The sequence below is a fragment of the Malaclemys terrapin genome, chromosome 5, assembly GCF_027887155.1.
Source record: "Malaclemys terrapin pileata isolate rMalTer1 chromosome 5, rMalTer1.hap1, whole genome shotgun sequence".
Classification (NCBI taxonomy): Eukaryota; Metazoa; Chordata; order Testudines; family Emydidae; genus Malaclemys; species Malaclemys terrapin.
In genome coordinates this window covers 14186639-14322616 of record NC_071509.1, presented here as the reverse complement: position 1 = coordinate 14322616, position 135978 = coordinate 14186639, and the positions used below count along the sequence as shown (strand labels likewise).

The 135978-nt window shown below is 44.9% G+C and overlaps 3 protein-coding genes across 5 annotated transcripts; 1 reads left to right on the top strand and 2 right to left on the bottom strand.

Annotated features, from left to right (window-relative positions):
- Positions 1-21080: 21080 nt before the first annotated feature.
- Positions 21081-55863, bottom strand: KRCC1 (lysine rich coiled-coil 1). The gene is made up of 7 exons (XM_054031002.1): positions 55714-55863; positions 31256-31362; positions 26307-26414; positions 26045-26219; positions 25021-25299; positions 23781-23880; positions 21081-22424 (listed from the first exon to the last, which is right to left on the bottom strand). Exons 1-7 carry the CDS (start codon positions 55856-55858, stop codon positions 21620-21622), a joined length of 1719 nt encoding a protein of 572 aa, XP_053886977.1. The 5' UTR covers positions 55859-55863; the 3' UTR covers positions 21081-21619.
- Positions 55864-66858: 10995 nt separating this feature from the next.
- On the top strand, positions 66859-122063 carry SMYD1 (SET and MYND domain containing 1). 3 transcript variants are annotated; one of them, XM_054030312.1, is made up of 11 exons: positions 66859-67264; positions 82224-82400; positions 86611-86824; positions 91705-91835; positions 95306-95344; positions 98880-99072; positions 107236-107328; positions 108256-108419; positions 111340-111508; positions 113287-113483; positions 121867-122063. In XM_054030312.1, exons 1-10 carry the CDS (start codon positions 67128-67130, stop codon positions 113443-113445), a joined length of 1476 nt encoding a protein of 491 aa, XP_053886287.1. In that variant the 5' UTR covers positions 66859-67127; the 3' UTR covers positions 113446-113483; positions 121867-122063. The 3 variants fall into 3 exon arrangements, with proteins under 3 accessions (XP_053886287.1, XP_053886286.1, XP_053886288.1); XM_054030311.1 differs by lacking the exon at positions 121867-122063 and having other exon boundaries at positions 113287-114520; XM_054030313.1 differs by lacking the exons at positions 95306-95344; positions 121867-122063 and having other exon boundaries at positions 66860-67264; positions 113287-114520.
- FABP1 (fatty acid binding protein 1) lies at positions 120002-125290 on the bottom strand. Its single transcript, XM_054030314.1, has 4 exons — positions 125184-125290; positions 123798-123970; positions 120889-120981; positions 120002-120116 (listed from the first exon to the last, which is right to left on the bottom strand). Exons 1-4 carry the CDS (start codon positions 125248-125250, stop codon positions 120066-120068), a joined length of 384 nt encoding a protein of 127 aa, XP_053886289.1. The 5' UTR covers positions 125251-125290; the 3' UTR covers positions 120002-120065.
- Between the last annotated feature and the right edge of the window lie 10688 nt (positions 125291-135978).

Sequence of the window (135978 nt, the reverse complement as noted above, 5' to 3'; positions counted from 1 at the left end):
GTTTTTAATGAACATTATCTGAAAGAAACTGTTCAGCCAGCAGTCTAAGTAGGTGATCCCTTTCATGAGGGTATTTATAATTAAAAACAATTTATAAGTAGAGATGGCTGAACACTGGAATTTCCATTCTGTGGGAAATTCTGATATTTTGACATTTGTTTTTGTCCCAAATTGGCTGCATCAGCACATGACTCCCATGATGCACACTGTGAGTTCAACCAGTGGAGATACTGAAGTGCATCATGGGAGATGTAGTCAAACCAGGCAGCCCAGCCCATTGAGAAGAATGGGGCACACTCATATGGACACCACAACAGCTCAAGCAAATGTCAAACTGAACTGGAAAACAATATTTCTATTTCATAGAATATCAGGGTTTGAAGGGACCTCAGGAGGTCATCTAGTCTAACCCCCTGCTCAAAGCAGGACCAATCCCCAGACAGATTTCTACCCCAGTTCCCTAAATGGCCCCCTCAAGGATTGGGCTCACAACCCTGTCTTAGCAGGCCAATGCTCAAACCACTGAGCTACCCCTCCCGCCTAAAATATGGAGATATACCTATTCCATAGAACTGGAAGGGACCCCGAAAGGTCATTGAGTCCAGCCCCTGCCTTGATTTAACAAACTAAAATGTTTCAGTTTTTCCAATGGAACAATAAAACTATTTCAATGGAAAATTCCTCACCAGCTCTGTTTAAAAGCTTCCCATTTTACTTTTAAACTTAAGTATCGCCATAAAAGGTAGTGTCTAAAACTTTAGGGTGTTTTATACAAAAAGGACAGGAATTAAAAAGTTGTTGGCTGCTATTTTAATGAATGGCATTTGTGATTCTTTTTACAGGGAAGGGGAAAAAAAGCAAATAACTTTTTCTTTTATGCTGCTCTGAGCTGAACTGTGGTTTGAGAGACAAATTTTTGTTTTTGTTTATGCAGGTGCAGTTTTGCACCAAAAATGTAGGTCATTGTACATCAAGGACGTAAACAGCTAAGTAATGCTAAATTGTAGGTACAAAATTTCACCCTAAAAGATGTGGGCTAGCATCAGAAAATCTGGTATGTGTCAAAGAAATGTAACAAGTCAAAAATTAAAAGCATCACAAGTGAAAATAATGTGAAATTTACTGAAATCTACTAGAAAACTGGCAAGCAGATTTCTTTACCAATAGGATCAAACATGCGAGATACACACTGGGGATTTACACAATAGCACTTCAGAGTCTGAGTGTTTATTACAGGTGACAGGTGCAAGGCCTGTGGAGCTAGAAAGCTACACAATGAAATCCGGTGCACTGCCTGTGACCTTAGTTTGAAGAACAGCTGTTAAAATGAGTATGCTTAAAACTGATAATGCAACTAGTGTTATTTAGCGTGCAACTGATACTTGCAAGGGGAAAACAATTACCATTTTAAAATTACTTTAGAGAGAGAAAAAAATCCCAGCAAGGGCAGATGTAGCGTTTAGAAGAGTCAGTATCATCCAATTGCTTTTTTGCAAAGCATTCAATAAGACTGAAAATTCTCCATTTTATGCCACAGAGTAGATCTCAGAGCTGGTATCCTGGGGCTGACTACGTGCACAGGACTCCCACAGGTTGAAATGTTATGTAGTAGGTAGAACTTTGAGGAGCTTCATGATCTGAGAGAGAGTGGAATTGAGATCTGCCATGTGGATCAAAGATTAGGGTTTTAAAATGGTTTTCTACCTTCATGTTTTAAATAACTTGGCTCTTTTGGGCACAAATTTCAATTGGTAGTTTGAAGCACCTTATTAATTAGGGACTCCTATACATCCTACACTGCTCCCAGGCCCATTAAAATTAAATTTACCATAACTAAAACCCCATAAATATAGCAAAAGTTGTTTGTGTGACCCTCTAGCTCAGTGCATTACCTTGCCATGTGGCTGCATTCGCTCGCCTTACTTCTTGTTTTTCTAATCTTTCTGGTGTTTGTCACCGCCACCTGCTCTTGTTTCAACTTAGGCCCTGATCCAGACATTGACTCCATGGCCCAAATCCTCACCTGGTACAAATCGGCATATTTCCACCAACTTTAATAGAGCTACGTCAGTTCACCCAGCTAAGACTATGTTAATCCCCTACATCCGGTTCAAGCCCCAATGACTTCTGTGCATGTGGGTACCAGGATCTGTCCGCACAGCCAGCTGCAAGACTGGGGCCTTTGAGTGTCAACTCCAGAGGCAGGGAATCAGTTTGTATTTGTGCTGCCATGCACGTCTAGAGCACTCTCCGAGTAGTAAATAAATCATAATGATGCTGCTGGTTACTACTGGGAAAGTGCCTGCAATTCATGTGTTGCTTTATGGACATTGCAGGGAAAAAGAGGTCCCTGCTCTAAATAGTTAACCATCTGGTTAGGAGACAGAGATGGAGGAAGGGGAATGGAATCATCCTAGCAAATTCCAAATGGATCAATCTCTGGCAAGGTGCGTAAAGTCGTTTGCTTGCATATTCACTTTATATCCATCATTGGTACCATCACGAGCCACCAACGCACAGGACACTTTTGCAAGGTTTCATTGGTCATTTTCACCTTGGCGACAAAGAAACTCTTGGCCATTTCAGTTACACGGACAACTGACCAGACTGTTGCTGATCACTGGCTTTGGTATAAACACCCTCACCCCAACTGAACCAGCCAACTCCAGAAGACAGGGGGATGGAATAAACCGTAGTGGCTGAAAAGCAAGGGTTTGCCTCTGCCACCCCTGCTCCATTTTAAATTTATTTTTCTTTAAATGATCTCAAATAACTCGTTTTACTAACTCGCGTCTAGGAAGTATAAACAAAGTGCAACCTTTATGGGATGTACACATGCAGAAAGCTTTAAAAAAAATGGAAATCTTTAATATAGTGTTTTTAGTAAATACATTAATCTTTAAGGAGCAGAAATATGACACTTCGTGAGAAGTAATAATTAAGGCAATGAAAATTACACGTAAAATTAACCAAGTAAATAATAAAAAATTGTATAGTCTCTGTAGAAAATAAAATGCCCAGGAAAAAAGAATAAGGCCTAACTGATGGGTTTTTTAGTGTAATTTGAAGTAATAATAAATAATAAAACAAACTTCATTGTGCTGAAACCTGTTGCATATAATTGGTTACAAACGTTTTACCCTCTGAATATTTATCCTTTTATACAGTGCATTTACATCTTTAAACTAAGCCTCAAAACCTCCTATTATCCCCATTTTACAGATGGGCAAACTGAAGCACAGATGAGTTAAGTGACAGCCCCAAGCTCTTGCAGGTAGTCAATGACAAGTTATGCTTGTAGCAGGCTAAGCACAGACAGAGAAAGGCGATCTTGAGTTCCTATATCCCAAGGTTTGGATCACACTTGTAGTATCAGCACAATTTCCTAGTGTAGCTGAACCTATTGAAACTAACTGGCAGATAGCATATAATGAAAGCACCACTCTGCAACTGCAAATGGCTGCTGCCATCTATGGGTCAAAACCAGTAGTGTACATAGATTTGGAAATACCATAGAATCAATAACAACGAGGAGTCATTGTGGTACCTTAGAGACTAACAAATTTATTTGGGCATAAGCTTTCGTGGCTGAGGCCACTTCATCAGATGCATGGAATGGAAAATACAGTAGCAGGTATATACATAGTACATGAAAAGATGGGAGTTGCCTTACCAAGTGGGGGGTGGGGGGTCAGTCTAATGAGACAATTCAATTAACAATAGAATACCAAGGAAGGAAAAATCGCTTTTGTAGTGGTAATGAGGGTGGCCCATTTCAAACAGTTGACAAGAAGGTGTGAGTAACAGTAGGGGGGAATTAGTATGGGGAAATTAGGTTTTGTAATGACCCATCCACTCCCAGTCTTTATTCAGGCCTAATTTGATGGTGTCCAATTTGCAAATTAATTCCAGTTCTGCAGTTTCACGTTGGAGTCTGTTTTTGAAGTTTTTTTGTTGAAGAATTGCCACTTTTCAGTCTGTTATTGAGTGACTAGACAGATTGAAGTGCTCTCCTACTGGTTTTTGAATGTTGTAATTCCTGATGTCTGATTTGTGTCCATTTATTCTTTTGCGTAGGGACTGTACGGTTTGGCCAATGTACATGGCAGAGGGGCATTGCTGGCCAATGTACATTGGCCAAACCAGACAGTCTCTACGCAAAAGAATAAATTAACATGGCTACCACTCTGAAACCTCACTTCTTCAGATGCATCTGAAGAAGTGAGGTTTTTACCCACGAAAGCTTATGCCCAAATAAATCTGTTAGTCTTTAAGGTGCCACCAGACTCCTTGTTGTTTTTGTAGATACAGACTAACACGGCTACCCCCTGATACTTTGAAACCTGTCACCATAGAAGCAATGAGGCTATAATACCTACTAAGGGACTGCATGCAGTTTACTAGCTTGTATTTTAAGTGAATTTAGTGCTGGCAAAAGGTGGAAGGCTAACAGCTCTGGAGGTTGGAATCTCTATTGATCTGTAGAGCAGGCAGTGGAAATATAAGCTTTCCTCATATTGTTTCACTCCAGCTTCAAACCTCAGCTAGAGGGACTATTTGTAGGGATGAGAGGGTAATTCAGTTCCTCTGGCACACTCATTCCTTGCTCTTTTTGCTAAGGTAGTCAAACAAGACTGCCAGTTGTTGGGGTTTATGATGTGAACATCTGACCATTAGGAACTGGAGTGAGCCCATCAACCCATTTTCTTTAGGTCACTGAAGACCTATCAGAGGGCAAAAACTTTCTGTGACTACTGACTAGACCAGATCAGACCAGTCAAGTCAGCAGGCTGCATGTAAGAGGCCCCATTACCAACACCCTAAGCAGTCTGCAATGCACCAGTTCCCCTCCCCATTTAATCATGTAAAATACCCACAGAAAATAGGGTAGTTAAGCAGTTAGGCCAAGTTTAATTCCTTTTGGCACTAATATTCACAGCCCAGCAATATGCATTGTTCTAGTTCTGGCCACAGTAACTAAAAACTATAGTAGGTGGGAAAGAATTGAAGAAATGAGTTTAGAAACACCAGTTCTGTATTAACCCTTTGAATTCTGAAGGTCTTGTCTACATTGGGATATCCAGGACAATTAATCCAAATGAACTAAAGGAGTGCATTTGAAGTGGATTAGTTAACCTGCATTAAATCCCTGGGAGGATGCGGTTATTCAGAATTAAAGTGGCCATAATTCAGGTTAGTATAATTCACTGTGGAAGTTAATTAAGATAAGACCACTTTAATTCTGACTGAGGGTGTTCACACCGGGGTTTAATGTGGTTTCACTAATCTACTTCAAATTCACACCTTTGGTTAATTCAGATTAATTTTCTGGATTCATGTAGACAAGCCCTCTAGTGTAGCTTGCATTCAGGAGTTAAGCTGCTTCGGAGAAGAGCCATTGGTTTGAATGGTGCAGAATAATGTATAAATAGGCTTTCCTGGTACCTCTTTGGAGAGGGACCATGTGCTGTGTTCCTATAACCTTCTGAATGAATTAAGTAGCCAGGGACAGAAAGCTTATTTTGTAATGGTTACAAAATCAGTAATTTTGCTTAGGGAGCCTATGCTCTATAAAATGTACCTGCATAAGTCAGACTTAATAGGAGCTTAATGCACAGCTCATGCGGAGAAGAGATCCTAGTCTGGCTTGTTACAACAGCATTCAGCTATTCACCTCTAGTTAGTGTAGAAGATCTTATCACCATAAAAAGAGACAAAAAGACCTCTACTTCTTAGGTGTTTATTGGCTATTCCTGCATATTCTTCAGACAGCTGGATGGGTACTGTGAGGCATCTTCTGTGTGTTCTGCTACCTCCTAGATCACCAAGAGCCTTATACTAACATACTGTTCTAAGCTTCACAGAAATACCTCCTTGCCAGTGTTTGAGTGAGCAGCTAGCTGCTATATTGAATAGATCTAGCTTTGCTTCCCCCCCCCCCCCCGGCTTCCAAGAAATCCCCCAAAGACCCACTTGTTCCATGAGGCACTCAGGCTATAGAACCACTTCTGCACTCTGTCTGAGAGTTGTGTATTGCTCTGTATCACACCCGCTTATGGCGCCAGACTATCCGCTATAAGGTGTGGGGACTCTTCTTTATCCAGCACATTCACACTTTGTCCAATGCCAGGCAACATTAACAGTACTATAGAAATAATTAATGGTATTTGGCACTGGCTAACTCTTAAAGGGCATGAAAACCTAGGCCGGCTTCTTAATGGGGGAATCTCCACTTCGGATATTCCAGTCTAGGTCCTAGAGTATCTAAGGGCCCTGGATTATTGATAATCATCATCCCAACAAATGATTCATACACCTGTGGTATTTATGTGTGACACAGTGCACTCACGTATCATGAGCCCCTCTTGTCAGCTGGGTGTGGTGCTGCAATCTTCTTTTTCTCCTGGCACCCCCTGTAGGCTGCTGACCTCACTAGGCGGGTCTTCAGTGGCTCAGCCCTCCGTCCAAGTCACACACAGACAGTAGGCATGAATGAACCCCTTCTGGGGTACTCAAGTCCAAAACAAACCCAAAGATCTTCCAATTCCCTGGCTCAAATTGGACTGAGCCTCTCCTGCCTGAAGGTGCCTTCTCTCTTCAGCCCCTGGGGCTCCTTTAAATCTAGCCCTTTTCTTGGGCCCACTCCACTACTCCAGGTTCCAATCCAGGGACCCTGTAAACAGCAGCCCTGGACTACTTCCCTTAATAGTTGTTGCTGCATTCCCTGGACTGCTTCCCTCTTGGTCCCATCACATTCACCTGTTACCTTAAGGTTACAGTCTTTGGGTTCTCTCTGTCTGTTCCCTGTTTGAGCAGGGTCTCACCCAACCTTCCACACCTGGAGAGTTTCTCTGTCCTATCCCTGCTTGAGCATGGTCTCTCCCAGTACGCCTTGCCTGGAGAGTTTCACAGTCTTAGGGTTACCATATTTCCACAATCAAAAAAGAGGACACTGGGGGTGGGGGTATCGGGGGGGGGGGGCATCCTAGCCCCACCCCCATCCACTCCCTCCCACTTCCCACCCCCTCACTGCCCCCCTCAGAACTCCCAACCCCCCCACTTCTTGTCCCCTGACTGGCCCCTCATGAGAACCCCCCACCCGAACTGCCCCCCTAGGACCCTACCTGTCCCCTGACTGCCCACATGGGTGGCAGGTTTGTAGAAATTTTGGTGGTGCCCAGAACCCACTCCCCCACCTGCCTAAGGGTCTGGGAGGGGGGTTGGGTGGGGGGAGGAGGTCTGGGGTGCAGGTCCTGGGCTGGGGATTAGGGTGCAGGAGGGGTGCAGGGAGCAGGCTCTGGGAAAGAGTTTGGGTGCTGGGTGCAGGCTCTGGGCTGGGGCCGGGGGTGGGTGTGCAGGAGGGGGTGAGGGGTGCAGGCTCTGGGATGGAGTTTGGGGGTGGGAGACGGTGCAAAGGGAGGGGGTGCAGGCTTTGGGAGGGAGTTTGAGGCAGGAAGGGGTGTGTGGGAAGGGGGAGGGGGTTTGGGACGGAGTTTGGGAATAGGAGAGGGTGCAGGGGTGAGGGCTGTGGGTCTGAGGATGAGGGATTCATGATGCAGGAGGGGGCTCAGGGCTGGGGCAGAGGATTAGGGTGCAGGGGGATGAGGGTTGGGGCTGAGGATGAGGGGTTTGGGGCGTTGGAGAGGCTCAGGGCTAGGGTGGAAGGGCAGGGTAAGGGCAGCCTGCCTTGCCATTAGTGGTTGGGGGGCACTAGGACCCTCGGGCAGTGGATAGCAGTTGCTGCCGGGAACAGGTGGGGGAGAGGGGCACGCTGCTTTTTTTCGGCCAGGGACGGGGTGGGGACCCGCGGGGGGAGGACGCGCGGAGGGGGGATGGCAGGTGGAGGCTGGGGCCCGCTCCAGGCAGGGCAGGGGGAGAGACCCAGCTCCAAATATTACTGGAGCAGGGCCCCCGGCCCTGGATATTGCTGGAGCTCAGGCACCACAAAATAATACAATTCGCCGCCCCGCACCCCATATTCACACCCCCACCCCCAGACAGGTCCATCCAACCCTCCTTCTGCTCCCTGACTGCCCCCCCGGACTCCCCTTACCATGCCTATGCCGGTCAGATGCTGGCTCCACGTGTAGGCAAAACACGCTGCCGGTGGGGCTGTTTGTGTCGTTACATCGGGCTGCAGGCACAGAGGGGGAGCAGGGGAGGGGCTCTGGCTGTTGGAGGCCAATGGGAGTGGCTCAATCAGGCCCAGCCGCCCAATCACCCCACTGCACTCTGCATGGAAGGGAGGGAGAGGCGGGGGAAAAATCCCGGACCTTTTAACCTTGTTACCAGTTCCTCCCAGACGGCTATTTAAAGACGCAAAAGCCAGACATGTCTGGGGAAATACGGACGGGTGGTAACCCTACACAGTCTTCCAGCCCTGCATCACCCTTCTCGTTCCAGCCAGGAACAGACCTGCTCAGACCCTGTAGCTCCTTTTATCTGAGCCTGTTATTCTCTGACTGGCTGCTTTCCTGCAGCCTTTCTAGACAGTGCTGGAGGACCCACCTTCACTGCTCCTTTGCTAGGGCAGGGTGTGGTAAGACTACAAGGCCTCCAGGAGGGGCCTCAAAAAGCCTGGTACTCCCCATCACAGAATGCAACATGGACTTGTATATCAATTTCAGGAACAGTAAAACAGTTGCTTAACACCCAAACAGTCCAAAGAAAATAAAATGTTTATTTCTAGATTAAGAACATCTATAAATATCATAATATTTATTAAAGTTCATGAAATCTGATTTAATTTAATACACAAGGCAAAAATCAATCATATTGAAAACCACAGCATTGCAATTATTGTTAAAAAACAGGAATAAAAATTTAATGAACCCAGGAAAATCCATTGGAGAACAAGTCCTCATTTACAATGGTGGTCTAGCTGAGAAACAAAGGTGCCCAATCCTGCAAATACTTCTGCACACAACTAAATTTTCTCAAGTTTTTGAAAGACTTGAGCCCAATTAACTAATTGTTAATTAAGAGACAGAGACTCAAAGGAGATACAATCATAAGAACATAAGAATGGCCATACTGGGTCAGAGTAATGGTCCATCTACCCCAGTATCCTGTCCTCTGACAGTGGCCAGTCTCAGATGCTTCAGAGGGAATGAACAGAACAGGGCAATTTATTGAGTGATCCATCCCGTCTACCAGCCCCAGCCTCTGGCAGTCGGAGGTTTAGGGATAGCCAGAGCCTAAGGTTGCATTCCTGACCATCTTGGCTAATAGCCATTGATGGACCTATCCTCCAGGAACTTATCTAATTCTTTTCTGAATCTAGTTATACTTTTGGCCTTCACAGCATCCCTTGGCAACGAGTTCCACAGGTTGACTGTGTTGTGTGAAGAAGTACTTATCTTTGTTTTAAACCTGGTGCCTATTCATTTCAAAGGGTGATCTCTGGTTCTTTTGCTATGTGAAGGGGTAAATAACACTTCCCCATTCACTTTCTCCACACCAGACATAATTTAACAGTCCTCCTTCATATCCCACCCCTTGGTCATCTCTTTTCCAAAATGAACAGTCCCAGTATTTTTAATCTCTCTTAATAGGGAAGTTGTTCCATACCTTTAACTCATTTTTGTTGCCCTTCTCTGTACCTTTGCCAATTCTAATATATCTTTTTTGAGATGGGGTGACCAGAACTGCACGCAGTATTCAAGATATGGCTGTACCATGTATTTATATAGTGGCATTATGATATTTTCGGTCTTTGATTATCTATACCTTTCCTAATGGTTCCTAACATTCTGTTATCTTTTTTGATGGCTGCTGCACACTGAGCAGATGTTTTCAGAGAATTATCCATGATGATGCCAAGATCTTTCTTGAGTGGTAATAGCTAATTTAGAATCCATCATTTTGTATGTATATTTGGGATTAATTTTTCCAATGTGCATTACTTTATAATAAAAATATTTGGAATACCAGGCAAATGTTTGTTAAGCAACTTTTAAAAACTTTAATATACAATGCATATTAATAGTTATATTTGGCTCTTGCCATCTGTAGATCTCAATGTGCATTAGAAAGGCAGGTATGTAACCATATCTCAGTTTTACAGATTGGAAAAATTCAAGGACACAGAAAGGACCAGTTATGATCATCTAGTCCGCTGGCCTGTTATGCAGGCAATCAAACTCACCCAGTAGTTTGTGCATCAAGCCTATAGCTTGTCTGAGCTATAGCGTATCTTTTAGAAAGAAAACCAGGCTTGATTGAAAGACTTTAAGTGAGGGAGGATCCATCACACCCCTAAATAAGTTGTTCCAATAGTGAGCTACCCTCACTCTTAAAAAATTGCGCCTTATTTTTAGTCTAAATTTGTCTATGTTCAGCTTCCAGCTACTAGATCTTGTCGTGCCGCCTTCTGCTAGATTAAAGAGGTGTTTACGGTCACAAATCTCTTCCCCACATATGTACTTGTCGACCATGATCAAGTCACTTAACTAGAGCTGATTGGAACATTTTGGACTAAATGAAATTTAAATGACATTTTGAGAGATTCTTTCTTTCTATCGATCACACCTCTATAGCCTGGTGGTGAGGCCACTGAGATGAGGAGATCCAGGTTCAAGTCTCTTCCCTCCCTGACTCAGAGAGATCTGGGATGAAAATCTCTTCTGGCAATCAGAGCAGAGACTTGAATGGTGCTCTCCCCCATCCGAGGTCCTACCCATCAGGCTATAGAATGTGTCACACACCTTCTAGGATCAAAAAGCTCAGGTTTTACTTGAAAATGAACATTTTGACACAATTCTGTTTTTACAAAATCATTCCGAAAAGTTTTGGTTTTGTTCCAAAAAGTTGCCACAAACCAGAATTATCACCCTCCAGCCATCTCTAGTCATAACCTCCACTAGGATAAACTAACCTGGGTCAAGATCAGTCAGCAGGTGCGTAACAGAGCTAGGAACACTACCACCACTGATTTTAAACAAGTAATTTCAATTAATTTTCTGCATCATTTAAGATCATTTTTAGTATCAGGAAAACATTTGAATAGGGGATTCTTTTTCTGATGTGGCTGCTTGGTTTCTTCTCTGCCATCGCTTTGAGCTCAGCCCCTCCAGTTCCCCTTGAAACCTTTTAGACTGATTTCACTTCCTGTTTGAATTTCTCCTCCTCAAGCTTCAAGACTTTGCAAGAGCTCTTACACTGTTCATCCGCTCTAGATCCTTAGGTTCTTCTCTTCCCTCTCTCCTCATGGATCCTTTTATCTACTTCTCCCATTGTTAACTTTACACCTTTTTTCAAACAGGCCCCTATGCCTGAAGCAGCCTTCTGCCTCCCACACGCCAAAAACAACTTACTCTCCTCCTTCAAATCTTCCACTGCCCAAAAGTCATTGCTTTGGTGAGAACCTTCCTGTGCGTCCCCCACACAAGGTCTCTTTGCGTTTCTAGGCCTGAATTGCCCAGTATATTATATTTGTTGGAGTTAGATTATAATTTGCGCCAAGGACCTTTTGTCCTTACACATTGTGTAAAGCAGTGCACATATAAAGCATTCTATGAAATAAAAGATGATGATGATGGATGTTCATAATCTGATGTGTATGGGATAACTCTTTGCACCTCACTAGTGCATAAACTGTGATTTTATTCTCAAAAGTGACTAGGTAGAAATGACACCACCTTACTCAGTGGATCTGCTCTCTGTTAATGTTCAGAAACACAAGGGCTGGCTTTAGTGACAAAAATAAAAAGCTTTTCCTCCTGCTAGTCCTAGTAGCAGGGCATAGGGTCTGAGGTTGTATATCACTAAGTTCATTGTTAGTAGTAAATGTTTTACATTGTTCCAAAGTATGCCAAGCACTTCACAGGATGTACAGCAAGGGACATGACCAAACAAGTGACAGTAATAAAGCAGTAAAATAAAATTAATGGAGATATCCTATCTCCTAGAACTGGAAGGGACCTTGAAAGGTCATCAAGTTCAGCCCCCTCCCTTCACTAGCAGGACCAAGTACTGATTTTGCCCCAGATCCTTAAGTGGCCTCCTCAAAAATTGAACTCACAACCCTGGGTTTAGCAGGCCAATGCTCAAACCACTGAGCTATCCTCCCCCCGGAGGGACAAAGCAATACAATCACATGTGATGTAGCATATGTGTGTGCACAGCATGACCAATCAACAGGTATTATGACCATGTAGTACTCCTGGGGGAATTCTGCGCTACTGAGCGCACACAATTAATAAGCCATGCATAATTTTATTTTTTTGTGCAGCAAAAAGCTTCTGCCTAAATGTTGCCATAATTCTGCCTTTTGCCCACCAGAGGGCACTGTGATGCTAGAACACAGCAGCCGCTCCCAGCCAGCTAGGGAAGAGAAAAATCCTGCCTTCTTCACAGTGCCTGTCAGGCCAGGTCAGAATACAGGGGCTATGGGGAGACAGACAGCATGGAGTGCTGGGGGGGTCAGAAAGGGGCTCATAAGGGCTAGTGGGAAGGACAGACTGGGCTGAATGGGAGTGGAGGCACAGGACCACAGGGGGGGAGAGAGGTACAGGGCCACATGGTGATGGCGGAGGGTGCTTGAGCTACATAGGGACAGAGGGTGGCTGAGTGGGGACACAGACATATGGGGACAGGGGGAGAGGGTACAGGGACACATAGGGACAGGGGAGTGAATGGGTGGGGGCACAGACACATGGGGATGGGATACAGAGCCACATAGGGATGGGGAGGGGTGCAGGGCCACCTGGGGATGGGGGGAGTGCGTGTCTGAGTGGGAGTGGAGGGACACACGTGGATGGGGGGGGGGAAGAGGTGCAAGGGCACATCAGGGACAGGGGCAGATGTGCCTGACTCAATGGGAGAGGCTAGGGGTCAGCCAGGGTCTGCATGGGGGAAGCTCCCTAACAATCTCTTCTTTCCCCCCCCCCCCCAAAAAAAACCCCATTCCATCCATTTCCCACCCAGACCCAACAACCCCCCCTTCCCAGCAATTTACTTCCCTCTCCCTCAGCTCCTCCATTACCCCTGACTCCCCCAAGCCTTTGCTCTGCTTCTGAGGGGTGTGGGAAATACGGTTCTGTATTGTAGTTTAAATGAATTATTACTCAGAATTCTGTATTAATATGCCTAATAAGGAATCTATTTTTTCAAAAAAAATTTCCTGAATCTTTTTTGTTGGTCTGTATTGTTACAGACATACTTGCTGACTGGTATTTTGAAATAAATGACCAAAAATAATTGCAACTGGTGGGATTATATTGTGTTATTTTGACAAATAAAATATGCAGACTTTTAAAATAATTTTTAAATTTTTGGCACAGAACTTCCCCCGGAGTACCGTAGATATAATTGTTTGCTCATTTCTTGAGGGCACAACTGAAGAAGTGAGTCTCAACTAGGGACTGGAAAGAGGGTTGTTGCTTGGTGGACCAATGAGATCATCTGGATTAACGTTCTCAGAAGAATTAGGTAGAAAGTTGGGCAACTCATCTGGGATGCTGAGATAGCCTCTCCCCTGTGTTGTTTCTCTGCTCTGTACACCTGTAAAACACAAGAGAGGCTTTTGAAATCCATTGAAGTGTCTGAAATCTTTTTGAATCAACATGAAGGTTGACATATGAGCTACTCCATAGGGCAGAATGAGGAAGAGTAGATGGGTTCAGGGTTGACACTGAGAAAACGAGAACCTTCCCCTCTGTAAAGTATTTAAACACATTGCATCTGTTTTTACTGGGGAGCTGAATGACTGGAATTATATTTTAAGATGGGGACCCAGTGACCTCTTATGGGTTCATATATTTTCTATTCTAAACCCTGAAAAAATAAAAATTAAAACAGCCTCAAAAGATGTTTAAAAGGACACTGCCAAGTTGTTTAGACCCATAGTCAAGACTTTTGCAGAGCCGAACATGAATAAAATTATTTTCAGTTAAAAAACGGAATAAAAGTATTAGGTATTCCCCCTGCAGTGATGGGCACTCAATTCCAACAGGAACTTGCTGGTGCGCAAAAACCACAATGGACTAGAAGCAGAAAGTGAAATCAACAAAGCCACTCTCCCTGTCGAAGCTGAACGAAGCATAAAAAGAATACAATTGGTGGCAAGGTAATTAGATTTCAATATGACAACTGAGTATACAGGGCTGTTAGTACAGAGATTTTAAAATATTTTTTAAAATTATCTTATATTTACAGTATTCCTTGCAAGAATGACAGGATTAAACATAAATCAACAGGGCTGGGGGGAGGTAAGTGATGTTTCCACCTTACTCTCTTGAGTCCAGCCTACACAGAGATTTGAGATCAGGCAGTAATCTTACATACAGTGGCCCTGATCCGCCAATCTGATCCACGCTGGCAGATCTCACACTTGTGCAGTATTCTATGGACATCAGTCCATGTGAATCAGACTGCAGGATCGGGGCCAGTCTGTGGTCACCAATATTCGCAGGAGTATGAATCGAGGATGGAGTCATCTATCTACTGTAAATATACCAGGCATTCTAAGCTCAAAGCAGGGATGAAGGCCTCTCCAGCACTGCTTCTGCAACCATGAAAAAGGACGTGGCTGACATCAGCATGGATGTGGAGAGATAGGGAGGAAGCATTAATTCTGAATATCCTTGACTTTGGTTATATTCACTCAGAACTGTAATGTTAATTTAACAGGTGTCTTTTGCTTTTTTTTAAAATGCTCCTGCAGAGCATTAGCCCCTTGTAAATGCATTCAAAGGACACACGTACAGATTAGAATGGCAACAGAATCATAGAATATCAGGATAGGAAGGGACCTCAGGAGGTCATCTAGTCCAACCCCCTGCTCAAAGCAGGACCAATCCCCAACTAAATCATCCCAGCCAGGGCTTTGTCAAGCCGGGCCTTAAAAACCTCTAAGGAAGGAGATTTCATCACCTCCCTAGATAACCCATTCCAGTGCTTCACCACCCTTCTAGTGAAAAAGTTTTTCCTAATATCCAATCTAAATCTCCCCACTGCAATCTGAGACCATTACTCCTTGTTCTGTCATCTGGTACCACTGAGAACAGTCTGGATTCATCCTCTTTGGAACCCCCTTTCAGGTAGTTGAAAGCAGCTATCAAATCCACCCTCATCCTTCTCTTCTGCAGACTAAACAATCCCAGTTCCCTCAGCCTCTCCTCATAAGTCATGTGCTCCAGCCCCCTAATCATTTTTGTTGCCTTCCACTGGACTCTTTCCAATTTTTCCACATCCTTCTTGTAGTGTGGGGCCCAAAACTGGACATAGTACTCCAGATGAGGCCTCACCAATGCAGAATAGAGGGGAATGATCACGTCCCTCGATCTACTGGCAATGCCCCTACTTATACAGCCCAAAATGCCATTTGCCTTCTTGGGAGCAAGGGCACACTGTTGACTCATAGAATCAGTTTGATTGTATACCATTGTATGAGCCATCATACGTACCATGTATCAGAACAATAGGAAGATTTATGTACTTTATATAGCTACTCACTAAAACTAATACAAATACACGTCTCTGTGTGTATCAGATTAAAACAAACCTTACCAGAGACCTGCAACCACCACACAATATGGGGCGGGCGATGTGGGGAGTTAGAGGGGGAAAATCAACAGACTTACCATACCTCCATAGGCAGGCACCAGCATTATCCAATGTTGAATGCGACAAACCAAGCCAGCAAGCGTAGCACAGCAAGTGGTGGGAAGCTCATTTTCATGGGCCCACTAGACAAATAAACACACATAGGGCAGAATGGGTGGCTTTAAGAAGTCACGTTTGCAGCATTTCACAACTATCCTTAATCTTACTAAAGTCAGAAGATTCAAAATTTGTTCAAATCCATTTGTAGGCACCTAAATGGGTGGCCTTTGATTTTCAGAGGTGCTGAGCACCCACAATTTCCAGTGAAGTCAACTGGAGTGGCACGTGATCAGCACTTCTGAAAACCAAAACAACTGATTTAGGTGCTTAAATTTTTACTTCTTATTATTATTTAAACACAGGGGTTAGAACATTTAAGGCTCAGGTTACATTTCTCCTGTGATCCATCAATGCAACACAGGCACATTCTGGCTCATACTCCAGATACATACATCTTGCTGTTGTGATCACATTAAACTACACTAGCTCTGCACTTGTGGGAACTGTGGGAACACCAGAGCCCCTCAATGTGAGCAAAGACATGTAAGTCATTTACCTGTGTAACAGTTTCTCTTTGTACGCCCAACACAGGGTTACCGTATACAGCTTTACAAAAAGATGTTTGTTACAGTTATGCTACCTCTGATAGATAACAAGCCTGACAGAACATCTTATATTGTTACATATATAGGCCTCCATCCTGCCATCTTTTGTGCCCTTCCATAAACTAGTGGTTTCAATCCAGTTGCCAGTGCAATACGGGCAAGGCTAAGAGCAGTCCATGCTATTAAATCATTACAGATATTGGTGTAAAATAATAGCATAGGATAAAAACTACAGCAGACCAAACAGTCATTATAAAGAAAATAGAGACTGGTCATCAGCGCAAAAGTATATTCTGAATTTCTTATTCCCCACTGACATTAGCTTTCCTGTTTGGTCACATCTGAAGAGAAGGGGGACAGCGCAAAAGGGAAGAGCAGGAAGGGTTATGCCACTGTGACGACTTCTGCACTAAATACTGTACGTACCTGATGCCTTGCAAGCACCCACTCCTTACAGCCAAACTGCACACTGTGTGTAGAGCTTTGCACGTGTTAGCCTACATAACACCTTTGCCACAGGAACGGCTGAGGAGACAGCAGAGAGAGAGAGAGGAGTGTGGTTGATGTGTGAGGTCTGCCCAGAGCTCTCTTCTTTCCTTAGGATGAGAGATTGTTTTCATTCACCTGCTAATCTAGAGAAAAAAAAAAAAAGAGAGAGAGATACAAAATACATAGAGCAGCCAGTTACGAATCTAGGGGGACATTCTCCCTCAGATTTGAGGGCCTGAATCTCATTTACAATAGAGCACTTTTACATCACTCTGGGAGTCAAAGCACCTTAAAACAGATGTATATATATAAACTATGCCAGCACTAAGGCATATTACCTACATACCTTGCCCGAGCTGCATAAAGGGGCTGTAGCATAAATGAGAATCAAGCCCTGCAAGTTTTCATCTACTAACAATTCAGAACTGTACTGAACCCTCTAGTTCAAAAAGCTGCATGATGGTGAATAATGGAGATGGATTTCACAGACTAACACATGGATTTTTATGCCTGATTTGGCCTTGAATGGCACATTAAACCAAGAGAGAGACATGCAAAGATTATGCATCCCTATCCCTTAAATGTTTAGGGCCTAATCTTTCAAGGTGCTGAGCACTCTTACCTCTTGTTGGAGTAGTCCTGTACTTGGGTGAAGACTTCAGGCAGGATTGTAGTCACTCAGTACCTTGTGGGAGTGGGGCCTTAATGAGATAATGTGAATGAAGCCACCACCAGTGTGGCTGTATGTGGAGGGGATCGTGTGGCAGGTGACTTGTTAAGCACACTGGTTAAAAATGGTGTTGAAGTTGAGAGCGGGCTAAGCAGGCACAGGAAAGCACTATGCATGAGCAGAAAGGCCTGGTGCAAGTTTCACAGCATGGGTCTGCCCATTACTTCAGTCCTGACACGCAATACTCCCTCCTTTCCCTCTTTAGAGGAGGCGGCCTGTTTGTGCAGCAGAGAATTTCACATTCTAAGATGAGACCAGCAAGTTCAGTTTGACTTGGGACACAACCATATCTCTAGAGGTGAAAGAGCTGGTGCACGAAGCCCTACGTGTTCCAAAAGCAAGTAGTGATTCTGGGTGCTCAACTTGAGACCCCTTAATGGAGCCTGATTTTGAGAGAGCAAGTCTCGGCATGCTCTGAAAATCAGGGCCCTTTAAGAGGTCTCCAAGTTTGACACCCCAAAATCACAAGTCGAGAATTTAGGCCTAACTTGCTGCTCCAGTTTATCACGTGCAGCTCGTCATGCATGGAACAGCAGCAAAGCTGGTTACGTGCGTTTCCTGTAACTCTCTGAAATGAAGACGCTTCTGCATTTATTGAAAATTTATCAGATGGCGTTTTAGCCCAACTTTTGATCTGACAAGAATGACTGCCAAAGTGAGTTCATTTTTCTTTTAGCTGTAGGTTGAACCTTCTCTAGAAGGAATCGTTCTTTGTTTGTTTTTAAGACTTTCTGCAGAAAGGGAAAAAAATTATGGCATTTATGCTCATTTTTGGACATCACTGTACATATCTATATATCTTTATTTATAGAAATTTTTATAAGCCTATAACCATAGTATCTGCACTTCTCACAAAAATTAATGGATTTATCCTCATGACACCATGAAACTATTATCAGCCCATTTTTACAAATGGGGAAACTAAGGCACAGAACAATTAAGAGAGTTGCCCAAGGTCGTACGGAAAATCTGTGGAACAGTTGGGAAGAGAACAGAGATCTCTTGAATCACAGCCTGATGCTTTCACCTCAGTACTCTGATGGATAAACACAATTTTTAAACCAACAGTCACTAACTTTTAGAGGGATCCAAATACAGATGGTGGGCTCCATTTCATGATTCAGAGGTTCAGGACGTTTAGAATTATATGCTCCCCATTCTAAAGAGGTATTACTAAAAGCAATAGAGCATAAAATAAATAAGATATAGAGAAAACCCTAAACTAATTGACAATGATCATTTTGCTACTTCCCTGAAATTTGGTCCCATTTTTTTAAATACCGCTAAGCATTTTTACCACAGTAACATGAGTAATAACACAAATGTTACTTACAAGAATTTTTGGAATGCTTAACTGTCAAATTAATGTCTTATTCTGATATTTGAAGCATTCTGAAAATTTGTTCACCTGATATATTTTTATATCTATGGTAATATCCCTATGCAATTAGACTAACCCAGAAATAAAATAAATAAATTGTACTTCTTATATAATAAATTTGAACTACACAGTTATAGGAGCTAGTTGAAGGGCATTATATTCAGACCATATACTACATTTAAAATAGAATACCCCTTAATCTTCACTTTATAGAGATTCTGCCAGGGGAGATTTTCAGGAGAGATTTTAAAGGCCTAGATCCTGACTCAGCAAGGTAGGTTAAGTGCACAACTAAATTTAAGATGTGACTAGTCACAATGTACCTTGCTGAGTTGGAGGCATACAAGGTATAATCAGAAGTTCACATTTATCTTTCAATTGTACACTGTGCAGCTTTCAGATGACATCATTCTGCTACATATTCTATTTCACAGTCAACCAGACTTTTCTCCTGCTCTTGAAAGTGCAGGAGAGAAGTCCTATAGCCTTTTTCAAACATATCTGTATTGGATATCACAATGGATATTTTAATGTACCACATACCAGGGAGAAAAGACAGGTGGGCACAGGAAATACTAAAATCCACCCTAAATATACACACTCGTTGCACTCACACAGCACATTTTAACTGAGGATCACCACACTCTTTACAAACAGTATAGCTTACAACCCCTCCCTTAGAGGTAATTATTATTATACCTGATTTACGGATGGAGAAACTGAAGCGCAAGGTGAAGTGACTTAGGCAAGGTCATGTGGAAAGCCAATGGCAGAGCTGGGAATGGAATCCAGGAGTCGTGATTCCCAGTCCCTTGTTCTAACTGTTAGATTATCCTGTCTCATACTGAACCTACATTCAAGCAGTCCTAATGCAACAATGAAGTTCAGAGTTAAGACTGAAAATCTGCCCATAGCTCAATCTTGCTGTCTGTCTAAAGACCCTTGCCATATACAAGTTTAGACAAGAATGTGTTACAGATTAAGTCCCCGATTCTGCAATCGGATCTGTGCCTTAGACTTGAATAGGTCTCCATGCAGATGTCATTGTCCATCCGTGCAGATCTGATTGTAGAATTGGGGCCTTCATCTGTGCCTCACCTCCAAATTCCCATGCTTTTGTGGTTTCAATTAGATTAATAACCTAAAATTGGCATATTTTCCTTTAGTTATCAACAGTATCTAGATGCTTTTGCAACTGGGGAAGAAAAAAAGCATATGATAGTTGACAGTTAAAAACAGTATATATGGTAAACATGTACTTGCAATACACGGCAAGTTTTTTTTTTTAAAACAGGCTTGGTAATTGTTTTAAAATGGACTGTCATATAAATACCTATTGACACAAATTTGCAAATGCAGGCAAATAAATATCTGGAAAAAATATGAACCACATCCATTATTTATATAATATCAATGGCTAGAAAATTATAACGTCTCTATATAAAATAGAGATCCATCTCACATATGCTGGATGAGAACGTTTGACAAGTAGCATGTGCAGCATTTACACGGCAGACCAATCGCTCTTTGGGTGAGCAGAACAGCATTTTAGAGTCAATTTAAGACTCCTAAAGGTGAAAGAATGACAGCAAAGGAAACTCCTATCCTCCTTTAGCCAAAGACCCCCAGACATCACAGGCCAGTGGTTTTCAACCTTTTGTTGTTGTTGTGTGGACCCCTAAAAAAATGTCAAATGAAGGTGTGGACCCCTTTGGAAATCTTAGACATAGGAGGTCTGCAGACTACAGATTGAAAACCACTGCCATAGGCAGACACTGTGCATGCCCCTCCCCCACTCCTTTGCTAATGTGACCTAACCCTGCCATAGAAGGACCATCTGTAGGGGTGCAAAGGTAGTTCCAGTCTCAATGGCCCATTGAACCAGGACCTGAGACTACCCATGAGAGTAGCACAAAGTCAGCCTGAGAATACCAGCTCATTTCATGTACCACAAGACACCAAATATTACATTAGTTTTCTATCAAAAGGATCTAGTTTGTGAATGAAGAGCTAATAAAATGTTATTTCTAACCCCCCCACCAAGTTGTTCTTGAATTTTTCAAGTATTGTTGGTTTGTTTTTCAAACCAAGCTCTATTCCACCACTGGTAGTTGCAGATTTTAAGTAAATTATCTTGAATCAGAGTGGCAAACACTACTTAGCCTGGAATTACCAACTGAAATTGATTTTGCATATGGCACTTTATCAGTATTTCCTAAACTAAAAATTTGGATCACAGCTATGAGAAAAATATACTGGACAACATATGTCTAAGAATCAGTTACATGTTTAATAGACTCTCTCTTTTCACTCAGAACTGGGTGAAAGAAACAACAGTTGTAAATAATTGGAACCAAAAAACCTAAATATTTTTCACATTCCCCTTTAAAAGCCTTTAGTGAAACTGGAACAGGGAGGGTTGGGAACACTGTGTACTTGTCATTTATTTTACAAGATTCTGTATACTAATGGAATAACTACCAAATTCTCCATATTAATGCCAGTAATATGATTTGGAAGAGACAATTCATTGTGATAAAACTCCAAAAGGAATGCTATAGCTACTGACCCATATTTGAAGTACATTCAGAACAGATTATAGGCTTTCAATTCATGTTGTTGTATGACTGTTGTGTGTATGAGATTATTAAAAGCTGATTCATACCTACTACCCAATAGTTTCAGAAGTCAGGCTTTTTCTCGCTTCCACAGAGTGGGACAAAAATTATTGAGTCATAACATAGTACACCCCATGGTTAAGAGAGACTACAAAAAATACCGACTTCATAAAGTTAATCAAAACCTCTATTAGAATCCCAGGATCGATTCATCCCAAAGTATCTCTTCTTCTGTTTTTCCATCAGGCTGTGGTTTCCTTTTATCCTTTTTATGCTTTCTACTCTCTTTCTCAGTGGGTATTTCTTTAATTCTTTTGTCTTTACTGTGCTTTGATTTTTTCTCGTGAGTTGAATCTGTATCAATCTTTCTTCGCTTTTGCATTTCACTGTCCTTTCCAGAATCTGTCTCTTCACTGTTTTCCTTTTTCTTCTGCATTGTGGCTTCTTTGTTGTGTTTCTCTTCTCCTTCCCCAGTGTGTCTTTCCCCCTCTTCATGTTTCCTTCGAAGCTTTCGGCCTTTCCTATAGGAGCGGGTGCTATTATCAGAAGAGATGTGTTTGTAGCAGTCACTGGATTCTGCAGATGATAGGCCATAGCTGTCATCTTTGAAAGGGGTCACCTGAGGTGTTTGCATTTCTGAATAATATTCCTTGCTGTCATGACCTTTAGCCATGTTTTCTAGTCTTAGCCTATTCTCATGAGCTGGTGACCAGCACAGCGATCTGTTTTCAACAGCATGTGATGACATATATGTTTCTGAAAAGAGGCTGGAATGCTGCCCTTGTTCAAATGTAACATTGGAAGATACAATATCATCACAATCATTTACTACTTCCAACTCGTAGTTTTCAAACTCTTCCTCTTCTGCTTTTCTGAAATATGTTTTTGGTTCTAGTCCTCTAGCTTTTTGCACTTTAATGTAATCTTCTAATTCATCTTGAAAGGAGTCATATGTTTTCTTGGAATTCTTTATGAGGTTGACAACCATGGTTTCTCTGCAAGAATCAGATATAAAATCGTAGTTACTAAAACTAATCTACTTTTTGGCCTGTTTCCTTTTTGAACTATTGTAGAATGTCAGGTAAAGACTTTTATGTCTTCCTGGTTCAGATGTGGAATGTTACATAGTACACCTCTGACCCCATATAACACAAATTCCGATATAACGCGGTAAAGCAGCGCTCCAGGGGGGCGGAGCTGCTCACTACGGTGGATCAAAGCAAGTTCGATATAACGCGGTTTCACCTATAACGCGGTAAGATTTTTTGGCTCCCGAGGACAGCATTATATCGGGGTAGAGGTGTACATTTATACCAAAGCAATTAACTAAGAGGAGAAGATGCCTTGAAAAGCACTACATAAGTGCTAAGTATTATTATTAAGACCAGCAGTTTTGCCCTGTTTTTTTTAAAAGATATGACTGGGGGAATGACTAGATAGGAAAGGAAAGGGAAAAAAGGTGAGGGGGTGAAGGGGAAGAAAAAAAAAAGATCCTGTGTCTTCCCACCTTTCTGTGGTACAGAATCCAGATAGTAAAGGATGTATGAATGTAGAGAGAGATTAAAACCACAAACTGTTAAACTAGTTGGACGCAGAGATTTAAAGACGCTCTCTATCTAGATTGTAAATAACTAGTTTTACTATATTATGTATATTGGTTGTTTAATATTAACAGGGTCTGTTCCAACAGGTGTTGGGCGTGCAGCAACCTTCATGAAGGTCAATAGGAGTTGTGGGCTCTCCACATTTTGGGGGATCAGGTCCTAAATTGCCACGGCAATGGTAACCTTACATTACAGACCATTCCCTCCAAGGATGATTGAACACAGAAGGCTCCATACTGAAGTATGTGGTGCTGCCTCCATGTGGCAAAATTAGTAAGGACAAACTGTGCAGGCCTTTTCCGCTGGCAAGGAACATCTAAAAGTGTGTGTGTGTGTGAGAGTGAGAGTGAGAGTGTGAATGAGTGTGTGAGAGCGAGCGTGCTCACTCCATGAGCTGATCTGGGGAGCGGAGAAGGGAGGGAGATGATGTTATCACCCAATGGTAGATACATTTTTGATCTGAGTATGATTTTTAAATTGTTGGCATCTATTTAGGTCAGTAGAATAAATGTGCAACGTCAAAGCCAATTAACAAAGCAGCCACCAGAGGATACTGCACAAGATGTTCACCCCCTCCACCCCTTCTACTCTTTAACAGGAACTTTAAAACAGTGCCGTGGTGCAGCCAGAGATATACAGTTGGAACATAAAAACAGCCAGACTGGGTCAGACTAAAGGTCCATCTAGCTCAGTATCTTGTCTTCCAACAGTGGCCAATGCCAGGTGCCCCAGTGACACAAGACTTACTTAATCTGATGTTTATTTCCTTGCATGTGGGACTGGTACATTTCTATAGACGTAAGAGTGATGTTACATATAGGACATATGTAGTTACCAACTCCAACTGCTGAAAGAACAGAGAGCTGCAGGTTAAAGAGATTGCAAACAAACAGCAAAACGCAAAGCACCTTTTGTCTACTCCCTTATGCAACTGCTATTTTATAGAGACAGCATCCTCCTAAAATCTTCTACAGACAGATGTAGTGAACAGATTTTGTTTTGTTATAGTTAAATGAGAACTTGGGTCTGTGATAGTAAACCTTAAAGCATACAGTATATTATGGGCATGATCTAAATAACGAGATTATTATTTATGGACATTGATGATTATCTCTCTGTCTATGATATTTCTAGAGTGTCTATTACCTTGGTACCTAAGTGCTGACAAGAAGGATAGCTGTGCTGGAAATTGAAGTATTATTGTAAATACATGATGTGGATAAAGTATAAGCATTTACAATATAAACTGGACCATCCAGTCTAAATACAGTAGTATTAGCTCAGACAAGGGCATCTCCCGAGAATGCTGGATGATGCCTAGAGAAATTTCAACGTGGTACGTAATGGATGTAACATATGTAGCCTCAAGTGAATACACGGTAAGGTCTGAGGAGGAAAGGCTTGTACTTTATTAAGTTACGTCATTCCCGCCCCTTAGAAGCTGAAGCATCAACATTTCCAAACACTGCACAATCAGTAAATAAATGCCCCACCTCGAAAGCCAACAACCTTATCTATCAGGCAAATTCAGCAAACACACCCAACCCCAACAGGCTATTGTTTGGCATCAAAGTGTATTCCTCGAGTTTATTTATGATCAACAGCCTGATTCATCTAATGAGATCTGAAATATATAAATGGCAACATTTGAATAAGGAGTCGGATCCAGTTCTTGAGTTCTAGTATAGGAAGGGCTGGCAGTTCACTCACATAGGGCCAGATCCGGTTCCCATTAAAGTCAACGAGAGTTTTGCTGCCAAGTTCAATGAGAACTGGATTTGGACCTCAGTGCCAGCAGGAAATATTTCCAAAGCAAGGTGTTCAGAGACCATAAAATCTAGCAGTGCACCGCGCAAAGAGAAAGGAGAAAACAAACTAAGTCTAAAGCAGAGGAATGAGCCCTCATTTTCTTGCACAAATCAAACACCATCGAACATCCAGCTACAATCAGTGAAGACCCTGGAATAATTCCCCATAACTTCCTTACCATTTGCGCTGGATTCCGCAGGAACAGCTTCCTCTCCCATCTCCGCCATCATCTTCTTCCGGGCTTCGTTCCTTTTGTGCTTCTTGCCAACATAATGTTGATGGGCCATCAATGGATTATTGAAGGGAGCTGAGCAGAGCTTGCAATACTTGTCTGGATCATTTAAATCCAAAGCAATGCTAGAGGATGACGTGGACTCTTCAACATTAGGATCCTGGGAGGGCTTCTCAGCGGAGGGCTGCTGGAGTGCCAGAGATGTAGAAGGACCAGCGGGGGAACCTGTTAATAGTACAACAAAGGAAAGTGTGGAACAGTTCTTTGGAACCATGTAAATATAAATATTGAACTACTGGAGTCGAAAAGGGAGAGCAGAATAGCAGCCCTGTGGCCTACAGACTACAGTGTTCATGAGAGAACATAATCCTCAAGCTCTCTCCTCTCACAATGGGCTCATAGGACACGTAAGCTTCTCTCACCACCAGGTCACCTTCTTCCAGCTCCTGCAGGTATCCTGAGCGGTGGCATGAGAACACAAAAGATACTTTAGGTTTCAGCCCTAGGACTTGCACAAGGCGCTAGTCACCATTGTGTGTTCTTGAACTGATTTTCTTAATAATTAGTAATACTAATTTAGCAATTAGTATTATGCCTGCTAAGGGTTGCAATCAACCCCCGCAAAACCCCAAGAGTAGAAGTGTTGTTATTTGCATTTCACAGAGGGAGAAATGGAGACATTTGCCTACAGTCACAGTCAGTGGAAGAGCAGGGATTATAACTCCAGGGTCCCTGATTCCCAGTCCTTTGCTATGGACTTGCGGACTCTGATTAAGCAACAATGTCTTCATTCTTTCACTTGATGGCTGCATCTTGAGTTGTCATACCTACTGCCACACTTCAATACACTATATAAGCACAGAGAAGCAGTAGTGCTGGGAAGATGATCAATGCCTCATTTTATCTGTTTCAGAGAAGTGACAATAAAATACATGCACCATGTAGAACACCGAGACCATTTAGTTCTCACCTGTTTGTGGTTGAGTGCTCTGTGCAGGCACTTGAGGTTGGTCTCCTGATAATTGCTTCAGCTTTTTGGCATGTATTTTTCCCAGGTAATGAGACTGAGCAACAACTGGAGAAGTAAAAATCATGTTGCAAAGATTGCAATATTTGTTTTTGTCCACTACTCCACTCCCATCCACCTGAAACCAAAGACAAGCAGTTGAACCCTTGTAACTGAGAAGAGCTCATTTAACATCTTAGCCAGAGATCTGAAGAGGAAACGTTACCTGAAAGTTCACACAATCTGGTCTCTTCTGTTTGCCAGGTTCTTGTCCGTCATCTTGCTCACTGCGCATTTGAAAATAAAGGCGAACTTTCTGAGCATGCTTTTTGCCCTGGAAATAGAAAAATTCCTACTCATTAACAAGAACCTCATGTGCTGACTTACCAGAAATTAAGATTTGCTTTGTCAAAATCTGAGAATCCCCCTGTTCATTCCCTTCCTTCATGGTCACGGAGAGAACAGGAAGCTCTGCACTGCCCTCAGCATGCTCATAACACTTGCAGCTCGGCATTAAGACAATGACTATAATCTAAATCTCATGCTTCAAGGCTTCAGCTGGTTACCTGAAGGGGTCAGGAAGGAATCCTCCTCCCCCTCTTCCCTGTATCACAATTGGCCAGATGTATTCTGGGTTGGGGCCTTTTTGTTTGTTTTTTGTTTTGCCTTCCTCTGAAGCATGAAGGATGGGCCATAGCTGGAGACAAGACACTGATGCTCTGAGGTGGTTCAGATAATCCTCTCAGATGTTTGGTGGGTAGGTCTTGTTCACATGCTCAGGGTCAGATAATCCTAAAAAAATGTACTGGTCCATTACTAGATGGAAATGGTAGAATTATCAATAATGATACAGAAAAGGCTGAAATGTCCAACAAATCTTATTTCCATATTTGGGAAAAAGCAGATTATATAGTCATATCATACGATAACGCTCGTTCCATTCCACTAGTATCTCAGGAGGATGTTAAACAGCAACTTCTAAAGTCAGACATTTTAAATTAGCAGGCTCAGATACCTTGCATCTAAAAGTTTTAAAAGAGCTGGCTGAAGAGCTCACTGAACTGTTAGTGTTGATTTTCAATAATTCTTGGAACACTGAGGAAGAAGTTCCAGAAGAAAGCAAATATTGTGTCAATATTTATAAAGGGGAAATCGGATAACCTGGGTAATTACAGGCTGGTCAGTCTGACACTGATCCCTGGCAAGATAATGGAGCTGCTCATATGGGACTCGAATAATAAAGAATTACCAGAGGGTAATAATTAATGCCAACCAACATAGTGTTATGGAAAGTATATATTGCCAAACTAACTTGGTAACTTTTTTAGATGAGATTACAAATTCGGCTGATAAAGATAATAATGTTGATAGACTTTTACAACAGTTTCATCAAAAAACTAGAATATAAAATTAACATGGCACTTATTAAACAGGTTAAAAGCTGGTTAACTGATAGGTCTCAACATGTAATTGTCAGTGGGGAATCATCATACAGTGGGTGTATTCTAGTGGGGACCTGCAGGGATTGGTTCTCTGATTCATGCTATTTAATATTTTTATCAATTATCTGAAAGAGAACATAAAATCACTGCTGATAAAATTTGCAGATGACACAAAGATTGGGGGAGTGGTGAATAAAGAAGAGGACAGGTCACTGACAGAGCAATCTAGATTGCTTGGTAAACTAAAATGCATATTGTTTTCTTGCATCCAATCTGACAAATGTAAATGTATACATCTAGGAACAAAGAATGTAGGCCATATTAATAAGACGGAGGACTATCCTGGGAGGCAGTGACTCTGAAAAAGACTTGGGGATCATGGTGGATAATCAGATGAATGTGAGCTCCCAGTGTGATGTTGTGGCCAAAAAGGCTGACATGATCCTTGGATGCATAAACAGTGGACCCTAAAGTAGGAGCAGAGACATTGTTTTACCTCTGTATTTGGCACTGGTGCAATCACAGCTGAAATACTGTGTCTGCTGCTGGCGTTCACAATTCAAGAAGGATATTGATAAATTGTAGAGGGTTCAGAGAAGAGCCATTAGAATGATTAAAGGATTAGATAACATGCTTTACAGTGATAGACTCAAGGAGCTCATGATATTTAGCTTAACAGACAGAAGTTTAAGGGGTGACTTGATCACTGTCTAGAAGCATCTACATGGGGAACAAATATTTGACAATTTGCTCTTCAATCCCAGCAGAGAAAAGTATAACATGATCCATTGGCTGGAAGTTGAAGCTAGACAAATTAAGACTGGAAATAAGGCATAGTTTTTTAACAATGAGGGTAATTAACCATTGGAACAATTTATCAAGGGTTGTGGTGGATTATCCACCACTGGCAATTTTAAAATCAAGATCGGATGTTTTTCTAAAAGATCTGCTCTAGGAATTATTTTAAGGAAGTTTTATGGGTGGTGTTATGCAGGAGGTCAGACTAGACGACCATAGTGGTCCCTCCTGGCCTTGGAATCTATGAATCTGTCCGGGGTTGGGAAGGACTTTTTCCCCAGGTAGACTGGTAGGGACCTTTGGGGGTTTTCACCTTCCTCTGCAGCATGTGGCCTGGCTCTTTTGCTAGGATCTTTTGGGCATATCTCACCTAATCAACTGCATTGGTAATGTCACCTCAGTCTCCCCTGTTCTCTGTTTAGGGCACATAACTGTTTAGTCTCCTGAGGACTGAAATGCTTTGGTCTAACCCAAGTTATCAGGCTCAATATAGGGGTAACTAGGTGAAATTTAATGACCAGTGATACACAGGAGGTCAGACTAGATGATCTAATGGTCCTTTCTGGCCTTAAACTCTATGAAACTATGAAAAGCTGCTTTCATACTTACAGATTGTATTGATATAGCAAGAGAATCACAACTGGACAAAGACTGTTTGTATAATAATATTTATTAATCATAGAATCATAGCACTGGAAGGGACCTCGAGAGGTCATCTAGTCCAGTCCCCTGCACTCATGGAAGGACTAAGTATTATCTAGACCTTCCCTGATAGGTGTTTGTCTAACCTGCTCTTAAAAATCTCCAATGATGGAGATTCCACAACCTTCCTAGGCAATTTATTCCAGTGCTTAACCACTCTGACAGGAAGTTTTTCCTAATGACCAACCTAAACCGCTCCTGCTGCAATTTAAGCCCATTGCTTCTTGTCCTATCCTCAGAGGTTAAGAAGAACAATTTTTCTCCCTCCTCCTTGTAATAACCTTTTATGTACTTGAAAACTGTTATGTCCCTTCTCGGTCTTCTCTTCTCCAGCCTAAACAGAACCAATTTTTTCAATCTTCCCTCAGAGGTCATGTTTTCTAGACCTTTAATCATTTTTGTTGCTCTTCTCTGCACTATCTCCAATTTGTCCACATCTTTCCTGAAATGTGGCGCCCAGAAATGGACACAATACTCCAGTTGAGGCCTAATCAAGGTCCCTTCCAGTTCTAGGAGATGGGATATCTCCATTAATTAATCAGCGCGAAGTAGAGTGGAAGAATTACTTCTCGTGTCTTGCTTACAACACTCCTGCTAATACATCCCAGAATTATGTTTGCTGTTTTGCAACATTGTTACACTGTTGACGCATATTTAGCTTACGGTCCACTATGATCCCCAGATCCCTTTCCGCAGTACTCTTTCCTAGGCAGTCATTTCCTATTTTGTATGTGTGCAACTGATTGTTCCTTCCTAAGTGGAGTACTTTGCATTTGTCCTTATTGAATTTCATCCTATTTACTTCAGACCATTTCTCCAGTTTGTCCAGATCATTTTGAATTTTAATTCTATCCTCCTAATCACTTGCAACCCCTCCCAGCTTGGTATCGTCCGCAAACTTTATAAGTGTACTCTCCACGCCATTATCTAAATCATTGATGAAGATATTGAACAGAACCGGACCCAGAACTGATCCCTGCGGGACCCCACTCATTATACCCTTCCAGCATGACTATGAACCACTGATAACTATTCTCTGGGAGCGGTTTTCCAACCAGTTTTGCACCCACCTTATAGTAGCTCCATCTAGATTGCATTTCCCTAGTTTGTTTATGAGAAGGTCACGTGAGACAGTATCCAAAGCATTACTAAAGTGAAGATATACCACGTCTACTGCTTCCCTCATCCACAAGGCTTGTTACCCTGTCAAAGAAAGCTTCAGAGGAGAAATCCTAGGTTGCCCATACAGTGCCACCAAAGAGAACGAGACGTTGCTACACACAAGTTTGATGCTGGCTAAAACACTGACTCAAAATACTATCAGTATGGAAAATAGCCTTTCCCCTGTAATGGTGAAGTCATTAGGATATTATCTGCATCCTCAGCTGAGGTCAGATTCAACAAAGCATATGTCTGCACTGCAAAAAACAAAACAATGGTGTGTTCTTAGCTCAGGTTAACTATCTGGGTTAAAATAGCAGTGAAGACACAGTAACTCTGTTTTTAACTCAGGTTAGCAGCTCGAGTTCAACCTCAAGCTCCCCTGAAGGCTTTAAGTTGAATTGCTAACCCAAGTGAAAAGCTGACTTGCCACGTCTTCATTGCTATTTTAACCCAAGTTAACACACTTTTTTTTTTTTCAGTGAAGACATATCCCAAAAGAGAGAAACTCATGCTGAAGCCTGATCCCTATGAGGTGCTGAGTGTCTTTGACTCCAACTGAAGTGAAGAAGAGTTAAAGAGAACTCGGCACCTTGCTGGAGCAAGTCCTCAGTTTCTACTGTAGATAACAATAATGAACTCCCAAGGCAGTAGACATTCTGAACTTCTTTAACTTGTGAAGATTGAGCGTGAAGAGATCGTATTGCTTTGGCTGAAACTGGAAAAAATGCTCGTGCCTGGGAACCTCTGTACAGACACAGGATCCCATGTAAAGGCAAAGTACACTTTATGACAAAGTATTCACCCAAGATATTTATTAGTTCCACGACTAAAAGCCTTCCGCATGATTTATAGTTCACTGTGTCCTATGTGATCTACATAGAACATGTGTACTAACTGTAACTGAGCCTAATGGTCACAGTATGCAACTCTGGTCACCATCCAACCAGGATGATGAGTCTTGGATAACTCACTACAAAAAGCCGTAAGTGACCCACATGCAATGCAATTGTCATTGAAAAAATATAGGTAGCATTATGTAGGAGGATACTGACATACGCTTATGGCTTACCTCATAATGTGAAATTCTTTGTGACTCAAACTGCAGCACAGCCCCGCACACTTTACAGAAGGTGTCTGTGAAAAGATCTTTTCTCGTCGCCTCATCCAACGTACCACCTAAAATCAAAGGTTAAAGAGAGGAGTAGTCAGTAACTAGGACAAGAAAGATTTTCATTTCTTTACTTAAGAGACATATCAGCCGCTGTTGATGTTCACATATTTACATCCAATGCAAGATGATGAAACAAACGTCCATTCACTGAACTGTGATATATTAAAGCAAGAAATCACAGAGAGCTGGTTATGTTTTCAAAGGACTATTGCAAAGCTACCTAAACCATCTCACCCACAAAACGGCTCTAGTGGACTTTCAAGGTATTAGTTCTAGAAAACCATAAGTGTACCTGGACCTTATAAAAATCAAGAGACAGCAAAGATTCTGCCCTGAGGGCTTAGAGTCCAGTTCAGATGGATTGGAAACAGTTTGAAAGGAAAGGGATGGGAACAGGCCCTCAAATAGGCCTGACGTAGTACACAGGTCCTGTGCTAGCCCTCTGCACAGGGATAAATTTCACCGTCAGTGTGGGAAGGCTTGGCAAAAGACGTGCGTTTTAAAGGAGATTTGAAGGACGATGAGGAAGTGGCTAGACACATGAAAAGAGGAAGGCAGTGAGGCCTTGTCAAGAAAAGTTGCACTAGTTTACCTTAAATTGGTTTTTAAACTGATTTAGTTACACTGAGGCAAACCCCTATGTGAATGCTTTTTTTCAGTTTAAGAGTGGTTTGTTCTGGTTTAGTTTAACCCTCGTTGATTTAGGGTGGCCTACACTTGAAAGTAAATTTGAATCAAGGTATGGTGTGAATTTAAAGCACAGTAGCTGTTCCATGTGTGGACACTCTTGTCCCAGAGTATCTTATTCCCATTTAGCTTAATCCAAGGTTGACTGTGCTTGAAATTCACACTTAATCCAAATTAATTTTCAAGTGTAGATAAATTCTTAAACTTTAAACCAAAAAAAGCCACTCTTAAAATGAAGTAAGAGTGTCCACACAGGGGTGTGCATTGGTTTAAATAAATGAGCTTAAATTCACACCTCAGTTTAAACCCAGGTAACTTTCTTGTGTCAACAAGCCCTTAAAGGGAAACATGGAAGTGAATACAACAAGTGCAGTTAGGAGGGATGTTTGGGAAGAGGAGAGGAGGAAACGAGAGGAAACACAGCCAGGCACTGAATTGGCAGGGCCTTGAAGATCCCAGTGAGGAGACTGAAGCAAAGAACAAGAGCAAGTTTTAATGTCTCCACTAAGGGGTGCTCTCATACATGTAGGAGGAGGAAACGGCCCTTGGGGATTGGAGTCACCAGTGGAACTGCCATTCAGCAACAGGAAAGGAACATCCAGGAGAGCATGAGAAAGGAATGCGCCAGGTAATATGTCCAGGAGCACAGGGGATGAAAAGGACCATGTGGATCGCCAGATGGCCTGTGTGACCACAAACGGTAGGGGAGGTGTCAGGTCTATGAGATGCTCTCTGTTAGATGGTGGTCCACACTATGAAAAAGTTTGGGATCCCCTGGCTATGAACATTTTATTGCTCTGAATGATATTCCCTCTGCTAACGCTAGGGAAAACAGAGTCATTAGGTTATCTGTGCATACAAAATACCCCCGTTAGAAAAGAGTGTTTTTAGATATATTCAAACACTTCTATTAATCAAGCATGCATATAAATACAAGCAGTACAACGTAGGAATGAACTGACACTTGCAGTCATCTCACTGAAAAGGGACACCATTTGTGGCTCCTACAGAATGGAAGCCTGAAGCATGGGACTATAAAACCACTTTGCATGCTGCTTTTATATCAGTTTAACCATCCAAAGAAAACCTTCTACCACAAGTCTTGATGCACTCGCACAACGTGGGGATTTGCAGATGCACAAATCTTTTATTATTTTATCTACGCACATGTACGGCCCTGACTTGCACACAACTACTGGTTGATCTATAATTGCAACTCATGCGCAGGGACCTTTAAAAATGTGGCCCTTACAGTCTCTTGGTTTGGGCTCCCACAATGATTATGTGACAAATGTTGCTTTTCAGCAAGATGTCCACCACCAGTCATTGGCTCAAAAATATTATTTCCAAATACAAACTTTATTTTCAAACACTTTTCATGAGTTACATTGGCCAGATGCTTAATTCTAATCATGCTTTTCATTTCTCTAGCACTATCCATCCAGTGACTGTAAAACACTCGGAGATTCATGATGTATTTAGTCTCATCCCTGTCAAATGGAGAGTGTAAAATGACTTGCTCCGAGCCACACAAGAAGTCCAACTCAGAGCTGGGAAGAGAGCCAAAATTTCATGATTCTCAGCTCTGTGCTTTAGTACAAGCCTACCTAAATCTACGTAAGTTACGAACTTTCAACAAAACTGGATCAGTTTGCGTAAAGGAAGGCCCCTTATCCTGCATAATTAGCAAGAGCACTGAACAGTAAAGGGGATGTCTACACTGGGGAAATATATATGGAGAACTCTTTTTAAAAAAACTGAATTGGAATGTAAGGGAACACGTGTTAATATTGCCATGGGCAATGGCCGCCTTATTTGCCATTGGAAAATGTTTGCAATATTTCTTGTTTTGAACAGGGAAACTCAGACAATCTTTCCTGACCCACTCAAGAACATTAATTGTAAATATGGTCTCATGACCCTAAAGCCACATTGCACAGATTTCTTAGCAGAGAAAAAAAGTATGCAAAAATGTGCTGTCAAATATTTCTTTAGCACACCTATGAATCCTGACATGGAGGGCAAAAGCAAAAGAAATGTTGTAGTGTTAGCAGCAGGGAATATGGATCTGGTGGTTTCAGGGAACAGAGTTGAAACAATTAACAGGATGCCATAAAGTTATGTTTTACCATTGTACGCCTACAAAAAGCAAACGCTGATTTGATATTTGGTTTTATAAGGAATAGCAGGTCTCCTGAGCTTCCAGTCCAACAAGAAGTACTATTAATAGGCAGTCACTTCTTAAAGATATGTGTTTAGATTCTCAAGACAGTGCAGGGGATTGGGACACAAATCTTCCACAAGTTTTAATGGAAAATTTAAATCCCCCAGGCTGCTTTGAAAATCTTAACCATAGTACTTAAACTGTGCATTGCCTGAACCGCACAGATGCTGGTTTACAGTGGGCATTTTTTATTTCTTGTCAATGCAATTCGAAGTGGGGTCTGTGTAAAAGTAGAATTTTGTTACCATAGCTTTTCTGATTCTAGATTCTTCTATCATTTCAAAGCATACTGACTACATAAAAAGATCTGACTCTATGTGCTATCATCAGTATAGTAAGAGCACCTAAAAAATACTGTAGTCAAAATTTTCAAAAATGAATCCGGAAGTTCCCACATCCGAGAATAAATGGTCTGTTTTTCCAACAGCGCTGGGTGCTTAGCAGCTCCAATTGACTTCAGTGGGATAAAAAAGTCAAAAAATAAATGTAGGACTTCTGCTTGAGTTCTCAACTTCAATTCAGCGTTTACAAGCAATTCAACTATCTTGTAAAAGTCTGAATGAGTACATCAAACTCAATACATCGGTTAGATTTTTATGGTAGTGCCTACAGTCATGGTATCTAAGTGCTGCACAAAATTAATGGACATTATTACATGACACTAAAATGGCTTTTCTCTCGCCATCCTTCTGGGAGCATAAGATGACAGCCACCCTTATCATAAAGGCTGCGGATCAGTTAGGTATGATTTTTTTAACGTGCAAAAGACTGTATCATAGTCATGTTTCAAGAAATTGGAGTTTGAACTATTGGTATTTTTCCATTTATAATTTCTATGGCTCTGCTTATTCCTAGATTGCCCTTTTCAGCTAAACACAGAAGTAAGTGTATGATTTTTACGCTTCTCAGTCCTAAAAACAATCACACGGAAGCCTGGTTTACACCTAAAATTTAGGTTGACCTAGCTACGTCGTTCAAGGGTGTGAAAAATTCATACCCCTGTGTAATGTAGTTAAGTCGGCCTACGCCATGGTGTACACAGCTAGGTTGACAGAAAAATTCTTCCGTCAACTTAGCAACCTTCTCTCACAAGGGTGGATTATCTACAGCGATGGAAAGACTATAGTTGTGTTGCTGTAGTGTAGACATAACCTAAGGGTCACCCGAGAAAAGTAACTGCATATCAGGTACACTGTATGCGTCCCCCTTCTTGTGCTGGCAAACAGCTAACACCTGCTGGCTGGCTACTCTCTGGTGTCAACCAACTTTAATCTTACATTATAAGCACTCTGGGGAACAGCAGATGAACATTTCCCTCTGGTGATTGCCAAGAAGTGTTACACTATAAATGGCATTCTTAAACACATGTACTTTTTTTAAAATCAGAGAATGAATGGAGTGCAGCAAATCAAAGTCAGCATTGAGACAGGTCCATTTACAGTCCTTATCTCACAGATAAGAACAACAAAAATTAAAGGTGGAAGAGGGGTATAAATTGATCTAGTTCATTCCCCTTTCAGAGCGGGTTGGGGTCAATACAATTTACTGATGCTTCTTGCTAGTCACCCTACCACTCAGCAGTATGCACACAAGCAATGACGTGCTATTATGATGTGTTGTTAATTTCACTTTGCTATTAAAATGCTGCAAAGGGAAACTGACTAATCCTATTCAGTTTTTCTTTGTAGCAATGTCAAACTTCCAAAAGGACACAGACTAGGACTGGTCAGCTTCCCCTCTTGATTAAACTCGGATATTGTTTCAAGAAAAAAATGACTAGGACACAGGAATTCCATACCAGATCAGACTACAGAGTGGTAGCTGTGTTAGTCTGTATCAGCAAAAACAACGAGGGGTCCTTGTGGCACCTTAGAGACTAACAAATGTATTTGGGCATAAGCTTTTGTGGGCTAGAACCCACTTCATCAGATGCATGAAGTGGAAAATACAGGAGCAGGTATAAATACATGAAAAGATGGGAGCTGCCTTACCAAGTGTGAGATCAGTCTAACAAGACAATTCAATTAACAGTAAAACTGGAATTAATTTGCAAACTAGACATCATCAAATTAAGACTGAATAAAGACTGGGAGTGGTTGGGTCATTACAAAACCTAATTTCCCCATACTAATTTCCTCCTACTGTTACTCACACCTGTTGTCAACTGTTTGAAATGGGCCACTCTCATTACCACTACAAAAGTTATTTTTCCTCCCTTGGTATCCTACTGTTAATTGAATTGCCTCATTAGACAGACCTCACACTTGGGGTACATCTTCACTTACCGGAGGGTCCGGCGGCAGACAATCGATGTTCTGGGATCGATCCCGGAAGTGCTCGCCGTTGATGCCGGTACTCCAGCTCGGCGAGAGGAGTACGCAGCATCGACGGGGGAGCCTCCGTGCCACGTCTGGACCCGCGGTAAGTTCGGACTAAGGTACTTCGAAGAATTTGCGTACCTTAGTCCGAAGTGGGGACTTAGTGGGGACCAGGCCTTGGTAAGGCAACTCCCATCTCTTCATGTATTTATACCTGCTCCTGTATTTTCCACTCCATGCATAGGATGAAGTGGGTTCTAGCCCATGAAAGCTTATGCCCAAATAAACTTGTTAGTCTCTAAGGTGCCACAAGGATTCCTTGTTGTTTTTGCAGATCAGATGAGTGGTCCATCTATTCTGCTATCCTGTCTCTCACAGTAGCCAAAACCAAATACTTCACAGGAAGGTGCAAGAAACATTGTAATGGCCAATTGTGAAATAACCTACAATAGAAGATTTTTTTCTAGCTGTCAGTCACTTGTTTATCCCTGAAGCCCGAAGGTTTGTGTGTTTCAGGACAAAAAATTCCCATAAGCCAATGAAGATTAGGAAGTTTTCTATATGGGTAGGTTATACCACAACTGCTCATTGCAGAGTTTCTTGCATCTTCCTCTAACGCAGCTAGTACAGGCCTTTGTCAGAAATAAATATTGGATTAGAGAAACCACTGGTCTAATCTGGCGTTGTAATTCCTATGTTTTCTCTTAGAACATTTCTAATCCTTTTCTGAATCCTGCTATGCTCTTGTCCTCAATGATATCTTGTGGTAATGACTTCCTCTGGTTAACTGTGCCTTAAAAAAAGAAAAAAATCTTACCAGTTTTAAATGTTGCCTTTCATTTTCAATGAGTGTCCCCCTGTTCTTGTATTATGTAAAAGAATAAATAGTAGGACATGATACACCCAGACGATACCATTTTTTATTTTCTATACCTCTATCATGTCACATCTTAAATCCCTCCTTTCTTAGTAGTTCCTATCTTTCCAATCTCTTCTTAGAAGTTTCCATACTTTTGATCAATTTTGTTTTTGCTTTCCAGACATCTCCTCCCTCTCCTATTTTAGCTCTCTCTTTTCTCTAATAGGGTAATCAGAATCCAGGTGAGAATACATTGATATAATGGCATAATGTTCTCTGTATTATTTTCTATTTCTGTTGTTTGCACATCTTAATATTTGTAGTATTGCCAACCCCAAGTGTCCAAAAAAGAGTTGAGCTAAAAAAAAAATAAGACTGATGTAAGTACCATTATTTTAAACAAATAATGAATTCATTATCTTTGGTTTTTTGAGCCTTCACATTCTTCACACCATGACGGCTAGAAACTTTTTTTTTTTTTCAAATGGAAGTTGAGATTTTCAACTAATAAAATGACAAGGAGGCAAGGCTTTTGGAGAGACACTTAATAGCATGAGTCTTCTGATACGATCATAAGAATTGGCAACATCTGCTTACTCTTTACTTTTTTGACTGCTGTTGCACAGTGAGCAGAGATTTATATTGAGTTGCCCACAATGACAAATAGGTCTTGTTTTTGACTAATCATAGCTAATTTAGAACCCAGCAATATACATAGGTAGTTCAAATGATTCTTTCCCATGCACATGACCTTGCATTCGTCAAATTCCCACGATCAGCATTTTGCATTCTGTTACAAGAAACTGAGTAGCATTAATCATTATCCCCCTGCAAACTTCTGATATGTGAAGCATGGCAAAAAGTCAGGAATTTAAGAACAAAACAAGAGGAAAGGGGGATATATAGCATGCAAAGTTGCAAGTAATATTTTTAATGGGATTATAAAAAATAGTATCTATATGGTAAATCTGGGCAAGCAGGTTTTCAAACTAGGCTGGCAAACTGTCATGCTCATTTTGCCAGATAGCTGAATGGTCTGATTGTTTTGTAGAATTAGGCCAATGATTTTTTTTAACCTCGTTGCCTAAAGATTGGCCCCTAAATAAGCTTTGTCTAGAGAGAAAAGGTTAAGTCTAGATCCGACTTAGCGGATATGAGCTTGCTAAGCCTGACAAACTCAGTTTCCCCCCCACCCCTTTATATACACTGTAGATGCACAGTAACACTTTTAGCTTAGTAACCTGACCTGCTGAAATTGAGCCAAAGGCATTAACATGCATCTATATTAGGAAATGGGTTAGCTAAGCCCAACATAACCTTACCCACTTCTCCTAAACCAGACAACGCCTTAAGCAGCCTGATTTTCAAAGGTACTGGGCACCTGCAGCTCCTACTGAAGTCAGTCAGAGCGGTAGATGCTCAGTACGTCAAAAAAAATTGAGTCATTTCCTGGTGCTGAACTTTAGGAACCTAAATCTGAAAGGTTTTGGCTTTAAGCATATGAAATATATTTTAGCTTTGTGTCAACACACATTTTTAAGCAAAATATTTCCCCAGTAATACACCCCACTATCCAGTGTGTAACATGATCATGCAATAAAAACATACAGACCAAAATTCAGGAGTGGTTGCAGCTCCACTGAAATCTAATCCAGCCAGTACATCAGTAAGGCTCTTCAGGGTGGCCTTTGCAATCTTAGTTCAGTTCTTAGTGGGCACATCACAAAACCAATGCATTGTCATTCCTTTTCGCATTCCCAGCAGAAATGGCCAGAACTGAATGGGCTGGAGCACGAATGTACCCTCATCTCCTTTCAGCAATCCCACAAGAATGCTTCTGACGCACAGTGGTGGCAGAGTGGGGAACCATGCCTTGCCACTGCCTATACTGAACCTCTTCTGTCGGAGAGTACACAGAGGGCTTCTGTCCTAAATACACTTTAAAAAACCCAAACTGCCCACCTTTGCATCAGACAGCACCGTTAAGGAAAAACATTACAGAGATACTGAATTCAAAGTGGCAGCCCTGCATGATTGCCATTTTGAACTCAATATTTTGTCCATGACCACAAAAGCTTTGTGAAGCATTCCAGGGCATGGGCTCAGATCGCTCTGAACTAACATTTTGTCATTTAAAGAAGATTCTTCCTCACAAAACAGACAAATGATTGTTCCCCACTGAGCAGTTGGTCCTCATTTATTAGACATTTATATTTCTAATGAGAGCATCCAGACTTTCATTAAATAGGATGAAAACAAAGTGTAGGAGGGATATAAACCCTCCTGCTTTCGGGCACAAGCCAATCAGTAGCTGACTGGGGTTACAAAGAAACTTCCCCTCTGGATAGGTTATTCCATAATGGTCCACTATAAAGTTTCTTACACATTCCTCTGAAGCACTTGCCATGGTTAGAAGCAGGACACTGGGCTAGTTGGACAGTTGGCCTGATCTGGCATGGCACTTCCTATCTGCTCTATTACTGACTTGTTATGTGACCTTGGATAGGTCATTTAAGTTTCTGTCTCCGTTTCACCATCTGTCAAATGGAGATTGTAATGTTTACTCACCTATCCCTCAAACAGGGGAAGTGAGACTCAGTGTTTTGTAAAGTCTACTGAGATGCTCACAAAGGAAGTGCTATAGAAGTGGAAAATATTAATGATCAACAATATTGGGAGTAAGGGAGTGGGGGACAAAGTAAAGAAGGGTAAGTTTGTTCCAATCATCATCTTCCTGTCCCAGGGTGCTATCCTGACCCTGTTGAAATCAATGGGAGTTACATTCCCAGGCTCAGATTTTTGGCATGCAAGTCAGTTATTTATGACTCTGAAAAATGCATCTTTACATTAATAAGGAGAACCCACTGGACCAAACCCTGTTGTGTTTCCTAAGGCAAAGCTTGCAGTGAAGCGAGTTTAACTGGACCTTATTGGGGCCAGCTGTAAAGTATGTTGCTTTGAAGCATATATTCTATGGGCAGTTTATATTTTGAAAACTTTTAAGCACTTGTTGAGAATGCTAACAAACAGTGCCTGTTACAATGTAAACTCCTGGTACTGAGACCAGAATAATTGTGGACCATAAACAACTCATTTCACACGGGCCTCTGAACAGTCCTAAGCTGAAGAGATTTTTGTCCATTCTGACCATGTTTTGAACTATGATCTGGAGGTGAAATGCTCCAGATCCCATTACCAATCACACCATCCAAATTACTACCATGACTACTAACTGTTTTAATAATGGATTACTAAACATCAGTATATGTTAGTGGATAGTGTTTAAATATAAATTTTGGTGTGTTAATGCTGTTCTGCGCATTAGTGACAACAGGATAAAAGCAAGACATTTCACACCAGAGTGTGATGTACTATACAATATGCAATACATATGCAAAAGAGGATACAATAGGGTAAATTAAACCAGAACTCAGTTGTATCTAAAAAGAAACAATTGTCTTGTGGTTAAAGTACAGGACTTTCATCAGGACAACTTGGTTCTAGTCTCAGCTCCACGACACATTTGTTACCGTGGGTAAGTCACCTTTATTTTGGGCAAAGCTTTTTGAACAGCAACTAATTTTTTAATCTAAATTCATACTATATTTAGGTGCCTCACTTTAAGCTTAAAAATGTGTTTCCTCATCTGTACTATGAGAAAAATAGTTACCTACCTCATGAGGGTGAGATCAGGCTAATTCATATTAATTTCAAAGATTCCTTTGAGATCTTCAACCAGATCAATGCTAAGGGAAAAGAATTATCCTAGTTTTCGGAGTAAATGTAACTCAAATTTCTCGCATTATTCTTTTCAGTCCAAATCTTAACATTCTCTCTGATTAAATTCTTTGTCTTAAAAACCAATGAGTAAGTGCTTTGAAGATCAGAAGTGTTCTGTAATCTCTTCCAAATTCAAATACAGATACCAGTTTTTACACTCTAGGCACTGCTTGGCTACTCAAGAATGTCAATACATAAGTGAAAGAGCTGAAAGCTCCGTTTCTTCCAGCCTAAGAACTCAGGAGATGAAACTCAGCTGGTTTAGAGACCTACACAGAAAGATGCCTATTTGACTTCCCTGATGGTTGTGAGAAGATGGACACTTCTTTGCTAGGAAATGGACTAAAACCAAACATTTCAGATAGATCAGAGCACATCCACATGAGTCCTTAGATATTTTATACTTTTTAAAAAACAGTATTTTTTTTTAATTACAGATGGATTTTTTTAAAATCTGCTGCATGTGCTATTGGCAATGAAGTGTCTCATGTACAAATGATGACCACACTGACAGATTTATTGGCATGAAATACAGCAGATTGTAGCCATCCTCATCTTTAATGTGGGCTGTGGCCTGTGGAGACTACAAGTGCTTAGCAAAGACATTTGCTTATTTAGCACACCTCTTGGAATCAATTAAAATAGTCTGAATTTTCGCTAACAAAGAGATATTTCCAGGACAGAAGGTACAAGTCAATATAGTTTTTACTTGTTGCACAGTTAGGGATAATTGATAATGAATGGCAGCTGAGGGAACATTAAGCAAATTTACAAGGATGGAGTTTGCAAAGAAAAGAAGTGAACAATGGGAAAAAAACCACACACGCTTCTTAATACCACTTCCCAAGAACTGTAATCTTGAAAGAAAGTCATTCTCTTAGGGTAGGTCTACACTTACCTCCGGGTCCGGCGGTAAGCAATTGATCTTCTGGGATCGATTTACCGCGTCTTGTCTAGGCGCGATAAATCGATCCCGGATCGACCCCGGAAGTGCTCGCCATTGACACCGGTACTCCAGCTCGGCGAGAGGAGTAGCGGCATCGACGGGGGAGCCTGCCTGCCGCGTCTGGACCCGCGGTAAGTTCGAACTAAGGTACTTCGAATTAATAACGTAGCTGAATTTGCGTACCTTAGTTCGAAGTGGGGGGTTAGTGTGGACCAGGCCTTTGTATCTATTGAACAAAACTCCACCCCCTAATTCAGTGCTCATCTGCTCTTTGGTGCAGAACTTGTCCATATTAGCTTGGATTCTACTGTTTCCCTTTATTTGCATTTAGGATCTTACCTTCTGAGCCCAACTCAGAGAGAGAAGTCTAATAATCTGAACCCAGGACTGGGACACAAAATATTCACATTCTAAACTTACTCTGAGCCAAATCTTATGCTTTGATAATCATTACAGAGATGCTGAAAATTTATTAACTTATTACTAAAGCATTTTGGAAGCTTTTTGAAAATCCCTTTTACAGCAAAAACAGACTTCCTAAACACTTTAGCTATGCTTACATCAGTGATTGTTCTCTAATCCTTATAAAGGTGACTGCACATCCATGTCCCAGATAAGCTTGGATTTAAAAAATATGACTACATGAAAACTCTACTATATTTATTGCTATGTTATCCCCTTATGCTTTACCATATTAAAGACCCAGAATAAATGTAATTCATTTGTACACCAAAATTCTAAGTATTATTCTTTATTAAAAGACATTCACTATGAAAGTCTTTAAATAACCATTCATCTCCTAATGTTTATTTTTATCTTTATAGAAAGCCCATTTCCACAGCAAGCAACTATCCATTATTTCCCACTTGAACCCATTATCCTTAGTTTGGGGTAGCATAATTATTAACCGCAGCTAAGTGTGGTATCACAAACAAATTATCATGTGAGAAACAAATTCAGATGAAGAGGAGAGACCCAATTGTACCTGAACAGATACATACTCAAATAAACCAATCATTCTTGGGAGCAGTCGCTCTTGTACATACACCAGCAGCACTGTGCCCAAAGCTATCAATGAGGTACACTAGATAATGGCAGATGGTCAGCCAGCAGAGCAAACAACACTCTTTGGGGGAACCTGCATAAGAGGTGTCTTAATTTTTCAAAATGATCAGTTAAAAAAAAAAAAAAAAAAGACATTTTCTACCTGATTGTAACACCAAGTACAGTATGGGGCCCAAATATAATCGGCACCTCTTTATAAGGCCATAATCAACACATTTTTATCATTTAAATTTGCTTTTACTTTTCCGCTGTCTGAAAATAGCATTCTTAAGTTGTAAAATAAACAATCTTTGTTCTTTTCGACTTCGTAAGCAAATATCCTGTTATGACTGCCTGAAATAAACAACCATTTAATTTACTTCCTTGTTCTATTTGTATTCATGTTCTTAAACTGCACCCAGTAGATTCAACATGAGCAGTGCAGGAGTCCTGTGTCTGTTAACTGCTCGAAAGCCAAAACTGGCAATACAAAGCACCTTTGGTGTAGATCCTAGTGGATTATAACAATTTAAAGGCAGCTTAAGCCACTTGACTGTAGCCCTTTGAGAGCGTTTAGAAAGAATGCAGAAGACTCTACTTTTTGAACCACTTTATATTAACCTTTAATCTGACATCGACTAGTGACGAGAAGTCGCGGGATCATAATGGAGAACATCAATTACCACCAGAATGGAGACACTTGATGAGGGTGGGAATGCAACATCCAAAAGAAGAGGAATTCACATTAATGTACTCATCGACTCAGCATTTATATATTGCGTTTCATCTACAGAACTCCCAATGCTTTTTGATTTAGCATTATCACCACCCCTATCATACAGGGAGGGGTAAGAGGTGCTTAAATTGGGCATCTCCACCACTTCCCCCCAAAAAACCCAAATGGATAGTTTTGAAAGTTTGGGCCCAGTTGAATAGCCTACTGCAGACTCACTGTCCAGCAACAGAGGTAAGAGACAAGGATTCAATTCTTGTTCTCAGCTACCCCACTGTAGGAGCATGGTTTGCTGCATTTGTTTTAGCCTTGTAACTATTTGTCTGTTCCTCCTTTGGCACAGTGCTTTGATACAGCAATTAAAGCAGTGACATATGCAGGCACTCAAAAAAGCACTTTATGAAATATTACTGTACTAATTTATTTTTGCTACATGCTAAAAGTTCAGACATCTTCTCTTAATTTTATTCTAACAAAAGTGTAGGGACAGATACTGGAGGTTAAGATTTAGAGAAAACTTTTGGAGATCCCCATGAAAATTCTGATTATGTCATTTAATAGGCATCTTCAAGATGTTTTAAAATTTCTCTTTGTACACAGTCTATTTCCACTCCCCTTCAGGCTATGTCTACGCTACCGTGGTAGGTCGTCCTACGCTATGCAACACCAGCTACGTTATTCACCTAGCTGGAGTCAATGTACCTTAAGGTCGCGTTACCGCGGGGTCTACACTGTGCAGGGGTGTACCTTACTCTTCTCGTTGGGGGTAGAGTACAGGGGTCGACTGGAGAGCGATCTGCAGTTGATTTGGCAAGTCTTTACTAGACCCGCTAAATCGACCGCCGGTGAATCGATCTCAGAGTGTCGATCTCTGCAGTAGAGTAGCGTAAGATTAAAGGTGGTAGGAGAGTATGTCGTTAAAACATTAGAAAAGTTGTATTCTAGACATGCTATAGTTTTGTGCAGAAGCTTTTTGATCAGAGTGTGAAGGAAAAGGAAGTGTGCTCAACCTCACTATTTCTAACAGCTCTTCTTCCCTGATTCTCAAGGATAACTTGCAAGAGTACAGAAATCTAGAAGAGTGCAAAGAAAAACTGTGGGCCAAATACAGCCCTTGGGCAAGAGAGGGCAACAGGGTTTCAGTTTGAAGGCACCCAATAAAACATGATAAAGTCAATTTCTGCTCTCAAATACCACAGAGACAGGTATAGTATTAAAAGTCAGGACTACAACATTAATATATATATGCATTGACTTCAACAAATACGGAGAGCAGATGTTGACCCCAAAAGTGATTTTCTTATTTCACAAGCATTTTTGCATGATTTTCTATTTGCTGCCTCATAGTAACTGCAAGAAGGAAAGGCAGAGGTTCTATTGTAGGAAATACTGGAAAACAAACTCTTTTGTAAGCAGTCTCTTTCTTGGTAATTGTTTTTGGGGAGGCAGAAGGGAAAGTAGTCTCAACCATACATAAAAACATGTTCACTAGAAGCGCTAGAAAAATCAAGCGATGTTTTCTTAACACCTTTCATCCCAAACTACAGGCACACAACACTACCGAAATATAGCCACCGCTGGGACACAATGGAGCACCAAACATGCACACAGCTGGTTAAAAGGGAACTCTTAAAGGCACATCAGGACAAATGCCCTATTCCTGTGAAAAGTGCCAAAGGTTTATTTTATTTATTTTTAAACAATGGAGAGCAGAGAGGACCTCAATTTTTAAGGTCTCATCCTGGTGACCAATTTGAAAGATGGCTGCAAGCTCAAGTGTGGAGTCAAAGAGAAAATGGTGTACCTCAGAGACAAGACAAAGCAGAACTAGATAGACGTGGGCTTCAGCAGCTGGCTGATGAAAGGATGTGCCCCCCATGAGGAAAAATCTGAAACTGTTCATTATTTAAGAAAATTGAAATATGTTTAGTCAGTGAAAGTTTTTCAAATCCCGAGAGATTATAAAAAAGTGGAATGTTACAACTGTACTTTGTTGCTTGGAAAAGCATAGCATAAAACTGAAATGGCTACACTTGAAATTTCAATACATTGCCTTCATTTTCGAAGCTATGAGATAATTTGGGTGAGATTTTCAAGAGACCTCAGCACTGGCCTGTCTGCTTCCACTGAATCAATGGTAAAGATTCAGTTGACTTCAATAGAAGCAGAGTTAGGCCAATGCAGAGTACTTCTGAAAAAATCCCATTCTATATTTTCAAAGCGAACCACAGAGAAATCTTTTGTGGTAGTTGCCTAGATAGGATGGTGCACAAAATTAGGCCCAATCCCACAAACACTTGCACGTGCTTGACTCCCAGGCATAGTCTCATTGACTTCAGTGGGACTACATGTGCAAGTTATGTACAAGCATTTGCAGGTTAAGGGCCTACAATCTGCTATATACTGATAAAACAGGAGTTCAGTGGGGATTGTTAGAACTGGTGCTGGCCAAGCCAGATCATAACATGGTTTGGTCTTGACTGCACAAACCCTGTTATAGCTCGTTGTGGCTTAAGCGAACAGGTCTTAGGCCCACCTTAATATACAGAGCAGTGAAAAGGTATTAAACTTGACTTAACATATAAAGGACAAGCTTTTGGCAAGACTTGTCCTAGACAGGGTGTGCATCAGTAAGCCTCTTGTCCCCCATACCCACCTTTGAAATGTTTCGAAGTGATGCACAACTTAGACACCAAAAGTTCAATATTGGATTTTAAAGAAAATGAAGATGAAAGCCCAATATATCAGCCATTGTCATCCCCCAAAATAAAGGCGTCTACTCTTACCCATGAAGTTATTCTGATTGACTCTGGCGTTTCCATTTCTCTTTCTCTATTTTCCTTAGTCTCATCATTTCAATCCATGTTCTTTTGTTTCCATTTCTCTGGCTCTTGCGCACACTGTTCCAAGTCACAGTGAGCTCTGCTCATTATATTCCATCAAACCAATGACATCCTGATCAGTGCATTACAGCTGAAGCAAATTGAAACGAACAAGATTTTTTAAAAAAGTTGGCACAGCAATGGAATGTCTAGGTCTTGTCAGCATCAAGTCACTTTCACTGTAACACACTGCTCAGGATTGCAGGGATCACACATTGTCTCTTGGATATCTGCCGAGCAAGGAGTTATGCATTGTTTCTGGAAAAGGGGACATACAGCATGGTTTGTCCCAGCAAGAATTAACAACTTCTTAAAGAAACAATGAACTCTAAACGTTATATCCTAGTATTGCACATGAGGCTGCCGAAAGCAGCCTCAAAAAATCAACAGCACAAATAAGTTTTTAAAAAAACTGCAGGATAATAGACCATGTTACTTCTCTTGCTGAAAGTGTCACTTTATTTTCTTTGGATGGCAGAACCATTTTGTTTTGTGGTTCTCATATCCTAAGAAGGTATGACAATACTAAAAAAGAAACATGGAGTATCTCCTGTTGATATCAAACATTCAACAAAGATGAAAGTCAATGTGCACACTGTTAGATATAGTTTTCTGCTCTTCTGCATGTAAGAATTCCTATAAGATGATGGATATTGTATTCACTAGCATTTGAAATAATATTTCTAAAGGACTCATTATACTCAGCGCTCCTTGAAGACTGGCTTGTAGAGCACTGTGTAACAGCTCTCATTTTATGCCCATTACATGTTTTGGTGGGAGGACGGAAGATGAATTGTTCAGAGCAAAGACATTAATATACTGACTTAAGTCACACATTGTCTCTCTGTAGAGGGGTCATGGCTGTGATCCCAAAAAAGGTAAGTTGTTTAGAGCTCATATTGTTTTGTTTAATTAGCAACAAAACAGTATAAGCTCGAATCCTTAAAATGCCATGAAAGACCTCAGGCTTAGGCTGTGGAAGGACAGATGCCAGAATAGGTCCCCAAAGCTAAAAACTGCTGTTAATTTAAAAATATATACATATGAAGAACCCTTTTCCTATACAATTTAAATTGTGCCAGCACAAGTGACATTCATACCTACAGTTGTATAAGTTTACTTTTACATGGCTTTTAATTAGAGCTGTCGATTAATCATAGTTAACTCATGCGATTATCCCAAAAAAATTAATTGGGATTAAAAATATTAATCATAATTAATCTCAGTTTTAATTGCACTGTTAAGCAATAGAATACCAATTGAAATATATTAAATATTTTGGATGTTTTTCTACATTTTGATATATATTGTATTGTGTTGTAATTGAAATCAAAGTGTATATTATTTTTGATTCTAAATATTTGCACTGTAAAAATGATAAACAAAAGAAATAGTATTTTTCAATATACCTCATACAAGTACTGTAGTGCAATCTTTGTCGTGAAAATGCAATTTAGAAATGTAGATTTTTTTGTTACATAACTCCACTCAAAAACAAAACAATGTAAAACTTCAGAGCCTACAAGTCCACTCAGTCCCATGTCTTGTTCAGCCAATTGCTAAGACAAACAAGTTTCTTTACATTTACAGGCGATAATGCTGCCCTCTTCTTATTTACAATGTCACCAGAAAGTGAGAACAGGCATTTGCATAGCATTTTTGTAGCTGGCATTGCAAGGTATTTATATGCAAGATATGCTAAACATTCATATGCCCCTTCATGCTTCGGCCACCATTCCAGAGGACATGCTTCCATGCTGATGATGCTTGTTACAAAATTAATGTGTTAATTAAATTTGTGATTGAACTCCTTGGGGGAGAATTGTATGTGCCCTGCTCTGTCTTACCTGCATTCTGCCATATATTTCATGTTATAGCAGTCTCAGTTGAGGACCCAGCACATGTTGTTCATTTTAAGAACTTTCAAAACACAAAGAAGGTACCAATCTGAGATTTCTAAAGATAGCTACAGCACTCGACCCAAGGTTTAAGAATCCGAAGTACCTTCCAAAATCTGAGAGGGACAAGGTGTGGAGCATGCTTTCAGAAGTCTTAAAAGAGCAATACTCTGATGCAGAAACTACAGAACCTGAACCACCAAAAAAGAAAATCAATTTTCTGCTGGTGACATCTGACTCAGGTAATGAAAATGAACATGTGCTGGTCCGCATTGCTTTGGATTGTTATTGAGCAGAACTTGTCATCAGCATGTACTCATGTACCCTGGAATGGTGGTTGAAGCATGAAGGGCCATATGAATCTTTAGTGCATCTGGCACATAAATCTCTTGTGACGCCAGCTACAACAGTGCCACGTGAACGCCTGTTCTCACTTTCAAATGACATTGTAAATAAGAAAAGGGCAGCATTATCGCCTGCAAAAGTAAACAAACTTGTTTGTCTGAGCAATTGGCTGAACAAGAAGTAGGACTGAGTGGACTTGCAGACTCTAAAATTTAACCTTTTATTTTGAATGCAGTTTTTTAGTACATAATTCTACATTTGTAAGTTCAACTTTCATGACAAAGAGATTGCACTACAGTACTTGTATTAGGTGAACTGAAATATACTATTTCTTTTATCAGGGGGTAGCCATGTTTGCCTGTATCTACAAAAACAACAAGGAGTCCAGTGGCACCTTAAAGACTAACAGATTTATTTGGGCATAAGCTTTCGTGGGTAAAAACCTCACTTCTTCGGATGCATAGAGTGCATATTTCTTTTGTTTTTTTACAGTGCAAATATTTGTAATCAAGTGAGCACTGTACACTTTGTATTCTGTGTTATAATTAAAATCAATATATTTGAACATGTAGAAAACACCCAAAAATATTTAAATAAATGGTATTCTATTATTAACAGTACGATTAATTTTTTTAATCGCTTGACAGCCCTATTAACATTCTCCCTTTAGGCTAGTTCATGTCCAAACACATGACTAGCAGCCCCTACTATATATGCTGACAAGAACAGATAGCTTTCATGAATCTAGTTCTTATTGTTACCCATACCAGCTAACAGAGATATTTTAATGGTGTGAGAATGTATTGTTTGCAAAATTAACATTTTAAAGGGACATTAGTGAATGGAGGGCCCTTAAACACTCTACTCCCTAGTTCATATGAACTAGAAGAAGTATGTAAGTAAGTACCAGAGAAGTAACCTCTAGCACAGGGGTGGGCAACCTTTCAGAAGTGGTGTGCCGAGTCTTCATTTATTCACTCTAATTTAAGGTTTTGCATGCCTGTAATACATTTTAATGTTTTTAGAAGGTCTCTTTGTATAAGTCTATAATATATAACTAAACTATTGTTGTATATAAATTAAAATGCACAGCCCCCCGGATCGGTGGCCAGGACCCGGGCAGTGAGAGTGCCACTGAAAATCAGCTCGCGTGCCACCTTTGGCACACGTGCCATAGGTTGCCTACCCCTGCTCTAGCATTTTTAAAATACTTCTTCTGGTAGCTGGTGCAGAAGGCTATTGGAAATGAGGAATACCTTCAATACATAGTTTCACCCCGAGACCTTTGGTGCTAATGAGTTTATAAAATGCCAAGTTTCAATTGAAGGCATTTGCGGTTACCCAAAAAACAAAACCAAAAACCCAACCCCACAAACATGAGAAAACAGGACTTTGTACCACTTTCCCCAAACATATTCATCTGAAGAATGTAAATGCTCATCTTCAAGAATTTGATTGTTTAAAAGGGCTTAGTGTCAGTTTGCCACCCATACTTAAGCAGTTTTATTACTCATAAGGAATCATTTTGTCACTATTATTTCTGTTCATCACTGCAGCAGACCTGTACTAATTTGCACTAGCGATGGGGTGATCTATTCTTAATTTAATCACTAATGCAAGTTTCAGAAATTTAATAAAACAATTATACACCACTAACTGTACTTGGTTAATTTAGACTTTAGTTCCATTTTAATTTGTAGTACTCCATGTCCTAGCAAGTATTTTGTAGATAAATACATAAATGAAGCCTAACATGGCAGGCTTATTTACTATCTCTGCTATTGAACCTCTGGCAAGATGAGGTAGTAATGTGTGTGTTTAGCTACATGTTAGTAGGTGTGATTAGCTACATATTACCACACATGATGCTTTCTACAGGAGAATTTCTCTACGATCAAATGGTAAGAGGTGGTGAAAATTTTTTTTTTACTGTTCTCTCACCCTAAGCCACAACCTCAAGATTAAGCTTCAGGACTCTATTTCACAGGTCTGATGTACAAAATTTGGTTCATATTTGTTGTTGAGATTTAAAGAAAATTCCAGAAGATTTCGGACAGTGACCTGCACTGCTTGACGAACTCTCTACAGCTGGCAGGTAGTCTCCCTTCTGTAATTTTTAAGAACTCAGGGTCAAGTACTTTGGCTCTATTTACATATCATATGTGTTCTTCAGTGCTGCTTCATGAAAGGACAGCATCTTTCCACTTATAGCAAAACATATGCAAGTCAGCCTCCCATTCACATCTTGTCTGTTATGAGTTTCTCCCTTAGGTTTTAAATGCTACTTGCTTTTAGACACTGTCATGGTGGGAAATATTTTATTTCACAGGGGAACTGCACTGCCACATTTCTGCTATTTTCTTAATCTTAGTAAGATTTTTTTCCTCCCCCATGTGCAGTAATGGATATCATAGCATGTATGAGAAAATTGTCTACAGGGAGGCAAATGCACCGGGTGCATCAGGATCAGTATGTAGATCTCACTGCAAGATAGATTAGGCATCACCAAAAAGTATATAAAATATAGATATGAGTCTCGAACTGTGAGAATTTGAATGAGTGAGATTTTAAATGTCTCACTGAAACATACAGCAAAATCCAACCTCACAAAGGAGAGACTTCAAACTCTGGCTTAAAATGCATCACAGAGAAGAGAGAGTCACCCTTACCCCAATGAATGAGACTTGGCAGGCTTGACAGGGTATATATTTACGTACACACTAGCTGCACTACAGGTTTGCGATGCTCCAGAGTCAAAACGCATACCTGTTGCCAAGACGTGCTCACATGGAAAGGAGGGAGACTCCCAGGTTAAAGGAATGGATTTCAAAGCGGTGTTTGAAATTTCTCTCTCCTGTGACACAGGGTTTTGCTGTGCGTGTTTCACTGAGATTTAAAATCTCACGCATTATTTTCTGAAATCTCCCTCATTTAAATTCTCGCAGCCCAAGAGGCCTGGTAAACCGTGGTTAGGTGTAGTTACTGTCTCCTCACAGGAGGGTCTGAGAGCCCCCAGCCCTTCAGCCTCTGCTTTGCAACTACACCATAGCTCTAGCTACTACTCCCACGGCTGTCCCCTCTAACACCTATCCCCAACTAGCCTCTTCTCTCCAGCCCCCACACCTTCCCTTTAACACTCCCCACCAGCCTCTCCCCTCTACTACCACCACCACTCCCTCTTCCAACACCTCCCACCCCCAGCCAGACTCTTCCTCCCCACAACACTCCATACCTCCCCTCCCTCTTTCCACCCCACCCCTCTCCCACCCAAAAACTAACAGCAACTTTTTTTTTTTTTTTTTTTTTTTTAAAGTATATCAGAAGCAGGAAGTCTGCCAATAAATCAGTAGGGCCACTGGACGATCAAGGTGCTGAAGGAGCACTCCAGGAAGACAAGGCTGTTGTGGAGAAGCCAAATGAATTCTTTGCATCGGTCTTCACTGCAGAGGATGTGAGGGAGATTCCCACACCTGAGCCATTCCTTTTAGGTGACAAATCTGATTAATTGTCCCAGATTGAGAGGTCAATAAGGTAGGTTTTGGAACAAATTGGTAAATTAAACAGTAATAAATCACCAGCATCAGATGGGATTCACTCAAGAGTTCTGAAGGAACTCAAATATGAATTTGCAGAACCATTAACTGCAGCATATAACATTGCTTAAATCAGCCGCTGTATCAGATGACTGGTGGATAGCTAATGTGATGTTGATTTAAAAAAAAAAAAAAAAAAAAAGAGAGGACGACTTCAGGGGTGATCCTGGCAATTACAGGCCAATAAGCCTAATTTCAATACCAGGCAAATTGGCTGAAACTACTATAAAGAACAGAATTATCAGACACACAGATGAACACAATATGTTGGGAAAAAGAGTCAATACAGATTTTATAAAGGGAAATTATGCCTCTCTAATCTACTAGAATTCTCTGAGGGTGTCAACAAACAAGTGGACAAGGGTTAGCTAGTGGATATAGTGTACCTGGACATTCAGAAAACTTTTGACAAGGTCGCTCACAAGATTCTTAAGCAAAATAATTAGTCATGGGATAAGAGGGAAGGTCCTCTCACGGCTCAGTAACTGGTTAAAAGATAGGAAACAAAGGATAGGAATAAATAGTCAGTTTTCACAGTGGAGAGAGTAAATAGCAGGGGCCCCCAAAGATTTGTATTGGGACCAGTGCTGTTAAACATATCCACAAATGATTTGGGAAAAGAGGTAAACAGTGATATGGCAAACTCTGTACATGATACAAAATTATTGAAGATAGTGAGTCCAAAACAGACTGAAGTGTTACAAAAGGATCTCACTAAACTGGGTGACTGGACAACAAAATGGCAGATGAAAATCAATGCTGACGAATGCAAAGTAATGCACCTTGGAAAACATAATCCCAACTATCCTTACAAAATGATGGGGTCTAAATTAGCTGTTACCACTCACAAAAGAGATCTTGGAGTCATTGTAGATAGTCCTCTGAAAACATCTGTTCAACGTGCAACAGCAGTCAAAAGAGCTAACAGAATACTAGGTGCCGACTCTGTGGGTGCTCCATGACTGAGCACCCAGGGAGAAAAGTTAGCAGGTGCTCAGCACGCACCAGCAGCCAAGCTCCCCATTCTCTCCCCAGTGCCTGTTCCCTGCCGGCAGCCCCACTGATCACTCCTCCCCCACCCTCCCAGTGCCTCCCGCCTGGCACAAACAGCTGTTTTGCAGTGTGCAGGTCGGCTCTGGGAGGGCAGGGGAGGAGTGGGGATGGGGCGCACTCGAGGGAGGGGGTGGAAAGAGGCAGGGCGGAGGCAGACCAGAGGGGGATAGAGGTGTGGCAGGGACTTGGGGACAGGGGTGGAGTGAGGACAGGGTCTGGAGTGGAGGGGGCAGGGGGTCGAGCACCCCCCCGGGTAGAGGGGATGTCGGCACGTATGAACAGAATGTTAGAAACCCTTAGGAAAGAGAAATAATATCACAGAAAATATCATAATGCCACTACGTAAATGCATGCTATGCCCGCACCTTGAATACTGCAGGCAGTACTGGTCATCCCATCTCAAAAAAGATATAACTTAGAGAATTTTTCACTTGACCAGAGCTCAAAGAGCCGGGAAGCGATTGGAAGTAGTACAGAGGAGGGCAACAAAAATGATGAGGGGTATGGAACCGCTTCCATATGAGGTTAAAAAGACTGGGACTGTTCAGCTTAGAAAAGAGACTACTAAAGGGAGGACATGACAGCAGTCTATAAAATCATGACTGGTGTGGAGAAAGTGAATAAGGAAGTGTTATTTACTCCTTCACATAACACAAGAACCAAGGGTCACCCAATGAAGTTAACAGGCAGCCTGTTTAAAACAAATATAAGGAAGTACTTCTTCATAAAACACACAGCTAACTTGTGGAACTCATCACCACAGCATATTGTGAAAGCCAGAACGACAACTGGATTAAAAAAAGATTTAGATAAGTTGATGAAAGATAGGCCCGTGAATGGGTTTTAGCTAAGATGGTCAGAGGGACACAACCCCCTACTTTGGGTGTCCCTAGCCTCTGACTGACAAAAGCTGGGACTGGACAACAGGGGCTGGATCACTGTAAATTGCCCTGTTCTATTCACTCCTTCTGAAGCATCTGGAACCAGGATGACAGGATACGGCCAGACAGACCATTGGCGTGACCCTGTGTGGCTGTTCTTATGTTCAACCGCCCCTGCGCCAGCCTCCCCTTGAACACCTCCTGCCTTTCCCTTTCCTCTGTCAGCCCCTTCCCGAGCCCAACCCCCCCACCCTTTTATTATTGCTAGTCTCATGTTTTGTATCACTGCAGTATCCAGGAGGGTCAGCCCCACAGACTCCCCCAAGTGTAGTCCCCATCGCCCTTGTGGCCCCAGTGCAGCCCCCCATCTCCCCATAGACTCCCTCCCCCAGTGCAGCCCCCCATCTCCCCATAGACTCCCTCCCCCAGTGCAGCCCCCCATCTCCCCATAGACTCCCTCCCCCAGTGCAGCCCCCCATCTCCCCATAGACTCCCTCCCCAGTGCAGCCCCCATTTCCCATAGACTCCCTCCCCAGTGCAGCCCCCATTTCCCCATAGACTCCCTCCCCTAGTGCAGCCCCCATTTCCCCATAGACTCCCTCCCCTAGTGCAGCCCCCATTTCCCCATAGACTCCCTCCCCTAGTGCAGCCCCCATTTCCCCATAGACTCCCTCCCCAGTGCAGCCCCCATTTCCCCATAGACTCCCCCCCAGTGCAGCCCCCCCCTCTCCCCATAGACTCCCCCCCAGTGCAGCCCCCCCCCCCATCGCCCCTGTGGCTCCCCCAGCGCAGCCCCCATTTCCCCATAGACTCCCCCCAGTGCAGCCCCCCATTTCCCCATAGACTCCCTCCCCCAGTGCAGCCCCCCTCTCCCCATAGACTCCCCCCAGTGCAGCCCCCCCCATCTCCCCTGTGGCTCCCCCAGTGCAGCCTCCGCCCTCTCGCTTTCACACGTACGGGCCCTATCACGCCTCAGCCCCAGGCCCGCCCCGGGCCCGGCTCCCCGGCCTCGCTCTGCCTAGTCGGGCTGCTCCCCGCCAGGCTCCGGCTCCGGCCCCGCCCTATGGGGAGCGGGGGAGGGGCGCCCGGCCGGCCCCTCACTCACTCACTCACCTTCTCTCTGGACAGTGGGCACGGGGCGCGGGGCCCTATCCCTACCCCCCGCCTCCCCCCCCACGGGGGCCGCCGCCATGGGGGAGCCCGTGGGGCGGGCGCTCCCCGCTAGCGGCGCAGGGATGGCGGCGCCCCGCCCGGCCATCTTACAGCGAGCGCGCCTGCGCCAAGCCGAGAGACCAGCCGGCGGGCGGGGCCTCGAGCTCACGCGGCTTCCCGGCCGGGCCACCTTAAAAAAAACAAACCTCCGCCAGCGCCCAGCCGCCTTAACGAGAGCCGGGTCCGCCTCCCCCCGCAACAGAGCCTGGGCCCCTCAAGGGGAACCTGGTCCACCTTAACTAGCGCTCAACTCCCCTTCAAGGGGAACCTGGTCCACCTTAACTAGCGCTCAGCTCCCCCTCAAGGGAACCTGGTCCACCTTAACTAGCGCTCAACTCCCCTTCAAGGGGAACCTGGTCCACCTTAACTAGCGCTCAGCTCCCCCTCAAGGGAACCTGGTCCACCTTAACTAGCGCTCAGCTCCCCTTAAGGGGGACCAGGGCACCTCAACTGGCGCCCTGTTCCCTTCAAAGGACTAGTCCTCCTTAAATACTGGAGCACATGAAAATTACAGGTGCCATCCCGTAATAGCCCGTCTCCAGTTGCCCTTTGGCTCCAGGGATGGCAGGTCCCAGCATGCCATGCAGCTGCTCCATCCTGCAGACCGTGTAACCAGGCCACTGGGATCCAGGTCACGCTCTGGGTACCAGCACCTGCACCGCCTTGGGCATCAGGGCTGTGTTAACAGATGAGAGTGTTGCTGTGGAGCTCTGTGGCCAACCGCAGGGGATCACACGTTGCCTGTGTCTGCTCTGTGAGGTCTTAGGTTGTCTCTTGGTGACATGGATGGCCTCCAAGACTCTCCATCCATCTCACCTCTTGATAGGTGCATAACAGAGCTGCAGTATTGCAACCCCCAAGTGTTCAAATATCATGAGCTCCACCGGCATGCCAGGTTGCACTGCCATTGACTGAAACAGGCCATCAGGCTCATCCGGCAGTGAGCGCTCTGGAAGATGAAGGAAATTAAAAATTGCTTCAGATTAAATTATGTTCAAGATGAGGTCTGTACTAGAGATGGGCCTGACCTACAAAATGGAGACCTATGCTTGGGTCTGGATTTTGAACACTACAAAGGTCAAGGGGAGGGGTAGGCAACCTATGGCACGGATGCCGAAGGCGGCACGCGAGCTGATTTTCAGTGGCACTCACACTGTCTGGGTCCTGGCCACCGGGCCAGAGGGCTCTGCATTTTAATTTAATTTTAAATGAAGCTTCTTAAACATTTATAAAAACGTATTTACTTTACATACAACAATAATTTAGTTATATATTATAAACTTATAGAAAGAGACCTTCTAAAAACGTTAAAATGTATTACTGGCACGCGAAAGCTTAAATTAGAGTGAATAAATGAAGACTCGGCACATCACTTCTGAAAGGTTGCCAACCCCTGGTCAAAGGTTTTGGCTGGGTTCCTGACAGAGGTGGGTGGTCAACCTCAAATGTGGATCTGGATACAGATTTGGATTCCTCACTGCCAGCCTGTCCACTTTCCTCTCGGTCACAGTGGTTCTCAAACTTTTGCATTGGTGACCCCTTTCGCGCAGCAAACCTCTAAGTGCAAACTGTCCTTATAAATTAAAAACACAATTTTTAATTTTTAGCGCTATTATAAATGTTGGAGGCAAAGTGTGGTTTGGGGGTGGAGGCTGATGGCTTTTGACCCCTCACGGAATAACCTTGTGACCCCCTGCAGGGTCACGACCCATCAGTTTGAGAACCCCAGTCTAGGACCTGTTGCCTCCATGAGATTCACAGAGTTTCAGGGCTGTTGTAATGAGGCCCCTGAGATTTTTCTTTGCCATTTGCTCGCTCATAATTAGAGGATCAAATTCCATAATTAATGATAAGTTAATTATAAATTGTATGAGCCACTTAAACATTTGAGGATTCAGCTGTTGTGTTGGTGAGCTACTAGCATGTATTTGATGAAATTATGGACAGCAGATGGTGCTATTTGTTTTATTGATATAAGGGCAAGAAATAAAGGAAATTTTCCATCAGAAAATGCCAATTAGTTGAAAGCAAAATGTTTCAGTGGAAACATGGTGATTTTGCCAAAAGTTCATTTAGAAAGAAAAATTGAAATAAAGCATTTCAAATCTTCCATTTCAACCTTTTAGTAATGGAATGTTTTGATTTTCCATTTCAAAATGACTTTTTGTGTCAATTGATTAAAAAATTATGGTATGTAATATAAAATTTAAAATTGAAATTGGAATGAAACATTTTGATTTTATCAAAGCAAGGTATTTCAATCAACCTGAAATGATTTTTTTTGTTTGCAATTTTTTTTCCATTGGAAATTTGAAATTTTTGCTTTCATTTCATTTTGGAATGGGAAAAAATTTCCCTGACAGAGCTATCTGAAGTTTCAGAAAAGCTGAATCTTCCATGGGTATCTTCTTATTAATATTGGAATTTTAATTATATATTGTGACACTACAGTATCATGGCCTACAAGTCCACTGAGTGGTAAACTTGTGCAACCTCTAATCAGCAGCAGACAAATCTCGCTACTCACACAAACTCAAAAGCAGATCTTTCTAGAGCTATTCAGAATTCATGCTTGCTATCTGAAGACCCAAAAAGGCTGACAGACTGCTGTTTACTTTCAGCGACCAAGGAGATGGTGCCACAGATGGTTGCACAAACACTCTAGTACAAACTGTGTTGAGGATGAGAGGTCCCGAGCAATGGAGGCAGGAGTGGAAAAAGCAGTTTCGAGGAGATCAGTTCGAATTGGAACGAAATCATGTTCAAAATGTTAGAATTTCCCGCAGAACTGGAATTCCAGCTCTAGAAGTCACTTCCTCTTTTACCCTTTTCTTTTATTTTATATGCTTAAAGCTTATAATTTGGTAATATAAATACAGTAGATCAAGCTATATTATTTGATACAGTATCATATGGTGTAATTTTATCACTAGATAAAATAAATCTTAAAGGTGTTTAAGTCGCTTTAATTTTCTTATATAGCTTAAGGCATTTTGTATCACCCTCCTTCAGTGTGGAGAAGTTTTGTTGCCTTGGCACCCTGACTACAAAATATTGCAAATAGTTCAGACCATGCCATCTTTTTAAAATAGAAATGTGATCGATATGATATATACAGTCAATCTTTAACAAAGGTCTATATACAAGGTATTTGTTTTGTATTAAAGAAGCTGATATGTTCAAATGGTACAGTATGTTGAAAAGCCAATGTGAAGTGTCAGTCTTTAAGATGAATCATCCAAAATATTATAAGGACTAAATGACCATAAAGCCTGATTAACGATATGTTTAGAGAGACAAGGTGGGTGAAGTAATATCTTCTATTGGCTGAACTTCTGTTGGTGAGAGAGAGAAGCTTTTGAGCTTACATAGTGCTCCTCTGACCACTTCTGTAAAGGGTATGGAACCTACAGGTTTGGTGCCTCAAGGGACACTGCTCACCTACAGGCAGAAAACCAAGCCTTACAGCCACAATGAATCATTTCCAGGTGGAAAACTGCACTTATGAGAACAGATCACAGGACTGCAAGTGGGAATGTCTCCCACAGCCCCACGGCACATGCCACCTTCAAGACCTGAACTCATAGTACCATTATCAGATTGCTACGATGGATTAACCAGGACAGGCTTCCATTTCCTGCTATGGCCCAAGGCCTACCAGAGGAACCAGGGAGGGGTAGGACTGGTCATCAGCCTTCTAACAGGTCAGGCCCTGTACTGGGTGTTCCCTTTATTACAGCAGGATCATCCCATACTGGCCAGTTGGGACACCTTCCTCTGGCAATCTTTGACAACCCACACCGAGCTTGCATTGCGGAGACGGTCGTTCAGAGACTCCTCCAGGCCTCAGGGTGGGCTGCAAAGTATGCAGCCTGCTTTCAACGGCCTGGAATGAACTGGCCCAGCTATGCTAAATTCTGTCTTGATCTCAGCGAGGAAATAAAAGATGAGCTTGCCCCCCTGGTGCCTCCTGTGCATCTAGATGCATTTATTGAGCTCTGCTTCCAAATAGGCACCAGACACTTGAGAGGAAAGGGATTCCACCCTGCATCCAGGCACCACACACAACCCCTGCAAAGGCCCCCTTACACAAGCTCATGCAAGTGGACATGGCATGAACCCAACTGGACCTTTCCAAACAGGACCAACAGCAGCATGAGAACTTGTGTTTTTACTGTGGTGGCACTGGCCACATGGTGTCCATCTGTCCAGCTAAGTTCCTAAACCCTGTGGTTCCAGGGAAATGAACTTGCAACCTCAGGCAACATCGAGAAAACTCCATCAAACCCCCTCCAGCAACCCATTCTGGGTGCCTGGTCCGATACAGGAAATGTCCCCACACCTATAACTTCAATTACAACTCTGGCTCCAGGATTCTAGATAGATACTCTCCCACTCCCCTTCCCCTCAAGAAGCCTTATTCACTCTGGGGTCAACAATAACTTCACGGATACTACTGTGGCTCAAGTACTCAGCCTACCCATACAGACTAAGGCCACCCCTGATTTAGTCGAGACAGTCAATGGATCGCTGCTAGCCTCTGGCTCCATCAGTCAAGAGTTTTGGAGGTGATGGTTGGGGAGCCCTAGGAGCTCCTCCAGTTTAGCCTGATCCAGTCATCACACTTCTCTCTGGTACTTGGAATCCCCTGGTTGGTGAAATATGATCCAGAAATCTCATGGAGTGAGCAAACCGTGACATTTAATTCTAAGTTTTTCCAGGAGAACTACCTCCAGACTTCCAAGCTAGAGCCTCCAGAACCTCAGGTTCGATGCCTTGCCCGGGCTTTGGAAACAGGGAGAGATGCCTGGGCAACAGAGCAGGCCTCCTTGCTGCTAGGGTCAGCTATCACACTACCAACAAAATACCAAGAGTTTTCAGATGTATTCAGAAAGTGAAACACAGACACACTATCCCCTCACTGGGAATATGACTGCCTGATCAACCCGCGGGGCGGGTGGGGCTGGCTTGGGAGGCAGAGCGGAGCCACCTCCCAGCACTCACCGGCGGCACGGCTGGGGCCAGGTTGCTGCACTTCCCACTGCTGGTGAGTGCAGGCCCGGCCCTGCTGTAGTCCTCAGGGGTGAGAAGAGGCGGGGCTGGGGTGGCGCAGGGGTGGGAAAGAAGGGGCTAGGATGGAGTGGGGGCGAGGGCTTTGGGGAAGGGGTGGAGTGGGGACAGGGCAGGGGCTTTGGGGAAGGAGTGGAGTAGAGTGGGGTCAGGACTGGGGCAGAACAGGGGCGGGAAAAGGCGGGGCTGTGGTGGAGGAGGGGCGCGGGCCTTAGGGAAGAAGCGGGGCGGGGGCTGGAGCAGCATGCAGGTGCCCCAAATTTCCTGGTGCCCTACGCAGCTGCGTACTTTGCATATGGGTAGGGACAGTCCTGGATGGACCACTATCTGGTTGCCTGCTTAGATGACATCCTAATTTACTCTGAAGACCAGCCTATGCACAACCAGCATGGCCACAAGGTCCAAAAAGGCTCTGCCAACATGGACTCTGTGCTAAGCTGGAGAAATGTATCTTCAGTCAGCTCACTGTGGAAATTCTTAGGTTACATTCTCTCTGCTGAGGGAGTCTTTATGAATCTGCAGAAGGTGGAAGCGGTTTGCAAGTGGGCAACACCATGAAGCAATTGAGAAATTCAGCACTTCATTGGGTTTGCAAATTTCTATAAATGCTGTATACGAGACTACCCCCAAATCCTGGCCCCTATAAATTCTCTATGGGAAAACCTGCCCAGGTGTCTTGGACACCAGAAGCCCAAGAAGCCTTCACTCATCTAAAGGTAGGGTTCACCTTCACGCCCATCTTCGCGCATCCTGACCCAAGTCAGCTGTTTATCCTGGAAACCAATACTTCCACCATCGCCATTGGGGTAGTGCGGTCCCAAAAACAGGGCCTCAACAAAGAAGTTCATCCCTGTGCATATTATTCCCGCAAGCTCACTCCTGCCAAGTACAATTATGAAATTTCAGACAAGGAGCTACTTGCCATCAAAGTGGCTTTTGAGACCTGGAGGCATTATCTTGAAGGAGCCAGACACCCAGTTCAGGTGTTCACTGATCACAAAGCTCTAGATTACCTGTGCTCTGCAAAAGGTTTAACCCAATAACAGCTACCATTGGGTTCTCTTTAAAAGGAGTCTTAAAAAATTTAGTTTGGATAACACAGATGCCTATTTTAGCCTGTTGGACTATCGGAATATACTGATGGGAGATATAGGATCATCTGCCCAACTCCTCAGGAGAAGACGTCTAAGAGCCAGATTGCAGACTTCATCATAGTTGTTGCAACCTAAGCGGATTCAAGGAGACACACAAACTAACCTAAAATTGAGACAAGCAAAGCTATTTCTTTGACAGAGGTGCAAAACCTTTATCGCCACTGGAAAATCGAGAGACTGTTTGTATTTGGCATACAGGAGCATGGAAACTAGCAAAGGTGGCAGACCAACACACTGCTCCAAGATTTTATCTCATTGAGACAAAGGAAGGAGATCTCTGTAGGAAAAACAGAAAGGATTTGATGAGCACTAAAAGAAATGTGCAGAAAAGGAATGGAAACATGGAACAAATAGAAACTGTGTCAACATCCAACTCAGAAATGCAAGCAATGCCAGACCAGTTTACTGAATTTACCGAGGCTCAAGTGGTCAGATCAAATTCAGGAAGGAAAAAAAAAGGGGGAGGGAAACACACTGATACTCCCCTTATTATCTCTAAATGCAGAGTGATAAGAAAACCTGCTAGATAAAGAGCCAAATTGTTCTAGACTCTTTAAGGATTCAGAGTAGAGTTATGGATGCTAAATTAAATTGATATTTTTAAGTAAAAAAGTTGAATTGTATGTCTTTATTTTAAAAATAAAGGAAGATGTAATGATATTAGGATCTTTGGAGTAGGAACCAAAGTTACTCACAGTGGTGGGTTTGTGTGTGTGTGTGTGTGTGGGAAATGATGTCGTGAGCATTATTAGCAGAAGCACGAGGCTAAGTAGCTATATGGTTTGACTAGGTTAGTAAATTGTTTACTGTTATTTTAAAAATCTCCAGTATCTTTTTGTATGTTATAATAGTAACTTGGCAGTAGCTATTACACATACTATTAGTGGACCTGAATAATCGCAGTAGGCTTCCTACCTCGTTTGGGCTTTTATCAGTAGGTCTGAAGTAGATGACCCAGTACAATTTCTTTTACAGCACTTCTAGAGAGAGAGAAAAACTTTAAAGGAATGCTAAAGTGAGGAGCTTTTCTGTCTTTATTTCCATTAACTGCAATGGTAATGGAGGATGTTCACCTCCACAGAGGATCAGGTCTTATGCTTTCTGTAAATACTGGCAAGTCCTTGCTCGGTTCCCCGACTCACTCTTTTTCATGGGTTAATGAATATTGTAGCTTATTATTGATTGATATAATAAATCATGCAGTGACCAACCAGAGGATGTTTTTGAAATCGAGTCAGAGGGGTTGCATGTGTCTAAGTGAAAGCAAAATGTGGCTCAGTTACTACAAACTAGCACTTCTCACAGGCCCTCTGAAACCACGGTGACGGGCATGGTATAAGAACCTGAATAGAAGTGTGACTGGGGGTGTTGCAGGGTGCTCCTGCCTAGTGATCATAGTTCAATACAGTGGCTGATATGCCTAGTAGCGGTAATCCACGGAGGCGTCAGTCTCACCTAGTGGCAATAGTTCAAGGTGGTGGCAGTCCCGCCTAGTGGCTGCCATCTGGGTGGGAGCAGGGGAGCCCGGGCCTGCCTTTCTCCTCCGGGTTCAGACCCATGGCCCAGTGAGGCTGACTCAGCTGCTCACCTGTGTTCGTGTGGTGTGCAGCTTCCCGTCAGCTTCCCTGGGTACTCTGTGCTCCAGTCCACCTCCCATCTGGCTGCTGCCCGACTCTGGGGGATGTCACCTTCAGGCTTTTGGTCCTTGTCCCCTCCAGTGGGTGCTGTGGCTCCCTTTGCTTACTGTCTCGATACTGGCTCCACTCCGGTCCTCCCTGGGAGCTCCCAGGGTATGTCCTGCTCCCTGGCTTGCCAGCTCCAGATTGAGCTGCCTGACTGGCTTTTAAACCCCAAATCCCCCCTCCCACTCTGCAACACAGCCTTCACAACATCCTCTGGCAAGGAGTTCCACAGGTTGACTGTGCGTTGTGTGAAAAAATACTTCCTTTTGTTTGTTTTAAATCTGCTGCCTATTAATTTCATTTAGTGACTTGTGTTATGAGGAGTAAATAACACTTCCTTATTTACTTTCTCCGCAGCAGTCATGATTTTATAAACTTCGATTATATCCCCCCTTAGTTGTCTCTTTTCCAAGCTGAAAAGTCCCAGTCTTATTAATCTCTCCTCATACAAATGCCATTCCATACCCCTAATCATTTTTGTTGCCCTTTTCTTAATCTTTTCCAATTCCAATATATCTTTTTTGAGATGGGGCGACCAGAACTACACACAGTATTCAAAATGTGGGTGTACCAGGGATTTATATAGAGGCAATATGATATTTTCTGTGTTATTGTCTATCCCTTTCTTAATGATTCCCAGCATTCTGTTCACTTTTTTGACTGCCGCTGCACATTGAGTGGATGTTTTCAGAGAACTATCCACAATGACTCCAAGATCTCTTTCTTGAGTGGTAATAGCTAATTTAGACCCCGTCATTTTATATGTATAGTTGGGATTACATTTTCCAATGTGCATTAGTTAGCATTTATCAACATTGAATTTCATCTGCCATTTTGTTGCCCAGTCACCCAACCATACAACACAATTTCATAACTTCATATGCACTAATGATATACATATTTAGATAGAACAGTGACTTTCAGCAGATCATATCCTTTCCCCTGATACCTTACATGGCATGCTTTATATGCAAGATCACAATTATATATAAATGAGGAATGGGGGAGTTACAGAGCACTCCCCCAAGGTATAGAGTGTTACAGTAGGTCTTTATCCTGCTGCAAGGGGAAACTAGCAGACAAAGGCCCCCGGATTACACATTGCAATTGCAAAACAGAAAGGGTCAGATTGTGCCCAGTCCTTGCATAGGAGCACAAGATGGTGGGATGGCACAAGAAGTGCCCTGCACTGTCCAGCGGAGATCTTCATAAGTCCCTAGCTAGTAAGTAGGCCCTTCATGTAGCAGCTCCTGTCTGCCTTCTATAGGGAAGTTGTTTATTTTTAATCCAGCCAAGCTCTTGTGTGCTCTACTGCTAGATAGTTACTGATAAAAACCCAAGTTAGACGGTTGTGTTGATAACATATTTTAAAATATGAGAAATAAAGTGATTTTTGTCTATTAAATGTTTCCATTCATTGCTTCTCAAGGGCAGGATTCCTACAGTAAGCAGAGGTTAGGAGTGTGGCGGGGAGTTGAGTGGTTTTGGCAGGTCCCTCACACAAATCCAGATTACCACAGGAACCTCCCCAAGAACTACTTGGAGATGGATACACTCACATGTCAATGCACAATAGGAACACGGGGCACATGCAGGGCTCTAGACTTGGGCCCGAGTCTATGATGCACAACTGAGCAGTTCTGAGATTGTCCAGAAGATAGCAGGGGTGTGTACACATACTGTCTCTCTCTCTCTCTCTCTCTCCTTGGCTCATTACATACAACCATAGTTAGACAGAGTTCATCCTCAAGGGGCGGGGGGGAGAGGGTCGCTCAGTGGTTTGAGCATTGGCCTGCTAAACCCAGGGTTGTGAGTTCAATCCTTGAGGGGGCCACTTAGGAATCTGGAGCAAAATCAGTACTTGGTCCTGCTAGTGAAGGCAGGGGGCTGGACTTGATGACCTTTCAAGGTCCCTTCCAGTTCTAGGAGATAGGATATCTCCATTATTTATTTAAACAAACAAACAAACAAAAAAAATTAACCACATCATCTCTCTGTGCCTTTGTTTCCCCATCAGTTAAAGTGTATAATTCTTACCTGCCTCTCAGGGAAACAGGGATACTAAATCCATGAGTGTTTATAAAGCACTTTGAGACCCTGGGATGAAATGGGCTCAAATACCAATGTGATGGGCATGTGAGGTTACCATGAACTTTAAAAGTGCAAAGTCTCATTGAAGAACTGTAAGATGCTAAATAGCAGTATTTAGCTGATTGAGAGTCCAGGGCCACATTCTTCGCCTCAGCGACAGCAGTGTGAATGTGGAGCAATCCCACCAACCTCAGTGAAGTTGTTCTGGATTTACACTGACTGGGTTTGTAAAGGGACCACTCAATGCAGCAAAAACAAGCCTACTCTCAGGACTGCAGGCTAGGAACTTGCTGCTTTATTAAATGCATGCCCCCTAACACAGCTGGGGGAAACTCCCACTAAGTAACCAGTGAGGGGTAGGGGTGGAGCATGGCACCAACCCCTAAAACTCTGAGTAACCCAATTAACCCCTTGATGACCACTTTACTACAGTTGCTGTAAAGGGAGAGCAGAAACTGGTCCCCATTTTTGTAATTTAATTGAACTCCCTGGTAATAATTCTCTTCCTCTCGTGCTCTGTGGACCCAGTTCATCCATCCAATTCAGCGGAGAGGAACTTGGGTGAATTTAGTCCTCCGGCATGTTATTTCATTGAGCTTAGCCTATTAAACACTGGAGGGAATAGCTTACATGGCAAGCCTACGCTGAAAGAGACGCCAAGTTTCTGCAGTCCTTCCAGCATATTCCACATGCTTCTATGAGCTACTTGGCTGGCATTTGAAAAGCGACTTTTCCAGGCTTGTCTTCTCCAGCAGCACTCGGGGCACGTATTTGACTACGGCCCCCTCTCTCCTACTGTAAATCTCACTGGGGTGTGTGTGGGGGGGAAGCAACATTGTTTCCTTACTGAAAGAGACCAGATGACAGCGCAAGGGACACACACCAGCCCACCACTTACCACTGTCTCAGCTGTTGGCTTCTGACAGACAGAAGCATGTGGTTTCTAAAAATACCCTCCTAAAGAAAATACGTGCTCTTTCCAATGGGAGAGGGTTAATTAGACTCTGTGGCCATAACCTATACGAATGCTTTCAGCTTGGGAAAATAATTCCGTCGTGTTTTTCAGACGGGCTTATCCTAATGAAGCAAACAGTGCTGGTCAGGCAGGACCAGCCCCTTTGATTTCTGGGCTTACAACTATATGAAGTAAAAAGCTCCCCCCACAAGTGGAAAATGGTACAGCCTCATGTAGGTGGGTGTGATGGGGACCATCTATTTCTAGGGTTGGTCTGTGCAACCCAAAGGTGCTGAAAAAGCGGAGTGACAAGGGACCTGGCTCACAGTGGGAGACCTGCGTTGCAAGCCTGGTTTCCCTGACATGACACCAGGGGAAATGGAGATGGTGGAAGTGTTCACTTCAGAAGGCAAAGGCAGGGGGTTGAAAGCAGCCAAGGAATTCTGGGCTGGGGATGTCATCTTCGCGGAGCCAGCCTACGCTGCGGTGGTTTTTGACAGGTAAGAGAGAAGTTATTACACAGCAAAAAACCAATCTGTGCTGCTTGTGAAGCCCGATCTGGCTGCAGTCGGTGAAGGCTTCATTAGAGTCTGGATAGCATCAAGAAAAGCTCAGAATCGCAGTCAGCAGCGCTCCACTGTGAGTCATTCTGTGGAGATGCGGGTCACAGCGACTGTCCTCTTGCTAGGACGGGATAGTCAGTCTGCTTGCCTGTTTTAAATACAGTGCAACCTGCTTCCGGGACATGATCTTGGAAGGTGCTCAGCGCCTTCAGCTTCCATTGAGCGCAGAGGGAGTGGAGGGAGCTCAGCGCCTCTCAAGATTGGTCCCCAGCGAATTATTCAAGTGGATTGCAGTGTGCAAGCTGCAATTCCAGTTACAATGAACCTCTAACTGACTTTGCTATAGGAGGCTTCCACTATATACTACATGATGCAGGTACAATATGCCATTATGCTTTGTTTTCACATATAACCCCTTTGACTACATACATAGAGAGGGCACTAATGCTGAAAGTCAGTAGAAACATTCATACCACTGATAGTTTGTAATAGCTTGAGATTCTTTCATCCTGTGCCTCTTTATAGCCAGTTGCCCCCAAACAAATGGCCTAATGCATAGACCTTGGCAGCACTGGGCCTGCTTTAAAATGGTGTTGTACTTGCCAGTGGCTGAATTAATGGGCTGGGCTGGTGCAGTCATCTTTGAGAGGAGAGACTGGATTTCCGTAACTTTCCTGCGATATTGACGAAACCCCAAAGTGAATCCTGATGAAGATGCATTTTCCAGTTGTGTTACCTGTCGTGAGCTTCTTATTTTTACATGAATAATAGTTGATCAACTTCTCTTGCGGATGTGGATGTTGAGGGCTAGATCTGCAAAGGGATTTAGGCACCTAACTGCCATGTTAGGCACCCAAGTCCAAAATTTAGATCTTTAAAACCCCTGCTCAGATGCTGCCGCCCCCGTAGATGCCAATTTTTGCTGTTAAAATCCCTTAGGCACCTACATTCCCACCAATGGGCATGCACAAAGCTTCCTGATTCCTGGTGCCAAGTGTCTAGCTCGTGCTTAAGCACCAGTGGGATCCTCAAACTAGGCATTTCTCCTGCCTATGTGGTCTGTGGGGCCTGGTCCGATGGGCATTTTCAGATGCCACCTAAGAGCACAGCAGATCAGGCCCATCATAAAGCTCAGGTGATGATTATGCACATATGCAGTGGGCCAGGGGTTAGGGTACTCAGCTGAGAAGTGAAAGGCCTAGGTTCAAATCCTCTTTGCAAGGACTTGCACCCAGGTCTCCAGTTCCCATGTGAGTGCCCTAACCCTTGGGCTAAAGGTCATTCTGGCCTGGGGGTTTCTCAGTCTCTCCTGGTGAAGCTGTTCCACTTTGTATGAAATCCTTAAATACTCAGCAGGGCAAGAACTGGAAGCTGGTTCTCCCAGGCGAATGCCCTAAACGCTGGCCAGCAGAGTCATTCTCACTCTTTCTCTGGCCCAACGAATATGAGATAATAGAGTTACTCTGGATTTGACATCAATGAAATTACTCCACATTTATATTGGTGTAACTGAGAGCAGCAGTTGGCCCAAAATTCCTAAATGTGAAACTAACCTTCAGCTGCCCTTTTTCGTTCTGCACTTAGTAAAAGTCTAAACTTTCCTCAAGTGCAGCACAAAAATGAATTCTGGGATTGAATTTTGCTCAAAACTGCCATTCATTTCAGTGGGGGTTCTGCACATGGAACAAAGGTAGGATGTGATCTTAGCTATTAAAGCCTTCCACGAACAAATGGTTTCTTTGTATGAGGTCACGGGTAGCATCTAACCCAGGGGTCGGCAACCTTTCAGAAGTGATGTGCCGAGTCTTCATTTATTCACTCGAATTTAAGGTTTCGTGTGCCAGTAATATATTTTAATGTTTTTAGAAGGTCTCTTTCTATAAGTCTATAATATATAACTAAACTATTGTTGTATGTAAAGTAAATAAGGTTTTTAAAATGTTTAAGAAGCTTCATTTAAAATTAAATTAAAATGCAGAGTCCCCCGGACTGGTGGCCAGGACCCGGGCAGTGTGAGTGCCACTGAAAATCAAGGTTGCCCACCCCTGATCTAACCTTTCACTGTGCTTTTTAACTCTCGTCATCTGGGCTATTTTAAATCACTCACATTAAGAGAATTTGCTTGGGAGCTCCATGTTACCTGGCATGAAAATGAGCTATTGAATGGAAAGAGTAGAAAACGAATGTGTGGAGTTGTTTGTGTTTGCATCTTTTCATTCCCTCTTTCCCTGCCAGTGCAGCGTCCGTGGGGAACATGTCTATGAACCTAGCACAATGACAGCATAGAGGTGGAGGCCCAGATCCACAAAGGGATTTAGGCGCTAACTCCCTGAGAGGGGCGGGGCTTAGGTCACACCCTTTCCTTGGCATCTGCTATTGGTTAGCTTAGGTGGTTCCCTGCTCAACATGCTGGTCTTTGTGGATTTAATTCTTAGGCACCTATCTCTCCCCATTCATTGTATAGAAAGTCTGGGTGCAGAGCTCGGGCCTGAGGATTCCACTGGGTAGCAAGATATCTAAAAGTTAGATGCTGCAACACTGAGCATTGCGATACCTAATCCCTTTATGGATTTAGTCCCTAGGTTTTATTTTGCATTTTAACATGTCATTGCAAGAGCTGCTGTTTTAAAATGTAACTGCAAATATAACACCGGCAGACCCCGGTCGTTGGCGGGCGAGAGCGAACCTGGGACCTCTGAAGCTAAATGCATGAGCCTCTACTGCATGAGCTAAAAGCCACATGGCCCTTAGTTAAGGCTGTAGAGCAAACTCATTCATCTCTCTCTAAGTGGTTTCGGCGCAACTGGATGGGACAGAAACCACACTCAGGAGGTGTGTGGGTTACACAAACACAACTGTAGTTGAATTACGCCTAAATACCCACAATGGGTAGTGCTAGATAAATGCCAAAATCAATTAGACTACCAGACTATGGGCCCTATGCTGCTGTGAGTAGGCCAGATTCTGCCTCCCCTTCCATTGGCCCTGATCCAGATCCCATCAAAGTCAACAGGGGTCTTTCCATTGACTTCAGTGGGCCTTGGGCCAGGCCCATTGAGTAACTTACTCTGCAGTTAGTCCCACTGGAATCAATGGATCTATTTGTGAAACAGGTAGTACTCACTAAGAGTAGGGGTGGCAGTACCTGGCAGTTCCTATTGAACTCAGTGGAAAAATGGAAGCAAGATCAGGACTAAGAGGTGATTTTATAGTGATTTGTTCCTAAGCATGGTCGTTTGATGCCAGTTAATCATTCTGGCCCAAGCTGAACTAGGCTGGGTCTCAAGGATCCCTTTAATGAACTTTTTTTTTTTTTAAATGAGCAGCAGGTGAATTAAAATACCTCCGGAAGAATGTTTTGTCTCAGGCAGAGACAGCAGTAGCATGCACAGAATGTTCTAACCCTATCTTTAAAATCAAATGGTTTTATTTAGTTAGGGTATTTTTTTCTTTTAAATATGTTCATAGTAAAGGGACACAGCCCATTGAGACTAGTCTTAAAGATTGTAGCTGCCTTGCAGACTCATCTAGAAATGGATTGTTATGATTATACACCGTTCTTGGAGAACTGTTCTTGGGAGCCAGTTATGCTCATGTTAAAGACCTAGACCTTCTTCAGTCAGATCTTTGCGTACAGATCCTTATCTCTGTGATGAGCCCCTTTGACTACAATGGAGCTACTCCATTTTACACCAGCTGAGGTCAGGCCCTTAGATTCTTTTCTTTGACATGAACAGGCTGCTTGGTGTCATGCAGCTAAGGATCTCAAAGAGCTTCACAAGCCCTCATTAATCCGCACAGTGCCCTGTCGAGGTAGGTATTATCCTATCAGTGCTCCACGTATTCTACATCGCTCTAACTACTGACCACAGCAAGCCACATCCCCACGTGGTGTAACTTGCCATAACCTATGTCTATGAACGCCAGCTAGGGACTGGGACCAATCTACGGAGCTTTGCAGGCCTACGTGTGGAAGCAGTGTGGAAGGCATCGGTATAAAAGTCTGTGTCTACACTAGATTATTTTTCTTAACGTTTCCTACCCTTGCTGCTACCAGTTCAGCGCTCCCTGTGCTAGTGACTGTGGGGGTGCTCTGTACTAGTGCAAACAGGCTACCTGTTTTGCCACCATGTCATCTTCCAGGTAAGGCCCGTGACTCGGGGTGTGAATTGCTAGTGAAAGTCCTGTTAAAAGAAACTTTCCATTTTCTCTTCCTCCCCTCCCCCACAACCCCTTTTTTATTTTTTGAAAAATGATCCTTGGAAAATGTCAATTGTTATTGGGACCCCACCCCCCAAGTTGTTTTCAGTGTAAGCAGAGCATAGTAATCCACTATACACTATTTATAGTCAGACTCCCGGGGCAGCTGTTTCAAAGCCTTGCAGGTTTTGAAATAATACAGTTTAAAAAAATCAGTTCTATAAATAATTCCAACATTGCCCCCTCCCCTCAAAAATGTTATCTGGACAGAATAGCTTACCGTGCAAGGGACTAGATGTTATGTTTGCAATGGGATAGATTTCCTATCCTAACAGACCTTTTCCTTCCCGACCTTCTATCAACAGAACAACAGGCCATCTAGTCTGGTATGCTGTTTCTAAAAGTATTTCAGAGCATTGGGGATCTCCTTCTGCCTCTGTATGATGCACCAAACTGTGCTATATTATACCTAATCCTAGCTGGCGAGCAGTTCACCCCCTTGTTATTTGTATTACAGTACTGCTTAGAGGTCCCAGCTGAACCCAGAGCTCCATTGTGAGGTGATGGGCAGACACATAGTAAGTGATACTTCTTCACTGCTCCAAAGAGTTTACAAGCTAAATAGACCTGGCGGAAAAAGGAAGGGTTATTATCCCCATTTTACAGAAGGGGAGCTGAACCAAGCCACAGAGGATTAAGCAGTTTGTGTAAATTCAGATGAGAGGTCTAAGTGGCTCACTTTAAGTAGTTGTTGCTCCGGTGGCTGACATTGGGTCCTTAAAGCATATTAGTAAAGTTCAGCCCTCAGCTACATACATGTGACTGCTCCCAATGAGTTAACTAGGTTTGTATAAATAAAGGATAATAGAGCCACATGAGTTCAAAATTCCTCTTGTATTTTCCATAAGACCTGGGCTGCTGCTTCACTTCCTGTCTTTAAAACCTCATGTGGTTTTGTTATGCATTGTTTAAAAGGTTGCTGTGCTCCTCCCCAGAGGTGGCTGCTTTTCAGAGATGCGTGAAATGCTCCCTATACATGCTGCATGTCAGTTTTGCTTTGGAATCCTTCTACACAGAGATACTATTAATGTGAGATCAAAACCTTTACTTTCTTCCTGCTCTCATGGGGGGGAAAAAAACCAACAGCCCAAGGTCAGTGGTTCTTCTGTGACACATCCTCCTTTGCTTTAACGGGTACATTTTTTACAAACCCTTTTCAGCTGCTGTCTACATGTGTGCAGCAAGAAGGCGCCCCTTAATGACGGTGGAGAGGACCCCTCCATTCCCAGGCATTATCTCTCTCCTTGCTTCCCAGTGCAGTACTCTTGTGTGTTTTTATCAGTCCTGTGGCTCTTTGCTGCCTTACAAGGAGCGTAATCTCTGCTGCACCTTTCTGCCCCCATGACTTGACAGCTGATAGAACACAGTCTTGCATTTCTGACCAGCACCCAGTTCTGCCATTTGACTCAAGAGAGCAGGCCACTGCTCCTGCTATTAGCACAGCACCTGCTGGCCAGCCTGTCTACTGTTGGCATTCCAGCATGCCTGATCATTGTCATCCTACAAGCCACTGTTTAACGTGGGACTTTACACTCTGCCTATAATCTTGTTTGCAATTGTCGCTTAATAAAGCTCTGTTTGTGTTGCAAAACCTAGAGTGGAGGGAGCAAGGCATATGTTGTTAGCAGCACCTGGCAATGCTAGACGAATTAGAGCTGTGCTGGCCTTTCCATTGTAAGTAGAGAGGAAGGATGGCTGTGTGGTTAAGGCACTGGATGAGGCCTCGAAAGCTCTGGGTTGAAGTCCCAGCTCTGGCACAGACCTCCCATGCATAGTTTCTCTCAGCCCCAGTTTCCCATTTGCAAAAGGTGGGTGATAATCATAGGACTGGAAGGGACCTGGAGAGGTCATCTAGTCCAGTCCCCGGCACTCATGGCAGGGCTAATAAATAATGCTTCCTTTGCCTGTCCTGTCTATTTAGATTGTGAGTTCTTTGGAGCAAGGATTCTCCCTTCTAGGTGCATCACAGTGCCTGCCTAGCACAATAATGCATTGCTTGTGGCCTTTGGCTGGTAGGTTTGATATTGTTACGTTTATTTGGATTCTCTTGTACTCAATAAGACATGCTTAGACTTATTTATACCCGCCTACCACTGTTAAGGGTGTGTTTCCACAGCAAAAGCTGTGCACAGGCTAGCCTACCTGAACTAGTTTGAACCCAGCTGGTTCAACAACAGCATTGAAGTAGGCTCCGTGTGAGGAGAACAAGCCCGATGTGGCCCGTCAGGACATACTCAGTTTGTTAGCCTAGGCTGTGCTGTATTCACTGCCTTTGTTACCAGTGCTAACCGGATTCAAGCTAGCTCAGGCAGGCTAGCCTGTGCACATAGACATATCCTCAGTTTCCAGTTCATTCGTGGTATAACTCTGTATCGGAGACTGGGCTGGAAGGGTCCTGAAGGTTCTGGGGCTTACGGCAGAGGAGAGAAATGGCTTCCCCTTTTTTCCAAACAGAGCAAGTGACCAGGAGAGGCAGCTATAGGGATGAAAGCTGTAGAGTTAGGTGCATGATGGGTGGGCATCTGCCTCCCTCTGAAGTATCTGACATTGGGCACTATCAAAGAAAGGATGGCAGGTTAAACAGACCCTTGACCTATTGTGCTATTGGCACTTCCCATGTGTTTTATGAGAGCCACAAATGAAGCCTTTATGTGTTCAGAGAGGAAAGTCTAAATCTCACCCTTTGAAGTGTAAACGGTAAGCTAGTAAACTACGGAGCCAGCTGGTTGCACCTGTTGTGTCCTCTGGATATAAATGTCCTTCGCATTTCAAATGAACTTTCTGGGGACAGCTGATTCTTCTGAGAAACCTGCCATCGCCAGCCAGTCGGCATGAAAGAGGAAGGTGTTCTAAAGAGCAAACACAAGGGTATAACACAAGGGTATAAACTCCTCTTGAAATGTGAGGCACATAAGCTAGAGAGGTTACTCGTTACCTTTTAGGTTTAATAGGCTGGTGATGAGCATATGAAGACGTCAGTGACAAGTTCTAAATTGCTAACCTTTGAATTTTCCAAAGTGCACTTGATTCATTACTAACATCCTATGATGGCTGTTAATGCTAGTCTCCTGGTGGCTTTTGGCTAATATTACAATCTGCCATCTAAAATCCTACCTGTGTTCAGTAATTTTGCAATTTTTCAGAAGTCTTCTTTATTTCCTGGCCTCAGCTATGGTTTAATGTTGCTTGTATACTGTTAGACAGCTAACACATTGGATCCCAGAGGTGGCTGCACTTTAGGGTTACCAGACAGCAAATGTGAAAAATCGGGACAGGGGTGTGGGGGGGTAATAGGAGCCTATATAAGGAAAAGACCCCAAAATTGGGACTGTCCCTTTAAAATCGGGACATCTGGTCACCCTACTGCACTTCAGTGATTCCTATGTGTATATATGGTTTTATTCAGGAGAAAACTAAGTTAGCTCCTTTTTTAGGGCCTGATCTTGCTGCCATTGAACCAATGGACAAACTTCCAGTGATTTCATTGGGAGCACAGTCAAGTCAGTATGAGGCAACATTTCAATCATTGCGTATATAGGACCTGATCCTGCAAATCTTTACCCTGAGTGGTACTTGTGATGCTGGCGGACCAGGTGCCAGCTCATGCTGAAGCCCCTGGTTAATTCACTTGTGTATTAGTATAGATCAAAGTAATTGTTAAATGTAGAAGAGTGCATTTGGTGTTTAAACTTCATGAAAACTAGGTGCATTATTTTCACTTATCTGTATCCTGTTATACTCTAATAGCAAACATTTACATTGTTCATATCCCATAACTAAATAACCCATCAAACAGGAAGAGGCCTTGTGGAATGCAAATGAAGAAATTTAACAGAAAAGTGCTAATTTCAAAGCAAGAGGTCATTGTGTGTAATAATCGGAGGTCAAACACTCTGAGGGTAGGTCTACACTTACCTTCAGGTCCGGCGGTAAGCAATCGATCTTCTGGGATCGATTTATCGCGTCTTGTCTAGATGCGATAAATCGATCCCGGAAGTTCTCGCTGTCGACGCCGATACTCCAGCTCGGCGAGAGGAGTACCCGGCATCGACAGGGAGCCTGCCTGCCGTGTCTGGACCCGCGGTAAGTTCGAACTAAGTACTTCGAATTCAGCTACGTTATTAACGTAGCTGAATTTGCGTACCTTAGTTCGAAGTGGGGGGTTAGTGTGGACCAGGCCTCAATGAGTTCCTCACTCTCTGTCATCAAAGGAAAAGCCCATGTGGGTAGTGACCCTGCCAGCTTGTTTTCTGTGAGAAGACACTATAAGTATGGATTCAAGGCAGGATCTCTGGACTGTTTGGACTCTTATAGATAAATGTACCATATGCAAAGCGGAGATCCCAACAGATAATCTGGGTACTCTGAAAGCCATTTGGGAAACTGGCAGTTTATTACATCACTGCCACCATTTGAAATTACAAACCATGACTCACCTGTGCATATAGTTTACCTGCTTTAACCTCTCAATAATACTCACTTCCTTAGCTAATAAACCCTTAGTTAGTTTACTATAGAATTGGCTGCCAGCGTTGTCTTTGGTGTAAGATCTGGAGTACCAATTGATCTAGTGTTAGTGACCGTCTCTTGGGACTGGGAGCATCCCGATGTGGTGTGATTTTTGGTGTAAGTGACCTTTTATCACAAAGTCCAGTTTGTCTGGTTGGCAAGATATACTGGAGAGTCTAAAGGAACTGTCTGTAACTCCCTGGTAAGACTGGTACAGTGATCCAAGGGTTCACATTTGTTACTGGCTTGGGGAAATCTAATTATAGAACATATCCCCAGCTTGGGGTGTCTGCCCTGTTTTCTGACAGTCTGCCCGGAGGTAGGCACTCACAGTTGTGAACCACGCCAGACAGGATGACAGTACTGCCTCATGCAAATAGTCCAGCTGGAGTCAATTATGGGGATTAAAGACCATTTCCATGTGTTATAGTTTTCCATACACAAAGACCAACCACACACTTTCCATCTGAATGATCTTTATTTTGCATTAAGAGAATAAATAAAACAAGAGACAACAAAATTAAAGACTTCATGGGAGAGCACAGAGAGTGTTTCCTCTGGAGCAGGCTGCATCTGAAGGCCCAATGGCAGCTACCCCTGCAGCTGTGTGGATGTGGAGGGGCGTCTTCTCTCTGTTTAAAGGTGCACTACACAAAAAAGTAATAATGGAGACAAGTTCATTAATCATAACATGAATATGAGTTTGAAGGATTAGGCCCCTAGTGCATAAAATGTGTAAAGCATTTGGGGATGAAAAAAAATCTGTGTTGGTGGAACTTGCTTAATTGACTTTCTTCATATTATCAGTTTTTTAAACAGCACCACGTCACCAGTGCAGTGAAGCCTTTTCTAGACTGGCGGCTGCATAGATTTCAGTCATTAGTTGCCAGCCATTGAAGTACCTGCTACCAGCCTTTGGGATGGAATGTGACAGCTGTTTAACAGTGTATAGGCAACACTAAACAACAGCTGAGGGCAGAGAATACAGACGAATTCTATGAAAGTGCGAAACTCCTGAACGCAGGTAGATTTTAGTTGGACACAGTAATAGTAGCCAAATGTAGCCAGGACACCAGTATTAATGACCAAAACAGGGGGTTAGTAATGAATCAAATGCTAGTTTAAGCCCCAGTGTAGACAGACAAGGCTGCTATTTGCACTAGTAGAGCTTACTCCGGTTTTGAGCAGGAGTAATCTCATCTGTGCAAATAGAGGTACGGCTACACTTGTGGTTGTAATCAGGGCAATATCCCCGGTCTAAAATCAAAGACCTAAATCAATGATGGGTATGAACCACTGGAAAGCAGCCCGATGTATTAAAGATGGGACACTTGGGGATTCCCTTGTACAGGAGTCAGTTTAGGTTCCAAACTCCCCTGTGTATGAACCAAACTATCTGTGGTAGAATGAGAGCACCTCACACCCGTTAATATCTTTATTTATCCTCACAACACCCCTTTGATCTAGGGCACTACACCCGCAGCTTCCCTACTATTGTTATTTGGCTAGCTAGATCAAAACTAGCTCAGGCATGTCTATGCATGCTCTGATTACAATGTAGACCTCTCCTTAGGGTACGTCTACACTGCAGCCAGGGCAGTGAATAGCAACTTGGATACAGGTACCCAAACTTCTTTAATCTAGTAGCTCACTGAAAGTAGCAGTGAGGACACAGCAGTGTGAACTGCTCCCCCTCCCTCTCCAGGCATGTATTCCCTTGTGCAGCTCACGCTGCACCATCCTCACTGCTGTTTTTAGCAAGCTAGCGAGATGAAAGCTAGCGCAGGTAACTGCACATCACGCACCCGGCTGCAGCGTAGATGTACCCTAGATGATTTACCCAGGGTAATGCAGGGGGTCGGTGGCAGGACAGAGAAATGAACCCATGTCTCTAAAGTCCCAGGCTAGGACCTGAACCACTGGATCCTTCCTCCAGCTGTCCCTCAGCTTGTGTTCAATGTCTATTTCTACGTATTGTCAGCATCATGGCAGAGAGGACATTCCTGTTTTACCCACTTGGTGCCGGACCCACTTTACCTACAGACTTTTTTTTTAATTACTGCTTTAATGTTGTAAAATCCTGCCAGACGCAGGGTGATCTGGATTTAAAAAGTGCATTTGTTTTTCCTATTCCCACACCATAAGTTATATGCTATGTTTCAGGTGGAACAGTCGATAAGGTTTCTATGACATTTTCCTTATTTCCCAATCCGACCTGTGTTCTGGAAACTTTCCGGCTCCTAATATTTCTTTATATAGAGGATCATGTCTGCAATGCACTCTAATAGTCACAAACCTGTTTTTCCGGGAGTTAGACAGGCTCTTGGAGGAAAGTAAAATCATGCGGTAAACAGGAGCCAGGTAGATGGAGGGAGCTACAATTGTGACAAGGATTAGTTGCAGAGAGAACATGGTAAATGCTTTGTAAACAATGGTACTCAGTCGTATGATAACAAGCAGTACCGTTCCCCTGGATTGTCCTAAGAGTGTGCACTTTACTCGGACAGGCCCCGATTCAGCAAGATACATGAGCTAACTTTAAGCATATGAGTGGCCCCTTTGATTTCTGTGAGACAGTTTACATACCTAACAGGTGAAGCAGAGCTATAACCATCCATTAGAAGGCAGTGACGCATATCAACACTAGCCGTCTGGTTACAAATATCTCCAGGTGATTTATTGCTATCCAGTGCTCTTGCCATGTCTCTATGGTGGTGGGTAGGTTATGGGTGGTTTATGCCCTCAGCAAGTTCTTTGTGGTTATGTCCCGGAGAAATCCTACGTGTCTGTTTGTCACTCCCACACACACAGAGCTTCTCAGCCCTTCCAGTAGAGTTGCTACCTGTACTGGTTTTTCCCAGAATTGTCCCCTTTTTTGAGGTAGCTCTCCTCAGAAATCTGTAAGGGTGCTCAGTAAACACTGTCCTGTTTTATGGTCCCAGGGTCACTCCAGATGTCCCCTTTTTTGTACCTCAGAGGTGACCTCTAGGCTTGGCACTTCATAGTCAGTTATGAAAGTAAAAAAATTGTGCGAGCCCTGGCACCTCTTTCATTATAAATTAAGCACTGGAGGTGGAAACCCTAAACTCTCAATGAAAATGGGAGATAGAAACTGGTATCCCCAAGAGGGTGCCCAAAATCAGGACCTTCCCAAGTAATGTGGAAGATGGAACAGCTCTGGCTGGGGCCTTTGGGGGCCATCTTGTGGAGAGCAAGCCAGAGAGCTCCATGATGTGTATTGCTGGGGTGTGTGAAGGTGACAGAAATGTCCCAGTGGACAAAGCAAGCACTCCTGTCTGTCAAGATGGATTTGCTAGCAGCAGTCCTTTATGGGAGATGTGAAGAATCATAGTAATCACTCTCATGAATTCATGGCTGAGGGAGGGTGAGTCAGTGGAGAGGGAGGAAGGAGAAGGAATAAGGGAGAGAAAATAAGTATGGGGGCGGGGGGACTGGCTGGGGCAGCACTCCTAGGTTTTAAACCTCAGCTTGGCAGCTATTCATTCGACAAACAGGGAAAAAAAATTCAGGAACATTGGTGAGTGTGTGAGTGTCTTTACCTGCTTCGTGGGAGCAGCGGCGGCTCCAGGCACCAGCGCTCCAAACGCATGCTTGGGGCGGCAAACTGCGGGGGGCGCCCTACTGGTCCCTGTGAGGGTGGCAGTCAGGCAGCCTTCAGCGGCATGCCTGCGGGAGGTCCGCCGGTCCCGCGGATTCGGTGGCAATTCGGCGGTGGGTACGCCGAAGCCGCGGGATGGGCAGATCTCCCGCAGGCATGCCGCTGAATCCGCAGGACCCGGGGCCTCCCTCAGGCAAGCCGCCGAAGGCGGCCTGCCTACCGTGCTTGGGGTGGCAAAAAAGCTAGAGCCGCCCCTGCGCAGGGCTGCCCAGAAGATTCAGGGGGCCTGGGGCAAAGCAATTTCGGGGGCCCCTTCCATAAAAAAAAGTTGCAATACTGTAGAATACTATATTTTCGTGGGGGCCCCTGTGGGGTCCGGGGTCTGGGGCAAATTGCCCCACTTGCCCCTCCCCCCCCGGGTGGCACTGCCCCTGCGTGGGAGAGGGTGAGGGGGGAGTTCTTGCCTCCCTCCTCCCACTCCTCTTTGCTCCCAGTGCACTGAGGGATTTAGGCCTGCCTGTCCCACCCCTGCCATTGCATGGGGGGGGGGGTGAAAATTAGTGCTTCTCTCTCGCCTGTGAGAAATGTCCCCCGTGGAGCCACAGAGAGCTTGGCAGCTGGGCTCTCACGCAGGTTTGAGCTCAGTGTAATCTGTTGAATTCAGAGGAGTTACCCTCGAGTTACACCAGTGTAAAGAGGTCAGGATCAGGTCCTCTGCACTGACTGTGGCAGTTTTTTTCTGGTTCTGCTGAGTGATGGACTCACTAAAACGATGAGGAGTCCTTGTGGCATCTTAGAGACTAATACGTTTATTTGGGCATAAGCTTTCGTGGGCTATAAAGCCACAAGGACTCCTCGTTGTTTTTGCTGATACAGACGAACACGGCTACCCCTCTAAATACTCACTAAATGAATTTTTAGGGCAAATTCTCAGTGGACAGGCAGCTAATGTTTTAACAAGGGCCTACCGGGAAAACGGTGTCCCTTTAGCAATGATGATATGAACCAGGAGTGCATATGCTGGAGACAGGAAGCTTGGCGGACTGGGGAATGCATCCATTTGTTCCCTCTTTTAAACAAAAAAGCTCTTTCATACTTATAGCCCAGGAAAGAGGCAACAGCACTTGGCAAAGACATTGATATTAACTGCACTTTGCTTGAAATGTTTATCCTTCCTTCCCGATAGGCATGTGGAATATATTGCTCAGTATTATTCAGTTTATTGGGTGTGATGACCTCATGGGGTTGGTGTGATGGGTTCGGTCACAGAGACGCTCTTGGGACTGTCACCTGATGTGCTGAAATTACCTCTGAGCCTGTTTTCCCTGCCAGTTTGGGACTCCAGAACCCTGCTTTGTTGAGCCAGACACGCTAGCCTGCTGCAACACAGACCCAGAGTCCGGGCCACGCCCCCAAAGCTGCAGACTTTAACTAAAAACAGCTCAGCAGGTTACCTGTCTCTAGCACCCAGACACCCAACCCCCAATGCGATCCAAAAACCCAAATAAATCCGTTTTACTCTGTATAAAGCTTATACAGGGTAAACTCATAAATCGTCTGCCCTCTATAACACTGATAGAGAGATATGCACAGCTGTTTGCTCCCCCAGGTATTAATCACTTACTCTGGGTATATTAATAAACAAAAGTGATTTTATTAAGTATAAAAAGTAGGATTTAAGTGGTTTCAAGTAATAACAGACAGAACAAAGTAAGTCACTAAGCAAAATAAAACAAAACATGCAAGTCTAAGCCTAATACATTAAAAAACTGATTGCACGTAATATCTCACCCCCAGAGATGTTCCAATAAGCTTCTTTCACAGACTAGACTCCTTCCTAGTCTGGGCCCAATCCTTTCCCCGGTACAGTCCTTGTTAGTTCCAGCAGACATCTTAGGTGGTAAACAGCGATATTCTCATGACTGGGACTCTTTGTCCTGCTCCACCCCCTTTTATAGTTTTGGCACAAGGCAGGAATCTTTTGTCTCTCTGGGTCCCCACCCCTCCTTCTAAATGGTCAGATGCCACTGTAAGACCTCATTCTTCATTACCCCTGGGCTGGCCCACAAATACACAGGAAGACTTGCAGGTAAATAAACCATTTATAACCAATTGTTCTAGTCAATATGAGCCATCAAGATTCTAAACCACCATTAATGGCCCACACTTTGCATAATTACAATAGGACCTCAGAGTTATACTTCATATTCAAAGTTTCAGATACAAGAATGATATATTCATACAAATAGGATGAATATATTCAGTAGGTTATAAGCTTTGTAATGAGCTCTTACAAGAGACCTTTTGGATAAAGGATATTCCAGTTACCTCATATTCACACTCATAAGCATATTTCCATAAAACATATGGAATGCAACGTCACAGCTGGGACCTAGGCTATCCTCCCTGGGAACATCTCCATGGAGCCTGGGGCCAGCTGGGAAGTTTGGATCGGGATCCGATGAACTTTTCCTGGATGCTGACTGCCCTCTCCTTTTGTCTTTTTAGCCTTACTCATCTGGTATGCCACACCTGCTTTAAAAGGCAGGAGAAGCTCCACCGCTGTGGTCAGTGTAAGTTTGCCCACTACTGTGATCGAACCTGCCAGAAGGACGCCTGGCTGAACCACAAACATGAATGCTCTGCCATCAAGGCGCATGGGAAAGCGCCCAATGAAAACATCAGGTGAGAGGGCAAGGGTGATGATTTTGGTCTGGTTCCTGAGTAGGCCTGAAAAATGTAGGCTTGAGGGGGAGCTTCTCTTCTGTGCTCACTCTTCTCCACCCCTCCCTACCTGTTGCTTTCCCTTAAGGTAGGAAAAAAGTGGGAGTGCAGTGGTCTCCAACCTTTTTACGCACAAGATCGCTTTTTGAATTTAAGGGCAAACCAGGATCTACCCTGCCCCTTCCCCAAGGCCCCGTCCCTTCCCCAAAGCACCACCCCATTCACTCCACCCCCCCCCGGCGTGTCTCACTCTCCCCCACCCTCACTCATTTTCACCGGGCTGGGGCAGGGGTTTGGAATTCCAAAGGGGATGTGGGCTCTGGGCAGGGGCCAAGGGGTTCGCAGTGTGGGAGGGGGCTCAGGGCAGAGCCTGGAGCAGGGGGTTGAGGTGCAGGAGGGGGTAAGGGGTGCAAACTGTGGGAGGGAGTTTGGGTGCAGGAGTGGCCTCTGGTCAGGATGGGGTACAGGGTGTGGGCTCTGGGAGGGGGTTAGGGCTAGGGCAGGGGATTCGGGTGCAAGAAGGGGTTTGGGGTGCTGGCTTTGGGAGGGGGCTCAGGGCTGGGGCAGGGCTTTGGGGTGCTGGAGGGGGTTTGGGGTGCAGGAGGGGGTATGGGGTGCTGGCTCCGAGAGGGGGCTCAGGGCTGGGGGTTGGGCAGCTCCCGGGTGGTAGTGCAGCAAGGCTAAGGCAGTGTCCCTGCCTGCCTTGGCCCCATGCTGCTCCCGTAAGGGGCCAACGTCACAGTTCCCCGTTCCCAGCCAATGGGAGCTGTGGGGGCAGTGCTTGCAGGCAGGACAGCGCATGGAGACCCCTACCCCTCTGCCCCCCGGGGCTGCGGGGGCATGCTGGCCACTTCCGGGAGCGGTGTGGGGCCGGGGCAGGCAGGGAGCCTGCCTTAGTGGCAGTGGTCAGCCCCGCTGCACCACCGGAGATCACGATCAAATGGGAGAGTCTCTAGGATTGACCCAGTCGATCGCGATCGACCGGTTGGTGACCACTGCTCTAGTGTATGGAATCAGAACTGCTCACTTGTGTGTCTTAGATTCTACACTGGAAAGAGCAATAGGGGATTCCCTCTTAGTTCAAGTGGTAGGGGCCTGTGCTTTTTGGAGCAGGCAGATCAGAGTTATTATTATTTATTATTTGTATTGTGCTAGCGCCCAGAAGCCCTCATCCTGGACCAGAACCCCATTGTGCTGGGTGCTGTACAAACATAGACTGTCCCTGCCCCAGGAGACTTATAGTCTCCATCCCTGCTGTCTCTGGGAAGGTCTGAATGGCGGTGGCATTCAGCATGGTGAGGATCATGGGCGGCTAACGGTCCATCTACAATACACAGTGGAGGAGAATGCAACACAAAGAAAGAGTCAGGCTCCTTCCCCTCTCAAACCATTTCCTCACTCGTCCCTAGAAGGAGCTGAGCCATCAGAGCTGCACATGGCTGAGTGTGCTTTGCATTGCTGTACTGACTGCACACAGTGTGTCAGCCAGCAGGCGAGGGCCTCCAGGGAAAGGAGACAGAAGGGTTTTCTGAAGGCACTCTGGGAAGGGGTTATGCTCTGTGTACTGCATCACCCAGAGGGATAGGATGGGGAGAGTCCCTTTTCTCCCTTCCCTCTGCTGTGACTCTCAGTTCTTGGCCTGCCACCTGCACTGCCCACCTGCCATTTGCTGCCCCAGGTGTTTGAATTCAGCACGCAAACATGCTGTGTCTTACAGGGTGTCTTGGGTAACGTAATGCTGTAGTATAACCCACTAATTTGAGGAGGATATGAATTGTTACAGCCCCCAGCTTGGGCACTGGGCTCTAGCTCAAACTGTAGCAGCTCGTGATTGTAGCTGTGGAGGCCCCTGTTGTGTTGGCCAAGAGGGCGGCTGTCACAGAAGCACACTGTATTCAAACACTGGGCAGCTGAGTCCAGCCTGACCCCACCTGAATCCCTGTCCTCACTCTTCTCCAGCAGTCGGGCCTCCCCCGATGGAACTGTGGCTTGAAGTTCTATTGGGCCCTGGACTCTGCGTGTGATCTGCCATTGCTTGGAAGGGTTTTGGGGGCCTCTGAGTCCTAGGGCCTCTGGGGAGATGGACCTGTAGTACCATCTGACCCTGACCGTATGCCACTCTGTGTTTGTTTTATATTGTGTGACACTGGTGTACCCATACATGCTCTTTGGGCAGGGCCGATGGAAGGATGTTTCGCGCCCTAGGCGAAACTTCCACCTTGCGCCCCCCCCCATCCCCGAGCCCCCGCCCTGAGGCGCCGCCCTCCCCACGGCAGCTCCCCACCCTATGGCATCCCCCCCGCCCCAGCTCACCCTTCTGCTCCGCCTCCTCCCCGAGCACATAGTGGCTGCTTCACTTCTCCCGCCTCCCAGGCTTGCGGCGCCAATCAGCTTAGGCGCCACAAGCCTGGGAGGCGGGAGCAGTGAAGCAGCCACGGCGTGCTCGGGGAGGAGGCGGGGCAAGGGTGAGCTGGGGCGGGGAGTTCCCCTGTGTGCCGCCCCCCCCCTTGCTGCAGGCGGCCCTCCCCGCACTCCACTGCCCCAGCTCCCTCCGCCTAAATGCCCGCAGTGACCGGGGTGGGCGAAGATCCGGCCGCCGCGGTCACTGCCGAAGAAAATGGAGCCCCTCAAATCCTAGCACCCGGTCGATTAAATGGTTGCACCTGCTATTTGTCGAACCCCAATCACCTACTGAACAGTGCTGTGTACACTTCCAGACGTGTATAAATAACGCAGCAGGGGAGAGGAAAATCCATTCATTGCTTGGGAACCTACTGAATGTTTGGAGTTGCAGGGACAGACAGCTTAGAGTGGTGAGGAGAGCTGGGAATAGCTTTGGCCTTTCACTTGCTCACTCCAAATAAATTGGGGAATCTGCTGGTAGCCCTAAGGAAGGTATGTCTAAAAGCCGTTCCTTCCTACAGCAAAGTTGGCAGCTCTCGCCATCCAGAAAATAACAAACATTTCTGCAGTGAAGCAAGTTAATCTCCCCTTAAAATAAGAAGTTAAAAGGCAGATTGGCTTTCGCTAGGACATGGAATTGCCATCTGCTTTCCCTGGGTTTAGTCTGTGCCTCACTGTAGAGTTCCTTCACTTATCAGGCTAGCTATTAATAGCCTCTGTATAAAAATACCCCTTTGTGATACATGAGACTGAAAGGTATTGTTAGCTAGTGGCACACGTAGCTCCAGGGGCTAGCAATCACTCAGACGGCGCTGGCATTGGAATGTGTGTTGCCAACCACCAGTGTGGGTGTTCAGCCTGCAGGACAAGCAGAGGAAGGATGGAAACAGCATTGCCACTTTTAAACTAGCATGTTAACAGTTGCACTGTGCACATCGTCCACCCATGGGGCCCGTGGAGCTCAGGGTGCATTATCCTTCGATGGCTCCATTCCACAGGGGGATCCCCCTTCATGGGGGTTCACTAGGCAGCCACTAGCTGTGGGAGCTCTGTCAGGCCTTCCATGCTGCCAGGAGTGGTGCTGGAGTTCCAGAAGGTACACATAGAGTGGAGAGTGGGTGTGGTGAACAAGAAGGTGCCATTTCTCAGCTCTGACTCTGTAGAGGAAGGATTGACTAGTGGTTAGAGTGACGGCTGGAGACCTAAGTTCAATTCCCCGCTCTGCCATGGACTTTCTCTGTGATCTTGGACAAGTCACTTAGTCTATTTCAATTCCCCATTTGTAAAATGGGGGTAGTAGCCCTTGGAGGATGTATACATTAAGGAGTGTGAGGTGCTCAGCTGACCAGGTAAGCACGGTAATTAGAGCCACAAATTAATACATTTCATACCATGTTTTAAAAATGAAAAAAATTACCGAACTCCCTGGTTTAAGAGTTTTGTGCTTTACTTTACACAACTAGAGAGAGGACACGAACAAAAGAAAAGTCTCGTCACTTTTCTCCTTTAAGACTCTGCATTGTTTTCCTTCAGTGCTTTGAAGGGCATGTTCAGTTGTATTGGTAGCTACCTGCAAAGGGAGCCAGGAGCCATTGATTGAACTAATTCCAGATGAGAAATTCATCAAGGCCAAATCCCACCCCTGCTTTGCCCTAGTGCAGTGTGATGGCCTCCATTCGGTCCCTGCCACCTTGCTGGGCCTGGGTTTGATTGTCTGTGTATTGCACTAGCACACTAGAGTTTCCTAACACGCTTCTGTATTGGCCAGGCTGGCAGCCCGCATCATGTGGAGGATAGAGCGAGAGGGAGGTGGCCTTACTGAGGGCTGCTTGGTCTCCATCGATGACTTGCAGAACCACGTGGAGAACTTTGGAGAAGAGGAGAAGAAAGAGCTGAGAGCCGATGTGGAGAGTTTCCTCAACTTCTGGCCCCCCCAGAGCCAGCAGTTTGGCATGCAGTACATCTCTCATATATTTGGAGTGGTATGTCAGCCTCCTGGGAGAACAAAGCAAGAGCTATTTTTAATGCCCAAGGACAAGGGCTATGCTGAGTTCACAAAGAAGGCGGAAAATGAGCCTTCTGCCACTGACCCCTGTAGCCAATTAGTTCATTTTATCATCCATTTATCATTGTGCCATGTGGCATTATGGTCAATGCATATGCTGTTACATATATAATCAATGTATGCTAAATAGATTTAAGTTGCAGGATTATAGAAGTATAAGATTGACAAGTATTTAGGAGTGATGAGTGTGTATTAGATACATAAGTAAAGCATGGCTGGAATGCAAACCTACAGACTGAGGCCTGTCAGATTTTTGCTTAGACAAACTAGGCCATAGACTTAAGAACACTTGACATGAGTGGATGACGTAGGAATAACCCTATGTCAGTAAGGCCACAAGACTACTGAAAAAGATGTGCCAATAGTTAACGTTATGGAAACCTAGATTGCAATAAACTGCAAGCCGATGTCCAAGATCATGAGACACCTGATTGTAAAATCATGGAATGTCCTGTCCTGACTGCAGGGTACATGTTGTGTGTAGCTGCTATGAGAATAAGAGGAACTAAGAAACAACCTATGTAAAATGGGTCACCCCAGTATTCACAGGGTGTGGATGTACAGATAAGGAAAAGAGGGTTGAAATCCTCATGCATATGCATAAGATGTTAGGTGTGGTCAGAACAACACTTCCCAGTAAAATATTTTGCACTTTTCACTAAGGCTCTCCCGACCCTTTACAAACAGTGAGGAAAAACAACGAGGAGTCCTTGTGGCACCTTAGAGACTAACAAATCTATTTGGGCATACGTTTTCTTGGGCTAAAACCCAGTTCATCAGATGCATAGAGTGAAAAATACAGTAAGCAGTATATATATCACTGCACATGAAAAGATGGGAATTGCCTTACCAAGTGGGGGTTCAGTGCTAACGAGGTCAATTCAATCAAGGTGGAAGTGGCCTATTCTCAACAGTTGACAAAAAGGGGTGAATGTCAACAGAGGGAAAATTACTTTTTGTAGTCCACTTTGATTCATAGAATATCAGGGTTGGAAGGGACCTCAGGAGGTCATCTAGTCCAACCCCCTGCTCAAAGCAGGACCAATCCCCAACTAAATCATCCCAGCCAGGGCTTTGTCAAGCCGGGCCTTAAAAACCTCCAAGGAAGGAGATTCCACCACCTCCCTAGGTAACACATTCCAGTGCTTCACCACTCTCCTTGTGAAATATTGTTTCCTAATATCCAACCTAGACCTCCCCCACTGCAACTTGAGACCATTGCTCCTTGTTTTGTCATCTGCCACCACTGAGAACAGCTGAGCTCCATCCTCTTTGGAACCCCCCTTCAGGTAGTTGAAAGCAGCTATCAAATCCCCCCTCATTCGTCTCTTCTGGAGACTAAACAATCCCAGTTCCCTCAGCCTCTCCTCATAAGTCATGTGCTCCAGACCTCTAATCATTTTTGTTGCCCTCTGCCAGACTCTTTCCAATTTTTCCACATCCTTCTTGTAGTGTGGGACCCAAAACTGGACACAGTACTCCAGATGAGGCCTCACCAATGTCGAATAAAGGGGAACGATCACGTTCCTCGATCTGCTGGCAATGCCCCTACTTATACAGCCCAAAATGCCGTTAGCCTTCTTGGCAACAAGAGCACACTGTTGACTCATATCCAGCTTCTCATCCACTGTGACCCCTAGGTCCTTTTCTGCAGAACTGCTATCTAGCCATTCGGTCCCTAGTCTGTAGCAGTGCATAGGATTCTTCCGTCCTAAGTGCAGGACTCTGCACTTGTCCTTGTTGAACCTCATCAGGTTTTTTTTGGCCCAATCCTCTAATTTGTCTAGGTCCCTCGGTATCCGATCCCTACCCTCCAGTGTATCTACCACGCCTCCCAGTTTAGTGTCATCTGCAAACTGTCTGAGATGCAGTCCACACCATCCTCCAGATCATTAATAAAGATATTAAACAAAACCGGCCCCAGGACCGACCCTTGGGACACCCCCCTTGAATTGGCCTCGTTAGCACTACAAAAAGTAATTTTCCCTCTGTTGACATTCATCCCTTCTTGTCAACTGTTGAGAATAGGCCACTTCCACTTTGATTGACACTAACCCAGGAAGCAATCCCTGCAACAAACTCCATTGCCAACTCTGTCCACATATCTATTCCAGTCACACCATCATAGGACCTAACCACATCAGCCACACCATCAGTGGCTCATTCACCTGCACATCTACCAATGTGATATATGCCATCATGTGCCAGCAATGCCCCTCTGCCATGTACATTGGCCAAACCGGACAGTCTCTACACAAAAGAATAAATGGACACAAATCAGACATCAAAATTGTAACATGCAAAAAACAGTAGGAGAGCACGTCAATCTCCCTGGACACACAATAACAGACTTAAAAGTGGCAATTTTTCAACAAAAAAAACTTCAAAAACAGACTTCAATGAGAAACTGCAGAACTGGAATTAATTTGCAAACTGAACATCATCAAATTAGTCCTGAATAAAGACTGTGAGTGGCTGGGTCACTACAAAAAGTAATTTTCCTTCTGTTGACATTCACCCCTTCTTGTCAACTGTTGAGAATAGGCCACTTCCACCTTGATTGAATTGGCCTCGTTAGCAGTGACCCCCCACTTGGTAAGGCAACTCCCATCTTTTCATGTGCGGTGATATATATACTGCTTACTGTATTTTTCACTCTATGTATCTGATGAAGTGGGTTTTAGCCCATGAAAGCTTATGCCCAAATAAATTTGTTAGTCTCTAAGGTGCCACAAGGACTCCTCGTTGTTTTTGCAGATACAGACTAACACGGCTACCGCTCTGAAACAGTGAGGAGTTTCCCCCAATACCAGAATTCCTGTGTGACCTTGGGCAAGTCATTTAGTCTCTGCCTCAGTTCCTCATCAGTAAATGGGGAATTGAGGCACAGAGAGTCCAAGTGACTTGCCCAGTGGTAAACTGAGCTCTGCTTGGTGTAGCAGAGAGGAAGGCCTCAGCATAGGCGCTGATTCCGTGGGTGCTCTGGGGCTGGAGCACTCATGGAAAAAAAAAGTGGGTGCTCAGCACCCACCGGTGGCCCTGTCGATCAGCTCCTCCCCCTCCCTCCCAGCGCCTCCCATCTGCTGTGGATCAGCTGTTCAGCGGTGCGCAGGAGGCGCTGGAAGGGAGAGGGCAGAGCAAGGGTGGGCTCATTCCAAGGAGGAGGCAGAAGGGGGTGGGGTGGCGGCAGAGCGGGGCTGGGAAGGGGCGGTGTGGGGTGGGGACGGAGCAGGGACAGGAAGAGGCAGGGTCGGGGTAGGGTAGGGACAGGAAGAGGTGGGGCAGGGTGGGGCCTTGGGGGAAGGAGTGGAGTGGGGGCAGGGCCTGGGGCGGAGCAGGGGTCGAGCATACCCAAGGGAATGAGAAAGTCGGCGCCTGTGGGCCTCAGTGAACCAGTTATGGCTCTGATTCTCTGCCTGGCCCTGGTACTGGTGAGAGTCGACATGAGGATGCTGTAACATAAAGAGTCCCAAAGGTGGTGAAGCACTGGAATGCGTTACCTAGGGAGGTGGTGGAGTCTCCTTCCTTGGAGGTTTTTAAGGTCAGGCTTGACAAAGCCCTGGCTGGGATGATTTAGTTGGGAATTGGTCCTGCTTTGAGCAGGGGGTTGGACTAGATGACCTCTTGAGGTCCCTTCCAACCCTGATATTCTATGATTCTATGATTCTATGAACCGTCGCCAGCTGAGGATAGATGGACAGGGTGTGCTCCAGTGATTCCTTCTCCCTGCACCAGGGGCCGATGGGAGGGTTGCATAGGAATTGGCTATGCTGACGCTCAGTCTGCTGAGGGAATCCCCAGCTAGGGGGATGCAGCCAGTCTCTGCTCCCTCTGTGCTGCTCCAGCAGAGGGAACCCATCCAATGCGTCAGTGGCAGGAATAAGAGAGTCCAGACTCCCTCTCACCTCTGCTAACTGCTAGACTGCACTCTGCTTGTCCTTGGCTGGAGGATAGGAACAGGGAGGCCAGGAAAGGAAATAAAACAGATAGTAGTTGAGTGAATTATTTCCTAGTGAACAGTTCATTTGACGGATTTCCCCTCATTTTCTGTCTGTGAATTGTCTTAGGACACCTTATGTTTTTTGATACTGAAATTAGTCACTGAATAATGACTGCAAATAATTCTCAGTTTGTCAGTCATTTGGGAGTTGCCAGGATGTGATAGGCAAAAGTCATTACGAACTGAGTTATTTTTATTGGGATACAGAGGTCAAGTGACATTGTTGTGTTCTCAGATTGGGTGAGAGTGGCCTGTAGAATTAGGTTGATACAGGTACTCTCACAAGTTTGGAATTTGCTTCCTGTGGCTGTTCTGCACAAACTGCTTAAAAGTCCCTTTTCCCACGCGACATGTTTGCTGGAATATTTGCAGAAAGTGAACACAAAAGGGGCTTTAACACACTCAAAGCAAAAGTATTTACAAATGGGAATAAATATTAGCAGACAGTATTTTGCCGTATTTGCTCCGCTCTGCTCACTAGATCATGCAGTCTGTCTGCTAGAGTTCTGCATTGTGAACTTTCTCGTGCTTTGTCCAGGCTAAAGGATGCTGTTTCTAGCACTCCCTGTGTGTATCTCTCCCTTGTTCCCAAAATTTGAAGGCCACGCCCCTATGCCTGGAGCACAGAAAATACACATTTTATGAAGAATCAGTGGGAAATATTCCAAAATCTAGGGTGCTATCTGGGGCTCATTTAAGTCAATGGCAAAACACCCGTTGAATTCAATAGGGCCAAGATTTCACCATTATTCTCCTCCCCTAATCCTTTTTTTTTTTGCCTATGTTTTGGGGAGTAGATAAACTGCAATGGCTTCACCCTGAGTGACCAAAGGGGACTGCAGGCTGTCGGTGTGGGCGTCTTCCCCAATCTCTGCCTGGTGAACCATGACTGCTGGCCTAACGGCACCGTCATATTCAACAACGGCAAGTGAGTCCATTTCCATTCTAACGTTTGCCCCAATGCTTGACTCATTTTCCAGATTTGGGCCCAAGCCTCACGTTGTGCACCTTGGGAAAATCCCTTGGTTTCCTCTTTTTCTGGCTTGGTTGTGGAAAACAAAATATTAGACACAGGAAAGCCAGACCCCTTAGTAATGAGCTGCACGGCTGCTGCTTTTTCTGTCTTTTGTTGTTGTTGTTGTTTTTTGGAGCACAAAACAAATATGCAAAAGACACCTAGAAGGCCTGCTCCAAACCAGTGAAGCCATTGTTTCAATTGATTTTAGTGGGTTTTGGGTCAGGCCCATAACGCTCGAATGGAGTAAAATAGTAACAAGACATATGGGTTACACTTTATATTAAGGTTCCACTTAGAAATAATTTACAGTGAATGGATGATTATGGTAAAGCAATTGTTATAAGAGTCCAGGGCAATAGGTTGCTTATAACTGTGGCTTGTAACCACCTTGATGAGTTTATAACCATCTATAACACAAAATACTCATGTGTCTGGCATGCTTATAATATCTAGTAATCATTTATTAACCCTTAATAAACCATTTATAAATGGAACCTTAATATAAATTGTGACTGATGTATGTGAACTGAGACCCTCAGGTAAATATGGTGCTGAGCACCCACAATTCCTCCGGAGGTCACCTAAAAATAATAGCCGGGACTGAAAGGGATTGTGCAAGTTCCAATGGAAAACACAGACCAGCAGACCAGTTGGACAGGGCTGGTAGGTTGCCAGCTGCCAGAACATTTGTCCAGCCAAGTCAATGGGAGGGGGGGGTGTGTTCAGCACCTCTTGAGATCATGCCCGCAGATTTTAACATGCAAGGAAGGCCAGATCCTCAGCTGGTGTGAATGGGCATTGCTCCATTGACTTAAACTGGCCTATGCTGAGTTACGCTAGCTGGGGATCTGGCACACAGTGTATAAATCCGAGCAAAAACGGCTGTCACTTTAATTAAAATAAGAAAACCTCAGAATGGCTGTATCGTTCGTAGGGTTTATCACATCCTGTTTTCACAAAAACTAAATGTTGGGCATAAATCAACCTAACAGTGTCCCCTTAATTATCTTCCTCGTGCACCAAAACTGGGAGCTTTAGGGATGCCAGGAATCGGACTGTAACCCTCATGGCATCTGCTGACCATTCAAGCTTCTACGCCCACCAATGGGGAATGAGAAAAGAGCAAAAAACTGCTTTGTAACTGTCAGATTTGGGGAGATAGGGCCTGATCCAAAGACTCTTAGAGTCAGTGGGAGTCTTTCCACTGACTTCGGATCAGACCTATGTCATGGTGATGGGACCTTATAAGAACCTAGATAGATAGCGAAGTAATGAGATCAACAACTCTCACATCTGATCTTGGCTCTTGGGCAGTTATGTACGCCCATGCCCACATTCTGTTACTGAATGTTTTTTAAAAAGGCATTTCAGTTCACTTTCAATAGGCACTGCACACTGGGCTTGGGTTACTTACAGTGCTATCTGTCATGCCAAGTGTTTGCCTTCAAAAGATGGAGAACATTTTGAGCTGCATTCTAATCTCAGATGCGTGGCAAACGGTGGCCTGTCCCTTTAGGACTCCGCTACTGTGCATAAACCCCAAATCCTCCCCCGTGAATGAGGAGACATGCATTGTTTCTTTAATCTGTGGCAGGAAGAGGGCTGGGGATGTTCTGAGACAGAAACTCTCCAGGGAAACAAGGAAAGAGTAGATTTCAAGACAATGCTATTTCCCTGCTCCTAATTAATGTCCTTGTTCAGTGTTAGAAGAAAGTGACTCCTTCTGTGATTATTTGCCATTGCCACATGACACGGCTGCACAGACCTGGGGTACACACTGCAGATCTACACAGGGCCTGGGCTGCAGGAACTTTTCCTCTCTGCTCCCAGGATGGCAGTGGAGCTTCTCCACGCTTGCTACTCCAGCCACAACTGTAGGACTAGCTTCCACACTGCCTGTATCTCTCTCCATTGGGAGCGATGGCCCAAGCACCCATGTGACAGCTGATCCAGTGGTCTCCCCTCACCTTGCTCCCAAATGCCGACTGTGCAGCCATGGGCAAGGACTCCTTCTGGAGCTGGCCTCTGCAAGGCACAGGGAAGTGCACCTACTTCATGGGCTCACCAGAGCCTGCCCCTCTGTATTGTGACGTCAGTGAGGTTCTGCCACAGACAGGTCTCCTGGTCCCCATACTCTGGGCTGTGCTGAGGAAGTGTGAGCACACTAGCAGTGTGCGAGCACACTAGCAATTGGTTACATAGACACGCATCAACGCCCACCACATGTCTGAGCTTAGAATCTGCTCCTTTGCTTGGAACATAGCTGTTTCTCATGGGTCCTGAGGCCTACTACTATTTTAGCTCTAGATTTCCTGGGCCCAGTGTGGAATGAGTTGAAGGTCTCAGTACAGTGCTTAGGAAACAAGTGTTCATATGGCAAACCAAGGGGCCCTGCAGCTGGCAGCTTCAGCTGAGTTTCAGAATTAACTTCCCTGGAAAATGTGGAGGGGAAAGTCATACATTTAAGATGGTTTAAAACATGACTTTAAAGATGATTTATTATCTGGTTAGTTACTGCTCTCCCAAATCCCCTCTCAAAGAAAATGTCCCAGACACTGGTATTCTCCAGATCTCTATGCAGTTCGCCTCCCCCCCCCAATGAATTTACCAAGACTTGCAAAGAGGGTAAACATGTGAACAAATATCATGTTCAGGACATCTGCTTACCACTCTGTGGAGTCAGGAAGGACACTCTCCACCCCTCTTGCAATTGGCCAGGTGCATTAGAGTGGTTTCTTATCTTCCTCTGAAACCAGTAATAGGTAATGGGGCCTGCTCCCATGACAGTCAATGGGTATTTTGCCATTATTTTTAATGGGGCTCATCAGATATGATCATTTCTATGTTTCTAATAACTGGGCCTGATTTTCCTTTCATGCTGGTTTTAAGCCAGTGTATATCTATTGGTGTCAATGGAGTGATTCATGATTTATGGAAAAAAATCAGATTCATTCTTTCCATAATGTTGCAAAACATGAATCTCTCTCATCCAGTGACTGAGGTTGTCCATATATGCCCAGTTCCTAGCAGATAACACCTGTCCACGGCTAAACTAACTGCAGAGAGAGCTGATTCCCCCTTGACACTCACATGCGGTCTTGTGCAGAATGCTCCTTAAGTCACAGTGCCGGGACAGCTGCCAGCTGAAAGTGCCCCAGACCACCAATGGCCGATTCGGTTACAGCAGCTGTATAGTGACAGCAGAGAGCTACGTTGCTTCAGACTCCACCCTGCAACCGGATACGTGTCTGTCCCTGGGACCCCTGTATGTCCCCCAGACCGTGAGCAGCTACTGTTCCATATACTGTATGTGCCGATTCCATTTTGCTTGTGTCGTATGTGTACCTGTGTAAACTGCCGATGTCTGTTTTGTCTTTCAGTCATGAGGCTGTAAGATCAATGTTCCACACACAGATGAGGTGGGTTGGTCTTGTAAGCATAATCCTTCCCCTTTGACCTTCCCTTCTGACCCTGTGTTAACTAAAAGCCACAAGCAACCATGATGAGGCTTGAAGCTGCCTCGGTTTGTGGATAGTTTCACTCTCCCCATTCTCGGAATGTAAATGTTTCCCTCCCCCCGTCCCCCCATGTGTAAAGCCCCACTAAACCCAAAGCCTCCCTTTGCATTTTGTAGTAGATTTTTAAAAAAGCTGACACTATTCAGTATGCTCAGACCTACCACTTGTTAATGCCCTCTCTGTCTCCTCATTCCTTCCTTCCCCTGTCCTGCTTCAGTATTTCCCTTCATGCACTCTTCACTCCTGTTCTCTCAACTACAGAAAGAGCATGAAAGTCCAGCAAGGCCTCGCTAACCTTGCCCAGCCCCAAATAATTGCAAGAAAACCTGGTTTATTATGGGATGAGAAGTGATTGCATTACTGACAAACTAAATACTCTGTGTTTCTTTGTAACAAACAGTTCCCTCTGGATGCACTGACTACAGTGGCAATACACTGAGATTTAGATGTCATCCATTTTTACCTTTACTGTTGTTCCTGTTATGCCTTTTTACGATGCCACTGTTACCTGTTCAAAATATTTTTCTGTGTGGTGTTTTAAAAGGATTTTTAAAGGTGTATTTTTTTTTTTAATTCTCTGGTTACCTCATTGCACTTGGTATCTTGCAATCTGTTTAGTTTAAAGGGACACTGTTGTCTTAACATATATCATCCAGAATCTCAACACATGTAAACCAGCATAGCTCCATTGACTTCAATACGATCTGCATCCAAAACAAGCAGGCAATTCATTGTCATAAATTACAACTGAAATATTTTTAAATGATTTTCACCATTAATGTTGTTTGTTTTCTCAATGCATTTCCATGAAAATAGACTAGTGCGTTTCACGTTTGTTTAAGACATCATATCTGGTCAACTTCATTTTCTGGCTGTTTTGTGTCAGCACAATTAGGACAATGTTCCGGTTACAAACACTGCAAGTTCATTGGAATTTTGGAGGAAGACGGGAAGGTCGTGGGAGCAGTTTTGTTGATCTTAAAGTCTTGTAAAAACCCTGTTTTGAGCCCTTATTAAGCAGACAGTGTCCCTGTAACTGTATAGTTCCAAACAATTCCTTGTATTTCTACTTTTCCCCCCAAAATTTGCCAGTTCCTTCTATGGTACGGCTGGCTGGTTAAAAATACCTAAACGTCTACTGTGCTTGGACTACCGGGGCATTATCAGCGTTCAAAAGCTTGATTTTGTTTCTCCAAGTTTATGACTGGCCTTAGTTAAGGCCCCACTAAGGCTGAAAAAGGATGTGCATATATGTAAATCTTCACCATGGATACTGTACCTTATGCATTTTCTCCTTAGAGTCACGGCTGGTTGCACCTTACTCTGTGTAAATGTAGTACTTTCTTGTGACATAACTAATAGCTGTCCTTTTTGATGGCATGTTCAGTGATGAGTCTAGTATGAAATAGCCTGTTGATATAATCTAATGCCAACAGGTGGTCAGGGCCAGCCGCACAGGATGAGTAACTTAAGTAGCAGCTCTAGAATTTTATGGCTGAGAGATTCAGAATTGCAACCCCTGCATAAAAACAAACAAACAACAACAAAAAACAAGGAGTCCTTGTGGCACCTTAGAGACTAACAAATTTACTTGGGCATAAGCTTTTGTGGGCTAGAACCCACTTTATAGTTATGGTCAAAAAACATAGTTATCCTGCGCAAATTTTAATCCTCTTGGAAAAATGCAGTAATGAAAATCACTGAAGTAGATCTGCTCCATCCCTTGAAAATTCCCCGGGTATGCTTTTGGCTGTATTTGCATTAGGTGCCACTGTTTATTCTCATATGAACTACCCTGTACTGCTAAAGTCAATGGGAATGTTGCTATTGACTTCAATAGGAACAGGCTCAAACCTTTAGTAAAAGAGGATAACTATTTGAATTGTTTCAGTTCCCACGGCCCCACTTTCCTCCCGCTCAGGTCTGGTGTGCTGCTCCATTTAGCTCTGCAATTTACAAACTAATGTCATTACTGCTGCTCTCAAGGCAGCGATGGGTCATGCAACTAACCAGCTGAGTAATAGCAGGATTGGGAGCATGGTGATAGATTAAAACAAGGTAAAATGTACTGTAGATCCGGTCCCTGGACTAGCTCCGTTTTGCTGATATGTAAGTATGTTTAGCAATGCACAAATACATTTTGCCCACTAACTGGCATTGCAGGAACAGCCCTGGGGCTTTGTTCCCAAAAATGTAGTGATCTAGTGCTAAGGATGGCCAGAGTTGCTAGTAGGAGGATGGGGGGAAGGGTCAAAAAGGGTAGAATAAAGGAGATATATATATATAAACAACCTAGTACTTTTAACCATCTCCAAGGGCCTTATTTACAGTCACTCGATGGAGCTTTCCCTACCTTCGATAGTAACCCTGCTGGGCTCAATTTTCCTCTCAGACACACCAATGCAGCTCGTTAACTTCAGTGGGCTTGTACCAGTGTAAAGCAGAGGGGAATTTGGCCTGCTCCAGTGAAACAAACTACGGTGGACTTTTGAGTATCCCAGAGCTTTTAAACACATGCTAGGGGATGAAACGAAGCTGCAAAGTGCTGGCTCTTTAAGGGGGTGGGGTGGCATCATTCTGTAGCTTTCACCAGAGTACTGTAGTAGCAATTGGTATTTTCTGTATGGTCAGTAAAGACAATAGTAACATGCTGGCAGTTAGAGACATGGGACAGTTTTGTTAGGAAACCTGAAGCCCACATGAGATTGGCCTCACTGTACATTTGAAGCGTGGCCATCTTCACTGAAGGGTTTGCTAAATCTTTGAGTAGAGATGGGTGAAGGGACATGGGGAAGTCACTTGCAGATTCCTGATCCAGGGCTTCGGAAAAAACAAAGAGTCTCTCCCACCTTTCAAGAATCCACCCCACGTTTTACACTGAGTTCCAGTATGGCCTGGGTGAGGGTGGGGAGGCAGTTTAGTCAGTGCTTTGTGAATATTCACAGGGTGCAGACATGGCTAGTTTTAGTAGTAGCTGGGTACTATCAAATGTCAGTGTCTTCATTTGAGGAGATTCCCCAGTAAACCAGGACACAGCAATGGCCTGGAACCAAAGATCCACATCCAACTACCCTTAAACATAATAAGTTTGTACCTCTGATTCAGCCCCTAACTATATAAGTGGATCCAGATCTGAATATCACAATTCAGGCCATTTACTACTTTGAAGTGAATTTCTGGTTGGGACAGAGAGAGGGGCAAGAGGCGGCGAAGGGTTTGGACGAGGCATTTTGTAGTGTGATTTAGAAGAGCTGAAGTGCTGCACAGATGTGTATTTTCTTCAGTATTCGAAGGGGTAAAGCGGTCCTTTAAGACAACAGGTTGCTTGTCGGAGGCAGGATCTTTCCTGGAAATTGTCCCTTTCCGTTTTGCAAACAGTTTTTCTGGACTTGAGATGTCACTTTCTAATTCCACATCTCTTCTTGTCTGAAAGCAGAATCGAGCTGCGTGCGCTGGGGAAGATCTCACCTGGGGAAGAGCTGACTGTCTCCTATGTCGATTTCCTCAACGTCAGCGGAGAGCGGCGGCAGCAGCTGCAGAAGCAGTACTATTTTGACTGCAGGTGTGAGCACTGCCAGAAAGGGATCAAAGATGATCTGATGCTGGCTGTCAAAGAAGGTGAAAACAAGGTACATCACTGACTTTGTTAGCAGCTCTCAGTCATGGGGCGATGCTTCTTCTTCACTATTTGTCTTGCAGCAGACAATAGGGGCGACCGCCCAGGGAATAGAAGACAGGGTAGGCCAGAGCTAGCCCAGGTAGGTTAAAAGGAAGTTTCCCTGGTTACAAATACAGGGTCTAGGTCAGTGTTTCGGCTGCCAGGGGCTTTTCTTGGGTAGTGATTTGGGGGGAAGGGGCAAAGCAGTGGCCCCTCCTCTGGAGCTGCCAGGAGGGGTTGGGCCCTGCCTCCCTCTGGAGCCACAAACACCAGAAGAGCAGACAGCCAGTGTGAGTTCCCCACCTTCCCGGGGGCAGTGGGACTCAGGCTTCTGGCTTCAGCCCTGGGGTGGCGGATGGCAGGGTCCGGCTGCACAGCAGCGGGCTCCTGCCACTGGCTCTGTCCGCGGGGCTTTGGGCTCCAGGCTTTGGCTGCACTGCGGCGGGCTCCATCCAAAGGGCTGAGTAAATCTGCTGGGAAAAGTGATATTTGAATGTTTGTTAATATCACTTTCGCTGCCTCCCATCTAGCTAACAAGGCTGCTGCTGTGAAAAGTGATATTAACCAACCTACGGATATCACTTTTCACAGAAGCAGACTTACTAGCTAGCAAGGCTAAAAAAATGCAACCAAAAAAGCAAAAGAAACAACAATAAAAAAAAGACAAGAACATGCAAAGCACCTTATTTGTGTTTCTAGTCTGTTTAGGTCCAGTAAAGAATAGAGACGACTGTACATTATTTTTATTATTGAGTCTGCAAAAAACCCCTCCATAAATAAGTTATTATGATTTGGACATGTCTATGTGCATATTTATTTGATTTTCATAAAGTTAATTAAGTATTTTAGGAAAAATTGCCTGAGTGGACACCAGCAAGAGTTGGTGGCCGCACTCTGAGGCCACCAAAAACATTGTTGTGAGAACCCCTGGCTTAGGGTGACCAGATGTCCTGATTTTATAGGGACAGTCCCGATTTTTGGGTCTTTTTCTTATATAGGCTCCTATTACCCCCCACCCCCTGTCCTGATTTTTCACACTTGCTGTCTGGTCACCCTACTGGCTAGGTCTTTGTGGGTGGCTGCATTGGGTTGATTCTCTGTGGGAAGTTCACATGACAGGCTGTTTATCTTTTGGGCAGAAGCATAGTGACTTGTATTTGTTTATTATTCAGCTTCACCTGAGTTCTTGGAAGAATAGTTTGTGGGGTGTCTTGTGGGTATTAGGCTGTTTTCCTTGACAGGCTGTTTTATTTTGTGACGGTGCTGATAGCTCCTGATTACATGTAAGTGGGAATTTTTTCCACTTGATTGCTGTTCTCTTTCTTTATTCACACAACGATCAGCCCCTCTCTAAATCAAAGCACAGCTGAACTACCTGAAGGACCTAGTCCTGCAACTTTGCACTCATGCAAGTAGCATCACTGAAATCAGTAAAAGCTTGATCCTGCAATGTGAGTCCTGTACTTGATTTTGTTAGGACTACTCCTGCAAGTAAAGGTTTACAGGATCAGGCCCTAATTGAAGTCGAGGGCACTACTTGTACAACCAGGAACCACTCACATGCAGCCCGTAACTCCTACTAACTGCTGGGAGACCACTGCAAATTAAACTGTTGTTTCGTTTTTATTCTTTACTATAATAATTCATCGTGTACTAGTAAATTACCGGTCTCTATTCTCTATCTGTGGCCACTTGTACCACACTTACCACTGTGGGGTCTGAACACCTCCAGCAATATATTCAGAAATCTGAGATCTTTCTACAGCACCTGCTGTTAAACCTTTAGGCTACAGCTACACAACGAGTGAGGGAATGCGATTCCCTGGCTCATATACATATACTCGTGTTAGTTCTCATCCAGCTAGGGTGTGTATAAATAGCATTGTAGTTATGGTAGCACCGGTACAGGAGTGGAGTCACATACCCACTGCTTTTCAGGTGGGCTTGTACTCAGCAGGGCTAAGCCATGCCTCTGCGGCTGGTCATAGTGTTGACAGAGCCTTAGTGAGCAGCAAGGGCTTGTGTGTCTCTCTCTCTCTCTCTCTCTGTGTATCAGTGGGGATCTGCTATACATACAGTCAGCGTGTGTCACTTTCAGGGTGAATATTTTCCATATCTTTTAGTGCCCTCATGGAAAAATCTCCCTGTACCTATGCAAGACCTGGGATTTTAGGTATGAAAAATACTCTCCATGCATAGGTAATAAATCTTGGTATTGACCTAAACAGGAAACAATGTCTGCTTGCTGCCCAGCTTTTCTACATTCTCCGAATTCAGGCTCAGTCCCCAGTTAGTAGCAGCCCTCACAGCTGCATGGAAAATGCCCTCGGAATAAATGACCGTTTACGTACTCGACAGCTGTTCCATTCTCTGATCCATCACCGCTTCAAATTAGTGGCAAAGCTTCCATCGATTTCAGTGGGACCGGGATTAGGCTCTTAGTGAAGGCAGAAAACAGCTTTCATTTGACAATTCCTGTAGGCAAATGGGATAGCCCCTCCGCCCCCCTCCCCTCAAGCATGTGCTGCTACTGTTTAAGTGACATTTCAAGGGCCCATTATAGGAGTCCCTTACTCAGACAAAACAACTTGCATTGACATCAAAATTCCTTTTGAACAAAGTCTGCAGGACAGGCTAGGACCCCAAGGATACGTCTACACAGCAGCCAGGAGGTGTGAGTCCCAACTGGGCTAGAAAGGACGTACACTAGCTCTGCTTGAATTAGCATGCTAAAAATAGCAGTGTGGATGTTGAGGCACGGGTAGTGGCATGAGCTAGCTGGTTGAGTCCAAGCCTGCCTGGCCCCCCGACCTCACTCTGGTGGCTAGCGTGTGCCACAATGTCCATATTGTTATTTTTAGCATGAGTTTGAGCAGCGCTAGCGTGTGCCTGTCTATCTGGGCTGGGAAGCATGCTCTCACCTGCAGTGTAGACATATCCCAAAAGCACTATTCAGGCTTAAACCCCGGTTAAAATCTTAAAATCTGGTTATCTTCAGTAGTTTCAGTCTTTTAAGCTATAACTCTGTATACAGGCTCTGAGTAAAAGACCATTCTTGTTCCTCGTATTGTAAACTTTCAGGGCACTTTCTAGCCTGGCTGTTATTAGGATCACAGATGGCCGTCTCCACAAATTTAGCAAAATTTAACACAAAGATTCTCCAAGCCTCCCACAGTCCAGATGTTAAAAGCAAACAACGGGACAAACCTAGAGCGTTGAATCCAAACCCCTTCTTCTTTCAGGAGGCAACAAAATCTATTCCTCAGGTCCAAACCCAGGATTACTGCTTTGGTTCTTGGTCATATAACAGTGTTGTCAATTTTATCATGAATTTCACAATAAAGGGTGTTTTTCTTGAAGCCCCACATCAGGGCATCATGTGATTATAAAACAACTTCAGCTTTCCTTAGAAACAAAAAAAGTAGATTTCTAGCCCTTGTGATTGCAGGGAAAACTGTAGTGTTTAATTTCAGAAAGGGGAACTACACAAAAATGAGGAAGTTAGTGAAACAGAAATTAAAAGGCACAGTGCAAAAAGTGAAATCCCTGCAAGCTGCATGGAAACTTTGTAAAGACGCCATAAAAGAGGCTCAACTTAAATGTATAACCCAAATTAAAAAACATAGCAAGAGACCCAAAAAAGTGCTACCGTGGCTAAACAACAATGTAAAAGAAGCAGTGACAAGCAAAAAGGCATCCTTTAAAAAGTGGAAGTTAAATCCTAGTGAGGAAAATAGAAAGGAGCATAAACTCTGGCAAATGAAGTGTAAAAATATAATTGGGAAGGCCAAAAAAGAATTTGAGGAACAGCTAGCCAAAGACTCAAAAAGTAATAGCAATTTTTTTTAAGTACATCAGAAGCAGGAAGCCTGCTAAACAACCAGTGGGGCCACTGGACGATCGAGGTGCTAAAGGAGCACTCAAGGATGATAAGGCCATTGACCAGAAACTAAATGAATTCTTTGCATCGGTCTTCACGGCTGAGGATGTGAGGGAGATTTCCAAACCTGAGCCATTCTTTTTAGGTGACAAATCTGAGGAACTGTCCCAGATTGAGGTGTCATTCATAGGTGTGCGCACGGGGTGTGCCAGGTGTGCCCCGGCACACCCTAATGCCCTGAGCTCCGGCTGGAGCTCCCCCCTTCCCTCCTCAGCTGTTTGCCGGGCAGGCTCAAATCAACTGCTTCCTGCCTCCCTGCTCCGGTAGGGGCTGAGTGAGTCTCTCTCTCTCTCACACACACACACACACACACACACACACACACACACACACACACAAAAAGCCTTAGGGTTAGGTGTGGGCAGGAGTGCGGGTCTATCAGCAGCAGCACAGCCAGCCCCTGCTTGCCTCGGGCTGCCCCGCACCTCTTGGGCTGGTGGCTATGGCGTCCACGTGTATGGCTGCTCCCTGCCAGCCAGGCTCCACTCCGGCCACAGCAGGCAGCAGGTGACCCAAGGGAGCCCAGCTAGGCTAGTGCTGGGTGCAGTGGGAGAAGCTCCAGATACCGGCAGGAGCCATGTGGGGGTGGGGGAAGAGAAGCCCCAGACAGGGCTGGAGCCACGTGGGGGTAGGAGTGGGGGTGGAGGAGAAGCCCAGACCCCAGCAGGAGCTGCACTGAGGGGAGAAGCCCGGACCCCGGACCCCGGACCCCGGCAGGAGCTGCCTAGGGGGAGGGGGGAGAAGAGGAGAAGCCCGGATCCCGGCAGGAGCTGCACTGGAAGAGGGGGGGGCAGAGGAGTCACACTGGGGCAGGGAGGAGAAGCTGGACCCTGGCAGAAGATGTTGGGTTGAAGTCCCCGTCTCGGGAGCCCCAGCCACCCTAGTGGCAAAAGTTGCAGGGCTGAAGCCCTGACCCCACTCTGTGTGGAGCTGGCCTGAGCCCCTCTGTCTCCCATCCCACCTGTGGAGCTGGGGCTGCGTGCTTCTGCGGGGCAGTGTTTGGCTCCACGGGGAGGCTAGGACCCTCATCTCATGGTAAGGGGTCCAGGGCCAAGGGGGTTGGATAAGGGGTGGGGGCAGTCAGGGAACAGGGAGCAGGGTGGGTTGGATAGGAGGTGGGATCCCAGGGGGTGGTTAGGGGCAGGGGGTCTCTGGAGGGGGCAGTCAGGGAGCAGGGGGGGTTGGATGGGGCATGGGAGTCCCACAGTCTGTCAGGGGGCAGGGGGTGGATAGGGGTCAGGGCAGTCAGGGGACAGGGAGCAAGGAAGGTCCTGAGGGGCAACTGGGGGCATCTTTGGAGGTGGTGGTCAGGGGACAAGGAGCTGGGGGGTTGGATGAGTCAGGAGTTCTGGGGGGGCTGTCAGGAGGCAGGGGTTGGAGAGGGGTTAGGGGAGGCAGGGAGCAGAGGGGGTTATATGGGTCAGGAGTTCTGGCGGGGGGCCTGTCAGGGGGTGGGGAGCGGTTGGATAGGCGTGGCAGTCCTTGGGGTCTGTCTAGGGGCAGGGATGTGGATAAGGGTCGGGGCAGTCAGGGAACAGGTAGGGGGTAGGGTCCTAGGGGGGCAGTCAGGGGACAAGGAGCAGGGAGGCTTAGATAGGGGGAGGGGTTCTGGGGGGCAGTTAAGGGTAGGTGTCCCAGGAGGTGGTAGTCAGGGGACAAGGAGCAGGGGGGGTTGGGGGTTCTGAGTGGGGCAGTCAGGGGGCGGGAAGTAGGAGGGAGTGGATGGGGGCAGGATGGGGGTGGGGCTAGGGCAGGGTGGGGCTCCCTGGGTGCACACCCTAATGAAATGGGCTGCGCACGCCTATGGTGTCATTAGAGGAGGTTTTGGAACAAATTGATACACTAAACAGTAATAAGTTACTAGGACCAGATGGTATTCATCCAAGACTTCTGAAGGAACTCAAAGGTGAAATTGCAAACTACTAACTGTAGTCTGTAATCTATCATTTAAACCAGCTTCTGTACTAAATGACTGGAGGGTACCTAATGTGACACCAATTTTTAGAAAGGGCTCCAGAGGTGGTCCCGGCAATTACAGGTCCGTAAGCCTGACTTCAGTACCGGGTAAACTGGTTGAAACTATAGTCAACAACAAAATTGTAAGATGAACATAATTTGTTTGGGAAGAATCAACATGTTTTTTGTAAAGGGAAATCATGCCTCACCAATCTACTAAAATTCTTCGAAGGGGTCAACAAGCATGTGGACAAGGGGGATCCAGTGGATATAGTGTACTTAGATTTTCAGAAAGTCTTTGACAAGGTCCCTCACCAAAGGCTCTTAAGCAGAGTAAACTCTCCTGGGGTAAGAGGAAAGGTCCTCTCATGGACTGGTAACGGGTTAAAAGATAGGAAACAAAGGGTAGGAATAAATGGTCAGTTTTCAGAATGGAGAGAGTTAATTGGAGTGTCCCCCAGGCGTCTGTATGTGACCAGTCCTATTCAACATATTCATAAATGATCTGGGGAAAGGGGTAAACAGTGAGGTGGCAAAATTTGCAGATGATATAAAACTCAGCAAGATAATTAAGTTCAAAGCAGACTATGAAGAGTCCCAGGCAGATTGCGAAGAGCTACAAAAGGGTCTCTCAAAACTAGGTGACTGGGCAACAAAATGGCAGATGAAATTCAATGTTGATAAATGCAAAGTAATGCACATTGGAAAACATAATCCCAACTATACATATAAAATGATGTTGTCTAAATTAGCTGCTACCACTCAAAAAAGAGATCTTGGAGTCATTGTGGATAGTTCTCTGAAAACATCCACTCAATATGCAGTGACAGTAAAAAAAAAGCTAACAGAATATTGGGAATCATTAATAAATGGATAAATATTAAGACAGAAAATATCATATTGCCTCCATATAAATCCATGGTACACCTACATCTTGAATAATGTGTGCAGATGTGATTGCCCCATCTCAAAAAAGATATGTTGGAATTGGAAAAGGATCCAAAAATCAACAAAAATGATTAGGGGTTTGGAACAGCTTCCATATGAGAAGAGATTAATTAGACTAGGACTTTTCATCTTGGAAAAGAAATGACTTGGGGGGATATGATAGAGGTCTTTAAAACCATGACTAGTGTGGCAGCAGGTTTAAAACAAACAAAAGGAAGTATTTCTTCACTCAACACACAATCAACCTGTGGATCTCCTTGCCAGAGGATGTTGTGAAGGCCAAGACTATACAGGGTTCAAAAAAGAGCTAGATAAGTTCATGGAAGATAGGTCCATCAATGGCTATTAGCCAGGATGGGCAGGGATAGTGTCCCTAGCCTCTGTTTGCCAGAAGCTGGGAATGAGCACTTGATGATTACCTTTTCTGCTCATCCCCTCTGTGGCACGTGGCATTGGCCACTGTCAGAAGACAGGATACTGGGCTAGATCGACCTTTGGTCTGACCCAGTATGACCGTTCTTATGTTCTTATTGCAAAGAAGTGGGAACCCCAGAAACTCAAAAACCAGAAGGCAAAGAAAAAGAACCCAACATTAATTAGTTTTGAAATTGCATGATTTTTTAAGACAATCTCAATATTTTGGGGGCCTGACTTGTGGTCTTGGAATGCTTGCAGCTGGCATTCCAGCATGGAGAGATGGAAGGAGTGTGCTTTCAAGGCCAGGTGGGAAGTCATGTTTTGGCCCAAATGCTGACCGTTTTTCCAGTATGTAAATAAAATATAGGGTTAAATTCCTCCCTGGTATAGCTGCATGGAAGTCTCAGTCAATGGCCCCAGTCTTGCCATACATTGTGCACATACAGCACCTGGTGACTCCATGTAACCCCATTGAGGGCAGCCTGTTTTCTGTCTCCCATGCTCAGTCTTTTTTATTCCCCCGTGAGGTTTGCAAGAGTCTCCCAATTGCCAATCACTAACTTTTGACATTTTGCATGAACAAACAAACAAAACCAAGCCCCCCAAACCACTCAGGTCCCTCCCCGCCCCCACGCCCCCGTCCCAGTGAGAGCACAATCAGGCCATGTATATGCAGTAGCAGCACTGAGTGACCCTGTAGGTTAGTATAGGTAGAGGCTGATCTGCACCCATTGAAATCAGTGGAAGTTTTACTATTGAGTTCGACGGTAGCAAGCTTCAGGACCTCAGTGTGGCAGCTGGTTCTGTTCCGGGGAGCCTGGATGTTACTTCAGAAGTGAATTCATTTCAATAGCTTTCCAATCCTGTCCCCAGCCCTCCCAAGACGTAGTGAAGGAAGTTCTCCAGTTCTCCAAGGACACCCTGGAGAAGATCAACAAGGCCCGCTCCGAGGGGGTCTACCATGAAGTAAGTCACGGTGTCTTTGTTCTCTTGTCGCTGCAGAACTTCAGGGAAAGGAAGCGGGCCTGGCTCTCTCCTGAGGCAGCTGATCTCACCGAGCCACTGGGTGGACTCTGACAGCATTTGTGTTGTCATAGTAATGAAACAGTCCTGCAGACAGGGGTACTAGTTGCATACTCAAGCTGACGGGTCAGTTTGCTGATGTCAGTGTTTATGGGGCAGACAATAAATGAATACACTGAAATTAATTCACCAGTATCCACTTCCTTCCTCCCTGGCTCATTCATTCTCCTTTGCCCATCTCCTCCACCACTCTGTCCACAGCCTGGTAGTGAGTGACCCTTCCACTGGGGCTGCCCATCTCGCTGGAACTCTCTCGTTCTCTCTCCAGGGCTATGAAACAGGGATGGGACCAAGTCACAAGGGTTCTGAGCTGGATCCAAACTCCCCCAGTGTCCAAGGGGATCAGATCCAGGCTTTCCCCTCAGATCCATCTCACAGAGGATGAGCCTGAACCTCCAGGGCTGACACTGGATCCACCCTTCACGTGAGAGGTTCAGAGCTGGTGTCAGTCTGGTCCCATCTCTCTGCTGATGCCCTTTAGTGATGGGAGGAAGTTTGTGTGATGGCCGCCATCTTTGCATGAGCTAAGAGCCAAGACTCCCTAGGTGAGGTTGTAATAGTCTCATGTCCTTTGCAGATGGGGACACAGGGGAAACCTGTGACTCGCTCATCAGTGGGTTACATTTGCACCCTTCACTCTTACTTTCCTCGCTTGTTTATGACTGACTCTCTCTGCAGAGCAGCTATTGAGCAAATAGGATAAAGGTGAAACATACAACATACAGTGCTCTGTGGTGGCGGATGTGCAAATCTAGGGCAGGCAATGCTGTGACGTTCTCTTGAACTCATTTGCCTTTCATGGGTCCCTAGGTTGTGAAGCTCTGTCGTGAGTGTCTGAAGAAACAAGAGCCCGTACTGGGAGACACTAACATCTACCTGCTGAGAATCCTGAGCATCGCTTCGGAAGTTCTCTCCTACCTCCAGATGTTCGAGGAAGCATCAGGCTATGCAAAGAGGATGGTTGATGGTTACATGTACGTGATCAAATCGCCCGTTTTCATGGTGGCTCTTTTTGGCCTGGTCCACACTAACCCCCCACTTCGAACTAAGGTACACAAATTCAGCTACGTTAATAACGTAGCTGAATTCGAAGTACCTTAGTTCGAACTTACCGCGGGTCCAGACGCGGCAGGCAGGCTCCCCCGTCGATGCCGCGTACTCGTCTCGCCGAGCTGGAGTACCGGCGTCGACAGCGAGCACTTCTGGGATCGATCCGGGATCGATTTATCGCGTCTAGACAAGACACGATAAATCGATCCCAGAAGATCGATTGCTTACCGCCGGACCCGGAGGTAAGTGTAGACCTACCCTTTGATTCTATAATTTCTACAAAGAATCTGGACCTGACTCTGCTCTCGCTTTACAATGGTGTAAAACAGGAGTAAGTCCACTAAGGTCAGTGGAGCGACACTGGTGTAAAACCTGTATGACTGAGCTCAGAATCAGGCCCTGCTTTTATCACCAAGGAGAGAAAGAGTTTTGCTCACTTTGTGAATGGAAAGTTCCAAAACAGGATCATTTTTCAATTTATCTGCATATAACTTCAGAGAGGGGCTGGACAGGTTTAATTAACCCATCTCTTTTGTCTGAGACGCTGCCCAGAGCTGCTTAGATGGTGTCAGAGAAATTAGACATGGAAAAGCCCTATCATTATGTAAAGAACACCCTGTGCACCTGGAATGTGATCTCTGACTGGTTAAGAGATGCTACTGTGATAAGAAAACTGCTGGTGGATTGCACAAGTGTCACCAAGTGCAAATTTTTGTCTTGCCCTTTTACTTTGCACCACTTCAGGTCACATCTAGCCCTTGCTCCTGCTGGTAATTGTTCCTTGCAGTTTATTCCCGAGTGTCAGAGTCAGTGTTTAAGGCCAGAAGGGTCTAGATCATCCAGTGTGACCTCCTGTATATCACAGGCCACCGACACCCACCCAGGACCTGCACACTGAACCCAACAACTGAAGTCAGACCAAAGTAAATGAAACCCATGGAAGACTAGAGTATTATGTGTGACAGGCAGAGAACAGGAGGGACTGAGGTGCACCCGTGCCTGAGGCCCCCACAATGGCAGGGAAATGATTAAATGAGAGTTGGCGAGTCACCTGCATCCCCTTCTGCAGAGGAAGGCGCAAAATCCCCAAGGTCCCTGCCAATCCGACCTGGGGGAAAATTCCTTCCTGACCACACACATGGTGATCAGTTAGACTCTGTGCATGACAGCAAGAACCATTCAGCCAAGCACCTGAGAAAGCAAATGCTTGATACTACCCCAGAGCCCTGGCCCACCACACCCAGTGTCCCGTGGCATCCCTGATGCTTCAGAGGAAGAAGATTAAAAAAACCCACATGGGGGGGGGGAGAAATCCCCTCCTGACCCCGTGCAGGGAGCTTGGCCCAGTCCCATTTTAAAGGACTCAAGTGATGGGGGTTAGGAGACAGGCCTTTAGGAAATAATATATATTCAACCTTGTTTTGGCTCTTGAGCTTTTCCATTGTGAAATAGTCTCTTGCTTTGTTGGGGCATCTGCACCTGGAAGCTGCCTGCCTTCCTTCCAACAGCTGGCCATCAAGAGGTGATTGGCCAGAAACAAATACCCAGTTGGTCTAGAAAGAGCCTCAAACCATCTAGAATTTCCTTCCATTTTAGCAGCCCAGCAGCATCTTATCCAGGTGCTTCCCCCATGGTTGTGATAATTTTAATGCGATCTCCTTTTGGACAGCCCAATCATACATGATGGAAAGTGCTCTCTCCTCTGCACACTCTGTATCTACTTCTTTACTGACTAAACCAAGTTTCTACTGCAAAGCCAGTAAAGCTATGGAGAAGTGGGTTGGGTTTTAGTCTGTTCAGGCTAAGACTCTCCAATTTTTGTTTTTCCTCCCTCATACTAAGTGTAGCTCAAATGACAAAGTGAGCACAGATTCTTAGAAATCACAGGTTTTAAAATCATAGACATTAGAAGTGAAAAAGGCCTCATTCATCCTCCCGTCAAAGAAGAATTGTTCCCAGGAGTGTGTTGTTTGCCTTTTTGTCCAGTTTCATTTTAAATGCCTTTGACCGCTGTTGTTTTATGAGAGGCCGCGTGGTCCAGGGGAAGGATCAAAAACCAGGAAATGGAACCTACATTCAAGTCCTGGCTCTGCCGCTGATCTACTAGGTGACGTGAGGAAAGTCATTTCACCTCGCTGTGACTCAGAGTCCCCATCTGTAAAATGGGGACAATGATACTTTCCTTCCTTTCAGGGCCGGCTCCAGGCACCAGCTTACCAAGCAGGTGCTTGGGGCGGCCACTTTGGAGAGGGGCGGCACGTCCAGTTGTTCGGCGGCAATTCGGCGGATGGTCCCTCACTTCTGCTCGGAGCGAAGGACCTCCCGCCGAATTGCTGCCGCAGATCGCGATCGCAGCTTTTTTTTTTTTTTTGGTTTGGCTGCTTGGGGCGGCCAAAACCCTGGAGCCGGCCCTGCTTCCTTTGCAAAGTGCTTTGAGATCCACAAATGAAAAATGCTACATAAGAGCTAAGCGTTAGGTTTAAATGTAAATTCAAGCAATTGCTCTCTGTGCTGGAACTGCAATATTAGGGGCATAGCACCAGATCCTGATTGCAGTTATATCGATGGCGTGTGGTGTTACAAACCTTCGGAGCCTGTATCAGAGCTTAACAGACCTCGCTGTCAGCACGTTGTTCGTTCCCAGCCAGGTTCTGCCACACCGAGCAGTAGTTCCCACTTCCAGCAGTTCGACTGATTTCAGTGGGGGCTACTCACAGATTGAGGTACCGCTCAGTGTGAGTAAGCGTGACAGAATCTGGCCTTCCGCAAACAGTGTTTTCAGGTAATATTTACATTTGGAAAGTTAGACTCTCACCACAATGAAATTTCTCAATGTTTTCCCAGGAAAATCTACCATCCCAACAATGCGCAGTTAGGGATGGCCGTGATGCGGGCCGGGGTGACCCACTGGCATGCCAGTCTCATTGAATCAGGTCATGGCATGATCTGCAAAGCCTATGCTATTCTTCTGGTGACCCATGGACCTACCCACCCAATCACCAAAGACCTGGAGGTAGGTGGCCAGCGTCTCTTGGACAGGTCCTACTTTGACATATGTCTGTGTAATCTGGTTTGTTGTCGTTGTATATGAAGAGTTAAATTTAAATAAATGGTGAAGCAGATGCCTAAAAAGCTGGGAACTGATCATATAAAGCTTGCTTCATGCAGTGTGATGTTAATATGTTTTCCATTAGATTACACTAGAGCTGGTTGGAAAATGGAATTCCCATCCTCTGGGACATTCCAACGTTTTAACATTGGTTTTCATCCCAAATTGGGAGAAAAAGTCAAAATACAGTATTGAAAACTTTCATGGAATGAAAAGCGATAAAAAAATTGGAAATGTTAAAACAAGCTGTTGATTCGAAATGAAGTGTTTCATTTTGGAATGTCGATTTGAAACGAAAATGTTCATAGCTAACAGATATTTTGACTAAAAGTTGACATTTTAAAGTAAAAATGTCAATTCACAACAAAGTGGTTCATTTCCAAATGCGGCGTTGGGAAATTGAAAAATGTGACATTTTCCGATCAAGTTATTTCGCTCATCTCTATGTTAATCACAGAATTGGATGTAGACTTTGCTGGGCCTTTGGAGAAGTGACATGTTCTCCTGCCAGCTCCGTCCTCACCTGAACTTGAATGGTGGCACTGTGACTGCTAGGTCAGGGGTGTGTGTGTTTGAGAGAGAGAGAGACATGCATAGGTATTTCTGCAACCGCCTCAGTAGTATAGGCCTAAAGTCACTGCCAAATGTGTATTTTATTTCCTCAGCCCATAATAAGGGGCAGTGTGTTGCTGTGCTCTCCCAGGAGCTCCCTAGGAAAGGAATTGTGCTTTAGTGACCCACTTCATTCCATTGTAACGCCGACAGGCCCCAGTTGTCAGTGGGTGGGATCGAACCTGGGACCTCTGGAGCTGAGTGCATGAGCCTCTACTGCATGAGCTAAAAGCCCTTAGCGAAGGCTGTAGAGCAGACTCATTTGATCTCTCTCTCTAAGTGGTCTTGATGCCACTCAAATGGGACAAAACACCAGGAGGTGTGTGGGTTACATATGCTCTCCCCTTGCTCCTGAGATAGTAATTTGTTGCTGGCTTACAGAAGCAGCAAATTACTGCCCCCCTTTCTCCCAGGCACACTGACTTAGCTCAGTTGGCTGGTGTATTGGAGGATGGAGTCAAGGCTCTGCTCATTCCCTGTTGCTCCCTGCCCAGCTTCTCCAGGAGAACAGTGGGCTCACAGCACCCATTTACCTTGTGTGCCTGGATCCAAAGCCAGCTGGCCTGCAGAGGGGTGTAAAGGGAATCCTTAGCACCCCTTCTCTGCCTGTATAGGTGCAGGGGCAGCCCTGTAATCTAGCACTGGCCATGAATTTGTGCTCATAAAGAACTCTTGCCAACTTTGGGAACTTTGGGAAAGGGAACCTGTATTTGTCTGCAGAAGAACCACAGCAGACAGTGGCAGTGCAATCTATGCCACGCTGCCTCACCACTAATTAGCTTGGTCTAGGAGGGACCATGGTTGGGTTTGGGAGAGTAGCTGAGTCTCTATGTTTAGGCAGCCTTTGGCCTCCCTGATGAGGGATGGGTTATGGAACCGGACTGAGGTCATCCTCCCTTGTCATATGGGCCACACTGAATCGTGATTAGGTGGTACCGATGTTCAGCCATCTAACAGAACTGGGGAGCAGGAGGCCACTATCCTAGCTTAGAAGGTACTTTATTTCTTTACTTTGAGAGAGATTGTAGAGTTTTCACCACTTGGCCTGCCCTTTGATTTCATCCCTGCAGGTCATGCGTGTCCAGTCAGAGATGGAGCTGCGCATGTTCCAACAGAATGAGTTCATGTATTACAAAATGAGAGAAGCAGCCCTGAAGAACCAGAAGATCCAAGTTATGGCTGAGCCCACCAGTGAAGCGCCATCAGGCCTCTTCCACACGAAGCAGTAACCCCATAGCTTCCAGTTATCTGTATTCCTGCACATCTGGTAGAACATCAACCCTTTTCTTCCAAATCTGAAGGTTATTTGTAATGAGCACAATGCCATCTAACTAAGAACACATAGATCTCCTGAGAGTGGCTCTTGACAAGTATTCTTCCAGGAGCTCAGGGCACCAGCTAAGAAATATTTCACAGGAAATAGATCCTGTTTCCACAAATAATAAAAGGGTCATTATAGCATCGCTTCCACAATAATTCATTTTAGGGCTAGTTCTCTTCATATAAGGCCAAATCCTGAAGTCCCTCACTTAGACTTTCAATCAGTTCTTTCTCAAGCAAAACTCCCATTGGAGTCAGCAGGTGCTTGCCTACGTGAGGATGGGGATAGAACCCAGTAAAAATGAGGATGGACTACAGGGTTCGGCCCAAAGGGAGTCTTGTCTGTGTGAGGATTGAGTGAAAACTGAGGAAAGCTATTAGGATTTGGCACTGAGGAAGTTTTAAGTAAAGACACTTTTCCTGCCATTTTTCTATAGTTCAAAAACAATTTTGTAGTGTAGGAACTAACCTGCCGAATGGAGCAGACTTTAGGCAGTACTATGACCAGTATGGAGATTAATTAGAGATCCTACCTTAGGTAGAAGAATTTAGGTACCATTAAGGCCGTATAAACTAGGGTGGCTGACACTGGCCTGCCAAGTAAAAAGTGCATAGACAATGGTTTAAATCTCAGCATGGATGAAGTCAAAACAGGTTAGGACGGTGATCAGAAATAGGGCTCTGGTGTAGGCCCAAACCAGTGTCCAAAGAAGATTGAAACAGAATGGTTAGCTTCCATCACACCAACCAACGGGGCAAGGAGTGGCGGGGAAGCACTACTTCCCTCGGCCACAGTGTGGGAGCTCCCGTCTACTGTTAGTGGAGGAGGGGGAGATGTCCTCCTCACTGCTCCTACTTACTTTAGTCCCCAGTCCTAACCTGGGCTGGAGCACTGTCGGCGTTCTAATGTGCTTTGGCCCCATTCGTGCTGGCCGACCAAACTGTGTTGTGCTTATTCTGTTTCAATACAACAACCATGCTTAAGCCTGGTGTGTAAGTTAATTTGTGAGGCAACTGCAGGTGGGGCCTGCAGTGAGTACCACAGATGGATCTAATGTAGTATATAGCCAGGGGGTGGCTTTAAGGCTCGTGTGCCATAGGAACTGAACCCTGATGGGCGGGGAATGGGTAGAAAGGACGATTCCTTTAGGAAGAGCTTGACAGATGTCACTGCCAATATCTTTCCTGCATACTTGGTATGGTTCAAGAAATGTCAAGTTCAGCTTGGACTTACCTGGTGGTAAGGAATACGATCTAGTGCAATGGGCAAGAGAGCCAGCATAATCTGTGTTCCAATCTCGCCTCTGTCATTGACTTTGGTAAAGTCACTTACTCTCTCTAGCCAAGTTCAGAGTTAAGTCTAAATTAAGCTAAAAAAATGTGAACTCTGGTGAGGCTGGAAAGAACTGTAAATTACATCAGTTTAGCTTCACCTTTGTATTTGGCCTTCTGTGCCATATTCAGCAGGTTTAAAACAAGCAAAAGGAAATATTTTTCACACAACGCACAGTCAACCTGTGGAACTCATTGCCAGGGGATGTTGTGAAGGCCAAAACCATAACTGGATTCAAAAGAGAATTAGATAAGTTCTTGAAGGATAGGTCCATCAATGGCTAATAGCCAAGATGGTCAGGAATGCAACCCCATGCTCTGGGGGTCCCTAAGCCTCTGTTTCCCAGAAGCTGGGAATGGGTGACGGGATGAATCACTTGATGATTGCCCCGTTCTGTTCATTCCCTCTGAAGCACCTGGCATTGGCCACTATCAGAAGGCAGGATACTAAGCTAGATGGGCCATTGGTCTGATCCAATATGGCCTTTATGTTCCTTTGTTCACCATCTGTAAAGTGCAGGTTCATAGATTCCCAGGCCAAAAGGGACCATGTGCTCATCTAGTCTGACCTCCTGTATAGCACAAGCCAAAGGACTTCCCTGAATTAATTCCTGTTTGAATTAGATCATGTCTCTTAAAAAAAGTATAGGCTTTATTTTAAAATTGCCACTTATGGAGATCCACCCCAAACCCGTCGTTTGTTCCAATTGTTAATTACTCTCATTTCATAGATTTAATAGATTATAGGACTGGAAGGGACCTCGAGAGGTCATCGAGTCCAGTCCCCTGCCCGCATGGCAGGACCAAATACTGCCTAGACCATCCCTAATAGACATTTATCTAACCTACTCTTAAATATCTCCAGAGACGGAGATTCCACAACCTCCCTAGGCAATTTGTTCCAGTGTTTAACCACCCTGACAGTTAGGAACTTTTTCCTAATGTCCAATCTAGACCTCCCTTGCTGCAGTTTAAACCCATTGTTTCTGGTTCTATCCTTAGAGGCTAAGGTAAACAAGTTCTCTCCCTCCTCCTTATGACACCCTTTTATATACCTGAAAACTGCTATCATGTCCCCTCTCAGTCTTCTCTTTTCCAAACTAAACAAACCCAATTCTTTCAGCCTTCCTTCATAGGTCATGTTCTCAAGACCTTTAATCATTCTTGTTGCTCTTCTTTGGACCCTTTCCAATTTCTCCACATCTTTTTTAAAATGCGGCGCCCAGAACTGGACACAATACTCCAGCTGAGGCCTAACCAGAGCAGAGTAGAGCGGAAGAATGACTTCTCGTGTCTTGCTCACAACACACCTGTTAATGCATCCCAGAATCATGTTTGCTTTTTTTGCAACAGCATCACACTGTTGACTCATATTTAGCTTGTGGTCCACTATAACCCCTAGATCCCTTTCTGCCGTACTCCTTCCTAGACAGTCTTTTCCCATTCTGTATGTGTGAAATTGATTTTTCCTTCCTAAGTGGAGCACTTTGCATTTGTCTTTGTTAAACTTCATCCTGTTTAACTCAGACCATTTCTCCAATTTGTCCAGATCATTTTGAATTATGACCCTGTCCTCCAAAGTAGTTGCAATCCCTCCCAGTTTGGTATCATCCGCAAACTTAATAAGCGTACTTTCTATGCCAATATCTAAGTCGTTGATGAAGATATTGAACAGAGCCGGTCCCAAAACAGACCCCTGCGGTACCCCACTCGTTACGCCTTTCCAGCAGGATTGGGAACCATTAATAACAACTCTCTGAGTACGATTATCCAGCCAGTCATGCACCCACCTTATAGTAGCCCCATCTAATTTGTATTTGCCTAGTTTATCGATAAGAATATCATGCGAGACCGTATCAAATGCCTTACTAAAGTCTAGGTATACCACATCCACCGCTTCACCCTTATCCACAAGGCTCGTTATCCTATCAAAGAAAGCTATCAGATTGGTTTGACATGATTTGTTCTTCACAAATCCATGCTGGCTATTCCCTATCACCTTACCACCTTCCAAGTGTTGGCAGATGATTTCCTTAATTACTTGCTCCATTATCTTCCCTGGCACAGAAGTTAAACTAACTGGTCTGTAGTTACCTGGGTTGTTTTTATTTCCCTTTTTATAGATGGGCACTATATTTGCCCTTTTCCAGTCTTCTGGAATCTCTCCCGTCTTCCATGACTTTCCAAAGATAATAGCTAGAGGCTCAGATACCTCCTCTATTAGCTCCTTGAGTATTCTAGGATGCATTTCATCAGGCCCGGGTGACTTGCAGGCATCTAACTTTTCTAAGTGATGTTTAGAAACATTGGTCTAGCCTGAATTTGTCTAGCTTCAACTTCCAGCCAGTGGATCTTGTTCTACCTTTGTCTGCTAGATTAAAGTGCCCACGAAGGTATTCATAGGTTGTGATCAAGTCACCACTTACCCTCCTCTTGATTAAGCTAAACAGACTGAGCTCCTGGAGTCTAATTGGATACCAATCCCATCTCACAGGAGTGCTGGGAAGATTGATTAGATAATGTTTGCAGGGTGTTAAGTGGTGTTGATTTTCACTGCATGGAAGAGGCACAGCAATCTGACAACCAGCTTTGCCCCGGTGTGTATTAACACAGCGTCTCTTTAAACCTTCCTGTAACTAGTCTTATTCAACAGATGCACCTACAAAGCAATTCTCATCCGCTGGTAGTGAATGCTAGACCATGACCATGCTGCTAACATCATCCTGGAGACTGGTTTGGGTTCTGTACAGCGCCATTAGCAGGTTATGTCAGGGCAAGGGACTCTGTGGAACCCCTGCCAGAGATCTGTCCCTGGGCTGATTCTTTATGGTGTACTGGCGGCAAAGCAGTCTGTAACACTACCTAGAGGTCTTCCCCTGGGTTTGCCTGGCACAGGGGAAGGTGTTGTTATATCATAAAGTGTGGTACTTTTTCCAGGAGTTTAACTCTGATGCACCTAGGAGGGAGGGTTGGTGTGTGTGTGGAGCTGGGACCCCTTCCCCAGCCCTGGGAATCCCCAACCTGACACTTGCAAGTAAATTGGAGAAAATTCCTCTGCAAGGTAATTAAGGTTTAAAAATAAATTCCGAACTGTCCTGCAGAGAGCCTGAAACTATGGCTCTGAACGGCTGAATTCATGTCAATGGGTGTAAACTCGGAGGCCAATGGAGACACTTTAAATGCCAAAACTGTTCACTGTAAGGCAGGAAGAGGGAAGATGGTATTATGAAGATCTACCATGGTGTTTCCCAATGTATGGGGCACGCCTCACTGGTGGGTGCAAAGGACTAGTGAGGGGAGAGGGTTGTGGAAGATGTGTACATTAAGATGGGTCAGGCCTTCAACAACCCAGTGAGATTGAAGTGTGTGTGTGTGTGTGTGATTGGTTTCATATTCCTGAAGCTGTGTTCAACTGTCTAAATGTTTGGAAACATCATCTTAACGGGACATTTGATACCTGGAAAGATACTGGAACAAATTATTCAACAACCAGTTTGTAAGCACCTAAAGGATAATAGGATGATAAGTAAGAGCCAACATGGATTTGTCCAGAACAAATGATACCAAACAAGCCTAATTTCCTTCTTTGACAGGGTTATTGGCCTAGTGGATGGGGGGAGCAGCAGACATGCTATATCTTGATTTTAGTGAGGCTTTTGACACAGTCCCACATGCAGGGCCGGTGCGCCAAGATTTGGGGGCGCCAAAAAGCAGTGCCCCCAATTTTTTTTACAGCATTCCTGGGCTGGGCTACCGGCGGCGCACTGACACGTGCGACTCAGACTCCCTCTCCTAGCGCAGCGGCTGCTCCATGCAATTATTGTCATTGCCGGCGGGGGCGGCGTGCTCGGGGAGGGGGTGTAGCAGAGATGAGCTGGGGTGGGGAGCCCTGCGGCAGCTCCCCCCGCCCCTCCCGCCTGAGGCACCCTCCCCCACTGCAGCTTCCCACTCCTCCGGCCTGGGGAGCCGTGCGGCAGCTCCCCACTCCAGCTCATCTCAACTACGCCCCCTACCCGAGTGTGCGGTTGCCGCTCCACTTCTCCCGCCTCCCAGGCTTGCAGCGCCAATCAGCTGTTTGGTGCCGCAAGCCTGGGATGGGAGGAGAATTAGAGTGGGGGCAGCGTGCTCGGGGAGGAGGCGGAGCAGAGGTGAGCTGGGGTGGGGAGCTGCTACGGGGGGGGCACCTCAGGGCGGGGGGGGAGCTGCCACAGGGAGGGGGCGCCTCAGGGCAGGGGGGGTTGGGGAGCTGCCGCAGGGCTGGGGGGGGGCGCAAGGTGGAAGTTTCGCCTAGGGTGCAAAACTTCCTTGCACCAGCCCTGCCCACATGACATTCTAATAAGCAAGCTAGGGCAGTGAGGTCTAGAGGAAATTACTCTAAGGTGGGTGCACAACTGGTTGAAAAAAACCTAGTCAAAGAGTAGTTATCAGTGGTTCACTGTCAAACTGGGAGGATGGATCTAGGAAGGACCTACAGGGAGGTCTGTCTTGGGTCCGGTATTATTAAATATTTTCCTTAATGACTTGGCTGATGCAGTGAGAAGGACACACAACATTTGTGGATGACACCAAGCCGGGAGCAGTTTTGCAAGCACTTTGAAGGACAGGCTTAAAATTCAAAATGACCTAGATGAATGGGAGAATTGGTCTGCAATCAACCAGATGAAATTCAATAAAGAGAAATGCAAAGTCCTTAGGAAGGAAAAAATCAGCTGCACAACTACAAAAATGGGACTATCTGGCTGGGTGGTAGTACTGCAGTATCTGGGGGTTCTGGCGGCTCACAAATTGAATATGAACCAACAATGTGATGCCTGTGTTTAGCAACTGAACGAATACAGCATGGGCCGCAGCAATGGGTCTCAACGCTGACCTGGAGGAACCACTTCTATGGCACAGAGGGTAGTACAGTCGTTATAGCCCATTCATACTGTGTCCTCTGTGTAGAACTTGCTAGCCAGTTTGTGCCAATTGTGGTGGTGGCTTTTGTGATATGGATAGCTGTTCACTAGGAAAATGGATAGAAACTGTGGCCAATACAGCTCTTACAATAGGCATCTGTGAATCACAGCATTGCCACCAATGACAAGGAGGATGCTAATAATAAAATAATAATAACAACAACAACAACAAAGGTGCTTTAATACAAACTGTACTTTATTGGGCACACTTTACATAGTATAGGAAATGCACAGGATAGCTAGATTCTCTTGCTGATTCGCGTGTAGCTGATGTCTCCCAGGGTCATTATCTAAAAACCAAATCAAAAGCACAAAGCGTTAGTCTTTCACTGAAGTAGCCTGCAAATATCACACATATCAAGGCCCTGATCCCGCAGACCAGAGACCCACACTTCAGGGTGGGGCCCAAGGCCAACCAACTGTATCTCCTTTAAATTGCACTGCTAATCCTTTAACTATATTAATAAATACTCTAAAATGTGTGTGTCCAGTGTGACCTTGCTTATTTGAAACCAGTCATCTGAGCCTCCTCTGGTCATGCCAACTTCTACTACACAACTTCTACTACAATGAGGGTGAAAACATTCTTCACTTACCTGAAACCTTGATTATTCACACTTTTCAGCGCCCCCAATGCCCGTTGGATAATTAAGGGTGTACAGCATGTAGCGTACTGCACATTCTCATTGAAAATGGCCTAAAATGGCCACTTGATTGACCAGCCAAACTTAAGCACCTGGGGTAGATGCTGGTCATTAATAAAAGGCCAAATTACGCACACGCTTGTACATGATATCTTTAAAAGAACTGATTCTCATACATTACTACCTAATAGGCCAGATGCTTAGCTGGTGGGAATCAGCATAGCTCCAGTGAAGTCCGTAGAACTATGCCAATTTATACCTGTGGAAGTTCTGGCCCATGTATAAACCAGTACTCTGGTTCAGTAGTCTATGCTGATAGCTACTTGCTCTTGCTGGTCTCCATTAGAAACACCCACCATAGTCTCATGTTGTAAGTGATGACATTTTTCTAATGTTATATATAACCTCTTATACTTACATTGGTGACTATGTCTCCCTTTATTTCAGTGATGGATTTGATTTTGCTCAAGTTCGTGACCAGTTTATTGTCACCTTCCATTTGAACAACAGCCTGATAGAGAGGGGGTAGAGGGGAAGAGAGACGTGAACATTAATGCCTGTGGAATAAAGACCAATTTGCACTCACGTGTCTAATTATTTGATATATTAGGCAAGTGTAAGACTCCAAATTAACTAAAGGTGTGAATTTGAAGTGGATTAGTTAAATCACATTAAATCCCTGTGTGGCTGCTGTTATTCAGAATTAAAAGTGGCCTTAATTCCATTTAGTTACTAAACCAAATTAAGGCCACTATAATTTTGAATGAGGGTGTTTACACGGGAGTTTAATGCGGTGTAACTAATCCATTTCAAATTCACACCTTTAGTTCCTTCAGACTAACTTTTCTGGATGTCCCCATGTAGATGAGTCCTAAATGGTTCAACATCACTTCTAACTGAAATTACACAAGTAAAATCCTTCAATAGTAAAACGTTATTTAACTGTCTACCTCCTTAGATTGTAAGCTCTTTGGGGCAGGGAATGTCCTTTTGTCCTTTTGTACAGCACCTAGCACAGTGGAGGCCTGGTCCATGACTGGGGCTCCTAGGCAGTATGATAATACAAATAGTATCAACCTACATGCTCCCTAGTGGCTGTTATATAGAAGGTAAAACTCTTATAGCCACACTTGCAGAGAATTCTCCTTTAGCTCAAGTGCTGGTGGCCTGTGGTTTGCTCCAGAAGTTCATGATGCTATCCCCAGTACAACACATGTGGGATCTCAGCGACCTCTAGGTGTGCAGCATTGCAGTGGTATTTCAGGTGACTGAGGAATTCCTCCAGCCTTCAAAAGATCTAGAAAGCCACCTGCTGATGAGATAGAGACAGTGAGGGGCAGGAATTGCCAATGCTGGGGTTTTAAGTGAACCATAGTGTGTGTCCTTTCCCTTCCAGGAACAGGAACCATCCAGTTTTAAGAGCTATGAACCCTAATTCCACATGCAAACAAGGGCAGAGGAAGGAGCAGTCAGAGCAGCCAAAGAGCCTGCACATAATCCTTCTTTAAGAGGGCAGGTTTTTGTTTTATGCCTGTACATCTCCTGCCACATTTCATCATTCCCTTGTTTGAAAATAAAATGGAACTCAATGTCTCTTTTGTAATGCAACAGACCACATGAAGTCAAACCTGATTCAGCTGACTAGTCTGGAAGAACAGTATTTAGCACTTTTACAGAATTGTTCATCTGTGGCTCTCAAACATGTTACACATGGGGAAACTGAGGCAAAGAGCGGTTACAGCCCGCATTTTCAGGGGTGGCCTATAGTTTTGGGCATCTAACTTTAGATATCCAAGGCCTGATTATCAGAGGTGCTAAGAGATGAGTTTAAGTAGGAATCTAGTAACAGTGAGCAGCCACACGTCCAACCGAAGTCAATGGAAAGTGCTTAGCACCTCTTAGAATTAAGCCCCGGGGTTCTAAAATAGGGCACCCAGCAAGAGAGGCGCCCAACATTGGAGGCCACTTTTGAAACTTTGCTGACACACAGACAATGGCAGCAGTGAGCGCCACGCCCAGGACGACAGACTCTGGCTCATGCCACAGTGCTAAAAACAGCTGTGATAGATGGTGCTCTTAAGCTGCAGTTTGGGCTCTAAAGCCCACCCCATCCCCAGGTTTCAGAGCCTGAGCTCCAGCCCGAGCTGCAATGTCTACACAGCTATTTGTAGTGCTGTGGCGTGAGTAGGGTGACCAGATGTCCTGATTTTATAGGGACAGTCCTGATTTTGGGGGCTTTTTATAAATATAGGTTCCTATTACCCCCCCCCCCTTGTCCCGATTTTTTACACTTGCTATCTATAATAATAAATAATTAAAAATAATAATTAATGGAGATATCCCATCTCCTAGAACTGGAAGGGACCGGTCATCGAGTCCAACCCCCTGCCTTCACTAGCAGGACCAAGTACTGATTTTGCCCCAGATCCCCAAGAGGCCCCCTCAAGGATTGAACTCACAACCCTGGGTTTAGCAGGCCAATGCTCAAGCCACTGAGTTATCCCTCCCCCTGGTCACCCTTGGCCTGAGCCCAGTAAACCCGAGTCTGTTGACCTGGGCTCAGAGGCTCACTGCCACGGGCTGTGTAAGAGACTTGCTGACATCCTGTCTAAAACAGGGCAAGGCATGGCATCCAAGTGGCCAGACATCCTCTCCATTGTGCAATGCTTCCCTCAGCTACGGTTTGGAGCTTTACTTCCCCTCCACTACAATAAATCACACATGGCCAAGCTGTGAGCCAAGATCAATCCATGAAGTTACACAATACAATCCATGGCCACCTAAACTTCACTACCTGGGACTCAGGCCACAGCAACTACGGGTCCCAGCATGCAGTGCTCCACTTTGATCCATGTGCATGCTGGGTGCTCTAATCATTGACGGCCACACATCCCTATTACACACCAGGCGCCAAATTCTTTGCCAGTGTAAATGGGGGTAATCCCGCTGAAGTTAGAAGAGCTGCACACGTTTACATGAGCAGAGAATTTAGCCCAGCAGCAGTTACGGGCTTTGATGCATCTTGTGGCTCTCCAGGGGCAAGCTGATGGTGTGGCAGTTAGTTGAGCAAATCTGGGGCACCTCTGGGTTAGATGAAAAGGAAATAAAGTTCTACAAGTCCACTAGAAATCAACTGCTTTGTACTGGGGGCAATGTCAGTTCAGCCCTGTCTGTGGGATAGTGTAGCTGGGACGTGGTGTCAGGGCAGGATCCTGCAAGGTGCAGAAGGCCCCTACCAGAAGACTGAGCACTCTCAGGGCACTCAGCACCCCACAGGAGATGCTCAGCAACCCACAGCCCTACACGAAGGAAGGACCGGGCCCCTACCTTGACTTTCTCTCCAGTTGGGCTCTCCAGCTCGGCCTCCTCTCCAATAGTGAACTCATTGGTCAGCACTTTGCTGCCGGTTGTCACGGTGACCTTGAACTTTTTGCCATTCTGTACAATTTCTGAGATGCTCTTGATGTCCTTGCCCTTTTGGATCAATTCATCAGAAAGACCTGGCCAGAAATAAAAGCCGAGGCTTAGGGAGCGTTCTGAGGAGCGCTACTTCTGGGGCAGACGGGGAAGCCACACAAACAGAGCCAGCTTTCGGGGCTGTGAAATCCACGGCTGAGGGGGTTCCTTGACTGGTACACGGTGGCCTCACTCTGAGGGACACTTCCTACGTTAACATAGGACTGTGCGGTTGGCTGCTGTTTGAGTGCAATGAACAATGTCATTCATAGTCTAGTCTGGGGAAAGTCTCCAACCCCAGGACTTGTCCCCCGTCCTACACGGCTGGTTAGAAAGAGGAAGAAATGCCACCTCTGCCCCCACCTTGAAAGTCTAAGGGGAAAGAAAAGATCAAGCAAAAGAAAGTGGAAGGAGGAGGGGAGAAGACAGGAATTTTTGTGGAGATGTGGGAGGAATAGGGCCCCCAAGAATATCCTGGTTGGGATCCCTCAAAATCCTGAAGCCAATTGTACATATGACAGGTAAAAAGCATGTCACAATACATGGAAGAAATGATAAAGCAAATTACTGATGAATATCTAGAGAGACTGGAGAAAATACAATCCCTGGCTAGAAAGTTATTGAAAATGTAAGCCAACATTTTTCAAACTTGAGTGTCTAAAAGTAGGCACCTAAATCTACCTTCAGGCACCTAAATAAGTGGCCCATTTTACCTAGTTCTTGGCAAGCAATTGAATCAGAGGTTCCATACAAAATGAACAGAGTGACAGATTAGCAGAGTCAAGGCAAAATCAACAGAGATTCATTTACTAGATTCCTCGGACCAGCTCCTCAGCCAGTGTAAATTGGCACACCTCCACTGACTTAGGTGGAAATTCACACCGGTCTGCAGTGGCTGAGGATCTGGCCCGCAGACTCTTAGGGCAGAAGGGACCATTATGGTATTTTAGACTGATCTCCTGCATAATACAGGCCAGAGAATTGTATGCAATGTTTCCTGCACGTCAATCATAGAGACTCATTCCATTATGTGTTCTTTTCATGAATGCATAAGATCACATGTACAGTGTTAGGTATTTTAAATACATATTAATGTATAAAAAGTAAGGACAGTAAAATTCAATATTAGAAATTAAAATTATTTTCATCTAAATCCTGAATGCCTGCACGCAATAGACTAATTTTAACCAATGTTGGACACTACATATGGATAGAGGCAACACACACTAAACATAATTACATGTATCTGATACTTACCAAGGGCTTTCATGAAAGGCTCAAAATTTTCCTGGGACTGGAGTTCAAACTTTCCATTGAAGCTCATGATGGAGATGTTCTCTGTGGCCCTGTCAGGAGAGAATGTAGCTTGTCAATAACCAGTGCTTGGGCTTTATAAAGATTCATTGCCTTGAAAGTTGGTCAGAGGTAATATGATGTAACTCTTTTATGGCCTTGCTCAAACATTAACATATGACTGAGCAATGGTCAGTGATAAATTGCCCTCAGCTGCTGACCTAGATTTACAAAGTGGGGGTAGGTTATTTTCAATAAAGACATGGAATGTAACAAAATACAAAGCAGCATCTGTAAAACTAAAGAAATAGAAAAAAAATGTGCAGAGAGATCTTGTTTGCTGATTGTCAGAGGAAAAAGCCAAATGATTCAAACCAACTAGAGCAGCGGTTCTCAAATTGCGGATCAGGACCCTAAAGTGAGTCATGAGCCCGTTTTAATGGGGTCACCAGGGCTGGCTTTAGACTTGCTGGGGGCTGGGGCCAAAGCCCGAGCCCCACCGCCCGGTACCAAAGCTGAAGCCCGAGCCCCACCGCCTGGGGCTGAAACCCAAGGACTTCAGCTCTGGGTGGCAGGGCTCTGGCTTTGGCTTCAGGCCTGAGCGGCGGGGCTCAGGCTATAGGCCCCCACACCTGGGGCTGAAGCCCTTTGGCTTCATCTTTGACCCCTCCCACTAAGGGTGTTGGGGTTTAGGCTTTGGCCCCCCCCACCCGGGGCGGCAGGGCTCGGGTGGGCTCAGGCCTCCTGGGGTCATGTAGCAATTTTTGCTGCCAGAAGGGGTTCACAGTGCAATGAAGTTTGAGAACCCCTGGACTAGAGCTCTGGAAACACATTCGAAAGAGCAGGGCAGCTGGGAAGATATTTTGACATCTGGGTGTGGTGCTGTGTGAGATGTAGGGATTTTCATTTGTTCTTCCCAACATATTGTCACAAAGAGCAATGGCTATGGTCCAACAGCTACATATATCACCCAGTTGTAATGCTTGGCAGCATCAGTGTAACAGCAACTTGTGTTGCAATCCAGGTTATCCCTGGATTTCACAATAGTATTAAAAAGCCGTGAGCAACCTCCAATAGGTCAATGAAGATACAGATGAGTCTGAACCAAAACCCCAGTTCCAAACTTGGAAAAACTTTGTTTCAGATCCAAGCTTGATCACTGGCCTTTGTCTCCATATCCGGGCTGAGCTTATGAAAAAAGAGCTAGTGGCCACTAGATCAGTGATGGCAGCAGAGGTGATAAAGCCATGTGCTACCATAAAAGCAGGGGAAAAGAAACAGCAACAAGCCACCCCTAGACTCCCCACCCCCCCACTGCCAATTGGCTACTTAAGGATAATCACTGCACTCAGATCTGCATATTAGTGTCTCTAAAAAGATGCATAATTTGTGAGGCGAGCAGCAGCCTCCATGCGGAACTGTTGCATGATCCGTCCATACAAAAAGCTACTGTGAAAATCTCCCTCACTGCTTGGCATCATCCTTCCTCGGCTGGTCTCTGCCTGGTTTGTGCATCAAGTCCAGGCTTCCATTTGTCACCCTTAGTGGTCTGCACAGTGCTGCTTCTTACTCTATCTCTGTTCTCATCTCTTCCTACGGCCCCTGAGGATTTCTGTCATTCTCCCTAAGACACCAGCCTAATTATTCTCTTCTTTTTCCATCTTCCATTCTCACCCCTGTTGCTCCTTAAGCTGGGAAGAGTCTCCTTGTTTACTAGATGACCATTACAGGGCCGCCCAGAGGATTCAGGGGGCCTGGGCAAAGCAATTTTGGGGGCTCCTTCCATAAAAAAAAGTTGCAATACTATAGAATACTATATTCTCGTGGGGGCCCCTGCGGCCCCGGGGCAAATTGTCCCACTTCCCCCCCAGCCCCCCCGGGTGGCCCTGGGAAAAATAAACATTTAAAAACCTTCCGCATCTCGGCACAAACCCAGCTTTGAGAAAACTTCTTTTCACATCACCTTTACAAGGTATCACTGGTTCTCAGCATCAGCTAGTGCTAAAAGGCACTAAAGCTCATTAAAAGGGTTGGACAAATACTTTCCGTCAAAACTTTTTTTGGATCAAAAACTAGGGGTTTTTAAAAAGCAGAAAAAATCACGGACGTCGTCTGCTTTCCTTCAAAATTTGTTGTGTTTTTTTTTAATTGAAAAGCTGAAATTAGTCTGCCAAAACCTGAACATGGTTTGGAGTTTCAGAAGTGTGTGGCCAAATATTTGCTGCTTGCTGTGTTTGATTGTTTAAAGAAACAATAAAAAAATTCTGCTTAAAAAAAATCCAAAATTTTTGAACCACCTCAGCTCGTGACCAAACGCCAGAGCCCATCCAGTCAGAGATTTTTCCAGGTTTCTGATACTCTCCTGGCTTCCTTGACTCATATCTGTCTCCATAACTTTGGGTTCATTTAGGTTAGAATAAAAGAACATAAGAACGGCCATACTGGGTCAGACCAAAGGTCCATCCAGCCCAGTATCCTGTCTACTGACAGTGGCCAATGCCAAGTGCCCCAGAGGGAGTGAACCTAACAGGTAATGATCAAGTGATCTCTCTCCTGCCGTCCATCTCCACCCTCTGACCAACAGAGGTTAGGGACACCATTCCTTACCCATCCTGGCTAATAGCCATTAATGGACTTAACCTCCATGAATTTATCTGTTTCCTAGAGACTGGCTCCATGGGGTCCCTCACAAACTGGAGACGGTTATTGTGGGTTTTTCTTTAGTATAGCTTATGGACATACTCCACGAACTGAGTATTTGAGCTTGTTCCAGAATCTGGGATGAGCCTATGTTGTGAAAACTGAAATGCTCAAAATAGCACATGCATGTGAATGGACACAGGGTGCTAAAATTAAATTAACTCAGGAGTTCTCAAACTGGGGGTCGGGACGCTTCAGGGGGCCACGAGGTTATTACTGGGGGTCACGAGCTGTCAGCCTCCACCCCAAACCCCGCTTTGCCTCCAGCATTTATAATAGTGTTAAATATATAAAAAAGTGTTTTTAATTTATAAGAGGGGGTCGCACTCAGAGGTTTGCTATGTGAAAGGGGTCACCAGTACAAAAGTTTGAGAACCACTGAATTAACCCCTCTGGAGCCTGGGGGAATGCAGGGGAGGGGGGACTCCCTTGGTAGGGTGGGGAAGGAGGTAGGTGGTATATGATATTGCTCTTCTCATGTGATCCCTCCCCCATGGCTCTCTTGGCTCTATCACTGTTAATCTAGAGTGGCTAATTTTAAATGAATCTCCCCTCCCCTGACATGAATCTCCCTATGGCACTGAAATTAAATGTAGACTATAATTTGGCATTTGAGAAGTGAAAGGGATGGTGGTAGCCCTAAGGGAAAAGATAACAGCTTGGCTCATTGTGTTAAATAGCTGTCTGCAAGCCTCAAACTGCTGAATGAGCTTTAGAGTAGGGAAGGCTGTGCCTCCCCAAACAGCCTGCCCCTGCCCCCATCCAACCCCCACCCACTTCCTACCCCCCGACTGCCCCCTCAGAATCCCTGACCCATCCTGCTCCTTGTCCCCTCGCTGCCCCCCCCAACCACTCCCCTGGAACCCCACCCCATACCAACCCCCCCGTCCCCTGACTGCCCCGACCTCTATCCACCCCCCCGCTGAGTCCTGACAGACCCCCGGAACGCCCACGATCCAACCCCCCGTTCCCCGTCCCCTGACCGCCCTCCCCAGCAGCGCTGTCCAGGGGCCGTTCCTGGGTTACCGCCGCCTCTCCCCTCTCTTGGAGCCTCAGCGCGCTGCATCCAGGAGCTGCCCTGGCCCCTGGACAGCACTGCAGCGGTGTGGTTCCGGCGGGACTGGAGCTTGTAGTCCCGCCCCCTTACCATGCGGCTCTGACTCAGTGGGAGGAGCCACGCCACTGCAGTGCTGTCCAGGGCTGCTCCTGACGCGGCGCGCTGAGGCACCAGGGGCTGGGTGGAGGCGGGTCCGGGGGCCCCTGTAGGGCCTGGGGCATGGGGCAAATTGCCCCATTTGCCCCCCCCCCTGGGCGGCCCTGGACCATTAGGGCTAGGAAAAATTGTCTATCAAAACTTTTCTCTATGGAAAATTGAGGGGTTGACTAAATGTAAATTTGTGGAATAAGTTTCTGCTTCCCTCAAATTTTTTTGTCAGAAAATCAAAAAACTTAAACCACCAAATTTTTGATTTTCAGCCAAAAATTTTCAATTTTTCAATGAAAAGTCACAAATTTCCATAGAAAACAACCGCATTTTCCAACCAGCTCTACTGACCAAATTCGCTTCTTCCGACCCCCTCCTTAAACCTCACAGCTTCCATTAAGCCTTTCAGGGATGACCCACTAAAGAAATACATAACTCTTCACTGTGTGACAAGAGCTCTCTTTGTTCAGTTGGTTTATCACAGCGTATGTCTGAGCGGCATTGTCTGGGCTATATTCATCCAGTTAGTATCTGCCGGGGTAAACTTTGTGTTACCCCTTTTGACCCGAGCAGTTAGTTAAAAACCTGGGCTCTTGCATTCTGTTCCAGTTACAAGAGGAAATTGATGATAGGGCCAGGTACCTTTGATGCAATCCTGTTTAGGTACAAAGTCCTGTTTCCCTGAACAGAGGACGAATCAAATCATGGGAGCCAGCTGTTTTTCTCACAGCTCCAAGCCTCTTTCAGCCAGCACTCAGCCCCAAAAGCTCTGTCTCTCGGCTTTTCTGAAGGCCATGCTCTCAGATCTTGTTCAGGCTTTGACTGTTGCTTCCTTGCTGCCTTTTCTCTCAGCTTCTCTGGTCTTTCTGCTGTTCCTCTCAGACACACAAACCTGCACAAAACAATAGCCAGAGAACCCTCTCCGCTCACAGGTGCCTTTGTTTGTGTTATGTCCCATCTAGTGGCACCGAGACCACTTAAAGAGAGATTAATGAGGCTGCTCTACAGCCTTAACTAAGAGCCATATGGCTTTTAGCTCATGCAGTAGAAGCTCATGCATTTAGCTTCAGAGGTCGCAGGTTCAATCCCACCCACTCGCAACTGGGGTCTGTTGGTATTACACAGGGACCCATTTACACCTTCTCCAGCCAGCTTCAGGGCATCTGGCCCTCTGTGTAATTCAGGTAATGAGCCCCTTTGGGCAGGGGTCATGTTATACTGAGCAGCGGTGAGAACACCAAGAGTGGTTGGTAGATAAGAAATGCTGCTAATATTTATGCATGGCTGTCTCCTTTGTGAGAGAGGATCCCCCAAATGGACTGTGAAGCAAAAGGTCCCAGCCCAGCCTGCATGTGTTATTAGTAGGCTGTTATCAGAAACAAGCTGACTTGTGGGTGTAATTTATCACTCACTCTGGCTGGAAGGACGAGTGTTCCAGGGCCTATGGTGTTTGACCAGGCCCGGCCTCTGATTCTGACACCAAACTCCCACCCGCTTCTGTGTGTGGGTGGAGGACACAATGTGGATTTTGAGTCACCAGGGCTTTGCCTGGCCGCAGGAGTTTTAACGAGCCTCTCAGCCAATTTGAGATCCAATTACAACATCCTGCACTCAGGGACCTTGCATGTGTGCACCACTCCCTGGGAGATTTGGCTTCATTACCCAATGGGCGGATCCCAGTGAGACAGCAGAGCTGGGCCAAATGAAGCCAATGGCCCAAAGCCACTTCTGCCTGAGAACGGGCTGTGTAAAAACACCAGGACCTGACAGATAGTGCTTTAAATTGTGACAGGTACAAATCTTAGTGAATCAGTTGAACTGCAAGTGTAGACTAGGACAGATTTCTGAAACCATGGTTAAAGCCTGCTCTAGTCTTGCACTCCTAGGTGTGGGAACTAGAGGCGCAGGGGTGGCGCTGCAGCACCCCCAGATTTTGTGCAGGGTCCTGGTCGCTGGTCTCACGCCCAGGGTCCCAGCACTGCTGGCCCCGCGCCTGAGGCTCTGCTCCTGGCCCCACACCCAGGGTCCTGGCTGCTGCCAGCCTTGTGCCCAGGGCTCCGCTCCTGTCCCCGCGCTGGGGTCCCGGTCGCCGCCAGCTCCGCACCTGGGGCTGCAGGACCCATGCCCGGGGTTCTGCTCCCACCCCAGCTGTGGTCCCAGCCTCAGCCCCTTTACCCCTGTCCATGCCCTCCCCACCCCGCAAAGCCATGGCCTGGTCCTGGCCCAGCTCTGAGGAGAGGGAGCATGGACAGAGGTAAAGGGGGGTGTGAAGTAAAAAGTTTGGGGACCACTGGCTTTCAGCACCCCCACTGTAAAAAGTCTTCCAGCACCACTAATTACACTAAGACTGTGCCCGTCCCCATTTCAATTTCATTCAGCCCTGATACCCACTGTATGTCTTCACTGCAAAGTTAAGTGGTGATTGTAGTGTGGGGGCTGGGTACGCATACCTGTGTTAGCTTTAATCCAGCAACAGCCGGGAAGATGTGGTGGCACCCCATCCTCTCCCTATTGGCAGAGTCTTTCCCTGGACCCTTGCCTGCTGCGGGAAAAGACTCCGGCAGCGGGGAGCTGCTGAAGCTTTTCCTTGCTGTCAGGGCCGGCTCCAGGCACCAGCCCACCAAGCATGTGCTTGGGGCGGCGCCTGGAGAAGGGCGGCATGGCGGGGCGCTCCGGCCCGAGAGTGGGGCCGTGACTGGGCTCGCCGCCCTCTCCGTGGCACTCCAGCCGCCGGGGAGAGCGGAGCCGCAGCGGGCTCGCCGCCCTCCCCCCGGCGCTCCAGCCGGTCGGGAAGAGCAGAGAGCTGTGGCGGGCTTGCCGCCCTCCCCCCGGCACTCTGGCCGCTGGGGAGAGCAGAGAGCCCCGGCTGGGCTCTCCGCCCTCCTCCCGGCGCTCTGGCCGCCGGGGAGAGTGAAAAGCTCCGGTTGGGCTCTCCGCCCTGCTCCCGGAGCTCTGGCCGCCGGGGAGAGTGGAAAGCTCTGGCCGGGCTCTCTGCCCTCCTCCCGGCGCTCTGGCCACCGGGGAGAGCGGAGCCGCGGCAGGGTCGCCGCCCTCCCCCCAGCGCTCCAGCCGGTTGGGGATTGCGGGCCTGTGGCCAGGCTCGGCGCCCTCCCCTGCCGTGCTGGGGGGAGGGGGTGCGGCAAAGCCAGAGCCGGCCCTGCTTGCTGTCTTCCCCTGCCAGAGCCTTTCACTGCCCCACATAGCTACACGCCACAGTGTAGACACAACAGGCTTTTCACTGCGGCATGTATCTTGACATACCCTACAAGCACCTCCAGCGGTGTGCAGTGTAAAGTCAGGTGAGCTGAACCAGTTTTAAACCAGTTAGAGTTTGGGGGAAATTTCCCCAGTGTAGGCCCCATCATCAAGAACGGGTCATTTTCCTAGCACAGACCAGGCTTCAGAGAAGCACTTTTGTCTCATCTTGGTATTTACTACAGTGGATTTCACTCTAACCTGATTATCTCAAGGCTGTTCAAATAAATGGCTGTTCATGAGTCTGGAAAACCAAACCCAAGCCCCTATTCATATTTGTTAGAAGCTGTTTACAATAATTGATTGATCACAATGCTAACTCCTCTCCCCCCTCCCCTGCTTTTGAGGGTTTACACCCTTTTGTCTGCAAATCCTTTGGGGACTTTAGGCTCTTTTATTATACTCAGATATACAATACAGAGGAACATTTAAAACAAAAGAAAAGACTTCACGGAATGAATTTTGGCTTGGGTAATTATTATCTAGACAGGCTTGCTGACAAGTGAGAAACTTAATCTCAATAGCAAAGGTCAGGCAACTTCTCCTTATTGAAATGTAGGTTATTTTAAAACATGAGGTCAGTTTAACCTCCCTAGCCCAAGAAAGGGTGTCCTGAGCTGCATTATTATGGGATCCATATCAAATCAATTGATTGTTGGGTTAAAATTAATTCATTTCTCCCTAAGCTTGAAATTCCAAGGACAGGTTCCCAATTTGGGTGAGGGGCAGGGAAGAGGAAGTGGGGGAAGAGAGAGAGAGAGGTCAAGATTTCCAAGAGTGACTGGTGATCTTGGGAGTGTCCATTTTTGAGTGCCCACCTTGAGACACTTTAAAGTGGTCTGATCTTCAGAAGGTGGGTAATCAGACCTTTCTGAAGATGACAATTAAAATTTTCAAAAGCACCTAATACTGTACATAGTGTAGTTGTAGCCACGTTGGTCCCAGGATATTAGAGAGACAAGGTGGGTGAGGGAATATCTTTTATTGGACCAGCTTCTGTTGGTGAGAGAGACAAACTTTGGAGTCACACAGAGCTCTTCTTCAGGTCACCCGAAGAAGAGCTCTGAGTAAGCTTGAAAGCTTGTCTCTCTCACCAACAGAAGTCTTGGCCATAGGTTTGGTCAACATAATCATAAATGATCTGGAAAAAGGGGTAAACAGTGAAGTAGCAAAATTTGCAGATGATACAAAATTATTCAAGATAGCTGAGTCCAAAACAGACCCAAGACTTACAAAGGGATCTCATTGAACTGGGTGATTGGACAACAAAATGGCAGATGAAATTCAATGTTGATAAATGTAAAGTAACGCACTTTAGAAAATATAATCCCAACCATACATACAAAATGGTGGGGTCTAAATTAGCTATTACCACTCAAGAAAGAGATGTTGGAGTCATTGTGGATCGTTCTCTGAAAACATCCACTCAATGTGCAGTGGCAATCAAAAGAGCTAACAGAATGTTAGGAATCATTAGAATAGGGATAAGACAGAAAATATCATAATGGCGCTATACAAATCTATGGTACGCCCACACCTTGAATACTGCATTCAGTTCTGATTGTCCTGTCTCAAAAAAGATATATTGGAATTGGAAAAGGTACAGTGGAGGGCAACAAAACTGATTAGGATATGGAACAGCTTCCACATGAGGAGCATTTAAAAAGACGGACTTTTCAGCTTGAAAAAGAATAAACTAAAAGGGCTATAATAGAGGTCTAGAAAATCATGACTGGAGTGTGGAGAAAGTGAAAAATGAAGTGTTATTTATTCTTTCACATAACACAAGAATCAGGGGTCACCCAATGAAATTAATGGGCAGCAAGTAAAATAAAAGGAAGTACTTCTTCACACAACGCAGAGTCAACCTGTGGAACTCATTGCCAGGGAATGTTGTGAAGGCCAGAACTATAACTGGGTTAAAAAAAGAATTAGTAAGTTCATGGAGGATAGGTCCATCAATGGCTATTAGCCAAGATGATCAGGGATGCAATCCCATGCTCTAGGTGTCCAAAGCCTCTAACTGCCAGAAGCTGGTAGCGGATGACAGGGGATGGATCACTCAATAATTGCCTTGTTCTGTTCATTCCCTCTGAAGCACCTGGCATTGGTCACTGTCAGAAGACAGGATACTGGGCTAGATGAACCATTGGTCTGACCCAGTATGATCGTTCTTATGTTCTAAACAATCAGTTTGTTCACACTGGGAGGATAGTAAGGTGATAAGTAATAGCCACGCTGGATGTATCAAGAACAAATCATGCCAAACCATTCTAATGTACTGTTTAACATGGTAATCAGCCTAATGGATGGGGGGAAGCAGTGGATGTGATATACCTGGACTTTAGTAAGACTTTTGATACTGTCTCTAATGACATTCTCATAAACAAACTAGGGAAATATGGTGTAGATCAGGGATCGGCAACCTTTGGCATGCGGCTCGCCAGGGTAAGCACCCTGGCTGGCTGGGCCAGTTTGTTTACCTGCCGCGTCCCCAGGTTCGGCCGATCACGGCTCCCACTGGCCATGGTTCGCCGCTCCAGGCCAATGGGGATGGCAGGAAGCAGCGGCCAGCACATACCTCGTCCCGCGCTGCTTCCCGCAGCTCCCATTGGCCTGGAGCGGCGAACCGCAGCCAGTGGGAGCCGCGATCGGCCAAATTGGCGGACGCGGCAGGTAAACAAACTGGCCCAGCCAGCCAGGGTGCTTACCCTCCTGGCTGGTCCCTGAGCTCCTGGCCCGGGAGGCTAGCCCCCCGGCCCCTCCCCTGATGTTCCCTGTCCCCCGCAGCTTCAGCTCACTGCGCCGCTGGCACAATGCTCTGGGCGGCGGGGCGGCAAGCTCTTGCCGGGCAGCACAGCTGCAGAGCCCGGCCTGACCTGGTCTCTGTGCTGCGTGGTGGCGTGGCGAGCCCCAAACCTGGTGAAATGCTCCTGACTTGGGGTTTCATGACCAGTTTGATACAGAAGCACAAAATGGCATAAGTCCAATATTTTTTTTCTTTTTCTTTGCAGGTCTCCTTTAAGTTAACATTGTCTCAGGGCCTATCTACACATGAAAGTTACTCCAGAAGAAGGTAGAGTATGAACTTAAAGCGGAATAGGTATTCCTGAATTACTCCATGTGTGAACAGTCTGATTCTGTAAGAAAAGGCTTCCAGGCATGGTGTTTTAGGAATAGACAAGCTCTTAATACGGGGTTTCTTGTATCAATATCTTGTTTGATTTCACCCTATGTTAATTACCGAATGCCTGTCCTTGCTGTATATTTCCTAGATTAGATTACATCATTATCAGCTGCCTGATAAATCCTTGCAAGCGCAGCAGCTTGTTCGGATGCCTGCAAAATGATTTACTTCAGCGATTAATGCTCATGAGGGGTAAAATTCACCCCTGTGCAAAAGGCCAGTCCCAGGTGTAGGCCCCTATTTTGAAGGCTTAAAGGGGGTTTATGCAGGGTGTAGCTGTTGTTCTGGCTCATGGTGAACAGGGCTGAATTTCACTCAGTGTGTCACACCAAATCTTAACTTATTGTCTTAGCTTCTGTTTACCTAGTGCTTATACCTGAGAGCAGAACATATAGAGTCAATGGCCTTCTCTC

What these genes read in the sequence shown, in the direction of transcription:
- KRCC1 (XM_054031002.1), bottom strand. Translation starts at nt 55,858, where the DNA reads ATGGCCGGGCGGGGCGCCGCCATCCCTGCGCCGCTAGCGGGGAGCGCC. An exon ending in AAAGAATTTCACATTATGAG is followed by an intron (nt 26,415 to 31,255) that starts GTAAGCCATAAG and finishes TTCTATTTCCAG; the next exon opens with GGCAAAAAGCATGCTCAGAA. An exon ending in GAGCACTCAACCACAAACAG is followed by an intron (nt 25,300 to 26,044) that starts GTGAGAACTAAA and finishes TACTATTAACAG; the next exon opens with GTTCCCCCGCTGGTCCTTCT.
- SMYD1 (XM_054030312.1), top strand. Translation starts at nt 67,128, where the DNA reads ATGACACCAGGGGAAATGGAGATGGTGGAAGTGTTCACTTCAGAAGGC. An exon ending in GCTGCGGTGGTTTTTGACAG is followed by an intron (nt 67,265 to 82,223) that starts GTAAGAGAGAAG and finishes TTGTCTTTTTAG; the next exon opens with CCTTACTCATCTGGTATGCC. An exon ending in GCGCCCAATGAAAACATCAG is followed by an intron (nt 82,401 to 86,610) that starts GTGAGAGGGCAA and finishes TGTATTGGCCAG; the next exon opens with GCTGGCAGCCCGCATCATGT.
- FABP1 (XM_054030314.1), bottom strand. Translation starts at nt 125,250, where the DNA reads ATGAGCTTCAATGGAAAGTTTGAACTCCAGTCCCAGGAAAATTTTGAG. An exon ending in CAACTGGAGAGAAAGTCAAG is followed by an intron (nt 120,982 to 123,797) that starts GTAGGGGCCCGG and finishes CCTCTCTATCAG; the next exon opens with GCTGTTGTTCAAATGGAAGG. An exon ending in AGGGAGACATAGTCACCAAT is followed by an intron (nt 120,117 to 120,888) that starts GTAAGTATAAGA and finishes TTTGGTTTTTAG; the next exon opens with ATAATGACCCTGGGAGACAT.